The sequence below is a fragment of the Emydura macquarii genome, unplaced genomic scaffold, assembly GCF_026122565.2.
Source record: "Emydura macquarii macquarii isolate MOO-44397 ecotype Brisbane River unplaced genomic scaffold, CSIRO-AGI_Emac_v2 contig_2636, whole genome shotgun sequence".
NCBI classification, from domain to species: domain Eukaryota; kingdom Metazoa; phylum Chordata; order Testudines; family Chelidae; genus Emydura; species Emydura macquarii.
The window spans coordinates 46786814-46926360 of NW_027132773.1; the positions used below are offsets into that span (position 1 = coordinate 46786814).

The 139547-nt window shown below is 42.0% G+C and overlaps 1 protein-coding gene across 2 annotated transcripts; it reads left to right on the forward strand.

The window, feature by feature from the left end:
* The first annotated feature begins 36580 nt into the window (after positions 1 to 36580).
* FAM107B (family with sequence similarity 107 member B) lies at positions 36581 to 115384 on the forward strand. Of its 2 annotated transcripts, none has more exons than XM_067564577.1 (4): positions 36581 to 36783; positions 102232 to 102415; positions 109912 to 110065; positions 112863 to 115384. In XM_067564577.1, exons 2-4 carry the CDS (start codon positions 102288 to 102290, stop codon positions 112977 to 112979), a joined length of 399 nt encoding a protein of 132 aa, XP_067420678.1. In that variant the 5' UTR covers positions 36581 to 36783; positions 102232 to 102287; the 3' UTR covers positions 112980 to 115384. The 2 variants fall into 2 exon arrangements, with proteins under 2 accessions (XP_067420678.1, XP_067420677.1); XM_067564576.1 differs by lacking the exon at positions 112863 to 115384 and adding an exon at positions 110625 to 111529 and having other exon boundaries at positions 36651 to 36783.
* The last annotated feature ends 24163 nt before the right edge of the window (positions 115385 to 139547 follow it).

Sequence of the window (139547 nt, forward strand, 5' to 3'; positions counted from 1 at the left end):
GATGCAGGCTGGGATTGGAGAAGGAAGGTACAATCCTGATCCTATTGGTGTCAATGGGAATTTTGCTTCAATGGGGCTAGGATTTCATCCAGAGAGGATTTGGGGAAGAAAAACGTGTCTTTTCCTTTCTCCCCTATTGTTTAACAATGTGAACACTATTTAAACCAGTGATTCCCAGACTCTGGGATTTGTACCACTCCTGATAGCTAAGGTTTTTTGACTGGTATTCTAGGCTTGCTTTCCTTACCTTAACAGTAAGTCTTTGTACCAGGACTGTGACATGATGAAGTTATGTACCTCTTAGAATGAGTTATGATGGAGCGTACCGAGCATAGTGCATCAGAGTGCTCACAGCTGACTGGTGAAGGACTGATGTGATAGATACTGGCTACTGTAACCAAGAGCTTATCTAGACAAACATTTAGTTTGCAGCAAGCTGGGATGTAAATCTACCCTGTGCTAGCTTGCTGCCCCTTCTAACTGTCCATGTGGACCCTGCTCATGTGCACTACCAGTTCATTAATGTGCTAGTCCTGTTTCAGAGTGTCCTCCCAGGGAATTAGTGCTGAGTAGCTAGTGCACTTTAAATTCATACCTTACTGCACACTAACTTCCCTGTGTAGACAAATCATCTGGTGGTTAGGGCACAAGAGTAGGAGACCTTGGGTCCATTCCTGTCTCTGCCACTGATTCACTGTGTGATCTTGGGGAAGACACTTAGACTTTCAGTATCTGTAAAATGGGATACCTACCAACCTTACGGAAAAGGTGTGAGGCATTACTAGTTGATCTGGGTAATGTGACTTGAGCTCTTCAGAGAAATGCAAAGCAGGGTTATTCTGACCACCCGACGGACGAAAGGATGTTTGAAGTCTTATAAAAGGGAAATTTTTTTAGATTGCATCTATTTTTTGAAAATGCTTTTAGGAAGAATGAAAAATACAGTCACCCTGGGAATGTTTCCTGGAACCCAATCTAATCTGCAGCCCCGCCCACGCTGTAGTTCTGGTATAGCTGTATTAGACACTTCAAAGACTGAAAATTTTTACCACAGTTTTAGCTACTTGAAGCCATTCAAGTATATTGTGATTTCTTTAGACCCTCTCCAGCTTATGTTGTTGAGATGCTTCTGACGTACCCAGCTGTGAGGAAATCAGACTACTTCAGGAAATGGACTCTTAAGTGTAATTAGACTGGTGCAGTACGATCCAGTACACATAAGAAAAGTGCAGTTTGTTGTCTGAAGGCCCAGGTTCTCAGCAATGCCTCCCAGGAGGCCCAGCTCAAGAGATGCATCCCGGGAGGGGACCGGGTGAGGGGAGGCAAAGGTGGCTTTACATTACCCTTTCACTTCCCATGTTCTGAAGTGGTATGGAGGCTGGTGAGGCCTATAGCATAAGCAAGACCAGCCTCAGGAATTGTTCTAATTTACAGCTGCTGCCCAAAGCTGCCTGAGGACCACTCCACAGCTCAGAATAGTTGGAGCATGGAACAGCTTGACTGCTCTCCCTCCCATCCTTGAATCCTTACACTGGGGGCAGTGAAGAGGGGGCTATGTAGGGCTGTTACACTGACTCCACGCCAGCCAGGGAGCCTCTTTGTGCTGGAGGAATTCCCAGTGGGGAGATCTGGCTGCTTTCTGGCCCTTCGTGCCACATGAACAGACAAAAGGGGCCAGAATGAAGCTGCGAATCTGGGCCAGAGTGCTCAAGATGGTCTGTACTGCAACACGGGCTCAAACAGAAGGGTTACCGTTGTGTATTTTGTGTCTTGCCTAGGTTGCCATAGCAACAGAGTTTAGCTTGTTACTGTAGCAATAGAGTTAGACTATTAGGGGATTGCTCAGCCAGTCTTGGCTGGGTTTAGTGTTAGTTCAATAAAGACGCTCCCTGTGTTGCATCTCTCTGTGATCCTGTGCTGATTTCTCTCTCTGAATACAAGCAATAAAAAGAAATTCAACATAACAGAAGTGGCAACAGAGGATGGGATTGACTTGTGCTGCACCGGCAAAGAAGTAAAAGTCAATGTAAGAAAAAAAACCTTTTTGCTGTTTTGGGGGCTGGGCTGTTTACACTGACTGTTCAAATTGAAACTAAAACAGGCTCTGCTTTGTTCTGACCGAAGTGAAGCAGACAGAAACAAAGCAGTGCTAGTGAATTGAAATCACCAGCAATTGTGTGTGAGCGACCCCAATACACATGAATAAAAGACACTAAAAGACAAGAGAAAGGAAGGGGGAGAAGGGGGCAGTAATAGCTACATTTATGGGGTCCCTGGGAGCTTTTGATGAGACTCTAGAGGAGTGGAACTCATATACTGAGTGTTTTCAGCTTTTTTGTTATTGCAAATGAAATTACAGATGCAAAGAAGGTGTCCATTTTCTTAAGTGTTGTAGGAGCTAAAACCTATGCTTTATTTAAGCAAGAGACAAAATCTTACAGTGACATTGTGAAAATCCTGGAGGTACATTTTTCTCCAAAACCACTGGTAATTGCAGAGAGATTTAGGTTCCACAAAAGGAATCAAGAAGAAGGTGAAACAATTGTGCAATTTGTAGCAACTCTGAAGAAGCTTGCTGAGCACTGTGAATTTAATGATGTGTTAAATGACACCCTACATAATAGGTTAGTATGTGGTCTGTACAATGAATCAACACCGAAGCGCCTATTGACAGAGGCCCAGCTCACCTGGCAGAAGGCCATTGAAATTGCAATCTCTATGGAGATGGCCGCAAAGGAAGCTCAACAGCTCAGTGCATCAGTCAGAGTGCATAAGGTGTCACAAGAACTTACCCACAAGACAGTGGGGAGCCAGGAATGTTACCACTGTGGAAAGCCGGGTCACCATGCATCGGAATGCTGGTGTAAAGACCTAGTGTGTCAACAATGTGGCAAAAAGGGACATATTGAGGATGCCTGCAAACAAAAGAAAGAAGAGGCAAACAGAACAGGCAAACTGGAGAAAAAGAGGCCTGCTGTCTGGCGGACCAAAAAGGAAAAGCTGCACGCGGTAGAGCAGACCCAGGATGATCAAAGTGATACCTACTCAGAAGAAGACGTGCCACTCCATGTCTTGTCCATAGCAGTTGGCGCACATGAATACTGGGTAACCCTGCTGTTGGAAGGTAAACCTGTACACATGGAACTGGACACTGGTGCAGCAGTTTCGCTGGTCTCTGACACTGTGCATAAGGAGAAGCTAAAGCATCTCCCGCTTAAGCTGACAAAAACTGTTCTGAAGATGTACACTGAAGAAGCTGTACGCATGTTGGGCACTACTTACGTTAAGGTGGAGCTCAATGGACAGACTGCTAAATTGTGACTGTTTGTGGTGGAAGGCAATTGCCCAGCCTTAATGGGAAGGTCATGGCTTAGGAAGATCCAGCTGAACTGGGCAGAAGTGCACAGGATGGCTAAAGAAGAAACAGATCTGACAGCTGTGGTGACTGACTGCATCGACCCTATCCCGAGGTTGGCAGAATATTGCTCATGCAGTTATGGACACTCATTGCAGAGACTGTCAAAGCCCCAGCAAACTGTGGTGAGAAGAGAGGGGAAAATGGTGCTGGACTCAGCTGGGACTTATAGTAGAACCATAAGTAGGGGAAGAGAAGTGCTGTGTTGCTGGCTGCTGTCAGTGGGGTAGAGGCTAGTCAGACTGACATTGGGAGGGAGTGACTGGGATTAGTTCATTTCCTTCATATGCTGTACTCTGGCTGTAAGAAGCTCATTTGTCTTGAATTGTTGAGACAGACTCAGACCTTTAGGGTTGTTTCTCCTTCCCCTGATCTTGTGTCACTTGACTTGTCAATGCTACAGCCTCTCTCTCTCTCTCTCTCTCTCTCTTTATATGTATTCTTAAATCGGACCCATATGGAACACCTGAAGCATGGAACAGTGCTAATAGCTCTGGTATAATCCCAGTGCAGTGCAGACAATACAGTCTGCAGATAAATATTTATTGCCAATATAAAAAGAGCCAGCTGTGGCCATGTGCTTTCTTTTTAAAGGGAACTCAATTCTACGAGGTTTATACCCCCTTACCAAAATGGGTTTTTCTTTTTGTTTACATACTGAACTTTAGCCTGCTGCTGTGCTTTGCTTAAGTGAGCCCATCAGCATTGCAGAAAATTCCTCCTAAACACAGTCCATTTGTTTGTGATGAAAATAAGAGGATTTAATTTTTTATTTATTTATTTTTTTGCAAAAAGCATCTACCTCACACTCCCTGGGTACTGAGTACTATTAAAATAGCACATGTAACTTACCTGAAATGCAATTTCTATATAACATTTTTATTTCGAGGCGCTGAGAGAAGTTTCTTTTCTTTTGCCTGCAGGAGGGCTAACCCAGTGTAAGACCATCTCTTACAATAGCTCTTCCAAACATGAACAGACAGAGGAAGTGGTTTCCCTAGCAACGGAACTGTATAGAAGTGCTCACAACCTAACAGTTCCTCCTCACTTGAGATCTCTTTCCTTTGTGGCTGTTTGCTGTCATGGAGAAAGTGGCAAGTGTGAACTTATTGGCTTGACCACAAGCAAACTGCATTGTGATTATATCTGCTTGCTGATATGGGTGGTGGGCAAAGCTCCAAAGCTTTAGCATTTCCCTTCAGTTTGGAAGCTAAGCACCCAGAAATTGGGGAATCTTGATGGTGCCTCAGGGACCTGGGATGTAAATCATGTGAGATTTGTTACTTCCTATTTCTGGACAGGCTAAAAATAGTACAGGGACAACCTTTACCATGGCATCTTGTCCCTTCTGCTCAGAGTGCTGGCGTGAAATCTGAAGGGTAGAGTTTCATGGAAAAACAACGGCTCAGAATGTGCTAACACCAACACTTTTCTCATCTCTGTAAAGGGAGCAGGATCACTTTGACATTTGGCTAGTAGTACAGCCTGGTTATTATTTTATCCAATTTTAGTCCATGAACCTTTTCCCGACTTCTGTCTCCCATTTTGCAAAAGGGTCTCAATGTCATTCTTCCCATTTAGTGACAAATTCTTTACTGGAATAACTCCACTGAATTCAGGAGACTGAATCAGCAAAACTTCTGATACATTAATCTTACTTAAATCTCATTGTTTTCTTGCAAATTGTCCGTAAGTTCCACTCAGCCCAGGTGCCTTGCTCCTGGACTTGGAGAGACAGACCGCCCGTCCTTGTGACGTTCTCTGTGCCAGAGATTCACCTCTGGTTGCTGCTTCCTGCTTAATACCCTTCCTCTCTAGCTGGAATCTTTAACAGTTTAGTGTGCTTTGGATACGAGACTGAGGCCTGGGAAAAATCAACTCACTATTTTAGCTGGAACGAAGCAGGTGGGTATTTCCCAGGTAATAGCTCCCCCACTGTTCCCTTAAAGATCCTAGGTATTCTTTCTGGAGGTACCTCACATTTATCATTGTCTCATGACCGCCTAACAGGCTTCTTTGATTTTTCTCTATGTGGCCAGGCAGAGAGGCACCCTAATGGCTCCCTGGTTTCATTTGGAGGGGTCAGTTTCCCAGAATGGCCGGTGAAGTCTACAGCCACCTGGAAAAGTCTCATTTGAGGATTTAAAAAAATAACCAAGAGTTGTGGAAGAGATATAACCCTTCATACTTCAGGGCACAAGCCAACTTCTAACTACATGGGTATACGAAGAAACTTTCCTTGTGGGGAGAGTATTCTGCAACTGGCTATTACTGAGGGTTTTGCACCATCTTCTGAAAAATCCAGTACTGGCCAAAGTTGGGGATAGGATATTGAACTAGATGGCCTTTGGGTTTGGGTCATTCTGGCAATTCCTCAGCATGGTGTGTCCAGGGGTGGACTTGATGACCAACTGAGGTTCCCTCCAGCCCCCCGTTTCTGTAATTCCTTTCATGCTCCATATACCATAAGCTCTCCAGCAGAAATTTTCATTAAGCGCCAAATTCACAGCTGGTGCAAATCAACATAGCTTGACTGACTGTAATAGTGCTACATCAATTGACAGCTATCCTGCTTCTTCAGCACATGTTTTGAGGCTGATAAGTTTAAGACCAGAGAGGTAGGGCCAGAGCCTCAGCAGCTATGTCCTATAGGACTAAAATATGTAGCTAGTCAATGAGAGAGGAGGTATGGTTTATTGGATAAGACACTAGCCTGGGAGTTAGAAGAAAGGGGTTCTATTCCCCACTCTATTACTGCACTGCTGTGTTACCTTCTGCAAGTCACGTCCTCTCTCTGGTTGTGTTTCCCTTTCTGACAAGGCAATTTAGACTTTAAGCTCCTCAAGTCAGTGGGTGGTTCTCATGATATGCATCTCCATTGCCTAGCACAATGAAGCTTCTGTCTCGGTGGGGGCTTTCAGGTGCTATTGTAATACAAATAATCATCATGAGCTCTATGCAGGTAGGCAGAGGACAGTACAGCGTGTGTTACTGATGTCAGCATAAGGGGCATTGTCTTCTAGAGTTTCAAATATTGCTTTCCAAGTGCAAAGTTGTCTCTGTTTATATCATTCTGCATTTGCATTATTTCTGAAACGCGAACTGTAAACAAAGCAACAGATGTCTTCTTCAAGGGTGGGAGAGGGGAAGAAGGCTGAATTTCCTGCAGATGGGAAAGTCAGACAGGTGGTGGCATCTTTGTAGATAGATTTGTTTTGCCAACTGTAATGAAGCAAGATACTCCTCAACCACCAAGTAAGTCTGCTATTTGTCATTTCAAACAGGAGATTAAAACCCAAAGCTCTTCCTGTCACATAAGCCCCAGCCAGTGGTTCCTTTAGTGCCAAAAAGATTAGTAGTGGAGTAGCTCATCCCTTCCATTCAGCTTCTCATACTATTCACAAAGGGTATCTTCGTAGGAGGGGAATACACTCATGTTCAGTCTCTCAGTTAAGAGCAGACAGTAGGAAATGATGAGAAGTTTAAGAGTGATATTGGAAAATGAGTAAGATGCAGAAACTGAAACAGAAATGAAAGGCTTGGATAAGACATGAGAGAGCTAAATGTGCATATTGTCTGAGCTGTTTCTATAGAAAACTAGCTACATCCACGTGCGTGTGTATCTACATCCATTGTGTGTGGTATGTATTCTCTGTAATGTAGTACAATGGAAGAGCATCTGGGCCAAATGTGAATGAGTGGTGTAGTGACCTAGCACATGGGATCATTGTGCTACTCAGATTTGGTCCAGGCGTCCTCTGCCATGAATGTTTTTGGACGGGGAGGGAGTGGGAAGTAGGGGGTGGCTCAATTTTAGATTTTTGTCCTGGGCCCTCAAAACACTTCTGTACAACACTGATTAAACCCAGTCCCAGGCTAGTGCCATAACCACTGGACCAACTTTCCTCTCATTGGGGTTAAATTCAGTCTAGCAGAGAAAGGTATAACATGACCCAGTGGCTGGAAGTTGAAGCTAGACAAATTCGGACTGGAAATAAGGTGTACATTTTTAACAGTGAGAATAATTAACTACTGAAACAATTTACCAACAGTTGTGGTGGGTTCTCCATTGCTGACCATTTTAAAATCAAGATTGGATGTTTTTCTAAAAGATCTGCTGTAGGAATTATTTTGGGGTGGTTCTCTGGCCTGCGTTACACAGGAGGTCAGATGAGATTACAATGGTCCCTTCTGGCCTTCGAACCTATGAAATGTGGTGTTACCCTACCCCACAGGGAGTTCCAGGATGGATTCTGCTTCAGGTAACCAGAAGTCCTTTTGGAGTTCTGAAGTTGGAAGAAGCAAGTTTTATATCCCACAGAGGCGAACTCCAAACACAAACAGTTGATGGTGATGGTGATAGGATTTTGTCTGGCAAACTCAAACAGGGCTGGAATAGGTGGGCGTTTGCTTATTTTTTCCAACCCCATGCCCAGCCCTAGTGAGGACTCTGGAACAGAACAGAAGGTGATGCTGGGAGCAGGCAGCTGTGAGCTGGTGCCTGGAGTAGTTAGAAAAAGGAGTCTGCTCAGTGCCTGATGTGATTGCCTGAAGCTAACCATAGCACATCCAGGAGTCCTTGTCTAGAGTAAGATAAAAGCTGTGTAGATAAGGCAGTGTATTCTTTAACATGATCATGTTAATATCTAGGCTCCCCCTTAGGCTGTGAATCAGCTTAGGACTTGATAGAGATCGTGGGGCTATCTCTACATTGACTTTTCACATATGTTAGCTAGAAAGTGTTAGCAAGTGCATTCTAACAAAATGCATTTTATCCTGGTCTAGTTAAGGTCCCAGTGACCACCCAATAAATTTGGTTACACTGCCAACCTTGTGAGAACTATCTAATTCCTTGTAGATGTGAAGTAAGTCCCACAGCCAACTCACCCTTACACCCCGAGATAATCAAAACACCATTCCACAAAGAGGATACCAGGGTATAACAACCTAGATAAAGAGACACAGGCTATGGAAGGGATCCAAATTCTATTCTGTGGGTGGTGTGAGAGATTATCCTTAGAGAGATAGCTGAGGTTTTGCTGGCATAAACAGGATGAGCGGCTGCTGGGGTATTTACAAAAAAGGAAGTGGGTTAGTACCTTAGGAAAGCAGCTACAGTAAGAAGCTACAAGTTACAAAGCAAGAGCAAATTGGATCAAGAAGGCCTGCAGGAGAAAGCACAGAGAAGAAATCCCAGCAGTCCAGAGCAATGGGATAACCAGAAGAGTTCCCGGTGGGGAATTCAGGGGTGCATTGTTACCACTTTATAGCAGCAGAACCAGTGCAAAATGTTCACAGAGCAGCTATAAGTCATCCCATTGGAGAATGTCCCATCGCAGGGGGCCTTTTCTAATCGGAGCATATCAGGAGCTGGCTGGGAGCTGGCGGGGATGTGGCCTCATCTCTTCTGCATTAGAACAAGGTCCACAGGGATCATTGTGACTAGGCTGCAAATTAGAACCACACTCAGGGCTACCCTGATCTGTGTTTGGGAGTTGGGTTGGAGCACTGATCTGGCTCCCAGCAACCCCAGGCTAAGGAAGGCCCCCTTGGTCCATGTACTGCACTCAACATGAGGGCAGGCATGAATTTGGGCCTTGGTGTCTCGGAGGAGTCTCAGGAGAAACAAAGTGAGTCTAGTCATCCTCAGGCTCCAGTCGTGGTGAGAATTCCTGGCTCTAGAAGGACAAGCTAGATTATATTCAGCATCTTTTTTTGTTTGTTTGTTTGTTTGTAAAAGACCAAGATACATTCTGGAGCTGTAGAGAGACAGGATGGTATGGTGGCTAGGGCACTGCAGACTTTCTGTGTGATCCTGGATGAATCACTTAACCGCTTTGTCCTCAGTTTCCCAACTGTAAAAAGGGGTATTAGCATTGCCCTAATGTCTGGAATGTCCACCATATGGTATCAGGCAAAGAGAGGTAACCCAGGAGGTTCCACCAAACAAATTGCAGAGTCCTTGGAGATCAATCCATACATACTGCATCTGTCTTTGTACCTCTTGGTACTGGATGTCTTACAGGCACAATCCACTACCCTGTCATCTTATGTCTTTGCTTCAGGAGCTTTTAATCTCTTTAAATCACCTCTGAACACATCTTTGTCCCCTTGGGGCAGATCCTCAACTGGTGTAAATCAACATCGCTCCACTGAAGCTGAAGGAACTATGCTGAATGTCCAACTGAGGATCTAACCTCCTAAATGATCCTTCCCTCTGCTCTTCCTATTGCTAAATAAGGCTGTTGTATGGAATTTTGTAAGGACAGAACAGGCTATTGCATTTTGCACAATGAAAAGCTTGCTGATGTTTATGCTTAAATCAGGCTATTCTTAATCAGGCTGCAGAACAGGACAGTTTGAGTTTCATAAAGAGTGAAAATGAGTTGAATGGAATCAGGAAGACAACTTATCTGGGCTTCAGGATAAAAAACAAAGGCCAGTAGCCTAAAGGTTGCTGGGAAAAGAGATTTTGAATGATAAATGTTTATTTTCCTTTGCTCACAGGCATTCTTTTCCATTAGCAGATGGGTAGGGAAGAATAATATGTTTTTACATCTAAAGCCTTAGAAAAAGAGAGAAATCCTTGTACGTAAAATCAACCCACAAGCCTTTGACTTTGTGCATCAGCATCTAGCAAGGAACATATTATTGAGGAAAGTGCTGGAAAAGAGAATAGACCTATTGGGGCAGATCCTCACATAATGTAAATTGGCAGAGCTACACTGACTTCAGTGCTGATTCACACCAGCTGAGCATCTGGCTTCAAAAGCCAAAAGAGAGCAAACTCTGAGCCAGATGCTCAGCTGGTGTAAATCAGTGTTCCTCTGATGATGTTGAAGGAGCTAGGCTATTTACACCAATTAAGGATCTTGCCCTCTTTCTTTAGGTCATTGGGAGTCTAAGGAGAACACATTCCTGAAAGTCATTCTTAATATAATCAGGTGACAAACCTTCAGGGACCTTTATTAGCAAGAATGACTAAACCATCCTTCTTCTCCCATAGAGAGGATGTCCCATAGCAGATTTATGAAGTGGAGAATGCAAGGCAGGCAATAAAGGAACTATTTGTAGCTGCAATAGTGATGTGTAACCTAGGGCGAAAAGACAGTGAGGTCATACCCATGAAAGAAGTGAAGTCTCCATATGATGTGCATGGTAATTGAAATATTCACGTTAAGGAATGATTTCTGTTGAACATAGCTTTCTTTTTTCCCCTTCACTGGATTTTTTTTATATATACCTGATGTGAATGTACTCTCCGTTCAGACTCAGCCACTGACACAGCAAGCTGAATTTGGTTTAATAACGATCCATGTTTTGAAGGCTCAGTAGAACCGCGAAGAACGTTTTGTCATGTTTTCAGCACCTCTCCCAGGAGGGTTAGTGACTGGTGCATGGAGCAATGCATTTCCTGTTATGTGTGGTTGTAAATAAGAGATGAATGAAGGAAGCAGATGTGAAAATTTCTCCCTAGCCTGTCAGTCAAAAGGAGCCGAAAGCAGACTTGGTCTCTTTGTCTTGTGAATGATCTGTCAGCGGCATTTATATTTATTTATTTCTGCTAAGGGACAAAGGCTGCTATCCTGATCGTGCCATTATCATATTGCCATTTGAACAGGAGTGAACAGGGGACAGAAGGCCAGACAAAGCAGAGATTTTGATTCTTTGCTTCAGAACTTCTCTCATTCAGGTAAAATCTAAATGTGATGCCTGACGTGGGGCTCAGTCCTGATCAATGGAAGTACTGTACTGTTGTGCCATTGACTAAAGTGTCTCTGCTGAATGTGATTACTGTACTTATTTCCTGGCCTCTTATGATGACTGCTAAAAGGCTACCAGCTAGGCCCAGCCATCTGAAGTTGGCGGAAGCAAGTTTTCTATCCAACAGAGGTGAACATTCATTGCAGTCCGTTTCCATTGTCACCAGCTTAATTCCCTTGAAGGAAATATATTAATAAAGAAACCATTTACAAATGCAGTAACCACGGAAAATCCATGACTGTAAATCTTTAATCACCCATTGAAATCAATGGGACTTCCCATGCGTGTAAGAATTTGCAAGACTGAGCCCATAGAAAGCAGATTCCCTGAAGAAAGGACTTCATTTTGTGCGACTCTGAGCACAACTCCATTGCTGCTAAGTAGATAGCTAATAATTATTACAGCCTATATGTATGTAGCCCCATCCATCATGATGTGTAGCATATAGGCAGGGAAAGTAATTCTATAAAAGGCTGCAACTATTAGAGATACAGGTACAGTGATATTTGTTTATTGAGTCATTTTGTATTGGAAAGAAATCTTGTCAGTGATCTTTTACTGCGTTAGCATGTGTCAAAATATCTTAGACAGAATAAACATTAAGAAAAAATACAGTGTTTTTGTGACTCAATCATGTTGTCTGTGCTAGTAGAATATAATCATAATAATACATCAATAATTTATTATCATTTTATGGCAGTGCCTAGAAGGCCCACCAAGATCAGGGGTCTATTGAACAAGTACATAATTAAGAGACAAAGCTGAAGAGCTAATGATCTAAACAGAAAAGTAAGAAAGGAAGTAGCATTGATCCCATTGTACAGATCAGGAATTCATAGATGTTAAGGCCAGAAGGGACCATCATGATCATCTAGTCTGACCTCTGGCATATCGCAAGCCACAGAGCCTCAGCCACCCACTCCTGTAATAGGCCCATAACCTCTGGCTGACTTACTGAAACCCTCAAATCTTGATTTAAAGACTTCAAGTTACAGAGGCAGGGAGACTTTGTGACTTGTCCAAGGTCACAGAGGACCTTGGAGCGCTCAGGGAGTGTGAATGGAACCCTGATCTTTTGAATCCAAAGCAAATGCTTTGATCACAAGGACACCCCTCCTCTCATATATGGACCCTTTCTGTGAGTAGCAGTTGTATCACCAACCAAAATGTCAGCTCCAGGGCCAGCTGGAGTTAGAATCCATAGGTGTTGCTGTCTGGAATAGGCTGTTCAATCTGATAAATATTTAGAACCGGATGTAAATTCTGATCTGACTGTTGTTGAAGCCAGTGGGAGTTTTGTCATTGATTCCACAGGAAGCAAGATAGAGTCCTTAATCTCTTTTTTCTTTTCTTTTTTTTTTTTTTTTCTTTTCTTTTCTTTAAAAAAAAAAAAAAAAAAAAAGACGCCAAAGTGCAGCAGCCTTTGTGTAAGGAAAAGATTGTGCTGATAATATGTAGCGGTTTTATCAGGCCCTTAATTGTTGTTGCCAAGCAAACGTATCCTCTTGGGTCAAGGCTAGTCCAATGAATAAAATGCAACCAGCTTGGTTCGTGTCTAAAGACAGACTGAGCCAAATGCATCCCTGTTCGTAACTGAGATGAAATCTGTAGATGAATTTGGTTCATTATCTAGCTAAAATTCGACATTAAAAAAATCTCTCCTTAGATGTGTTGTTAACAACACTTAGCTTATTAAGAGGATAAGTTTAGAAAATCAAATGTACTTTTCATCCTTTATTGTTGTTTGACTGGCCTTTGCTTGGACAAGGATTCAACTGATCTCTTCATGATCAGTTTCTCCTCTCAGATTTTATGCACTAAGACAATGCTGTAATGCTCGGGTTGCAAATCCTGCAGGCGAAATGTTCTAAATAAATAATGCTCCTGATTTTCACTGAAATATTTTTAAGTTTCATGTAATCATTTCTATAAATAAAATGCAGTGGGGTATACAGATGCTACTCTGGGCATCACAGGATTAATAAGCTATTGCTGGAGCGCTTCAATGGGCATTGTTCAAAATTTCAGAACTTCATGAACCAGTGCCTCTTGTTCCTGTTTTGACCACAGACATACTCTTCCAACCAGGCCAAGATAAGCCTGGTAATTAGACTACTGGCTGGGGAGATGTTGGACTGGGCCTCCTCTCTGCTGAAAAGCCAGAAGTCCAGTGCTGTCTAACTGGAATGCCTTCCAGTGGGTGATATCAACCATCTTTGATGGCCCCAACCATGCCTACTCTGTTGGGGCTGCCCTGTGGAAACTCCGACAGAGGTCAAGTACAGCCTTCTCCTATGCAGCACACTTCTGCCGGCTCCTATTGGACACAGAATGGAGTGAAGTGGTCCAGCTATTACCGTTTTGATCGGGCTTGCAGGATGAGATCAAAGACAAACTGACCCAAGCTGAGATGCCAATGGGTCTGGATGCCTTCGTTGACCTGGTATCTGGATTAACAATCAGCTACGTGAGCAATGGGAAGAAAGAAAAGGACCATGCTCCCGTCTCTTGGATTCCACTCTGCCAGTTGATCTGATGCAGGTCAACCTGACTCACCGGCGACCCTCCACTGAGGAAAGAGACTGCCGGCGATGCTTTCACCTGTGGTTTAACTGTGGCAAGCTGGGTCATGCTATGTCCAGTTGTCCCATGAGGAACCTATCCTGAAGGGATCTGGGAAATGAGCCAGCCCAAGCCCAGTGAAGGGAGCTGGTCTGGGTGCTCTGACAAAGTGTTTCCCTGAGTCCCAAGCTGAGGTCCTAACTGGAACATGAGCCAATTCGTCTCAACCAGCACCCTATCCACTAGTACAAATTTGAGTTACAAATCCGGGGGCCTCCCAGCCATCCCCTCAGTAGCGACACTCATTGACTCAGGCACAGTAGATAACCTTATCGACATGGAGGCAGCCTGTGCTCCGCAGATTCCCCTGCAGCCCAAGCCTATTTGGAGCCTAGTAGAGACAACAGATGGATCCCTCCTTTCCTGTGAGCTGGTGGCCACGGAAACTGTTCCCCTGGTTACCATTCAAGGGCATCAAGACACACTTGAATCTCAGTGCCATCAGTTTCCCACAATTCCTCCTGATTCTAGTTATCTCTTGGCTGGTCCTCCACAATCCTCTTATCTGCTGGCATGAACTAACAGTCAGCTTTTCCTCAGAGTTTTCCCAGCAGCACTGCTTGACTCAAGGAAATGGGAAGCATGAAGTAGTTCCCCGGTGTTCACAAGCCAGGATAGCGGGGACACCAGAGCTAACCACTAACTAATTCTCAACTCCCATCCAAATATAGTGACTACACTGTATTCAGGCTGTTAATCAAGTCATCATTAAGAATCAATACCACTAATCCCCACTGTTAGACTTCTGACACTGATTCCGGCTCAGCCTTTGGCATGACGCCTGACCCCAGTTCTGGCCCCAGTGCTTGGCGTGATCCTGACTCCCACTCCAGCTCTGACTCTGGCTTTAGTTCCTGCTTCTGACCCTGGCTCTGACCATTAGGCCTCATCACCCACACCCCAGTCCCTTATGCTGACTCATCTTTGATATGAGTATTTCTCTGTACTAGCTTGTGAACCAAAGCCCTGTGAAGAAAGAAAGTCTTGGGACAATTTGTTTGTTTGTTGATAATCCCAGAAGAGGCCGATTGTCTGAGGCTCAACTGGAGGGCTGCCTCTCTTACAACTGAACTGTTGTGGTGCAACACCTGGACATAACAAAGCTGAGGTCTGGATGAGTGCAAGGACATGGATCAGGGCAAAACTCAAGGGCAAACTTCCCTTCATAATAATATCATAGTAATGGCTCCATGTATGGTGATATCATTATTATAAGCATGGAGTGTGCCATATTATCCATGTTAAATATTGTAGTGTTTTTAAATAAGAGTTAACTACTTCACAGCATACCATGTGCATGGAACATCTCAATCCCTGCTTGTCAAGTCCCTGATCTTGAATGATTAAAATCAGTGAAAGGTTGGCCATGGATTTCAGCAAGCCTGATTATGCCTGACATTTATATTGGCTCTCATTGCCATCAGATCCGCATACCTGACTACCAAGTAATTGACTTCTTAGTACTAATGTTGCATTAACAGGTTTCTTTGCATTTCATTTCTCACTTTAAAAAAAAAAGTGGGAAAATAAATATATCTATTGCTGCTCAGCTTGCGGAGGTCATGGACTCTGATCATTTCGCCAGCAGAGCTTATAAATATCTTGTGTCTGAGCTTTTAAGGCCTTACAAGCACCTCCTACTTTGCCAGATGAGTTTAAAAGTAAAGCTGGGGGAAATTTTAATTTTCCATCCAAATGTTTTTTAGTGGAAAAGGTCTTTTTGACAAAATGCAAATGTTTACGAAAAATGTCCACTTTCGCCAAAAAAATTAAAATGTTTCAATATCTGCTACCGAAAACTAAAAATGGTTGTTTTAAAACTGATTTTTTTTGGTTCTTGATGAAAAACTCAAACATTTTTTGCAAAGGCAGCAATCATTTCAGCAGTTAATGGATCAAGCCCCAGCCAACTTAAAGATGACATTTTGTTTTATGAACCATCCAGACACTTATGGGACAATGCAGATCATAGAATCATAGAAGATTAGGGTTGGAAGGGACCTCAGGAGTCATGTAGTCCAACTCCCTTCTCAAAGCAGGACTAACCCCAACTAAATCATCCCAGCCAGGGCTTTGTCAAGCCAGGCCTTAAAAACCTTAAAAACCATTCCAGTGCTTCACCACCCTCCTGGTGAAAATATTTTTCCCAATATCCAACCTAGACCTCCCCCACTGCAACGTGAGACCATTGCTTCTTGTTCTGTTATCTGCCACCACTGAGAACAGCCTAGCAGATCACAAGGCCCAGCATTCAGCATGAGAGCTGGGGACAAAACATTCTTGGTCAAAGGGATCTGGCAATGTATTATGTAATGAACTTTCAGAGCAGATTAAGTGAAGCTCGGGTCTGATCAGCTTTAAAACACCCCACGAAAATCCTCATCTTCAGAAAGGCCTTTCCACCACAGCAAGAATGGCACTCACAACACTGACACCCTATTAGCCAAACGCACCTCAAAATATATACTACTAACACTACTATTATGAATAATAATTTTAAAAAAATTAAAAATGTAACAAGTAAAACAAATCAACCAATACAAACCCCAAAAATAATCCAAAACAGAGTTTGGGTTGGTTTTTTTTTTTTTTTTTTACCCTCAACAGTGAGAAGTACCAGAGACTCCATGAAATCCACTAGGGACTTTGCTATTGCTATTGATTTTATGTGGAAAATGCTCTGATACTCAGAGATGGTGGTAGGATAAAATCTTAAAGTAGGCAGCCATATATCCTGACCAGCTCTGTTCAAACTACTTTGAGCTGCAGCACAGTTGTCCTGCGCAGTTCAGAAACCTGAATATCACTAGAATCTTTTAATTATTTTTAGTCTAAAAGACCCAGCCCAGGACATTGACAGAATTCAGCTATAACTGAAGGGAGAGAGTGCTGCAGAAATCACCTTCAAGGCTGCCTGCCACTGAGCTGCATTTTTTTTTTGCGTGAATGCTTTTAAAGCTGCATTGTAAAGCTACTGTTTAACGATACCAGTAGTACAAGAACACTGGAAATCTCAGCGTTCAAAACACTTTGCAGTTTGGATCCCTACAAGAGATCTTATTTCAGCAATTTTGTTTTTGGTTGCAAGGCACTCTTAAGTTTCACAGATACTGCTGTACAACATTTTAACAAAAAACACAGTCAAATTAGGTTAGTCCTGAGCAAATGTAACAAAAGTTCTTGTATTTCCTGTCAGACCAACAGACTGCTTTGCTCATGAATTTGTGTCCGACCATCCATGTTTAATTTCATTTGCTGCCTGACTTCTATTTATGATGCACAAAATGATATTGTTTACCATTAATGCTTTAAACAATGCCAGAAATAGGCTGCAACGTGGGCAATGCAGGAAAGAGGTTGGAGATGACATTCTGGAAATGAGTTAGATGACTTAATTTCTGTCTTGTTTGGATGGTCAGGGAACCACGGGAATGAATTGACAGGGTACAGTGTTTGCACTAGAGCCTGATAATTCCAAGTTAATAAGGGGTTGTGGAATACAGGTTCCGTTAGTCATCTGGTGAGAGGGAGTGGTCTCCATTCAAAAGGGGATTTGTTTTCTTCAACGCTCGACATTCTCGAGGCCCATTGATCGTTCTCAGTTCAGTGTTTGGTTCAGTTGAACCCAGATCATTGTGTACTAAGTTCAGACTTCTCCTCCTTGCCTCCAAGCCGTTTGGGACCTTTACCTGTGAGTAGGAGCGCTGCTCCTTCCTACATGACTGTTTTTGTATCCTTCTCCCACTCGTCTTCACACCTTCTTCCACGCCACCTCATGTTATCTTTGGTTTCCAAACGTTTGCTAGGCGCTTTGCAGAGTTACTTAGGTAAAGACACAGTCCCTGCCCCCGCCCCGTAACGAGCCCAGCTTGCATGGAGCCTTGCGCCAGTACAATGCTCTGTAGAGGATTGGGAGCCTAAATGCACATTTAGGATGAGAAGTAGGGGTCAGAGATTAACATAAACTGGAGAGGATGAGCAAGAGTAATCACCCAAGATCACATAGTAACTAGGTGATTGAGTCAGGTGTTGAGTTCGGCCCCAAGTCTCCGCTGTAACACTTGGACTTCGCTAAAATGTGAATCAATGAAGATGACAACCTGAATACCCTTTAGTGAGAACAGTTCTAAGTGGAGGGGTTGGGGTCATGACTGGGAATGAAATACAATAAGTTGTGTTGAGCAAAAACATTGGATAGCTCACATCCCCACTCCTCATAGATGTAGCGTTAATCAGGGCCATCTAACTCAGGAGTGAGGGATCTTTTGGTTTGTTACCACCTTGGGCTTCGTGTTCCATAGCGTTATAATAATCTGTTGTGCAAACACGCTCAGGCCAAGGTGATCAGTTCTCATCTAAGAACTATCAGCTGCATCGGTGCATAAATCCCTGGGAACCCCAGCATTACATGGTACCCATTAGTGCCACATGCTGTACTCAGTAGTGCTCTAGCAGCTTAACCCCAGAGTCGTTCAGATGCTACTGCTGCTCTGCTTGCCTCTTAGGGGATGCTTCTTGGAACCCAGAATTGGGTTATGTTCTCCTCCTCTTGCTTTCTTAGCTATTGGCTCCTCCATTCTGGGTACAGAGGGTTGGGAGCTGAAAGCAGGGGCAGGTGGTGCTACCAGGCCTCCAGCATCATGCTGTAAGAAGGGATCAGTACCTCTCTTGACTTCATGGGTAAGCTGGTATGATTATGTGCATTTCTGTTTGTCTGTGTGACTATGTGTAACAGCCTCTAATCACTGGATGTCAGCAGGGTTTGAATCCTGACCTTCACCACCAAAGCACAAACCTCCACCATGTGGGCTAAAGGAATAACTCATAGATTCCTCGATTCTGAGGGCCAAAGGGGTCATTATGATCATCTAGTCTGGCATTCTGTATAACACAGGCCACAGAATTTCACCATGTTGTTCCAGCATCAAGTCTATAACTTCTGACTGATCCAGAGCATATCTTTTAGAAAGAGCATCCAAGCTTAACTCCAGTAGCTGGGCGCACTAGTAGGCTGTAACCCTCTAGGTGGACCAGCCACTAGCCAAAGAAGTGACACACTGTTCAAGTGTATTATAAGTATGACCGCCTGAGCATGTGAATATGCCTGTGTGAGGGGCAAGGGCTTATGTTCGAAGGAGTGCACCTATCCAAACGTCACTCTCCTACCCAATGCAGCTTGGGTTTGAAATCAATCTAACTAGCAGAGGTAACTTTTTGAGCCTGACCCTGCCAGGTGCTATGCGCCCTCCATCCAAATACACTTCAGTAGGAACTGAGGAGGGTCAGCAACCCAAAGGAGGTGCTCAGCACCTTGCAGGATCAGGCCAAAACAGGGTTATGGAGACAAACAATCAAGAACAATTCCAGTCAAGAGGGTGGCATAGCAAGTGAGGGGGAAGGAGTATGGTATTTTCCGTGGGAAAAGGTGGCTTTGAATTATTCTGTAATGCACTAGATAGATATGGGAATAGGCTCATTAGAAAAGGCTAGGTGGGATTTTCTTTACTAGTTTTCAATCTGTGCAAATAGTCTGCAGATGGGTTAGCAACTCTTATGCGTTATTGGCTTTGGGGAAGCTCACTGCTTTCAGGATGTGAAATCCTGCAAATCCTGTGGTTCTGCTTCACTGTGTCTTAATTAAGCAGGATGTCACAGTGCTTTGAGTTAAGACAGTACCTTTCCTAACAAGGCTGGTGGGACAGTTCACATTGCAGTGTGAAATGCACTCCTAAGTCTTGATTATTCAGTGACCCTGTTGAGAGCGATTCTTTAGATGAAAGCAGCTTGTACCACAAAGAGATCCTCCCATTGATCTACACATGCTGAGTTCAGAATCGCATGACGCTGAAGTGTGTGTTTAATATTTATGAACAGGATCTTGGGTATTCTGTGGTTTTGTGGCTGAAGAAACTGCCGTGATGCCCCACCCTTGACCCAGAATGGTGCTCCAGAATCCAAGCATCACAGAATGTCTGGGCCACTAAGGTAGTCCAGGCCCAGTTTGGTTTCCTTGCAGACCATGTGACTACAACAAGGCCTGCTGGGAGAAGGGAAGCAGGATATGAAAGACAGGTCCTGCTTCTCAGTGTGGAGAGGACAAAGAGTCTCACCCTAGGAGAGACCTGAAGGGGAACAGCAGGAGATGTTAGTTCTTTCCAAGCAAGGATAAAGACTACCTGGAGCCCCTCCACTAGGAATGAACCACAGGCAATATAGTGCAAGGACTGGGGAACCCCCAGGATAAGGGGAGTTGGTCATGCTTATCCTTGTGAGTGTATATGGGACATGTTAAAATAGGGGACATATTAAAATGTGGGAGAGCACTAAATGAATGGAATTTAGTAGTGTTCTAAGTGCATGATTCATTTTCACATTTAAACACCTCCATTTAAAAAACAAAATGAAACTGCCATAGAATTTGCATTAGGCTGCACCAGAGCTCTGCAGAAAAGCAATTGGTGCAATTTTGGATCAGCCATCTAAGTGGCACAAATTACGCCCACTTATAACGGGAGTAGAAAAAGGCACATGCACAATTATTTGCAGGTGCAAAAAGAGGAGCCCAGTTTGAAGCACCAATCAAAATTAGGATGCAGATTTTCTCTTCATGGGTAGCTGGATCCTGCTCTGCCTTCCACACTGCACAATCCTGTTGGAATTAGTTGTGTTTCATGGGGTACAAGTCAATGCAGAGTTTGGCTATCTGACTGTGCCATTGGATCTGAACTGGTAGACACTGACTACACTGAAATTCAAGCATGAATAGGCTTGGAAGGATTAGATTTTTATCAGTAAATGTTGCTAAACATCACTATTACTGTACACATGCAAAACTATGACAAAATATTTCCACTGATGATGATAGAAATTTACAGAGTGGCAAAGTAAGCAAAACGTTGCTTGAGAACGTACTAGCATTTGATATAAGGATATTTACTTTGTATATTTTGACATGTGATGTTGCCCCCCCGCCCCATAACTTTTCACAATTGTGAATTTAAATTGATAAAAATTGAAAAAAATGTTTAAAATAAACATCAATAGTATCTGTCAAAATTATAAAAAATAAAAATTGAATTCTCCCAAGCCTAAGCATGCAACACTTCTCTCCCTCTTCCCCCCCACCTGCAATGCTAATGTTTATTCTGGCACATTGTGTTACAGCTGCATAGCAGGGTTAGTCCCTCATGTTTTCCTGAAGTGTTTGCTCCCAGCAGCGTTTGCCAGAACAGAGCCCTAATTGATACAAGACATTGGCTGGAGCAGTTAAAGACCTTGTCACAGAACAGAGCCAATGGCTGCTGGGCCTGCACAAGTAGTCAGAATGTAAAAGGACACTCCAGAATGAAATGAGAAGCGGCTGGGGGAAAAGAAGCAGTGTCTGTTGGTGGTTGGGGGAGTGGGGAACTGGTGTGTGTGTGGAGGGGGGGAACAGAGCATCATTTCCAGGAAGGAAGGAGGAAGGAGGCAAGATGAGAGAATAAAACCAGTGTGGAGCAGCATGCTGATTAATAAACCCATTGTCATTGATCGCTGCTATTGAACAGATAGAAGACCACAAGCATCTCCTACAGCTGATCCTTTATACATACAGTTAATATCTATAATTTTACCATCTTTTTTTTTTACTGTATCTGTTTTGTTAATCTGTTCGGTTAATGCGATCCTTTGACTCATAAAATTGTTAACCCATCAAAGGCCAACACCTGTCTGGCTTGCAAAAGAGACAATATTCTAGTCCATAGGACTACCTGTGTGTGAGGAAGACATGCAGGATCTGACCCAAAGTGTCTGGACCAAATTCAAAGATGAGTGTAAGATGGCATCATTTACACGTTCTTCCAGCCTACTCACCATGTAAATTACACCAATTGAGACTCATGCTCCTTTAATGCTGGCTATACTCTCTGGGTGAAATTCACCCCATATACAGGACAAGCACAAAGGCCTATGGAGCATTCAATCCCACTGAGGCCTTGAAACTTTCAGTTCACAGTGTGTTGGTTAGATACATAGCTCATCCAATTAAAGATCAGAAACAATACCACATGACTTCTGTATCCAACTAACACAGTGCAGTTTGAGAACTGCAAATAATCCCCATGAAATGTTATGAATGATTTACGGACCAAGAATTATTCTTAGAAGAAATTCAAATAATGAATAAACTTATACATTTTGCAATCAGGAAAAATGCAAAATTCACGGAATAAATTACTCATTTCAAGTTCTTTACTTGGCTCTGTCTTCAGTGTATTTCCTATTCTTCTTTCTGTTGATTTCTTGGTTCATTGTGATTTTTTCAGTGTTTCTTGTTATTAGACACAGCTTTGCCACAGTCCTATGAAACTCAGTGGATAGCCCTTTCTCTAACAAACAGGTCAGCTTGAAACTGGGCTTAACTTCATTTTAAACACTTTTTCAGAAAAGCATTTCTACAGTTTACCTCACCTTTCTTCCTCTCCTTCCAACTCCAGTTTGCTAACAAACAAAACCTATTTCCTATAGCAAAGGAGGTAACCATGAAGCCCTTTTGGTAACCATGCAGATCTGCTGGAAATGCTGCTGCAGATGTATAGAATACTTCCGGCTCCACCCTTTCCCTCTCTCTCCCCATCGCTTTTCCTCCACTTCAATACATTCCCATGATCCCAGGGACCCTTCTCAAAACTTAAGTACTGTATCCTGTTTCCTGTAATAGAACCACATCAGTGGACTTACATTTTCAGTTATTTTTAGGTGCAGGTTTATGATGCTTTAGTCGTGTGACATATAAATGTGAATGCTATGCCCTTAGAACTTTTGCCATGTCAATGTAAAATTCTGTTAAGGAAATTAGCTGGGAATAAGTATTGCATCATACACAAATATACCGAAAAATGTGAGGAAGAAAATATAGAGGAGAAATGTGATGAGGCAGAGCCTGCCAGCACAAAAGGGGTTAAAGAGAGCCTTTGGGCCTGGCAATCCCCTCCTTCCCCCCCCCCCAGCAACCAATGCCAGGCCTGGAGGGGAAAGAAAAGGGGGGGGACCTGGCTTAGTTTGGGGCTGACTGGCGAAGAGGCAGGAGCTAGCTGCCTCCCTATCTGAAGGGAAGGAGCACTAGCCTGCCAGCCAAGGCGGCTACCACGAGACAAGCACCATCTCACTGGCCAAAGGAGGCTGAGGCAACTCAACCAAGCAGGGGGCTGGAAATCAAGCACTCCAACCACTAGACTGCCCAGCCCTCCAAGCCTCCTGTTACAGGGACATATACACTGACTGATGTTCTGAAGCTGTGACTCACTTATTAATCAGGAGCACCAGAATTGAATCTTATACAGTAGCTCAAATAGCTCAGGGTAGTTTTAATTGGGTTATTCATTTAGTCTGAATGATCACAAGATGACTCTAAGCAGTGATTAAATAATGGGATTAACACTGGAGATGGTTTGAAAACAGAACCATTTATCTAAATCCCCTACCATCCAGGAAAGCAGATGAAATCAGAGCCACATCCGCACCACCCTCAGCTTGGATAGTGTAAGACAAAAACTCAACTGGTAAGGTTTTTGCAAGATCCAAACACACACACACACCCTGCTCCCTGTTTTGTGTACTCGCACAGCATGGGTCAGGATTTGGGCTTGCCTGTGTGGGTAGGTCTCTCGAGCACACAGAGTCTCTGGCACTTTCTCCCAGTCCGCCTCTCTATGTTCTGTCTCACCAAACCACCACACGCATTTATTGTCCCTTTGCCAGCATCCCAGCAGGGCTCCAGTCATATTCATAAACTGGGTCTCTTCAGCATTCAGTATGAGTCTCCCATTCAGTGCTACGCACACTGTTAGTATACAGCTTAGTTCCCTTTCCAGAGCTTTCAAACAACTGAAAACAATCTACATCATCTTCCTTGCTCAGGGCTGTCCCTATGTATTTTCAGGATCCAGTCCATCTTTGTCCTCATCTGTAATTGACAGACTAGTAGGCTGAGCCAAAGCCCAATTTATAGAGTGGGGGAGGTCAGCGTGGGAATTCACTACTTGCTGTGTGACAAGCCACAGCCAGGGCTACAGATGGGGAGCTGGGGATGGCACTTTGATAGGTCAATCAGGCTTGCGTGAGAACTGGGATTCCTGGAAGAGCAGGACCTCACATGACTGCATAGCTCACCCACTGTAAATCTTAGGCTGTCCACTCTGCCTTCTTGATGTCACAGTCAGTGAAATGAAAGCAGTGCCCAGTGTGTCAAGCCTTTGCCAAACTTGCTCCATCTATTTTATTGCTAACACAACATATGACTTTGCTCAGAGTGCCATGGATCAGGTCGACGACATCAATGGAAGTAAGCAATGTGTATTGACTAAACGTTATCAGACTTACTTTCCCACCCTCACCAAAATCCCCACCTGCAACGGAAATATGATTATTTTCCATAGTCTCCCTTGCGCCGAGGAATTTATTAAAGGAAATATCCCCTCCTTGCCCCAAACATCAGGAATACAGATGATGGTACAGTCACTGGACCTGTTCTGTGAGTGATAGAATCAGTAGAGATGGTGGAAAATGGCTTTTTTCAACCACACGGAAATTTTTGTAAAAAAATGTCCCTTTTCGTTGGTAGATTTTGTTGATAAAAGAAAAAAACTAAAAAAAATGTTTGGTTTCAAACTGAAAAAAAATCAGATTTTTGGGTTTTCATTGACACTTTTTTGGCAGGAAAAAATATCATGTCTCAACCAGCTCTAATAGTGAGACTAGAATTTGGCTTGAGTGTAAATGAAAGGAGAATTTTGTATCTCTGTAAATAAGAGTAGAGCAGTTTATAAGAGATACTGACAGAAAATCATTCCATGACCTCATGCATCCATCCTCTTCACCCTTATTGTTTTCACAAGGAAGTAAATGGGAGTTTTGTCTTAGGAGGGAAGCGCTCTCTTCTTCTGCAAGTTGTGGAGGAGAGAAAAGATATGGAAATGCATTAGGAGGACTATTAGTCTGCAAAACTGAGGCGCTAAATATTTCAACTATGACATTATATTAGTGCTGGGATGACTTTTTGGTGTTTTATAACTATATTGTATTTCCATTGGACACTCCAGGAGTGAATTATTTCACTGCGACCCTTCCAGGAAAAGCAAGCAGCATGTTTTTTGCGTCCTTTTTCTCTCTGTGATTACAGGGATTTATTTATTACAACTGAGAGGCAGAGCTCCCTGGTGAGAGGAGGAGTCAGAGTCCCCGGGCTCAATTAGTAGCTCTGCAACTGACTCAACATAATAAAAGAATACAAATGCAAAGCATACTGAATATATATGGTGGGCGTAGTGGCGGTGTGTGCAGCCTAGCATTTTATTGAAGCTATTTGTTTCTGTTATTGCTCACAGCCAGGGCTGGCCTGTTTCACTATTCATTAGCATTTATCATTCCTTGAAATATCTGTATGAATAAGGTCCAGTTTCCGGGTGAAATTAATATCATGGTGCTTTCTTTTAGACTGAGAAAGTATTACAAATCTAAACCAAAGACTATTTAGAGGTGAGTAAACCTTGCATTGTCTAATCACATTGTTAAGTTTTAGAGTCTCTATAAATACACAAGGATAATTTTATGTGGCAGTGAAGAACTATGGGCTTGATCCAAAGCCCACTGAAGTCAAGGGAAAGGCTCCAGTTGACTTGGCTGGGCTTTGGATTAGGCCCCAGGGTCTAGCTCCTGTACCACTGAAGGCAATGAGAGTTTTCTTTTCCATGACCGTAGGATTAAGGTTTCCATGAGGAAATTTGTACTAAGTATTAGTATGTATTTATAAAAGCTCATTTCCTATCAGTAGCAGCAGATCATCCCCTCCTGTCAGAAAACCTGTAGGAGGGGTGAATGCGGGAGGAAATCTCCAGGAAGATTTCCTTGTGGAGAGCTTACCTCCCACATTATCTCACATTATCTTGGGAGGAAATGCAGGGCAGGGTTTACTTCTTTGCAGAATAGGCTGTGGGGCTGAACCGGCAGGATCCATGGAGATTACACTATCGCCATTTGGGCACAGGGTGTCCTGTGCCTCCACACTATTTCTTTGCCTCCAACACACTGTTCCACTCCCTAGTGGATTGACTCCATTATAACCATGCTACCACAGTGTCTCTGGCCAGAGCTTCCCTTATAAGGCTTGCTCTATGGGAAAGAAAATACTGCCTTCGGCTGGGTTTACTTTTTCTGGGAATCTATACAGGGCAGGTGGAATTTGGAATGATGGGATGTGTGATGTCCCATTCCAAATCTCAGCCCTCCGATTCCTGTCCCCAGCCTGCCCCATCTCTGTCCCCTTCCTCACTGCCAATCCTGGACCGATTGAGTGCCCTACACAAGGGATGGTGCCATGGAAGCAACTGAACCTCTACTTCCATGGGAAATGAAAGAGTCCACTGCATGTGTAGACTGGCGGGTGAATAATCCCATGGAAGGAGCTCTATGGAAATAAATATATATGTAGGATTGTAATTTATGGTAGGAGTAATTTATATCAATCTTGCATTGCATTAAACTCCTATAGAGCCATGGTTTGGAAGAGTGCAGTCACGATCTTCATTATTTTAATTGCCAGAAGCAACTGTCTCTGGTTTAGGATGCAAAACCAAAAAATACACCACCACCACACCCCACACACAACCAAACAAACCACAAAGACTTCTCTACATCCTACAAGTCTATCTATACAGATAAAAAAGATTAATCATGCATAAAAAAATACACCATGTATGAGTGCTGAAATATACATGACTGATTTGCCGTAAAAGTCAGCATAAAACTCCACAAGATTGTAATTTTAAGGCTGTCTGAAAAAAAAGGTGAAACTTACTAAAATCTACAATTCAAATTAAGAATCAGGGAAGTTTGATAGTGCTGACTCTACTAATGAGTGTGAAAGGCAATAGAAATAAAAATTTCAATCATAATGTTAGATTTTTTTTTTCAGGGAGTTATAAACTGGACCAGTGCATTCTCTTCAGCATTGATACAGTTTGATCTCTTCTTGGATCTGAACATTCCCTGTAAATCACCTGATGTTTTATAATGTCAAAGAAGCTCTTTCTCTTTCCAGTTCCCTATATTTAAATTGCATAAATTAAATGCATTGCTTGTAATTTGGACTGAATGTCAGGCGTCTTCCAAGGCTTTATCTTGCCAGTAGTAGAGCAAAGAAGAAGCAGACTCTGACCTTTGTAAGTCATGAAAGAGACCAGCCTATCTAGTATTTTTTTCCTTGGGTTGCCAATAGTGTATTGATTTGTCAGACACGTGATTCCTAAAAGCAGGAGTATTTGTTTGTGGGCAGCCCTAATGCTAGGCAGAAAAGCATCAAGTTTTTTACTCACTTTTGTGGTGACATAGCAGTCACCGTTAATGGGACCAGTGATGTGTTATTTAATTGGAAGCTGCACATGACTGTTTTAAATGGAGACTGGGTTGGAAGTGTTTAGCCATACTCCTGAGAATTTGTGTTTGCTATACCTAGTAGTTTATCTCACTTGTGCTCACTGAGCATGCTACTTCTTGAATTGTAATCTCAGTAATTGCACAAGACATGCAGGATTGGATCAGGTTTTATAATGAGGGAAGAACAGCCATGGGGCAGATGCTCTTAGGCAGAGGATATATAATTTACCAGCAACCTCAGCTGTGATATGGTCAGTCAATAGTAAAGCCTCAGAGGACCTAAGGATAGCCACAATATCGCTCAGTCTGCTGATTTCTTTATAAGGAATTCCAGTTGGTTACTTAAATGGTGGGGGGAGGGACAGAAAGATACATGACAAACTGAGCATGATGATGATGAATTTCAAGGGGAAACCAGGAATACATATTTAAAAACTCTTTAATAATTTAGAATTTCTCATCGCTTTTACTATTATGGTGGTGCTTAGAGATCAGGGCCCAATTTTGCAAGGTACTGTGCAAACACAGAGTAAGAGACAGTCCACGCCAGAAGCACAGTTCATGAATGAAATTCCCATGGAGTTCAGTGGGGCCAGGATTTCATTCCATATGTTCATGTATATTTTACTGAGAACTATAAGGAAGGAAAAAGGAAAACACATTGTGAAATATTTGTAAATATTATATGTGAACATACAGTGAGTGGGGTGTGTGTCTTGTAGTTAGAATACGGGACTGGGAATCAGGAGTTCTGGGTTCTATTCCCAGCACTGTCACCAACTTTCTGTCTTGACTTGGGTAAACCACTTAGGATCTAATTTCCAGATGGACTGAATTGTATGGCTCCCACTGACTGCAAGTGAAATTAAGTGTTCAGACCTTCGAAAACCAGGCCCTTAGCCTCACCCCTGGTCTACACTTACCTGGAAATTCGGCAGCAGTTACGCAAACTCCCGTCAACTACTGTGCTTCCCTTCTGTGCACCATCTTCGCTGCACTGCGCCAACGGGAACCGCGTTCCCATTGACGCAGCGCTACGCCACTTGAGGGGGTGGATTTACTGCGTCGATTTCCTGATCGATTGAGGAGGTCTACACTGACACAGAAAGATCAATCTGACGACTTTACCGCCATCAGTATAAACATACCCTCAGTTTCTCCATCTGTAAAACAGTTATTCAGATACTATGATGATGGGCACATTGGAAATAAGTTAGATAGATATATACCTGCTTCGTATGAGAGCTGAGGTTTAATCAAGCTTGTAAACCAAGTTTGTAAAGCACTTTGAGAGCCTAAAATGAAAGATGCTATAGAGCCTTAATCCATTAAAGCACTTAAGCGAATGTTTAATTTTAAGCATGTGAATAGTCCCACGAAGTCATGGACGTGTAATGGTTATAACAACAGGGGAGGGGGGACTCAAACTGTTTGACAGATGTCGCTACATTTTTTAAAAATTTGTTTTTAGGAGCATTGTGGAGGGGGATGTTTATTTATTTTTCCATCCCTGATGGAATGAGCAGTTGATTATTTGGTTTAGTGGGAAATGATATGAAATTGTCCATTTTAATTGCTGTAAAGGCAACCACCACACAGATAGTTAATGAAGTAACATCTTTTATAAATACAGTACCAGGAAAACGAACACAAAACCCCCGGCTGTATTACAGCCCAGGTGTGTAACAGCTAGATGTACAGATTGGAACTTCTCAGAGGCTACAGTGGAATATTAACATTTATTATTTAAGATTTCATATTAGGGTAGCACGTAAAAGCCAGTCAAGTGGGAGCCCTATTGTGCTAGGTGTTGTACAAACATTTAGTAAAAGACAGTCTCATATTGTAGTGCATTGCAATTTGTATATTGCAGTTCAGGTTATAACGAGCCCTTCCTTACCACATATTGTAGTTGTTCTGTTGAAGAACTTGATTTCACTATATGAGTGTTCCACAGTACCATATACTGTACACTGAATGCATATGCATTGTATCTATAGAGAGATCACACATATATTCAGTACCAAATCTATATATAATCTCAGAAATATAGGCTTTCTTTGTAAGAGTGTATCTCCCTCTATTTGTCATGAACTGTGTTACAATTCATGGTGCTTTATAACAATTTTAAATAATGACAACAAGAGAAAGCAAACATTAAAATGATTGTGTTAATGGGCAGTAACGAGATATGTACAAGTAACAAGTACAAGATAAGAAGGAAGAGGCAGAAAAAATTCACAGTATAGATTGCATACTGGACCTAATCCTGTGACTAATAATAATACCCAGCTCTTATATTGCACTCTTCAACATTAGATCTCAAAACATTTTACACAAAAGGTCAGTATCATTATTCCCATTTTATCCTCCATCTAGTGGGGTCCTGCAGGTGTCTGTCCTGAGTCCAGTACTAGTCAATATTTTCATTAATGACTTAGATAATGGAGTGGACAGTATGCTTATAAAATTTGCGGATGACACCAAGATGGAGGGGTTGCTAGCACTCTGGAGGAGAGGATTACCATTCAAAATGACTTTGATAAATTGAAGAATTGGTCCGAAATCAACAAGATGAAATTCAATAAAGGTAAGTGCCAAGTACTACATTTAGGAAGAAAAAATCAAATGCACAAATACAAAATGGGGAATAACTGTCAAGGCAGTGGTACTGCTGAAAAGGATTTGGGGATTATAGTGGATTACAAACTGAATATGAGTCAACAATGTGCTGCAGATGTCAAAAAGGCTAATATTATTCTGAGATGTGTAAACAGGAGTGTCATATTTAAGACACAAGAGGTAATTGTCTCGGCACTTGTGAGGTATGGAGTATTGTGTCAAGCTCATGGGGGGAAGGGGGGTCACACTTTAAGCAAGATCTGGACAAATTGTAGAGAGTCCAGAATAATGCAATCAAAATGATGAAAGGTTTAGAAAATTTGACTATGAGGAAAGGGAAATGATCTTGGCCTGTTTGAGAAAAGAAGACTGAGGAGCGACTTGATAACTGTCTTCAAATATGTAAATGGCTGTCATAGAGATGATGGTGATCAATTGTTCTCCAGATCCACTGAAGGTAGCACAAGAAGTAATGGGCTTAATCTGCAGCAAGAGAGATTTAGATTGGATATTAGGAAAAACTTCCAAACTATAAGGATAGTTATGAACTGGACTAGGCTTCCAAGGGAGATTGTGGAATCTCCTTTATTAGAGGTTTTTAATAACAGGTTAGACAAACAGGGATGATATAAGTATAATTAGTCCTGCCTCTGCATGTGGGAATGACTAAATGACCTCTTGAGGTCCCTTCTGGTCCGACATTTCTATGATCCTGTGATTTTACAGATGGGGAAACTGAAGCACAGAAAGACTTGCCCAACATCAGCTGCCAGGCTAGTAGGTGACCTGGGAACAGAACCCATATCGTCTGTGTCCCAGCTGAAGAAGTGCCGTTTTTAAGGTTCTCAGCCCCTTGCATAATAGAGTCCAACATGTAGGTAGCTAAAGCAGCTATCAAATAAAATTCTGCTGTCAGAAGAGTAAATAGAATCCCCCTATGTCCTGCAGCCTTTGGAACAAACATATTTTGTATCCAGTTGTGTAGCATTAATCAGAATATGGAATATTTCAGCTGAAGGTCAACCACAGGGTCCAGTTATTAACATACGGGATGTATCTATATCCCTCTTACATAAAGATACAGTGTAATAGATAATTAAGCTTCTGAATGACTGCGTGCACAGTATTCTTTTTTCCCCGGTGCTCTTTGTGATTTGACCCAGTATCATTTCCTTTCACTGAATGCTTAGAAAAAGAGGAAACCAAGGTGGCATCCTGATCTTTATTTTTAATACACTGGAAAACTCTGAGGAAATCCTTTTAATGTCCTAGAATTTGTGTAAAGAAAAACCAGAAAACTAAAATTTTATGTTGTTCATATTCTATACATATATATGTATAGCAGATGTTTGTTCAGATTCATAACTCATGTCTCTGCTAAGTTATAGCATGGAAAAATGTCGATAGAAACCTACAGTCATGTTGTTTTAGTTTATTAAAAGTCTAGACAACCACTTTAAAAATAAACAAATGTGAACACACAGGACTAGATCCTCATCTGGCGTAAATCTGTGTTGCTCCTTTGAACTCAGTGGAATGCCACTGGTTGACATGAGCAGAGTATCTGCTCCACGTTGTTTTTGCATTAGAAAGTACATTATGATTTTTTAATACTGTATCTTATTTTGGTAGCACCTAGAGACCCCCAACTGAAACCAGAGCTCTGTTGTTTTGGGCATGATGCAGACACTTAGTAACAGACAGTCCTTGCCCCAAAGAGCTTACGTTCTAAATAATGCAATATTTTTTCTTTGATATTTCTTTAAAAAAATAAACAAACACAAACAGATATGAAAAATCAAGATACTTAATAGAAACTATTTGATGCCTAGTGATTGTGTTACGTTTATAAAATGAACATGACTGTGTACTTTTGACCATAAATGTTCATAAAAAAGATGGCATATCTTGTTCGATATTTCCAGTGTATCTTTCAATCTGAGAGATGCTCTGAAGTACCGCTAGCTCATTCATGGCTGGGGTTCCAGTAAACTATTTTTGGTAAAAAAATGATGTCTGAGAGTTGTATAGTGCCTTTTATCCAGAAGGATCGCTAAGGATTTTGCAAGTGCTATCTAGAGATCACTACACCTGTTACTTGAAGAGGACGTGTAATTTAGTGGAATAGGCACTGGACTAGGAGTTAGGACAGTAGGGTTCCTGTTTCTGACTTCTGCTGATGTGCAACCTTGGGCAAGTCATTTCACCTCCCTGTGCCTCTCCCACCCTTTGTCTGTCTTGTTTATAGAGACAGTGAGATCCTTAGGCCGCTAATGTAATACTAATAATTATATACAAAAATTACATGAAAAGAACATTAAGGTTGCAAGACAAGCACTCAAAAGTCAGGAAATGCTACAGTTAGACATTTAGGCTGTGCAGCCTTAATTTGTTACCCTTGTGCATATGAATTACGAGTATCTCTAATTACATGATTACGTACTATTTTTCCACAGACTATCTGCTTCATTCAGTGCTCCTAATTCAGTGTGTGGTCCCATGCTATGTTTACTGCCCACTATCCAAACTGTGCACTAAATACAGAATTGTTAATTTCCTCCCAGACATTTCTATGGTACTCTCACTGTAGTGTATGAGTGCTGCAGAAACTTTAAGAAGTTTATTTTCACAACGCATCTGTGAAGTGAAGTGGTATTATCAGCCCCCTTTTACAGAAGGGGAGTGGAGGCGTTGAATGATTGAGGCTGAAATCGTCAAAATTGTCCATTAATTTTGGATACCCAACTTGAGACGCCCATGGGCTGATTTTTCAGAGGATGTAGTATTTTAGAGTACTTTCTTTGTTCCCAGCACAGTTCCAGTTGACGTCAGTTGTAGTTGTGAGCATTCAGCACATCTGCAAATCTGATCCTTGGTGTCCTAAGGTGGGCACCCTAGGAATAAGAAACACACAATTTGTGGCCACCCACAAAAAAATGTTGTTTTCAGTGACTTGTCCAGCATCACAGACCTTTCTCCTAGTGAAGACATGGCCTCACAGAAAGTGCAAAGTAATCCTTAAGGACCACGAGTAGTCAGGACTCCAGCTTTACATCTTACCCTTGAAACAACACTACTTCCAACCACATACATAAGAACATAAGAATGGGCATACTGGATCAGACCAATGGGCCTGTCTTCCGACAGTTGCCAATGCCAGATGTCTCAGAGGGAATGAACAAAACAAGTGATCATCAAGTGATTCATCCCCTGTTGCCCATTCCTAGCTTCTGGCAAACAGAGACTAGGGACACTTCAGAGCATGGTTTTGCATCCTTGCCTATCCTGGCTAATAGCCATTGATGGAACTATCCTCCAGGAAATTATTTAGTTCTTTTTTGAACCCCGTTATAGTCTTGCCCTTCACAACATCCTCTGGCAAGGAGTTCCACAGGTTGACTGTGCGTTGTGTGAAGAAATACTTCCTTTTGTTCATTTTAAACCTGCTGCCTATTAATTTCATTGGTGACCCCTAGTTCTTATGTTATGAGAAGGTGTAAATAACACTTCCTTATTTACTTTCTCCATACCAGCCATGATTTTATAGACCTCTGTCATATCCCCCCTTAGACATCTCTTTTCCAAGCTGAAAAGTCCCAATCTTATTAATCTCTCCCCATATGGAAGCTGTTCCATAGCCCTAATAATTTTTGTTGCCCTTTTCTGAATCTTTTCCAATTCCAACATATTTTTTTGAGATGGGACCACCAGATCTGCATGCAGTATTCAACATACGGGTGTACCATGTATTTATAAAGAGGGAATATGATATTTTCTGTCTTTTCTATCCCTTTCCTAATGATTCCCAACATTCTGTTAGTTTTTTTGACTGCTTTCACACATTGAATGGATGTTTTCAGAGAACTATCCACAATGTCTCCAAGATCTCTTTCTTGAGTGGCAATAGCTAATTTAGACCCCATCATTTTATGTATATAGTTAGGATTATGTTTTCCAATGTGCATTACTTTGCATTTATCAATATTGACTTTCATCTGCCATTTTGTTGCCCAGTCACCCAGTTTTGTGAGACCTCTTCACAGTCAGCTTTGAACTTAACTATCTTGAATAGTTTTGTATCACCTGCAAATTTTGCCACCTCTCTGTTTACTTTTTTTTCCAGATCATTTATGAACATGTTGAATAGTCCCAGTACAGACCCTCAGGGGACATCACTATTTACTTCTCTCCATTCTGAAAACTGACCATTTATTCCTAGCCTTTGTATCTTATCTTTTAACCTGTTACTGATCCAGGAAAGGAACTTCCCTCTTATCCTATGACAGCTTATTTTTCTTGAGAACCTTTGGTGAGGGACCTTGTCAAAGGCTTTCTGAAAATCTAAGTACACTATATCCAGTGGATCAGCCTTATCCACATGCTTGTTGACCTCTTCAAATAATTCTAGTAGATTGGTGAGGCATGATTTTCCTTTCCAAAAACCATGTTGACTATTCTCTAACAAATGGTGCTCATCTGTGTGTCTGATAATTCTATTCTTTACTATAGTTTCAACCAATTTGCCTGGTACTGAAGTTAGGCTTATTGACCTGTAATTGCTGGGATCGCCTCTGGAGTCTTTTTAAAAAAATTGGCATCACATTAGCTATCCTCCAGTCATCTGGTACAGAAGCTGATTTAAATGATAGTTTACATACCACAGTTAGTAGTTCTGTAATTTCACATTTGAGTTCCTTCAGACACTGATACCCATCACCATCCTGGGGCATTGGATTGACTGTGCTGGGGCACTGACTCAGTTAAAAGAGTGCCTCCTTCTGAACCCCTGGCATCGTTCATTCCACGAATTGTTGGATTTTTTACTTTAAGGTTTCCCATATTCAGATATTGCTTATTGCCCAACCCTGCTTAGCTCATGAAGTGAGAGCCTGAGGTGGTATGGCAGAGTGCCATAAAGGAAATGTCTATCATTTGTATGATTCAAGATTCTGCTGTCTTTGCGACCATCCTTCACTGTAATCCAAGTCATTGGCTAAAGAAAAGTTTCATAGTAATAAATATACAGAGTGATTGGGCAAATCTAAGTATGTAAGACATGTATTCCAATTAACACTTCATCCAAGATATGATTTGTGCATTCTCAAAGTATCTGTACTATTGTTCCAAATTGTCTTTCACTTCTCCAGCATGTATTACTTGTATTGAAACAGGTTTCCATTTTATCTTCTACAGATTCAGGTGCTCTGTATTTATCAGTTAGACTCTCATGCTATTGCTGGAAACACACAGATGCACAGGTCTGTCTACATGGATCCAATGGCAGGGTCAGGGCCTCAATTCACATTTAATGATTGGCAGAAATATTAATGTGGGATGGGATGGAGTTATTACGTGTTTTGGATAAAGAAAAGAGAAGAAATAAATGGGCGGGGAAAGGGAAATTAAAACAAAAATACTGTTTGAAATTACCCCTGTGACAAGGAAAAGAATGAGTCAGTTTCCCAGGCAAATGAGGTCAGCAAAAGGATTTAAGCCTATATCTACAATTAAAGTAAGCCATGCTTTTTTCCTGATAGGTTTAATCCACTACAATTTGATCTAACTATATCCTCTTTTAAGAGATAAATAACCACAGCATTAAGGAAGGAACGCTAAAATCACAGCTCTTAACTGGTATGCAAAACTGGAAAGCCTGTGAATTATACTGTTGACATGAAACCCTTCCAGTCAGAACAACAAGAGTCCTGTAGCACTTTAAAGACTAAGTCATAGCCTCCTCTTTTCCCACTCTCCCTCCTCACCCTTTTTGTTATTTATGATTTGTTTTATGGCACCGCCTGGAGACTTGGACCCTGTTGTGCTAGGCACCATACAAATACATATTAAAAGACAGCCCCTGCCCCGTCTAAATAGACAAGATAGAAAAAAGGATGGGAGGAAAAAAAATTAATCTCCATTTTACAGATGGAGCTGGAGGAACTGAAGCACAAAGAGATTAAGGGTACGTCTACACTGCCATGGCACAGCTACGGTGCTTCAGCCATGCTGCTGTGGCACTGTAGTGGAGATGCTTCTTACATAGACGGAAGGGGTTTTTCCGTGGCTGTAGTTAATCCACCTCTCTGCGCAGTGGAAGCTAGGCTGACCGAAGAATTCTTCTGTCAACCTAGCTGCATCTACAATGGGGGTTCGGTAGGGACACCTAACCATGTTGCGCAGGGTGTGAAATTTTTCCCAGCCCTGAGCAATGTACCTAGGTGGATCTAATTTTGAGGCCCAGCTCAGGCATAAGTGATTTGGCCAATGTGACGCAGAGAGTCTGTGGCAGAGCCAGGACGTGATCGCAGATCTCCTGAGTCCCAGTCCAGTACTTTAACCACACAGCTGGCCCCTTCCTTGCCTAACATGCATCTCCTCCTCTCTGAGCCACAGAGGGGCACGGCGGCGTGGGTGGGCGGGCAGCCCTGCACACACTTTTCTCTTTGGGTGCATTTGCACAGTTGGGCTCAGGTTCCTAGTCACAACTCCCTCTCTCCTCCTCTTCCCCCCAAACACAGCACCCTGCACTGGAAACTCACAGCAGGGAGTGAATCCTGCCCCCAACCCACCCTCTCTGCAGACCCTCCTCCCCTCGCAGGAGTGACAGAGGGACAACAAAAGGAGGCGGCTCGCGAGGTGCGGACTCCGCCTCAGAGCCACACAGCGGCCGCTGGGCGGGGAGCCGAGGAGGAGGAGCTGTGACTCAGCAGCCAGCCCCCCTCCTGCTGCCGCCCGCCCCGGCACCGTGCTGCAGGCAGGCAGGCGGGCGGCTCAGGGGCCGGGCTCGCCTGTGTGTGAGCGAGAGCAGCGCGAGCCGGAGGGGCTGCGTGCGGCGCGAGCGCGTGTGGAAGCCCCTCTCCCGGAGCGCAGCAGCGGCCGGCTCTTCCCGCGGGGAAGGAAGGTTCCCATCCTTTGTGGGGTGGGGCAGAGCCGCCCAGAGGGGCGAGGTAGGTGCTTGCGTCTGGGTCTCGCTCTCTCCTTTGCATTGCACACAAAGGCTCGCTGCTCGGGGCCAGAGGGAACCACCGCCCCCCTCCCCTCTAACTTCATGAGTAGCAAATACAGAGATTTAACCCTTCCCCGCCCCGTGCTGCTGCAGAGCTGCTCGTCTGAGTCAGGGGAGCAGGAACGCCGCCGGGCTTTCACGGTGGAAAGTTCCCTTTAGCAGCCCCATGTGGCGTGCAACCGCTGTGGGGTTCAGTCAGAGGAGCTGAGCAGGGGGAGAGTGTCCTTCCTCTGCTCCCAGAGAGAAAAGGAAGGGGGCTGTGTGCCTTAGTTGTAGGGTTTTTCTTAAGCGCCATAAAAAGGAAATTAAAAAAAAACCCCAACAACCCAGGGAGAGTTAATTGTTCCTTTAAAAGGGAGGATGCATCGTGCTCAGTGAATCATGTGGTTCCCTGGACAGATACTGAGCTAAATCTGGGTCTGCAACCAGGGTTCTTGGCCATGGAAGCATTTTAATCTGGAGCAGAACAGTGATTTTTTGCAGATAATGGTAGGTTTCCCCTGCATTTGGCTTCCACGTTTTTGGTTTTTTTTTTTTTTTTGTTGAGCTTGTGGGGTATCTTTGTTCGCCAGCATGTCTCCAAGTAACTTCTCTTTCTCCTGACAATTTCCTGAGTCTCTTTCCAGCGTCTCTTTTCTGTGTTAACAGTTCATTGCTGTGCCGTACAACTTCTGTGTGCTAAAAGGAAGATGCGTGATGTTTGCATCCTCTTTCCATTATTCACAGATGTCTAATGTGTCTAGGAATGTATGTAGGTGTCCTTGGATTGAAAATCATAGATATTGTATGGAGGCGAGACCTATTAGATCATCCTGATATTGCAGAATTATTCCCTATATTGTCTACCTTTTAAAATATGAACGTTATAGTAGTGTTCAAACTCAAATTCGGATGGGCTCCGAGTGTCCTCTCCCAGTCATACCAAACCTGTGGTAAAAATTGTGTACCAAACCTCAGAGATCGGTTCTTTCTTTCTTTCTCTCTCTCTCTCTCCCCCCGCCCTTCCCCCTTGGTTCCATTCTTACAGTTTCTGATTTTTGTCAGAATTTCCCTTAGGGTCCTTGGGAGTGTAACTTACTAGATTTTCATGGTGCTTTGGGTTAACTTTTTGTCAAAAAGTTTTAACAGCCCAGATATATTTTTGCTAATAAAATCTGTGCATTAATTTGATTTAGAGATGGAAGGGGAAGGGTGTTTATATATATATAAACTTTACATGTAAAGTTTTTACTTCTGTTGCATCATTTGATATGGTGACATCAGTATAAGTAGTCTGACTAATATATAGTATGTGTGTGCTTGACTGGACTGTGGGGGTTTGTAAGACAAAGCACAGGATATCCGTGTAATGAATCTCATGCCTGAAGTTTAGTACATGTATGCATGTATGTTTGTAGCAAACTCTCAGGAATGGGACAAGCAACACATAAACATTTGATTTCAATGAGACTTTGTATAGAAAAATTAAAACAATAAAGAGAGAGAGATTTCCGAATTATATGGCTGCTGTGTATAGTCAACGGTCAGAGGATTGTTCTTTGAGCACTTTTGGCAGGAGTACTGTTACACATTTTGGGTGTGTGTGCACGGGGTGGAGGTGGTGGATTAACTAGCAAAAACTAGAATATTCACAGCATTGACTTCAGTTGACTTGGCAGAGTTATCTAGGCATGGAAGAGCATTGTGTAAACTTGAGCAGTTGCTTGTGGATCTCATGTGATACTGAGCAGGCAATTGGAGCAGCAGTCTAACGCTTTAGTTTTTTTAAAGTCCCTTTTTTAAATGAACAGGACCCTTACATCCCTTGATATTATTGTTACTTTGCACAGTAATATTATGCAAATAGATTGAGCAACTATCACTGACAACAAGCAAACAGCTATCACATTGATAGGATGCACTATCACCAATAGTTAGGCCTTATTAAGCCCTCTCTCCCCTGAAATATTTTATTGTCTTAAAATAATTTTGGGCCAGTTTCATCCGTGGTGAAACTCCATTGACATCACAGATGACTTTGGCATGTTAAGTCTGACTTTTCTTCTACAAGTTCCAAGAAATTCAGAGTTAATGTTGCTATATTATCTTTAGTGCTCCAGTATTAATGATTTTGTTTTATGGTAATGCCTAATAAACAGTAAAGTAGTGAACAGTGCTGGAGAGTCATCTGATGAGACCCTCTAAATATTCTCTCCACTTACTTTCTTTTATGTCCCTTCACTTGCTATTTCATTTTTCCAGTCTTGGCATCTTTCTTCATTCAAAAAAAGCAGTGGAACTTGGCTCCTCTGAGCTCCATCTTACCTTGAACGCTTACAGGTTTTGAGATTGCTAGTTGTACTGAAGCATCTGGTGGTATCAGTCCACAGCTTGGTAAGTTAAGAACGTGGTGGCAGCTGCAGTTCTGAATGTCTTTGCTGTCCCAAGAAAACATGCACACGACTTATTTTTTCAGGCTGTTTCATGTGATAACAGCATGGTCCATGTACATTTGCACAGATGGCAGATTTTTAAAAATAAAATTGCCTAATGTAAGAGCCAGGCTTGGAACAGTTTGGGTGAGTAAGTCAAGGGTGCAATTCAATGTATTTTTGTATAGCATGATGCATGTAAGGTATCGATGCTTCTCAGCGAGATCAAGGAGAAGTGTTGGTTTACAGAGTTGGGTACAGTGTTCTTCATAAGAACAGAGGCAGAAAAACGATATACAAAGGAAAGGATATACAGAGGAAAAAACAGTCAGTAGGGGGAAAGCAAGTATGTTTGTATGTTAGCTACAGGAAGGGGAGGATGGAAGGATGCAGCAGTGGGCCTGAGAATCAATCCTACACTAAATGGAACAGGGCAGTTTAAAGCCGAGTTGAAGCAAGGAAGTGTGTCTTTAAGGAAGGCAATTCTAGATAGTCCATCTTTCCCTTAAATCATCCCATCTATCTATCTTAGGTGCTCATACGGCCTCCCCTTAGTGAAGTATGTGAGCACTTCACAATCTTTTAGTTTATTTATCCTCACAACATGCCTGTGGAATAGGAAAGTGCTATTTTCCACATCAGGAACTGAAGTGCAAAGAAACGAAATGACTTACCCAATGTCACAGAGGAAATTGGTGGTGGAGCAGGTCCATTCTCATTGTGTTTTGCATCAGTGTTAACGAGCACATGAGATGCATGACAGTGGGGAACTGCAACTTCCTATGTGAGGGAAATAACATGAAGATTAACTCAGTCGAGAGCAGAAAGTCCTGACATCTGTGAAAGGGGAAGGACATGGTTTGACCAACCCGACACTTCCTCTCTAACTGTAATCTTAAAATCTCTCAGAGTCTCCCACCTGGTTTCCTTGCTTGGTTAATGACTAGAAATACTAAAGTCTAAACAACATTTTTCTCATAGCATTGAGATTGGTAGTTGGCAGTTCTATGTGCAAAATTCATGTAATCCTGGATGTTTTGTTTTGCCCAACCATACAGTAACTAGTCTGCGTGTAAATGCAATGCGGAAAAGACTTTTTGATGAGGGAGCAGATTTTTAATTTCAAGCTTCCAGCTGGTGATTATAAATGAATAATCCACAAGGGCTTGCAGGTGTGTGTGCAGAACTCCAGTTGGGCCCTGTAATTTTTTTTTTAAAGAACATCTCAAATAGGATGTCACAAATCCAGAGTAGGGTAAAGAAAGTAGTAAGCATGCCAGCATTTCTAACTAGCAAGTTTACATTCTAATACAGAGCTGAATCTGGCTTGTCTTACTTTCAGGACTAGTTCTGTAGTTCATCATAGGCCTAGGCAGATGTGTCCCGAATCATAGTCCCACAGCCAGAGCAGGGACTATAAATACTATGTCTCATTTCTTGGTTTTTCATGTATTTTCTAACATTTCTGGCTTCATGTTGCTAGAGAACGCTGCCCTTTGCACAGGTGCATGTTGTTCTCAAAGAAAGGGAGAAACAATGCAGTCAGTTAGGAATTGAACGTGAAATTCATTTTACCCACATAGTCCCAAGAAACCTGGGTTCATGCAGGTGAGGATGTCCTTATTCCAACTTATAGGTAGCACCTTTGCTTGCCTGATGTAATGCAGATTCCGTATTTCCCTCTCCGGGGTGATTGATTGCAAAGCTGAGGGACCAATCAGTCCACAAAGTTTATTTGCTTAAGTGATGTATATGATCCTTGAAACAGCTCAGTATTACTGTGGGTTTCCCTTCACGCCCATAAGTTTGTTAATTTGAATAATAAGGGGTTTTCTGCCTCTTGGAAAGGAAACTGACTTCATCATCCCTGTGCCAGTTGGGGCTAGCCAGTTCATGGAGTCCAGTTGCATCTGCTCCAGAACGAAGCTGTGCCAGTCAGAGGTAGCTTATAGTGATGACATCCACTAACGACTTTTTTGATGAGAGGGAGGGTGTTGGGGTGTGTGTGTGCGTTTCTATGAGGAGGAAATAATGGAATGATTCTTTCAGTGCCTTGTGTGTACAGTGAATAGGCATTCCTCTGACCTCATGTATAGACACTGTCTTTTGTTCCACTGAAAACAATAAAATAGAATTAACGTCCTTGGCTATTTAAGAGGACGTGACAAGAAGTGGATTAAGAAGGTCTTGCTGTATAGAAATACAACCTAGATCTAGGCTGGCATGTATGTACGATACTTCTGTACAAACTTTAATGATTTCTGAGGAGTTAATTTATACTTTCTGATGTGTTGTTGGACCCCTGCCGAGCAAAACACTTAAGCCTGGGGATCAATATTGTTTAGTTACTTTTTAATTCAGATTCAAAGTAAAGGGGAAAATCTTACTGTCAGGTAACTCAGGAGGGCAATGAATTTGATCTGGACCAAGTGAAATTTTATTACTAACAGGCAGGTCAGGTTGCTGAGCAGCACTTAAAAATAAATCCTGGGTACAGTGACCTGCTATTTAAATTGAAAAATGTCTTTGCTACCTCAGTTTCCCTGTAAGTGCCACCAGGGAAATGGATGATTTGCCTACCAATCCTGTTGACTTGCTAAAGTCCTCTTCTAGGTTTTGTGTCTCAGTTGTGCCCCATAAGGCACTTCCAGGAAGAGTGTATGTGGTTAATTTACGTCTGTGCTCTCCCTGATATGCAGGATGGGGTACAACTGTCTCAGAGGTCAGTTCATGAGGTAACTGACGTAGGAGGCCACTGTTTACTTGCAGCTTCAGGATTTGATTTTTTTTTTTGCACGCGGGTCAGTTTGGATTATGATGATTTTGCGTTATATACTGCCTTTCACTCAGAAGGTTTCCAAGGCAACTTGTCCTTGAAGGAGAGCTGTACTGTACAATGTACTGAAAACAACTTATATTTAAAAAAAATTCCAGCTTGCTACCTACCCTCCCACCCCAATACACACAATTGCCCAGCAAGAACAGTCAGAAACAGATTTGAGATTCAGTTTTTCTTGTGACAGACACAGAAGAGGGGAAAAATTTGGTTTTGTTTGTGTCTTTCAGTGTGCTTCTTTACGATGTATAAGGTGGCCTGAAAGTATTTTCAAGGGCATTTTAAAAATGTTCGCTTTTTAGAAATATCAGGAATGTCAAATCTGGTCATCTCCAATTGTGCTGGAAGTGTCTTTGGAGAATCCAAAGATCCCCTTGTGAGCAATTCTTAGAATCCAATCCTGCATGCTTGTGCACGAGTATCTTTACGAAGATGAGTTCTAAATCCAGTGGGACTACTTGCATATGAAAAGTTACTTTGATGGTTTTGTGTTTGCAGGATAGGGCCCTAAGGCCTTAAGTGAAGGGGTGAGAGTCACCATCCTTTAACGAAAGTGCTGATCTTGTAACTGTTTGTCACTCTTTTGAGTCAAATGCATGTTAACAAAAATGCTAAATCTCAATAAAAATTACTTCCCATCTCAATTAGTCAGGTTTCACCTTCCTTGGTGCCTGTGATGTCATAGACTTACTAGTTCTCCAGCTGTCCCTATATTCTTTCTAGAAAAACAGGCTGGACAAGAGCTAGATTTCTAATGTAAAAGATGACCAATTCCCATCTCCTCCCATCCCCAAAAAAACAAACCAAACAGGCTGCCTTTAATAGTAGCAAAAAAGTACCAATCCATTGTTCCCCTTTATATGTCACCTTTGAAAAGTTTGATGGGGTTTTTGTTTTTAGTCATAAAACTTAACTACAATTGTAGAGTGGGAAGTAGCCTCTTCATAGTTAAAGCTGCATGTGAAGTTGTGCTGCTGAACATATATACTTCTTTAAGATCAACAGTAAAACCTTTGGAGAATACTACACTGTTGCAACTGTATTGGGGCAGAGTTGAGGCTGTGGTTTTACTTGTGTGTGACTGGCTTTTTGTGGAAGTGCAACCTTAATGCTGAATTTCCTAGGTTTCTATTTTTCTTTCTTAAACTAATATCCTTTAAAAAGTAACATCCACGCAAAAAACAGAGATGCCTGAAACTATCGCTTCACCTTAACGAAGTGTTTTGTGCAGTAAAATTATAGTCATTTAATCATTTCTTTAATGTGTATATTATTTATTATTCCCGTATTTAGTGCTATAAACTTATATGATGCTTTACAAACACAAAGCAAGACATAGTACTTTATCTAACAAGGAGCCTGAAATCTGCATTAGAAAGAGAAGACCGGTAATAATAACAAGAAGATTGTGGCCCTACAAAAGCACTTTTTTTCTTACACTTTAGTTATGTTTGGTGTTCATATATAATTTACCTTTTGTTTTCTTCCGTTGAGTATACAGTTAATTCGTCTCTAATAGCCTCGAATTCCTTGATATGTGTAGGGTTTACAAGTCAGATAATCTCAGATTGATGATATCATACCAGATCAAACCATCCAGTTCAGTATCCTGTATAATGTTGGTGCAGTACGTAGTGTCATAAAATGTAGGCTGGGTGACATTTATCTGACATTGTAATTTTAATTCTCAGTATTTTTTTCCAGACTGTTCTTGGGCAATTATACAATTTGAAACTATACAGTGGGATATGCAGTTAGCGTCCCATTGTTGTTTATAGTGATGAAAATGAAGAAGCCTAGCATACATTTATATTGGTCCACCTATTCCATACATGCTTTCCTCTCGTTTCCTTGTGGGGATAGGGTGCACCGGCAATTTTCTTTCACTGTAATTTATATATTTCAGAGAATACCTCTTTTAAAAAAAGTGATTGCTGGAACTAAAGAATCCCTACTCTCTGAAAAGCAGAAACTTGGTGCGTTGTAGATAGGGGAATGTTTCCTTACACATAGTTGAATTAGAAGGATTTACAAAGATACGTCTGTAAATTTAATTTCCAGTGACTAAAAGCAACACCGCCATTGCATGTAAAATGAAAGAACTAGTTAGATCTACTAAGCTTGGATTCTGGAGGGAATGTCACCTAAGATTTCATGCCAACATTCTGTGTATGAGGTGTTCTTTTTAAAAAAAAAAAAAAAGGGGGCGGGGCAAAAAAAACCCCAGCATAGTTTTATCATTCTTAGTACTCCTACAGATCTTCATAACCATGTTTTAAGGATACCAGCAGCTGCATTGTAATATGAGGAACTTCAAGTTGAGAAGTGCGTGGGTAAGGTGTGTGTTTCCCCTCTCTGCAATGCACTGATGTGTGTGATCAGTCCTTCCTTATGAATGAATGAATGTACAGAATGTCGGTAATCCCCCAGTTAAATGTGGGGATTGGTAAACTGCTTGAACCCTGTAATGATTCTTAAAATGTAATTTTGTAGCTTAGTAAAATGCCCGTTATGCAATACACTTGTATTACTCATAATACCTTGGTAAGCTATTTTAATGCATTGTCTCATCTATTTTAAATCTTGCAATCTATTCTGAAAAACTTGGCAAATGTCCATGTAAATCATTTTTATGTGGCAGGTTTCGTAAAAGGGCTACTATACAACAAATCACACATTTGAGATGAGCTTGATCCAAAACCCCCTTTGGTTTTGGGAGAAGTTCAGACCCAAGTCTGCACTCTTCAGCTTGAGCCCATATCTACTTTCTAACTATATGTGTGGCATTGTGGTTTATTAACAAAAGAGACTTTTGCTGAAAGCAAAGGCAGCCTGTAAATTCAGACTGGATGTGTTTTATACCTTCCGTGACCCCTTTGTCACTCTGGACGCATAATCCAAAAATTTATATCTTACAAATCCAGCATTCACTAGATTGTGTTTACACACTAGAATTGTCAGTACGTCAGAATACATAGTAAAAGAGACCTTTCTTGCTCGAGGAAGGTAAAATCAACCAAGGCCTTTGACTAAAAAATTTATAAGCCAACTGTTGTTAATAATTATTTGTCTTACAGTAGCACCTAGAGGCTTTACCAGTCATAAGGGCCCCATTGTGCTAGATGCTGTGCAAACACCTATAAGAGACAGTCCCTGTCCCGAAGAGCTTACAACATAACTACACAAGAGAGACAATGAGTGGAGGGGAATCTGAGGTCCAGAGAGGTGAAGTGACATGCCCAAGGTATAAAAGCAGATAAGTGGCAGAGCCAGACATTGAACCCATGTTTCTTGCATCTTAGGCCTGGTCTATGCAGTCTTTGTACTGATTTAACTATTTTGGTGACGGTTGTGTTCCCCCCCAAACAGTTAAAGCAGTACAGCCCCTAGTGTGGGTGTAGTTACACTGGAATAAAATGCCTTGTATCGGTATAGCTCATTCCCCATCACTTACAGGAGTAAGCTATACCTGTAGTAAAGCACCTTCATATCAGCTTTACTGTGTTCACAGTAAGGGGGTTGCATTGCTTTAACTATGTCGGTAGGGTACAATTTTTATGTGTAGACAAGCCCCTAGTCTAGCACCTTCTCCACTGGAACATGCTTGCCACCTCATCCCCTTCGTACACAACATTCTTGTTACCTACTTTGAAAATCTGGTACAAGATTTCAGTAGAGCTCAGCACCCAGCAACTGCCGTTCCTTTCATTGGGCATCTCTGGGAGCTGAGCTTCTTTGAGGCTCTAGCCCCTGTTGTGGATTCTGGCCACTAGTGCCAAAGTTTGCTGAGTTACACTGTACAAGTCCTCGTCAGAGCTTTATGCAAGTAGTTCAGCGATGCTGGGTCTTTTGGATGATGAAGTATAATGAAGTTGCCGTTCACTGGTTGTCTTTAAAAAGCCAGTTGCATGGTGTGCAGTAGTGCAGGTGTTGGAATCCATATCCTTTGAGAGAAGAGGGGTTATGTTCAGTGGTTAGGGCATTGTCCTGCTTCATTGCAGACTCTCTGCATTAGCTGGGGCACGTCACTTAATCTCTCTGTGCCATTGCTCTCCATCTGTGAAATGGAAATGGCAATATTTCCCTACTTCACAAGGGAAGCTGTGAGGATAATATACATTAAAGGATTGTGAGATGCTCAGGTACTATGGTGATGGGCCCTATAAGTATTTCAGAGAGAGAAATCCTGGCCAAATCGTAATTCAGGTATTTACATTGTGCCGCTCCAAAATGCGCTGCTTTTGGTTTTCTTTTGCTAAGTTATTCTTCCCTTCCTGAACCTGACGTGGGTGTTGCTGGCACAGAATTGCTTCTGCGTTCTGCTGCACAGGTGTTTTCATTTTCTGTGGTTTCTGAAGTGATCTTTGTGCTTTATGCTTCTGGATGAAAAGTGCTAAATAAGTAAGTTAGTTCAGAAACCGCCAAGCTAATGAAGTGCTTGCTCCGTGTCAGCCATCTGAGAATCCCAATCAGATGTCTTTTTTAGTATTCCGTTGTGGTGGGTGTGGTTTTCTGAGCTGTTTCTCTTGCTGTGTGGAAAACTACAATTAAAGCTGCTTCTCTGCTGAAGCACAGTATTGTAACATATCATGTGTGAATATTTTCCAGTTAGTTCATCCTACGGTAAGGGAAAGCTTTGTTTTGACACTGAATTCTTTGGAAAGTCATAATTGAATAGCACCCACTTCAAAGGAGTAGATGCATATTTAAAGAACTATTCTGTGCATTAAAACACAGATTATTGTTCAATCCTCTAAATTAAAGAAATATGTGCTTAAAAAGAAGTTTGTTTTTCCAAATGCTTAGAGAAATTGAATTGATAAAAGAGCCCTGTCAAACAGAACACGTGACATGACATGCTTTTGGGGATTGGACTAGATTTAAATCATTTTCTTTTCAACAGAGTCTGACCCTGTTGTTTTATCCAGTGTAAAGCATTTTTTAGATTTATTCATACAAAAATAAAACGTAGAATATACTTCACAGTAAAGGTATTGTGTAGCTTTGGGTCAAGGTTCAGAAATGTAAAATGATCACAACCATTCTGGCAAAATCAGAATTAAGTTAATTGACGTAGCATTTAATCAAGGCAGGTGAACGTTAACCGATTTTAAACCAAAGTCTCCATAAAGGCAATAACTTCTTGTAAACCTGATTCTTATATTTGAAGCTGGAACACTGAAAATGCTTCACAGAAGTCACAAGATCACCTATAGGACAAAATGTTTTTAGGATGGACAACAGGTGAATACAGGAAAGGATGTGTTTGTTGCCACTACTTAGTCATGAAATTTCATAGTCTCTTATGATTCCCTCTTGTGAGCTCAGAATGAGAGGGGCATAGTTATAACAGTACGACTGAAATGTACAAACTTAAAAAAAAAAAAAAAAAAAAAAATTGCTATCTTCCTGGTGTCTGTGTAGTGTGCATTTCCTCTTCCTGCTGATACTTGTACAGGCGTGGTCTGATAGCCCTGTGAGATAGGGGGTGAATCTCCAGCCCGCCTCCTCCACAATAGCAAATAAGCCCTAGGAAGTTTTGCTAACATTTTAGCCTCCAAATTGACCATAGCGCTGGGGGTGACTTATGTACTTCTGAAGACTTTTGCATCTGTTTCCTTGTTATACTAGATCAGTGGTCCCCAAACTTTTTACCCTGTGTCCCCCCTTACTCCTGTTCATGCCCCCTGCTGCCTCTACCCCAGCTGCATCTGTCAAAGGGGCTGGAGGCTGAGGCAGAGGGGTGGGGCTTCCCCACTCTCAGCCCCAGGGCAACGGGGGCTCCCGTGCCCCTCCCATGCAATGTTTCTCCATGGCCCCTCCCAGGGGGCATACCCCACACTTTTGAAGACCTCAGCAGTAGATCATTCCCTGTCAGAGATGGTTTATTCCTGAGTGAAGCTCATGAAAATATTTCTGTAGAGCAAACTTTCTGCATTTGGAATGCACCAAATCACAAGCTGTCAAATTTCCCAGACGAGTTTATACCTGGAATGCCCTGTAAAGTCTACAACAGGCCCTTCACTCCACACTCAACCCACTGTTCCAAGTTACGCAAGCTGAACATGGAGCTATCCTATTTATGTGTTCTGTATATTTCACCAGAAGGAAGTAAAAACTATTCCAAGGAAGCATACTTGATCTATGATAAATTTGTTTGCCAAGTGGTGTTGCCTTCTCCCATTGGTGTGTATTCCTGCATGGTGTTGAATGCCCACAGCTCCCAGTGGGGCTTCAAAACGCTCAGCACCTTGTGGGGAGAATAGTTCTTGTTTAAATAGAAAAATGAATTCATATATTCTCAATGCCTCACCTTTCTCCTCTGCAAGCAAATACACTCCTCATTAAGTGGGATTTTTCCCAGACTAAGAGGGAGAATGTAGGAATCTTTGTTTAAAATATTAGCAGCATATCACATTGGCAGCATAGAAAATGTCCATTTATTTAAGTGCACGATTGTATCAAACCTCGTATTTGCTTCCTGGTTATGAAATCCTCCTTGTTTGCTCCTCTGTGTTTGCATTGTGCTATATGTTTTTGTATCAGGAGGACTGCTTAATGTGGTTCTGCAGTGAATCCTTCCAAACCATCTGTACTACAACTAGGCAGGTTTATGTGTGCAACAGAACAGTATTCCAGATTCCTTCTCCTCAGTCCCTAAATGTTTTTCAACATAGTTGCTAACTTTAAAAAAAAAAAATTGCATTGTGAAAGCAAACCACATTAGTACAGTTTAACTGCTGTATGATGGGTATCTGAGATGGGAAATAACAGCTACGCTTTCATTTTAACTAACTTTCTAATGTGTAAACCACACACAGCGTTCATGATAGAGAGAGAGAAACTGTGTGTGCCTCCTCTCCTCTCCCACTCATTAATTATCAAAGTACATTGCTCATTTATCATTGTCCTGCATAAACTTTGTATTATCTGCATGTCTTATTCCTGTACTTCTTTGATCTCAGATATCAGTCTTGAAAATTAGATGTTAGAACACTTAGTGGGAAATGCACAACATTTCAAACGTGCATGTGCGCGTGCGCGTGTGTGTGTGTGTGTGTGCGCGCGCATCTCATTTTGGGTCTTCGGCTTTTAAAAATTAACCACCATGATAGCCAGATGTTAGCATGATGAAAGGACAACAGTTTTAGCATATGGTCTTTCATGGTATATGGAATTGCAGTCCTTTCTTAAACTAGAAAACTGCTACAACTACAGAAACAAACAAAAATATTTCCCCATAGCTTGAGTTCCAGCTTGGTTATCTTTGCTTACCAGGAACAATATAAAAAAGATATCTGGTAGCTGAATAATATATTGCAAGTAAAGATATCATCACAGGATCTAGGTACACTTGGCCAAGATGGATACAGTTGGCGTATTCCTGTAAAATAGAGGACTTTAACTTTCCCACCCCCTCATCACTTTGAGTCTTATATTTTAGGTTGACTCATTTCTCCCTCTCTCCAAACGTCACAAACTTTAGTGTTGTTGGGACTAACTCTGCGGTTCTAAGCACCCTCAACTTGTATTGGTTTCAATATAAGCATAAGACTCTTCCAAACTTTCTGGCATAGTTTGCACAGTTTTTGTATAACTATGTCAGTTAGCCGTATGACTCTGTTTTTTTTATCCGTACAGTACAACTCCTAGTGTGGATGAGGTTATACTTGTAAAAAGGTGTGTTATACCGGTGTAAGGGAATAAGCTATAAAAATATAACTATGTCCACACTAGAGGTTGTACTGCTTTAACTCTATCAATCTAGTTTAAGTGGAACAATTTTTGTGGGTAGACAAGGTCTTAGAAGGTCCTCAGCAACTGATAGGACTGAGCCTTAATATGACTTATGCTCATGTGTATCTTGCAGGGTTAAGAGTTGCATGGATTATTTATTTTATTTATTTATTTTTAGTAAGTACATATATAGAGGCCTTAAGGCAGTGTTCTCCCCGAAAGAACGGAGAGGTCACACTACTTGTGACTGTTTCTGATATTGCTGTCAATAAAACTTGTGTGACAGGTTCGCTTCATTCTGTGATTCAGAGTGAATTGAATTTGGATTGAGCGTTCACCTTCCTGGCTTCTTTTTTCGTCTCTTGGACTGAGATTGAACATATTTCCTACTCTTCTCTTTCTTTGCTGATGATGCCCGCTGGACTGGCACCTCCTTCTGGTCTTCTGTGGATTAGCGCCAGGCCAATGACCACATCTACGGCCTGCCCACCGTAACTCTTCCTCCCAGTTTACCTGTACCCCTTCTCGCAGCTGTCAGGGCCTGCATTGTCCTCTTTGTGACTCAGCCCTCCGACAGAGCCCCAGTCTGGGTTCTCCCCTTCCATGGGAGGTTTGGCTCCTCAAGAGTCCAGCCACTTTCCCTAGTGGCTACTGCAGTATCTTGTCCAGCCACTTCCTCAGTGGCACCTGCAGCAACTTATTCTCCCACTTGCCCAGTGGTGAGTTGCGGGGAGGGACCCAAGCTTGACCACTACTCCAGGTCCAAGCCCAGGGACCCTGTGGATCAGAGCCTCCTGCTGCGCCTCAAATTCCTCTCCCTGCTGCTGTCTCCCTGGGCCACTTCCCCCAGCCCTAGCACCTTCTTCACCCGTCCTCAGGGCCTGCTACTGCCCACTCTCAGCTGCCAGCCAGAAGATCCTCTGGCTCCCCTAGGTCCCTGCCAGCAGTAGCTCTGTCTCAGGTGCAGCAGGCCTCTCAGCCCACAAGAGACACACAGCCTTCCCTCCTTGAGCCCCAGGCGGTGACTGCTCTGCTGTGCCCTGCAGCCTTTTTTATATGGGCCTGATGGACCTTGATTGGCTTTTCCTCCCAGTCCCTCTCCTATTGGCTGTCCTCCACGCAGCCTCCCTAGGGCTGCTTTTAACTCTTTAAGTGCCAGTGTGTGGTAGATGTCCCATCACATTTAGCTGATTTAACTAAATGCACACTCTGGCTCCCCGCCCATGCAGTAAATAAAAATAGATGCACTCTCTATTAAGCTGTTACTGCCCATCTTTTAAAGTAATGGAATTATAGCTACTTTCTGAGAGTTAAACACTCGGGTGGGTGACATTATACAATAATTCAAAGATTGTTTGCAAATATTTTCTATCCAGACAAGCTGTGGTTATTCACGTCACATTGGTCCTTATATTGTTGGTTTTTACAAAAAGGTTCCTCTCTTTTTAAACATGACGAACAATAAACTTCCCTGTACCTACAAATGATAAAACGTGCTAGGGTACTTGCATGGAATTCACTTCAGAGGACTTGAGCGCTGTGTATTGCATGTGATGCCATCTTCAGAGTTTGAAAGCAACTTTTTTCTCTCCTAGTTTTTTTTTACATTTGGCAAACCTTGAGCCTTCCTCCTCCTACAGCTGTGCAATGAATGTGGTTATTGTTGATGTACAGTCTTCCTCAGCATTACAGGGCTCTGAGCTGGTATTGGTTAGCTGGAATCCCTCTAGCCAGAACAGGCAGACATTTGTCTACCCTAGGAAGAAACATCTCCTCGTTCAACATTTCCTGAAGCTCTTCTGTGGATGTAAGCCTCCTGCTGTACGCTAACGTGGGCCTAGGAAACAGCTTACGCAGCTCGGGCCCAGCCCTCTGTCGCTCAGAGAATCAATCCTAATGCCGTCTGTCAGATTATTTTTTCCAGAGCACACAGTGATGATGATGAATTAATGAAGGGGAGAAGTAATAACTCCCACTTCCTTCCCTGATCCCTTCCACTGCTGGATGATGAGGTAGCCAGAGATCCAAGTAGTGAACATCTCCTTCCTCCTGACTGTTGCAGAAATCTTGGAGAGAGGAAATGATTAGAAGGGTCAGACGTGTGCCTTGGTCTTTGCCTGAGATGGAGCAGCATTTGTTTTGCTCCTGTGTGGTTTGTTTTTTTTAGGGAGATAATACACTACAGTGATGCTGGTGCCTTGATTCTGAGAGAACGGCCCAAACTACTCCAGGGGATATTTGAGAGTGGCAAAGATGAAGAAAAGATGGCCAAGGATTAGAAGCATGTGAGCTATTTCCCATGTATGTACAAAGGGCCCCATTGCCACACAGTTGCACAAGACTATGGCATGGTGTCCTCCTCGTCTTCTGTCCTAATATAAGGCCTCCTACACAAAAAAACCCCTCTTCTGATATTGGACTGGGGCAGGCAGTCACCTATGCATGGGAATCTTGGCTGCATCCTGTTTCTCTCACCTTCCCCATCTGGCATATCACGAAGGATGGCACAGTGAACCTGAATGGCTATGTGAGCACAGGTTGAAGGCGCACCTTGGGTCACCCAGTGTACCATCACCCAGACTCTGAAGCAGTTGGTGCTAGTGCACATGGAGTGTCTGTCTTGAGCTGCCTTACAACTCCATCCCTATCCTCGGAACACATCTGCATCAGTCACTGATAATTGCTGAGTGCACGGCAGGAACATGTTCTCATTGCAAAATCCAGAGTTACAGGAATTCCACCGGTAGTACATGAATGCTACTGACACCTGGCTTCCTTCTCCCTGTAGTAACTCACTCCCATCAGTGCGCAGTTGTTTCCAACCTTAGAAGATAAACATGATATGATACAGAATCCCTGCTAAAACCGGCAAACCTTTAAAGGAAAAATCGTGCTGCTCTAATTCACGAGAATTCTTTGAGCATGTGTAGCAAGGGGGCGTGGCCTCCCTCTGAAAGAGACAGGGAGGGCCAAATCCTCTACAGCATGTCAGCAAAGCTGTGCATAAAGGAGAACTCGATTATAATTTATTTGGACTTTCAGAAAACCTTCGTCAGAGACCACGTGACACTTGTGAGCTGCAAAATGACTGTTGTGCAGTGAAATCTATGATGGGTAGACTTCAGAGGCAGGGAAGGAAGAAAAGAAACCCTCACGTCCTATATATAGCAATCCTTTACCTAGCCACTGGCAACTGTGACTGTCTACTTTTAACTTTACCAAGCCATAGAAAGTGGGCACTTCCCTGAGCTGACAGCCGGGGGCAGGGGAAAATCCTTTTTTTTTTTTCTTTTTTTTTTTGCTCAAGCTGGCTTTTTAATTTCCTGGCTTGCTCCTGAGTTAATCTTTATTTAAATATTTTTTGATTTGCAGCCTTTAAAATGAGGAAATGCTCTTTTAAAGAGAAGCTGTTTTTAAGTAATTAGACTTTTTTTATTTTATAGAGTGGCCACTATGTCTCCTTTTGTTTTCTCATCCCCTTAACCCTCCCTGGTATGGGTAAACTGTTGTTTAGTTGCAAATTGCCATTCCATTGCTGCAGTCGTTTGCTAATTGTGGCATGGCAAGTGGTGAGCTCATACCGAGTTGCTGGGCTCAAATTACTGTTGAACAAGTTCAGACCTCTTTAATGAAAACCTTCCTCCTTCAATCCCTTTTGCAGTAGTTCTACACAAGCAATAAAACTTCTTGCATTTGAGACTTTAAAATAAAATCTTCATTGTTAATTTCATTGCAAAATGCTTTTGATCCCTTACCTAATTTATTTAATACTGTTATCTTAGTTTTGGAGGGTTAGTTTCTGAGAAGGAAAAAACTTCTACTTAGCTAAACCATTTTAATTTTTCATAAAGGAAGACTTTATTTATAACTTAACTCAATTTACAATGAGTTAAATGTCCATTTCAGCTCAAGATTTAATGTGGAAGCAGGGATCATTCCAAAAGCCAGATAGTTTGGACGTGATAGAATATGAATGGGATAATATTTTACAGCGGCTGTGGCAATAAAGGGACATGCCAGACTGTTTATGGCAAAACTTGCATAATTTATCTAGTGGTGTATACACATGATCTCATGACACAGAGTAAATTCCTGCAACCACATGTAACAATGAGTGGTGTGTGAGTATTTTGAGATAAAATGTCAATCGGTGCTTACAAAATCACATGATTCACCACCATCTTTTCAAATGTGACTTTTTCCCCCTAAGGTTGAGATGTCAGGATCTCCTGTAGACTTTGTTAAAGTAAATTGAATCTTTGTTTGGCTTTGCATGATATCGAAAGGTCTATTGACTTTATTTACGGAGTGCCTTTGTTGCGTAAGTATTCATATGGATGTTTTTCTGTGCTTCTAATCATGTTGGCTGCCCAATTCTTGATCAACTTACATTTCTGCTATCTTTTGAGGTGGGGGTGATGCCATCTAGGGCATTGCTGTCAAAATTAAAGATTTTTTCCCTAAGGGTGACCACACCACAAAACAGTACATTTTGGTGTCATCTGATGTCTCTTCTCAGAACTTCAGTGAAAATACCATTGTCATTATACTGTAATTTGAGAATTTAATAGATTATTTCTGGTCGCTTTGTTTGACTTTTCCCATAAGCAGCCATACTGCCTTTAAAACAACTTACTGCCTTTATAATAATTTTAGTTCTAAAAACTCCAGTGCTCTCTTCACTGCTTAGTAAATTACACTTAAAAATATAAAATGTTTGGTTGTTGTCTTGTTGCTTTTCCCACATTCCTTTTCAGGTGACTTTATATTCTTGCATTTCCTTACATTCCTTAGGACATGTCTTGGAGAAGTAACTATTTAATAGGGGACAGGGCCCAAAGAAACCAGTTCAAGTTTTCTCTTAATGTAATAAAACTGGCAGACTGTGATGGGATTCCCGGGGTACAACCTGGAACTGTGGGACCACTGTGCCCCCCCAACTCTCCAGCCTGGGCTGTTTCTCACAATGCCATGCTCGTAGCAATCAGTGAAGCCCCTCCAGATTCTGTGATCACTCAGCCAACAACATGCAGGGACATGGCCAGCCAAATTGCACGAATGCTCTAAAAGACACTCATGAACTATACAGAGAGAGACATCAGCAAATCCCCCCAGCCAAGCCCCCAGAAATATACTGTTTTACATTGCTCAAGACCTTCTCTTGAACTGTGCAAGCTTATTAATTAGTTTGCCTCTTCATCAAAGGAAGGTGGATATGCACCAGCCTTTGTAAGCTGAGCAGATTCTCCAAGCACTTTAGACAATTCACTGGTAAGGATAAAACATTAAAGAAAGTTTATTAACTACAAAAAGATAGATTTTAAGTGATTATAAGTGGTAGGCATAAAGATCAGAGATAATTACCTTAAGAAAATAAAAAGTAAGCACGCATTCTAAATCCTAAATTTTTAGACTAAGCAAGAGTTGAATCAAACAGCTTTTGTCACTCCAATGGATATTGCAGGCAAGTTACAGTTCTTAATACACAGGCTGACTTTCCTTCTCAGCCTGGGACCAGACTCCTCAGTTCAAGTCTTTGTCTTCCCAGAATTCTTGTTGCTTTCAGTGTAGGTGTGGGCAGAAAGGTGGTCTCACGATGCCACTGTCCTTTATTTTATACTCTTAGTCCATGTCTTTGGGTGTTGGTCACCACTCCTTTAGTCACTGGACAGCTAGCAGTTGGTGTCTCCCAAACTCACCGTATATTTCAATAACAGCCAGATAGCAGAATCTCATAACTTCGTACACACTAGTGATATTCATATTTTGACAGAACAAGGGTTTCAGCAAACCATGACTTTTCATATGGTATCTTAGTGCTTTGCATGAAATATCTCAACCATATACAAATGATTAATATCATAGGCATGCACATGGGGTGTGCCGGGTGTGCCCAGGCACACCCTAAAGCAGGGCTCGACCAAACCCTAATGCGACGTGAGCTGCTGCCGAAAAGAAAGACCCGGGTAGTTTTTTCAGTAGCGGGTAAGATGTCGCTAGCTGCCGCCGAAACAGATGATGCAGCGAGATTTTTTCGGCGGAGAGTAAAGCAGCGAGGGTAAGTCAATTTTAATCCAATGTGGCCCAAAAATTCCCTGGGTGCGCACCCTAATGTAATGTGCTGCGCACACCTATGATTAATATGGGGGTTACAGGATGCTGCTTTGAGTCCAGTGTGTCACACTTCCCCCTTTAGTTTATTGCAAGAGGGTTCGTCTCTGACTATCTCGAAAGCAGTGGGTGTAAGAAGTTTTAACGACATAGTTCCCAAGTGTTACTAAACATTGTAGTGTTAACCACATGTGCTCCTGCAGAGTTTTGTGCATCTTTTAGCGCTCTTTGGACTAATCCAGCGATCCCATAAATTACCAAGTTTGTTTTCTGTGGATTGCTGGAAAGCACCTCTTTGTACCTTTGCATTACTCTTAACACTTCTGCTTTCCAACTGGTGTTAACTCAGTGTGGATAGTAATGTTTTCAAGTACGTAGGTATCTTGGTATCCAGCCATCGAAGCGATGAGGCAGCGTGCCTCAGTTTCCCCTTCTACACAGCAGGCCAGGTTTATAATGGTTTCTCTGCTGTGACAAGCTTTAAGTCTCTTTACAGGTAATAGCTGAGAAGCAGCATTACCATAAGGTTTCTTAATATTACGTGTGTTCCCAACTATCATTCCTAGAATGTCTAAAGGCTTTTCCCAAAAATTGTGCATAATATATCTCATCACAAGGTTTAACATCAATTCCAATTTTTTTATCACAGCTGGGGGTTTACAAGTATCATTGTCATGCCACACCTTCTGATTAGACAGTCTGGTTTTGAGATTGGTTTGTTAAATACCCATGGTGTCATTTTTTAACTCCCTCCTGAACCTTTGCATGTAATCAGTCACTGGCTTTTCTTTCCCTCCTGGGATCTTGGATTTTGGTACATCAGGGTCTGGTGAGATAAAGGTTTGTGGGGGATTCTGCATATTAGTTGGCCCCTTTTGGATCTGTCTCCCAACCCCACAACTATACATATGCAAAAAATCCATCTCCCCTCTGCGGGTTACCCTGTGTTCCCCACTCCCAGCACTGGGTTCTTCTCTGTCCCTTTTCCTGGAGGGTTATGATTTGTTCTCTGTGGATTAAGAGTGTCTGTGCTTTTATCAAATGTTCCTGTTTCCAGCAACATTCTTTCAGTTGTTGTCTGTCTTACCAGGTTGGGGGGAGACCCTGTCCCCTCTGCCAACTGGGTCATTTGCACGCTCACAGGCAGCTGTTGCCTGGAAGCTTCCTGGACGCAACTTCTTGGTTGTTACAGGTATGGGAGCTGCATTTTGACTTAAAGAGAGACAGTTACTTTCCACAAGCATGTCAGGACTGGTGTCCTGGAAAATTAGGGCCTGGACTGGGGCATCACCTGGTCACTCTCTTCTCTCTCTCCCAGAAGTCAGCGGTATGACTGCTCTTCTCCGGAAGGTCAGTTATACTGTCCCCTCTCTGAACCTGAGTTACAGGTTGCATGCCTGGGTACACAGATGCTGAATTAACCACTCTGTCCTGGGCATTCTCTTCCAAGTGACCAGTGAGGAGACGTTCATGTGCTCCCACTTTTCTTTCCCCATGATGCTGGCTAGGCAAAAGCCAGCTGCTTAAAAGATCGCTTATTTCCTATAGAAACCTCTTCCCCATTTTCTCTTTCTGTGGTCCATCTGGGACACATCTCTCTCCATTCTCTAGGATGGGATCTGTCCCTTGTTCAGCTGCAAAGAGATTGCAGCTAACATCTGGAACAGTTTCCTCAGTGACAGGCACTCCACTCCCCCTTCCTTTACTGAGGAGGTGCTGTCTTTAGCTGCTGTCCAGAGCCAGTCTCAACCCCCTCCCCTCTCTGGGAGCAGGCTGCTTCTCTCTGCTGCAGAGGAATTAGAGAAACCTTTACCCTCGTCTCTCAGTAGATTCTAAGATTTTTATCGTCTTTCTCTGGGATCTTAACACTATATTCCCTTTTGCTGCAAGTTGCCCTACAAACAACCTCAGCATTGTAGAAAAAAATCATTACCAACAAGTATGTCCTCCTGGAGGCCTTCTATTACCCCCACAGTTAAATTGCTTTCCAACCCCTCCCACTCTCCATGAATTCTAGCCGGAAGCACAGGAATCCTGGTTCCATCTACAGTTAAGAGCGCTGCTGTTTGCCCAGGTAACATGTTAGCTTCTTGAATTACACTCTGCTTAACCTAAGAAATTCGTGCCCGTGTCTTTACATCCTATGTAGCCCCTGTTATTAATTTTAACAGCCTTAACATGGCTCATGTCTGGTTCTAGAGAGCCGAGCCCTACAAAACCAATAGTGTAAGTTTCAGGTGCTTCAAAGGTTTCTGTGCTGAAAATGGGAATTAACATTGTGGCTGGCTTGCTTTCAGTTCTGGGCAATGATTTCTTTGGGCTCGTCTACACTTAAAACTTACAGTGGCACTGCTGTGCTGCTGTAAGAGCGTTTGTGAGCCGCGTTATGTCGATGGGGGATAGCTTTCCCACTGACACAATAAAACCACCTAAACTAGCAGCAGGAGTTATGTCGGTGGAAGAGCGTCCCTACAAGCGCTTATGCTTGCAAAAGTTATGTCACCGAGGGGTGTGGGGTTTTTTTCCCCCCCACACACACGAGTGACAAAAGTTTTGCCAGCATAAGTGCTGGGATAGACAAGGCTTTAGTCATAGAAAGAGGGGTTTAAACCTGGTGGGAAGGGAGGATCCCATTTTATCCCCTGGAAGAAAATGGGGGTTTGGAGCCTAAACAATCTCCACCTCAAAAACATCCCTCTGCTAGTAATTCCTACCCTAAACCTCCTGTAAAAACAGAAGAGCCCACGAGGTGTTATCAGTGTAATTCCACTGACCATCTAAGGCCTTGTGTACACTAGCACTTATGGCGGCAAAACGTTTGTTGCTCAGGGGTGTGGAAAAAACACCCACCTGAGCGACATAAGATTTGCTGGCATAAGTGATTGTGTGGACAGCGCTATGTTTGGGGGGACGGACGGGACGCTCTCCCACTGACATAGCTACTGCTGCTTCTTTAGGTGTTTTTTTTTGTGTTGACGGGAGAGCTCTCTCCCGTTGACATAACTCAGCTCACAAGCGCTCTTACAACAGCACTGCTGTACCGATACAGCAGCAAGTTTAAGTGTAGACTGGCCCTTACTCGCAATAGATGCCTGGGTCTGCTCTCCTACATCCTTTATTGGTTTGAAAGAGTCACTCTCAGGTCTTCTACTACTTTAAAAGTCTGTCAGCCATGGGTTCCCTGGCTGTTGCGGGGTGTTGCTGATGTTAATCCTCTGTCATTTGTTAGCTCAAGGCAGCAGTGCAAAATTACCATAAATTATGGCTGCCCTGAGAGGAGAACGCGCTGTGTAGAACAGCTGTTTTCTTGACACTTCTCCCCACTGCAGTCCTTGCCAGCTAAGGTCCTACAGGGCATCCAGCTATGGGCTAGAAGTGGATAAACAGTGGATGAGGCTCTTCTGCGCACATTAGCACAGCGGAGATGAATTTATGCTCTTTGACGCTTGTTTATTCTCCAGTATAGAACTCTTGGAAATACGTATCTAGTAGATTTTTTTTTTGTCCCTTTGAAACAGTTGAAGCATTTTCTCCCCCCACTTTTTATTTATCTAAATATCAGTTATGAAGTAAAAGTGTGTGGTGGGAAGGGAAGGGATGGAATGGGATGGGATAATATGTGGCAGGGGGACAATGGTTGTATTTAGTGTATTGTACTTTGTATGTGTGCTTCTCCAGTAACCACTGGGCAGGATTCTGAATCCAAGGTGTTTTGACTTAAATAGAAAATCTAACCAGTGAGAGAGAGAATGAATGTTAATGAGATAATGGAAAATATTAACAAATGGAAAGGCTTGGCATTGAAGGGGGAGGAAGAGGGAAATACGAAAAGGAAACGAAAGCGAGGCCTTAGTTTGCATGTTAATTATGGATTAAAATTTACAATTTAAATTGAGATTTAATCTGGTAGCTAAATTACAGTTTTATAACCAAAGGATAGGAAATGGATTTTGGGGGCTAATCTATTAAAAACAGAGCTAAGATGATGTGAGGGTCCTGACTCCAAAAGCCTCAAGCCTCCAACCCCCATTGTAGAATCAGGCCCATGGATTTCTAGCATAATTCCTCTTCCCCCCCCGCCCCCCCCAAAGTATTTAGTAGGAAAGATGTTGTGAGAAGGCTGTAATGCAGATATTGAAAAGTGCTTGATTCAAAAACGGAGGTCTAGATTGCATTGGCATACCAGTGGAGTTCAGGCACACATGTAACAATCAGAGAGGGTAGAGGAGAAATGTCCTGTTTCGTTCATAAGACCTCTTGCATCTGTGTACAGGTAATGAATATAGATTATTGTTGAAAATTATTAAAAGGAATGTCCATTTTACTGTGCAGTCAAAAGAAAATATTAACAGCACCAGAAAGAGATACAGGGCCAGAACCTCAGCTGGTTTGAATTGACATAGATCTGTGGAAAATAATGGAGATTAAACATGTGCTTAAAGTAAAGTTGTAGCTTTTGATTATCTAAATGTTTTTCATGCCTTCTGTATACTGAAAATTTTTGTTACAAAGCTAAGAGAAATATTAATTAAAACAAGGGAGAGGGAGTTATGATACCAAGTACTATATACATTTAATTAAATTGACTGGGACAGACCAAGAGGAATACTGTAAATACTGTATTATGAATCTGCATTTACGTTTCAGAAACACTCTGCTTGTGATAAATGCAGTGAAGGTCTGTGATGGTCTTGTCTACATCTTACCTGATGAAAATAACCACAGATGTGTGTATTATATTAAATCTACACGCCAAAATAGAACTCACTATTAGGAAGTCTAAAAGTAATGTAGATGGAAATGTAATTTCTTATTCAAATAATAATAAAAATATATTTTTGGATACAAAGATAAAAGATGAATAAACAAAAGATAAACCTTATATTTGCAGATGCAAGTTCCAGAGAAAGCAGGTTTTTGGAAATATGTAAGCAGATCAAATTTGCTGGTGATTCTTTTGTAACAAGAGTGGTGAAGTCAGAATGAGAACCTTGGGTTCATGTGGGCATCTAAAACAAATACGAGGTTGGACCAAAGGCAATGGTGGGAATGGATCAGTCATGGACTTGCATTTAATGGAGCCCTCTCACATCATGGCACTGAGCATGCTTTCTGGAAACACTTCTTGCATGATTTGAGAGTCAGTTGGTCTCAGTGGTTTTCAGCCGGTGGTCCGCAGACTATGTCTAAGGGGTCTGCAAAAGGTGACTCTGAAAATAAAGTTTCAGATCCCAGAAATGGCTTTCCATTTTTCTGATCAATCAAAAGTATGTGACTGCCCCCATTTATGAGTCAAAACCTAGCAGTGTTGTTATTACCATAGAAGCCCACAGTTTAGTGCCTTTTCTCACGCTGTGTCAAATGCACATGCAACATTTCTAATTGAATTCTGTTCAGTCAGTTTTCAGTCTAAGACTTCTATGGTAGGGGCCCATAGACCGCAGGTTGAATTTCTAAAGGGGTCTGCACCTCCATTTGAAATTTTTTATGGGTCCACAAATGGAAAAAAAAGTTGAAAGCCCCTGGTCTAAACTAAGCCATATACAATGCACTCTAATAGAATAGTGATATGCTCTATGTGGATATAACATAATAAATAAAGAAACCTTGACCACCAAAGGCGTAATTCATAAGGGAACTGTGTCAACCTGTTACTACTAATTTTTATTAGGTAGATCACCTAATGTATTTCTTAAGTACCAGAGATGTGAGGAGGGGAACTGCCAATGCTGAATGTGAAATGGCTTAACCAGTGGGTCTTCAAGAGGGGTATTGAATCAACAGATAGGCAAGATGCATGGCTTTCTAATCTCCATAGCCGAGAACCACCAGCAGTATCTAGATTTGCACTAGCTTACCTGCACCTACCGTCCAGAGTCCTTCCCTTCAGACAGGCCATTTCCTCAAGGGTCTGTATGATAGCGGAGGAGGGTTATTAGAGCAGCCCTACAGAACAACTCTTCGTGGTTATGCTGGATGTAGGAGTTCCAGTTAATTTCTTCAGTCAGTATAAAGGCTTAAAGTTGGTTGCCAAGTCTGATTTTTAGACCTGCTGTTTTTAGCTGGAATCTTGCAAAAGACATGATCTTTTAACTTTTTTAAGTATTAATTTGTTGTTTCTAGCACGGGGTTGCTTCAATACAGCCAGCATTTGGTGTTTGTCTTTACAGTCAGTTAATACAGCTGAAAACGGGTCTGATCCCCAAAAAGCCACTGAAGTCAGTGGAAAGATGCTTATTGATTTCATGGACTTTAGATTGGGCCCATAGGTACACTTAGTGAACAACTCATCCAGGAAATTCTTTTGTTGTCTTTTGAAGCCCCTGGAAAGAGGATTAATAATGTGCAGGCTTACTCCTTTGAATTACAGGCTCCTTGATCCAAAGGAACAATTCTTATCAACTGAGAAACTGTTCTAATCTTGTTTGCAATTAAATTAGCATAATATGCCAGCATCTGTAGTACTCAGCTCCCATTAATGATTTTGAAAATAAAAGGACTTTCTGTGTATTAGTTCATTTTGTTATATGTGATCATAGGTTTTCTATAGCTTTGGATCTTGAATTCTACATTTAGTTGTAGCCTGTGATGACTTTCTACCACGAAGGACCTATGCATGCTTCTGTTGTTTTCTTGTCTACATATTTATAATCATGCAAGTGCCTCTGTGACTCTAGGTTGTTTTAAGAATCTCTCTCCCTGCCAGGTTCAGGTGTGAGAAGAGGTGTTTTGTTTTTTTTCTCCCCATCCTGAAGACGCTCCTGAGCACCCAATAGCCTTGGAAATGTTTTACATTTATACACAATTCTCATATTTCTCCCATGTATTCCTGACAACAGTTTTGAATAGATTCTTTTTTCTTCTTTTGGAACATTATATGGATGAGAAGAAGTGCAGGTTCCTCCTGTCACGTGTGAAGAAGCTCATTCAGTAAAAAATACTCTTTCCATCTATAGGCAGGTAAAACTGTGAACGGTGCAATAAAATGCTATTATTGATACCAGCTTGATGTCCACTTCCACCAGAAGCCCCTTTATTGCTTTCTTCCATCACCTCTTTTTTACATGGGGTAGGGGGGACAAAACTCCCAGTCAAAATCTATAAAGTCACCATGTTCTCCTCCTTCCAAGTAGATCCATGAATCTCATTTCTGTTGTAATAACTATAGATAATGTCATCTGATAAAGGCCACGTGAGTACTGAGCTGTGATTATAGCTGCTGATTGTGCAAGAATTGTGCACTCAGCTAGTCTGTACTAAAACATCCAATTTTTTGTGTTTCTTTATTTTTCTTACCCTGTCCTCTCTTCCAATCCACCCACCCCACCTGCTTGTTTGTTTTATCCTCTTGCTGCCTTTGGGGCAGCGACTGTGATACACTATATGCTTGCATGGTGTATCTCTGTTTGGTTGAAGCCTCCAAGTGCTACTGCAGTATAAACATTAAATAATTATGTAATAGATTAAGCTTTACATGCGGACTTTAAAGTACAGTTTTAATAATAAATTCCATCCTGCACGAACAAAGTAATTTGGAAACATCCTGGACACGTATCTCTGTAATAGCATACCTAGTAACAGGACAAATCTTGCTCGTGGAAGTAGCTTCATTAACTTTAAGGTTTACTACTAAGGTTTACTAAGGTGAACAAGATTTGGTCTGTCTACAATAATTCTTTGATTTTTGCAATGGAGTATATAAATCATATTATTTACATTGCTTCCAAATCTGTCCTGTGTGTACAGATAGGGTTGTGGTTGGATTTTTTTAAGATGAAAAGAAAATCTTGCAAATTTACTATGCTGTATCTTCAGTCAAAAATAACTGCATTGTTTGCAAAAAGCTGTGGCTGGTGTTCATTAAAGGCTGAGGAGCTTGCTGTAGAGTCCACTGAAGTCGAGGTAAAGCCTTTCATTGACTGAAATCCCTGCATCTAGAATGGGATCCTTAAATCGTTTGTAAAACGTTGCTATGGCCCAGTCTAAACCAACAGAAATCTAGAGTGCTCAGAAGCTTGCATGTTGAACCCTTAGTGTCCAGAATATGATGGGCCTTCCTCAATGTGTGTAGCTGGAATTTTCAGGAAATGGACATGAAGAAAGAATAACTGATTGCATGACAAAGAAGGTGGTGGAGGATGGGAAATCATTGGTTGTAGGAGAGAGGTAGGTTGTAAAAGTAAGCAATGGTAACTGAGTGTGAAACAGACAGGCAGCAAACACTCAACTCCATCTGAACTGGTAGCCCCGGTAACATTAAATAATGTTTCTATTGCTAGATTCTACTGTCCAAGTATGTTCATTGGAAAAAATGAAGGCTAATTTAGAGCAGATTCTTTTATCTTCCCATCATGCCAGCTCATGACCCATTTCCTTATCATCTTGGTGACGGGCACAGCTGTAGATAATAATGGGACCACATACTGTACTGGAGTCTTTTGAGAATGTAATTCATTGACACCGTACAAGGTCACACAGAAGGAAGATCTCCCGAAGAGTACTTAAGTAGTGCATGTTTTTTATAAATAATAACGGTGGTGATAATTATTATTTATTTATTTATTTATTTCATACAGACTAATAGGTTTGACACCCATTTTTCTTCCATTAGAATGGTAGCAAAGTGTTTTCACGCAGCTGCATGCTGTAGTTAAGGTTACATCAACATTCCCATTATAAACCCCTCATTTCCCGTAACTGCTGCATAGTTCTGATGTGTTTATAAAGTTCTTAGTGTAAAATGGTTTTATTGAGACTAAAAATTCTATTGTCTGTTTTGTTTTTGGGGGGAAAAAAAGCCCTCTCTGCATCTGATTAACAGGGGCTTAAATATATCTTAAGGCCCCTTCGTGCTGCAGATGAGAATCAGGTGCTGTGTGTTACACTCGGAATGTAGGGATGGCTGAATGTAGACAGAGCAACGTTTTTCAGTAATTGGAGGCTGTTGAAAGTTGAGTATTAATCTAGAGTGTTAGATGTTAACATTCACAAGGTTTGCACACTAAGGAGGGAGGAGTGAAGTTTCTGTGAGTGACTGCAGAAGAAACACAGGGTTGTAGGCCAGCATTCTCCATTAGTATAAACTGGCACAGCTCCAGTGAAGACATGGCAGTTTATACTAGAGGAGGATTCTGGCCCACATCATGGAAGAATCAATGGACAGGAGTTGCACGAAGAAAATAACAGATCAGACGTCATATGTGACTCGAAACAGGCTAGCTGTTCTGCTCTCCAGACCCACAGCAGTAGGTGTTGCACGTTTAGGGGAGCTGGGAGAATAACAATCCAAAAGGATGGAAAACCATTTATCTTCTTTACAATAGAAACAAATAGCTGTTGCTTACTATTGTCATTAAATGTGGGGGCTTGGAATGTAGACAGTGAGGAAATGTGCAACTTCCATTCTTAAAACTGGTGCTGACACAAATGCTTGTTGTTTTGGGTTTCGTTTTTTAACTGCTGCATGGGTCGGTCATCTCTAGCATCCTCTTGTTCGGTAGTTGAACAAGTTTTATCACTTGTGTATACATGTGATCTGTGGTAGATTTTCTGTGACCTTGGACTACAGAATTCAGACCGCGTCAGAGGAAGTTAACAGAATCTATGAACCTGCTTTTTAAAGGTCAGACTTTTATTTTGAAACGTAACTTTTTCAGGACCTCCATGGATTAATCTCAGTGGCCGTGACTCTTGGATGAAGGTGAAATGTTAACTTTTTCCAATTTTAAAATGTTTCCTTTCCCTGACACACACGTAAGTAATTGATGCTGCATAGTGTAGTCTTTGGTTGCTCATTTACTCAAATTTACATTCATAAAAGTTGTGAACAGCTTTCTGTGTGGAGTTTATTGGCTGAGGAAGACTAGGTAGTCATCTGTTATCTTTAGTGAACGGTGTTAAATAAAATCTTGTAGTGCTGGACAGGTGGATTATGTTATTGAGAACTGTTGAACCACTAACAGACCATTCACAGCTGAAAACGTATTTAAAAGTTAATTGCTGTCTTCTATAAATTCAATTCTACGTGTGCTTTATTACTTTCCAGCTTCATATATATTTTTTTAATGTTAATGAAATAAAATGAATAATTGGGTGAGAGCTTATAAAGGAAATGGAATATTAGACTTCATAGAGCATGAGGGAGGAAAAGGTGATCTCATGATGTAAATGTTGAGTTAGGAGTCCCACGGTATTATAGCAGCCCTATAACTTTGTTTCTTAAATTCTGTACTGAAAAGAATAAATTCACATCTTGTATTATTAAGAGGAATATAATTTTTTACAGTAGTATAATTACTGAAAATCCTAATGGAAGAAAATCATCACGAACTGAAAAGAAATAAACTCTTTCAATTAATAGAAAGAGTTTTAAAAAATAGACTTTGGTCCTGCAGGGTTTAAGTACATGTACAATTTACCTCATTGTCCCAATGACATGAGTACAACTGAGGAACAATACAGTGATCTAAAATATTTTTACTGTACGTGAAACTGAAATAACGTAATTGTCCAAAATATCCAGGCGCTTCAGGACTATAAGCAAGCATCGTATGTACCATTGCAAAGCTAGGAATCTCCTTTTTCCCAATGGCCTAAAGCTCCAATGTCTTGCTCTGAAAAATTGCAAGATACCGGACTTTAAACCTATGACAGGCCCAGGACTGGATATTGCCCATCCTGGGCCTTAGGCCAGTATACATTTTTTAGCTCAGCATAAATTCCATATTTAGTGGAAAAGAAGGAAATAGTTCCCTGGCAGGCTGACTTAAAAATTAACAAAAAAGGCAGCATGTGTAGATTGCTCAGAAGTTTGGAATGTCAACTCTGTGGAGATGTGTTAGTGGGCAGGGTGTAGGTGATGTGGTCAAATGCAAGAAGGATGACATTGTGGTAGTGTGCTGGGGCTTGGGAGATCTGGCTGCAGTTCCTGGCTTTGCCACAAATTCTTATGTACTTTTGGACAAGTAGGTTAATTTCTTTTTCCTTCTCAGTTCTCCATCTGGGAAATGGGACTCATACTTCTCAACTTCACAGGAGTGCTGTCAGGATAAATTGCGAGTGTTAATTAGGCACTCAGATACTATGGCAATGGTAGCCACACAAGTAACTAAACCGGCGCTGCATTTATCCTGTGTGATGATAATATCTATGGGATCTGTCTCATCTGAAATATTTTTACGAAGGTCTTCTGTACTGATAGTAGGTTGAATATTTTGTTTTTATTTGATGAATTTTAGTTTCTAATGTCTTGGCCTTTAGACACTACTGTACTTTACCTTTTCAACTTAAATTTTCAGTGTTTCAATATTTTGGAAGACAGTGTTGCTACCACATTGACACGTGCATTAAAAAAATGTAGATGGAACCTTCTGAAGAAATAAGGGCAGTCAAGTTTTATCTGTAGTGCAGCCTTCTGGTAGAGTGTTGTGGGACAAGTATTATCCTGTTATGTGCAGGAGAATGTTGATAACACCTAGATGTTGCACAGAAACAGATGATGTCAAATGCTAACCAGTTGGACAAGTTTTTTTTCCCCTTTTTATGGCCGTGTGATGGGGTGTTTATCCTACACAGGCCCTGAATGGATTAATGTGGGCCTGAGAGGCCAGTTACGTTATCTGGCTGCACCTGAAGGGAGAGGCAGGCTTAACTGATCTTGAAGGCCAGCTGGGCAGGAGCAGGCTGGCTAGCATTGAGAGGATGTTTGTAGCAAAAGGGGGTTGCAGAGAGTAAGTCTGCAGTCATTCTCTGGGAATAGAGGTGATGTGGAGGGAAGCCCAAGGGCAGAATAAGCCTTGGCATCATTGCCAGCCTTCTTTAGCCAAGCTAGCAGCTGGGAAGGCATAAAATAGCACTGGGATGGAGCAGGCCCTGAGAGAAGGGCAGGATTTTTACTGCCAGGGAGAGAGATCCCTAGAAGATGTTCTGGGAAGGAACAGAATAAAGGGAACTTAAGAGTCTTGAAAGAGCAAGCCTGAGAGAGGCCGGGTTGGAAGGAGCCAAGGCAAACAGCAGTAAGTAGTTGGAGTGCACAGACCTTGGCTGCTGGTTATAGGCTGGACCTGGGCTGGAACCTGGTATAGTGGGAGGGCTTTGGTTCCCTTACCCCAGCCACTGGCGAGGTGACATGAGTCAAGAACATTGGAAAGCCCCGAGAAAGGTGTGTGAGGACCAGGGGCCAGAAATTGGGGCCAAAGATCCTTTTGTGAGGACAATTTTATATAGGACTTTCCGTCACCCCGGAAGAGGTGGACTAAATCATGACCCAGCCGGAGGGCTGAGGTACAGGAAGAGGGAGACCACTGCACTGATAGAGGGACTGTCACAGGTACGCCTGACTAAAAGACCGCTTCTTCACTGTGCCGGGCCAGAAAGGGGCTCCCTAGTGGTGAGTGAACACCCTTCTGGAGACCGAAGTTCTCCCAGTTAGGCTCCCGAGTCCATAATTAGCCACTTTTGGAAATCTGACCCTTAGGCTCTTAAAAATAGGCTTCTATGTCTGAAAATTTTAGCCTGCATCTCTACTGTATGCAGCATCTATACTTAAAATTGATTTATATTTGAATCGGTATTATGAGCTATATCTGTGCTCTAACTTGTTAAACTTATTTTAAATTAAAGCTTTTCTTCAGACTGTTCAAAAGACAAGTCTTTGGGGATCAGAGCGACAAGGCTGTTGTCCAGGGCACAGTTAGTGAAATTCTGTCAACAACCTTTACACCTTATTTGCACCTTAAAAATCACAACTAGAACTTGGTTTCATACTGCATTTCTAATATTTTATGCAGCAAGTCCCATTGATTAGCATTTTGTCACCAGGACAACTGGCTTTGTTATTAGTGTCTCTTTATTTTTGTCATTCCCATCCTGCATAATTGATTAAAAGACTGATATGGTCACATCAGAATATCCACTAGTAATGTATTCTGCTTTCATAGGATTTGTGTACTTGATTTTAATATATACACCACTGCACCTGTATTTGGGTACTCCTAGACAATGGAAATAGTATTATAAATTCCTTCCCAAAGTCAGATTTTTTGCAGTTTCTTTTAAAAGATGAGGTTTTGTGAGGGGGAGAGGGGAGATCCTTGCATTTGCCAAAAGAAACGATTTTAGAAGATGAACTGCTCAGTGTAAATATACATTTATGAGTACAAATGATGAAGCAGTAGAATAATCTAGCCATCTAAACAAAAGCTGTTGGTGATCAGAGATTCCTCTCTGAGTTAAAAGTTTGATGTTAAAAGTTGATTTTAAAAAATTAGTATGAGAGAAATGAACTACCCATGCCTCTTCCCATAAGAGTTAACTGCTTTCAAGTCTTGAAAAATATATCCTGTGTGCACATCTAAAACTCTAAACATCTTTCAGACAGATACAGATTGATGGTATATCTGGTGCTAGTAAACACCCTCTTTCAGAGCTGCAGTGTGCACATGAAAAGGACTGTGCACAATAACTCCTGCCAAAGCTGTGCGTAAGAGTGATGTCATCCCTCTAGTACATAAGACAGGAAATGTAACTGAGCTTCAACAAAACAGTGAAATTGACTCTATACCAAGTTATCCCTGCACAAAGTAAACAAACAGGAAAAAAAAACATATAAATATATAGTCTCTCTAATCTTTCAGTTTAAGTCATCTGAGGGGTTGCTTGGGTACAACATTTTCAGCTGGAAATCAGATTCCCCTCCTCCCCCCCCCAAGCTAATTGTGACCCCTTTTAACTCCAGTATTTGCACTTTCAGGGCGCAGCAGCGATCCGCTTTGACCCCAGCTTTTCTGATTGAATCTACTTGGCTTCTCTGTAGAGGCCATCTTTTTTTAGGTATCTTATCACTTGTGTTCAGTTTTCTGGGAGAACTTTACACCTCTGTGGTGATAGGACATTTTTCATGTTAATGCTAGAGTCTCAACAGTAGCTTCACAGTGAAGTATTATGTAAGGAAACTACAGAGTTTCTTGCACCTCTGAAGCTCCTGGTGCCGGCCACTGTTCGAGGTAGAATACTGAACTAGATAGAAATTACCATACTGTATAAAACTAGAGTTCTATCTTCCTAGTTTCCATATTGGGCATTTTGTTCCTATGATGGATTCTGCAGGGAAAGGCTGAGCTTGTTTTTTGTTCTACACTGCATTGATTTCATATGTGCTGTACCTGTAAAAGCACAGCTCTGACAAATCATTGTTTCTGAAATAATTTGTAGTCATGTGCTGATTTTTCTTAAATAAAGTATGTGCTGATTTTTCTTAAATTGAATTTATCAGTTATTTTGCTTAACTATTTCAGATGAAACTGGGAATTTGTATTGGGCACTTTTCTTTTAAATTTCATGGACCAAATGAAATGGTTTAACATAATGTTGAAATATGAGGGGAAATGTCATTATTTGGGGATTCGATATCTGCTATTCAATGGTATCCAGTAGGACAACTGGCAGATGTGCGTGCAGCAAACCTGGTGTCAGTATAATGCCTGTCGTTTGAATTATCTGTAGATGTTGTAGTCTGACAGCATGGGCTTGCCTTGCATGTGTATCTCTAGTATAACATGCACTTGCTGCTCTTCTGAAGGCACAGCCTTCTTCGTTTTATTGACAGCTCTATTTTATGCTCTTGTCTAACAAATGAAACGTTAGTTGTTAGCCATAAAACATCCTTAAAGTAATATTGCTTTGCCAAATGTAACCTGCTTTAAATCTTTTGCTATTTTGTGCGCTCATTTTGCAATCCTATAAAGCGATAGTGTACTACAGCTTAAAGATGTGCCTTCTCTGAAAACAGCAGTAGCTCTTCCCAGTTAAACTGCCAGTATTGTGGTGCTAGTAATAAAACCAAGCAATTGAATTAGCTTTCCTGCTAGTTCCCAGTACGTTGTGTGTGGTAGCTGTAATTGCATTAGAATTTCCTCCTATCCTGCTTGGGTAGCATAATTGTTTTAAGTAGTGTAGGTCACTAACAGACTGGTGCTTTACCACTCTATTTTTAGGCCAATAGCACACTATGACTGTTTTTCAGTGTATTTTGTCATTTTCATTACGACCATTAAGTTCTTCTGCAAAAATGAGGCTATCAAGCAGATATTTCACTTACACATACACACATGCTGATTTTTTTATCTGATTTTTTGTCATCAAATATTTGGCAACATAGCATTGACTGGCCCCATGCACTTACATTGACTCATAGACTCTAAGGTCAGAAGGGACCAATATGATCATCTACTTCGACCTCCTGCACAATGCAGGCCACAGAACCTCGCCCACCCATTCCTGTAATAAACCTCTAGCCTATGACTGAGTTATTAAAATCCTCAGATCATGGCTTAAAGACTTTAAGGTACAGCAAATCCACCAGCAAATGAGTCGTGCCCCATGCTGCAGAGGAAGGCAAAACACCCTCAGAACCTTTGCCAATCTGCTCTCTGGGAAAATTCCTTCCCAACCCCAAATATGGCAATCAGTTAAACCCTGAACATGTGGGCAAGACTCACCAGCCAGACACCCAAGAAAGAATTCTCTGTAATAACTCAGGCCATTGGCATATCTACCATCAGAAGTCAAAGATCAATCAATTGCCAGAGTAGGCTGTCCCATCATACCATCGCCTCCATAAATGTATCAAGCTCAGTTTTGAAGCCAGCTAGGTTTTTTGCCCCCACTGCTCCCCTTGGAAGGCTATTCCAGAACTTCACTCCTCTGATGGTTAGAAACCTGCGTCTAATTTCAAGTCTAAACTTCCTGATTGGCCAGTTTATATCCATTAGTTCTTGTGTCCACATTGGGGCTGAACTGAAATAATTCCTCTCCCTCCCTGGTATTTATCTCTCTTATGTATGTATATATAGAGAGCAATCATATCTCCCCTCAACCTTATTTTGAATAGGCTAAATAAGCCAAGCTCTTTGAGTCTCCTCTCATAAGGCAGGTTTTCCATTCCGCAGATCATCCTAATAGCCCTTCTCTGCACCTGTTCCAGTTTCAACTGAACAGCTGAAGATCTGGCCCATAAATTTCATCTCTCTACAGATTTTGATTTACTCAAGCATGAAAAATAAATGTCTGAACCAATATGGAAATGGATTGTCCCCATGAGAGGCAAAATTGTGATCAAAATTTGAACTCACGTCTTCCCTTCATTTTTAACTCTAATGGGTATATCTAGTTTAATTGTTTTTTACATTTTTTTGGGGGGGGAGGAGGCAATCTATGCATGAACATACATTTATTGGGTGAAGGAATTATGGAAGTGTGGAAAAATAATCCCACCCAAAGTGAAACTGGGGAAATTTTAGCTTTTTACCAGATGTATTTGGATGAGAAAAGTAACTTTTGTGATTGAACGAGTTTGCTTTCTGCCCTGAAATACCTTGAGAGACTCAGTCCTGAGGCAAATAACCTAAAGAAAGGAAAGCCTTTTCTTGTTTAGCTCACTAGGAAATCTGGGAGCTAATAAGATGTCCACAGGCACTTTTTTCAGCCTGTGGTTCCAACACCAGTGGCTGATGAGAGTTGGATTTTACAACTCTGTCCTGGAAAAAAAGCCTATGGCTGGTGGGACGTGGACATAATGTCAAGGACTGTGAGACTGAGCAATGTGAGTAAAGGACGCATACAATAATTGTGCCTGGGTGGACACAAAACAATGTTCCAAATCCCTGTTTTTTCCCCCAGTTAGCGTTAGATGTTTTTGTAAATGAGCAGTGTTGTGACTCTGTGTAGGTACCTGGCAAAGAAATAAAGTTAAAACTAGAAAAGTTTTATACATGGAATATACCCCTACAGTCTCTGTTGAGTAACGGATGTCTATGGTTGTCCAGGCTACAAACACTTGCAGATCTTGGCTATATCCATTGGAAATGTTTGTCTGTGGACAGCATCCTGAAGTAAACACTAACGTGATCGGCTGGCTGAGTGGTGAAGTCAAGCCACTGAACTCTCCTATGACTGTGGCCCTTTTTGCTTGAATTTATGCTACCATCTTCTCTTGTGATTGTAACACTGACCTTCTGAGTGGGCTGTTGGCACCGGAGATTGAATCTGGGTCCTCCTAGATCTAAAAGTATGAGCTTCTATTGCCTAAGCTAAAGGAACCACTCTGAGCTAGGGTTGTAGCAGGCTTATCAACCTCTGCCCAGCCACCATTTGAGGGGAATGTGTACCACACTAAGTGTGAGTTACATGCAGGGGTGCCACAATGGGGAGGAGGAAGGGGTGGAGTGAGTCAGTCTCCTTCCCCCCCACCCCCAAATGCATTGGGTAAAATTTTGTCTCCCACCTGGCAGTTCTGCTGCTGTGGCCTCAGAAGCAAGATGGCACTGAGCCGGCGGGCCTCCTTTCCCTGCCCATGGGAAACAGCAATGACGGAGGTACTCAGGCTGCTGCTGGCTGGCAAGGTCGGCACTGTCTCTGCAGGGCTCCGTGCACGTTGCCCATGGGGAAGAGGGGGTGCCGAGGAGCTGGCTCTGGGGGCACTGGTTCTAGGGAGGGGGTGCTGGTGGCCTGGGGAATGGCATTACTGTTGCCAGGCCCCTTCTACTGTGCAGGCTCTGCCCAGGAGCCTGAGCTCCGCTGCTGTCTCCTAGTAATGCCTGGGTCGTGGCTGGGCTGGCTTAGTCCCAGGCATTGGCCGAAGCGAAGGGCCCAGCCCAGCTGCTGGGGGATGCTAGCGCAGAAAAGCACCCGCAATTCAGCTCCATGGTTCAGGGTCACATCAGTAAAGTCTATCTCCCTGCTCCATCTAACTTCAGCATTCCCCACCTGGAGGGGGATCTACCCCAGCCTCCTCCCTCCGCCGCTGGTACTATTCGGGAAATGTTTGGGAAATGTTCGGTAAATTATTTTTTAGGCCTCACCCTCCCACTGCTTGAGGCCTCAGCAAACTGGTAGTTCCTCCAGCTCTATGTCTCCGCTTTCCCATCGGGCCTTATGGAGATGGAGGAACATGTTGGACACAACTATCTAGTTCAGTGGTTCTCAACCAGGGGTACGTGTTCCCCTGGGGGTACACAGAGGTCTTCCAGGGAGTACATCAACATCTAGATATTTGCCGAGTTTAACAGGCTACATAAAAAGCACTAGCGAAGTCAGTACAAACTAAAATTTCATACAGACAATGACTTTATACTGCTCTATAAACTATGCTGAAATGTAAGTACAATGTTTTATTCCAATTGGTTTATTTTATAATTATATGCTAAAAAGGAGCCATTTTTCAGTAGTGTGCTGTGACGCTTTTGTATTTTTATGTCTGATTTTATAAGCAAGTAGTTTTTAAGTGAGGTGAAACCTGGGGTACGCAAGACAAATCAGACTCCTGAAAGGGGTACAGTAGTCTGGAAAGGTTGAGACCCACTGATCTAGTTAACCAGTCACCCAGGGAAGAGCTCACCAGTGAAATAACAGCACTGGCCCCTTTTTAAGTCTTCTCTTACTAACATAAGGAAATGCCGCCACCACTCTTTCACTGGGGAAGAACTGATTGCCATAGCAGCACTGTAGGGCCCTCTCAGCCTGACAGTGGACGACTCCCAGTTCATCACAATTTCATGATCTCATCTGCCCTGTTTGGCTGGGCTGGAGTCAGCGATTCCATTCTGAAGAGGGAAGAGGGGAGGTGGTGGCACAAAATGCCCAGCGTGCAGCACTAAGGTCAGCGATAAGTGGCAGTGCTACTCTCGCAAAGAAGGCAAATGGAGACCAAAAAGCTCATTGGCCTTCTGTAGGCTAGCAGCTGTGGGAACAAATTCTCTGTGTACTTTAACCTTGAACTATCAAGCTGGAAAACCGCCAGCCTATAAACTCCCTCACCATAATCATTGCAGCATCTCTAATAAGTTTCACAGAAAGAAACCCCTATTTATAATGGGGAATATTTTACATGTCAGTGGTTCATAAAGGAAGAGAGTAATTAAGCTACACCACACAACAATGAGTATTTTTCTCTTTCTGAGTGACATAGTTACTGAGGATTTGTAATCCAGAGAATGAAGTGGTTCCCAAGGGACTTCACTTTTATTTATTTTTCAGAACAAATATTTTGCATCTCAGAGCTAAACTATTTTAACTTCCTTAATTAAGAGTGATGATTGGAACATGCAGACTAATAACAGAATTTAATTCTATTACACTTAATGTGCGAGTTGCAATAATGGATTTGTGTCCTATTAAAATGGTTATTTCTTCGTGGGTCATTTGCTGTAGCTTGAAATTTTTTGGCAAATGACTTATTCATTTTCATACAGTAGTGGAAAAAGGGAGAGAAACCAGATATGTATTTATAATTGCTACCAGTCAGAAATAAAGCATCTCTGTAATACAGGGTAGACTGAGGGATTTATCATGAGATGAAATGAAAATGTCAGAGCACAAAAATAAGCAATAAAGTTGTTGGGGGAAAGAGAAGTTTTTCCATAGTTGAAAAACGGAAAAATCTCCCAAAATAACTTTGCCTCGAAAATGGCAAAATCAGAGGGAAAGCTGTTATCAGAATAAACAGGGACCCAGGCGTGTTGAGTAGTGTGATTTATTTGCATAATTGGATGCAAAGACATATATAGAAAAATACAAGACACGTTGTATACCAGAATCTCTAGATGAGAAGTGCGTGTATATGTTTCATGTACTTTGGCCCAAATTGTCCTCTCTGCCTACGCAGAGGTGATGAAAACCTATAGGACTGTGGGCTTGTTGACTCAGTGGCACAGGGATGTGGAAGAGTGTTGCATTCACAGCATCATGCCTTGCCTCAGGAGTTCCCCTGAGGGCTTCCCCTCTGGATCTGTGCTTCCTGGAATTTTGGAGGTGGAGCTGGAAGCAGGAAATGATTTGCAGGAGAACTAGTCACTCTCTGTGGTGTAATCCTCATCCGAACCCATGGATCTCTGGGGGGAAATCTGAGTGGGAGTTACTGCATCTTGAAGTCGTATTAATTCCTGCCTGTCTCACAAGTGACTGTGACTGTGCAGTTGCAAGAGGACTCTGGTAAGATGATTTAAAGGCCAGGAAAGAGCCCTCCTGTCTGTGGGGAGTAGACATGACCTGGAGCAACAGTGTGGAGGGAATGACCCTCCATGGGAACTGGGTGTCCCCCTGTCTGTGGATCCTGGGATTTGGTGGTTTTGGGAGAATGCACATCCTGCCACCTCTATCGGCCCCCCCAATACCTTCCCTTGGAGAGGATGATTTGAGAGGAACTTCGTGGGGAGAACCTGGCAAAGTTTCCTGTGCCCTCTACATTCTCTTCTGGGTATCCCATTAAAACTTTTAAACTTAAAGAATGTCCACTGAGAATACATATATCTGTTTTTTGGGGTTGGTTTGTTCGTTTGTTTTTGTTTTTTTCATATCACGTTTAATTCTTGTTCTCCAAAGAAGAAAGTCCCCTTCTCTCATCACCTGCAAATTTTAGTAATGGCGCCGCTCTGGGTTAAGCACTGTTTAGTCACATGCAAGGATCCAACTTTTAACATTCAAGAGCTTTTAGTTATCATTAAAAGTAGAATACCTGGCCATTAGGGCAAGATGGGGTTTCCCCACCCAGTCTCCTAGTCCTGAAAAGGCTGAATAACTGGTTTTTGCGTGTTTTTGTTAGTTTTTTCTTCCTTTGGGACTCAGACCAAGCATGGAACATTTCAACCCAAAACCTTCTGGGGATTGCAATAGATGTTAATTGTGTGAATGTATCTATAGCAGTCACCATAGGCAATTGCTATAACAGAAATGTTTTTATAACTTTTAAAAAATTCAATAGAAGGGTCCATATGGGCAGAAGAGGGTGCATTTTGTTTGTGGGTTTTTTTGTTTTTCTAAATGAAGCTACCCCTTGCAACATTGTGCTACTGCAGCACATGCTAACTAGAGCACCCACCAGTCCTTCAAGCACTTATGTATGTGCTTAACTTTACATATGCGAGTCCATGGGGAATTGCAGTATTACAAAAGAGACGTCATATCTTCATCTGGTGTAAATTGAGGAAGATCCATTGATTTTAATGGTCCGATGCCAATTTTAAAGCAGCTGAGGCTCCCACCCTGTAGTATTTTAAAGTGTGTGCTATAAATCCTGATCATGTAATCTCAGTCTACTAATTTCATGCTTCTTGAAAGTAAAGATATATGGCCAAGATATCAAATGAAACCAGTGACTTTTTTTTTTTTTTTGGTGCCTTGCGTTTTGGGTGCCCAACTTGGAACCACATTAAAGGGGCCTGATTTTAAGAGGGCAGTTGCTTGGCACATTCTAAAAGTCAGACTCCTTTAAAGAGTTTCAAGTTAGGCAGCCAGAAATTGAGGTGTCCAAAATTATTAGTCTCTTTTGAAAATCTTGACTTTAATGTGAGTAAGTTGAGTCTTCACGTTTCTTGTCAACAGCTACAGCTGGAGCTCTGGAAGTATAATGAAGACACTGCTATCATTTTTCAGACAACCACATCTGTGTCGAATTTAGTGTGGTAGAAACTGAACTTATAGAGAACATTTTGGGGGGACAGATTTATCCCTAATGTAATTTCATTGACTTCAGTTGAGTTACATCAGAGATTAATTTGGCTCATTGTATTTTATTTATAATACAGGATGTATAAGTAGCTACAGCACATCCTCGCCCAGGGTCTGGTACACAAGGGGAAAACATGCATGATTCCATCAGTACTTTGTTAATTTAATTATAACAACAGATGCAGCATTTAATCTATTTGACTTATGTTATTGGGTTACTAAATCTTACTCAAAGAACATTTTCATTTAATTTCCCCTCATCTACAGCATTGAGAAATAAGCCTTACAGCTTTTCAAAATGTTAAGCAGCTTTGTAATTTCCTCTATACTCTACTACATCAATAAGTTTTGCTGATAGAACTTTGTTTTGAAATAGGGAGATGTAAATCTCCCTTCCGCTTAACAATATCTATTTCCTGCTACAGTGGTTTAAAAAAAATATATTTTTTTTTCTCTGTGACATTCTTTTTCCCCAGGGCCAATGAGCTTCAAGTTTAATGAAAAAATAAGCCCTCTTCAGGACAGCACTTAAGCATGGGCTTAACATGTGCTACTTGAGTGCAGTGGCCTGAAAATACCAGCAGTGTTTCCACGAGTATTTCCAGTGGTGAAATATTTATAACTTTTCCACACCAAAAAAAAAAAAAAAAAAAGTGTGCGCATTCCACTAATAAGGATATGATACACTGGAGTTTCCATGTGAATTGCTTAAACCCAGTGACAAGGACAGCTGTTAATGGGGGTGGTAATTCTACTCTAGTGATGTCTGCAGTTGATTTAGTGGTTCTTAGGTCTGTGTGTGTCTTGGTTCCATGATGGTTTTGTCTCTTTGTCTCTCTGCTTCTTACAGATGCAATATGTGCAGTGAGTGACTGGAGTTCCTCACCATGGCCTTCTTGTGGTTGCTAACTTGCTCTTTCCATGCCAGTGATGCACATTTGGCCATTATGCCAGATATCTCACAGCTGCCCTGATTGCTGGTCTTAGCATGGTTAGTGCTGCCTCTTTAGTCCATGGACCTGACCTGTAACAGTGTGGGCAGTCAGCTGCACAGCAGCGTTACTACTGAAAGAGGAATTCTGCATGATGAGAATGAAAAGCATCCCAATTAAGTGGATTTCACCATATGACATTTACAGTGTACTAACTTAGCATAAATAATGTTTTGTCTCTTCATTTGGTTTTAGGCGAACGAAGTCTTTGCTTTTAAACTTCATGTCCTTTTTCTCTGTTCCTGTTAATTTTGAATATTTCTTCCCTCCAAATGTATAGGCATATTTTTTCTTCGAGTAATGCCTGATGGGTGCTCCATTGTGCGTGTCCCTGTGCTGCTGATCGGAGAACTTCAGTAGCAGTGTCTGTTGGGCCTGTACCTGCACTGTCTCCCCTCGTGCTGCACCACAAAGCTAGCCAGCGCGCACGGGCTAACTGTCTTCAGTTCCGTCTATACTGCAGAGCCATAACAAGAACTCTGAAATAGAGGAGAGGAGGGTAGGTAGTGGAGCACCCATAGAGGCACACATCTCAAAGAACCATCGTAACTGCACTAGATATTTTCTTCTTCTCCATTCCTTTGCCCCCCACACATTGGAACTTTCTGTAATTGCATGAGTGCTTATTTCACCTATTTGCATATTGTTTCTGCAATATCAGGAAAGGGGCTTTGCAACATATGCCATGGTTGGTAAGAAATTCTGGCGCAAGAAAGAACTGAGGAAGAACCCCTGCTGTCTTGACGAAGTGTTTATAACAGATTACAGGAACATGCAGCTTCTGATTCTTTAGCTGATTACTACAGACCGACAGTATTAACGCTACTTGCATTCATTTTATCATCAAGTGATTAGTGTAAAAAGGGCAGTGGACAATGTGATGAGTAACATAGGAAATGATTCAGAAGGATACTTCCCATGATTTCCTGTTCCCTGGTGTATGACGCTGGAAGCAGCTGGCACACTGGAAATACTGTTGAATATATGGGCAAGGTAGACTTATAAAGTGCAAGTAGTTTAAGAAACTTGGGGTGAAATCCTGACGCTATTGAAATCTAGCACCTATTGAAATCCCACTAGGTGCCTATTTTCATCTTTAGGCACCTAAATACCTTTAAATATTTGGCCCCCTAAGAGCCAACATCCCTTTTGAAAAGGTGACCTAGGCACTTCAGAACATTTTACTCCAAATCCGTGAGTTATTTTCAGTCAGTCAAATGGCAGGTAAACGTATCAGAACATTTACAGCCTTATCTACATTTTGATTATTCTTGAAGGTTTTAACAAGATAACGTAAAGTTATGTGGTGTCTGACCTGATGCTTAATAGCCCTATTTTCTATAAATTCAGTGGGCATCCTGAAAAGGTTTCATTTTACCTTTTCACTGTAAGGTATTGCCATCATCAGCACATCTCCATATTAAAAGGGCACGCATTTGTGTTGCGACAGATGTCCAATCTCCATTAAAGTTATGTGCACAACCAGCCAGGCTCTGGCTTCTTTTGCTTTTGTTGACTCTTAATATTATTTTTAATTCTGTTTTATAGTTCTGCTGAGAGTGCCAGGTGTACTATAAGTTGGGCTAAGACAAACTCCTTTCACCTACAGCTCTGAAGGGGTATCAGCCGATGACTGAAGGACTAACAGCAGTGGTCTCCATTGAACCAATGACCTAGCAGTCCAAAGCTCTGTATCCCATGAGTCATCTTTTCCTAGCTATAATTTCACGTTGAAGACCTAATAATCAAGAGGTCGGATATATACTGAAGAATAATAACTTGTTGGGAGGAGCCGATAGTCATTAGCTTGGCTTCAGGCTCTTGGTCCCAGCTGCTTTTCAGTGCCCAGGGAATCCCTGCCACACTATCATCATTGCTAGTATTGTGGAAACTATTTTCTAAAGATTCAGTGAGAGCTATTGCATTGCGCAGTCTAGGATGTTACTGCTCAGTCTCCCAACAGTCAGGTCTTTGGGATAATGTTTCAATCTTTCAGTGGAAAATATACTGACTAGATAGTGGGTTTTTTTTGTTTTTGTTGCTGTTTTTTATGTATCAAGAAGTCTGGAGAGTGGGGGGAAGATCCTGAGTGTTTCTATTATCCTAGCAATTGTCTTTGGCAGAGAGAAAAAATGGTTTCAAGATCCAACTGCCTTATCAGGAAACACATACACACACACACACACTCTCTCTCTCTCTCTCTCTCTCTCTCTCTCTCACACACACACACACACACACACACACACACACACACACACACACACACACACACACACACACACACACACACACACAGGATGTTATACATTTGTAATTTCCAGTATCATCAGAAAAATGCTAGTTTTAATAGTAAAAGTTGTTTCTCCATTACAGGGATCATGCCTATGAGTTTTATTTTCCTATAGCCAAAACACTTGTTGGTGTTGCTGGGAATACTGTTCCAGAGAGGTAGTCGTGTTACTCAGTTTTCAGCAAAACGACGAGAGTTCTGTGGCACCTTAAAGACTAACAAATGTATTTGGGCATAAGCTTTTGAATGCCTCTGACAAAGTGGGCTTCTGCCCATGAAGGCTTCTGCCCGAATAAATTTGTTAGTCTTTAAGGTGCCACAGAACTCTCATTGTTTTTTTGGGAATACTGTGTCCACCTTACTTCCTTACATAGCACCCAAAATGCACTAGGCAAGATTGCAGAAATATTAGGATGTGGTGGTCTACATCAGTAACTTAGTTCCTTGAGAGGAAACTTCAGACTCAGGAAGTCCAGGTTCACTTCCCAGCTTTACCACAGACTTGTGTGATTGAGGGCAAGTCACTTAATCTCTCTGTGTCTTGTCTGTTTAGATTTAGTACTTGAGGCAGGGACACTGCTCTTACTGGGTGCGTGCATGGTGCCTAACAGTGGAATCCCTATCTCAGTTGAGGCACTAGGTACTATTCTAATGCAAAATAATGTATCTTACATGGCTTTCATTTGAGTTGTTTGTCTTGTAAATATCAGTCAGCCTGATCTAGTTCTTTACTCCCCAGTTGTCACAAAAGACCAGCAGAGCAGCAGTTTCCTTCCTAAAGTTTTCCTTAGAAGAAGTTCTTCACTATTTTCCCCCAGCACGCTTTAATTTGATCCTAAAGCATTGCCACAGATAATTTGCTTTGACCTTGTCTGCACTAAAAAATTGTACAACCTTACACCAGTATGGTTAAAGCGGTACAATCTGTCCCATGTGGACACCGTTATACCAGCCTTAAGGTACTCTACACCAGTAAAGCTATTCCTATACAGGAAGGGAAATAAGTTACAATGGTATAAGGCACCTTTATACTGGTATAGCAACGTCCACATGAGAGCTTTCACTGGTATATTTGTAAAAAATCACAACTCTGACAAACATGGTTTTACTGGTACAACTTTCAACTGTAAAACAGGACTTAGTTTGATACCACTAACGCCTCCACAGGCACTACCATTGGTGGGGCTGTGATGCTGCAGGTGAAGAGAAGATCCAAGGAGTAATGAACACTAAAGGCCTGTCAGTGATGAGGAAATTTTCTGTGTGGCTTCCAGTGGCCTGATCCCTTTTACTGAATGGGTTTCAAAACCTAAGGTCAGGCTGTCTTAAACCACCTAATGCCAAATTTTTGCTGTGGCTGTATCGAGTTTTTAAATGGCTTTAGCTGGACCAGTTTTGAAATGGGTTATAAAATGCCCCCTGTGTAGACAGAGTCTTAGATGTAAGAATAGTGCATGGTGGAGTGGGAGGGCTTAATCCAGTCGGTATTTGAAATTGTCCCTGGAAGATATATACAGTACAATGAAAATAAGGAGAAACTTGTTAATATTTCATATCAAAATTATAGGATTACTGCACATTTTCTTGATGGAATTGTGAATTAGCTGTCCCTAATAATCGATGAAGTCTGAAAAATCTATCATGTAAAAAAGTCACACTGAGGCAGTGTCTGAAATTGGCATATTTTCTCCCTTTTGTTCTTTGAGACATTTGAAGACTCAATGCTGTTTTAGGGGAGGACAGCTTTTGATAAATGATTATCTTATTACTAAGACACTCTTGAGGAGAGTGCTATATGCACTAGGAGGGGCTTAAACCCTCAGGCTTTCGGTTTTTTATTGATGGCTTTTTAACATGGACCTTAATCTCTAAGGAGATGAGTTTCTTTAATTTTATGTCTTTATTAGTGCAGCTTAAAGGATGGATACCTTTTTTGTTGTTTGTATTTCTAAGTGAAAGGTCATAGACAAAAAAAATAAAAATCAGAAAAGAATAAGAGAGAGTGCTATAATGACGGAAATAAAGAAGGTGCATATAAAATACATTAAAAGCAAAATATTGGCATCCCCAGACTTTCAGGCTTTCAAACCATAAAACCAAGGTATTTTAATCCTCCAACACTGAAAAGAGATTTCACAGCCATTACATTGGCTCTAATCCATTTTCTAAATTTCCACTGTGTATTTTATTAACCCCTATTTTTTAACTTGCTTTTCAACATGGCCAGTGCTGTTTCTCTCTACTGTAATATACAAGTAAAATTATTTACTGGTTTAGTAGAATTTGGGTTTTGCCTTTTGAACAAAACACTTGTTTTTAGAAGCAATAATATTGCTTGTTTAAAAAACAAGATATTTATACTGAAATTGTTCTGAATCTCTTCCAGAAGTTTAGTCAAGGTGCTGCTTATAATAAAATAAAGTATAAGATTGTTATAATGAATTTGTATGCCTTCTGTAGAGGTTTCATCCAAAGATCTCAAAGCACTTCAATAAATTAGGCTTCATTGCTCCTATAAGGAAGAGGGTGGTGGTTCCATTTTATAAACAGGGCAATTGAGCTCAAAGAGTTTGAGGTCTGTATTTTCAAAAGCGACCACTCATTTTTGCTGTCTCAATTTGCAGGTGCCCAACTTGGTGTCTCATGCTGGGCGTGCAAAAATTGAGGCACTCAAAATTAATGGATGCTTTTTTGAAAACCTAGTCTGTGGTATATCAGAGTAGAATCTGTCTTTCTTGGCTCCTGGACCTTCCCTCTAATTACTAAACAACACACTATCTCCATGACAGAATTTGTGGTGTTGTGTCTATTGGAACTTACAGATCCAATTTTGTATAAGTTACTTAATTCATGGGATGTGTGCACTTTTCTCGGTACTGCAGGCTGTTGTACTCTAAGTAAATTTTAAAACATGGTCAAATAAATTGTTTGAGTCTGATCTAAAAGACACTAGCAGGGAAGTGTTACGTTTCTGTTTGGCAATCCATTGTTACTTGGTGCTGTTAAAATACCTTTAAGCAAATGAATTGGGAAACTGTTGATGTTTCAAGTAGAAAGATGAATGTGGCAGGTTGGAACTTGAGCAATTTTAGTTGAAATGTTTGCAGGGGCTAGGGAGAACCAGTTCCTCTTATTTGGATTAATGAGATTGGTACTAGGCCAGGAATTTGATAAAGAGTAAAGAACTCCCCTTGTATCCACTCTTTAAAATGACTCTGCTTGCATTTCAGAGTCATGGAGTAACTTCAGTGGCTGAAAGATGTTTTCCAGGGATTCTCAAAAAAGTGAGCCACATCTAGAGAGAGAGAAGCGTGTCCCAGTACCTCCCCTCCCATTCATAATTTCATGGACCACATCCACTCTGTCATGATTTCAAAGAGCACTTTCCCTCACTTTTTGTAATGGCACCGACAGCAATTGCTTATGTAAAAAATTAGTAGTGGGATTTAGAGTGGGATTTTCTAAATATCTTAGCATTGGTCGATCTCTAATTCCGTTGAAGTCAATGGAACTTTTATCATTGACTTCAATGGGGGCAGAGCTGGTCCATCTCTGAAAATCCCTGCCTTAATGCATATGTTTAGTTCTTTTAATGCAGTTTAGCACCTGGAAAGGAGGGGCCAGAATCATGTGACCATCGACATAAATAGGGACTACCAGCTTAGGCTCCACAGACCATTGTCCATGAACAATGGTTTGAATACAGTTGTTTTAGACTGTGAGAGGAAGTCCATAGTGCCTCTGTTTGGCAAAGAGAGGGCGCTCCATAAGAAGGGCTACCGAATGGGAGGAATTCAGATGAGGAGCAGGGGGTGAAAGGAATTTGTTACAGGATCTTAAATGCATCAACCCATTCTTTCTGCATTATCATTGCTTTGCTTTAAAAAAACCCAAAACAAATGGGCTGTTTTTACTATTAAAAGAGTGCAGGCATCAGATTACAGGCTCTTCCTCTCTCCCTTTCTTCCTAGCTCCTACAAATAACTGGAAGGTAACAACTGTGGTCTTGTGGCGTCAATCTGGTAACTCCCCCCATACCTTCTTAGAGCTGCTTGCTGCCAACCTGTGGAGCAGGGGTATCTGTTGGCCTGCAAATTTCTCCTTGAGAGCAGCAGAAGCTGGGCCTGACACAGCCCATGGAGCTGCCTATTCCTCTGATGTGTAAAGAACAGAGATGACTTCAGACATGAAGTGGTGCAGCTGGCAGCTGGCAGTTATGGTTACAAATGAATAGCTTTTTATCATATTAATTAGGCAGCTATTGTCAGAATCTGAGATAGGGACATCTTTTCAGCCTGTCAGGCTTAAAGATAATATGGGGCACAGAGACAGTGTTTGCCAGGGGTCTCTGATACAAGGCGAATGGAAGTGGGGAAGGGTTTCTTCAGATCCCCTTTTGTCCTGTAGGCTATAGAAAAGCTTTCAGAGCCACTCCTTGGCTGGCCATAAAAGAATGCTTTAGGGCACCTCTAAGCAGCAGCTGGGTGGTGTAATTCCGAGTTGAGTAGACGGGCACATGCTAGCTCCGCTCCAGCTGGCACCTAAAACAGCAGTGTGGCTGCAGGAGCACAGGCGGTGGCTAGGGCTGGCCACCCCAGTGTGTGCCCAAGGGGTCGGGCAGAATGGTCTTGGGCAGCTGGCCTGAGCCGCTACCTGTGCTGCTACAGCCGTGCTGCTATTTTTAGATGCTAGCTCAAGCAGCACTATGGGAATCACACCTCCCAGCTCGTGTGTGACAAATGGCACTGGCACGCACTCCCTTTGATAGCTGCGTGTGCTGCTTCCTCCCAGTCTGACTAGCAAAGAACCAGACTCTGCCCTGGATGCTGATTTCCCTTCTGTTGCTACCATCTGGCTCATCAGCGAAGGGCTAGGAGCACAGGAATTCCCCATTCCCATCCTGTCTCTGTCACAGGCATGGTGTATGGCCTTGAAGTCACTTGACCTTTCCATGCCTCCGTTTCTTTTTCTGTAAGATTGAGACAACAGTGATACTTCTTTTCTGGCAGGAAAGCTGTGAAGATTGATTAGGTCATGTTTGTAAATGTGCTAAAAGTTTCCCCAGGGCACTGAGGGAAATTTAAAATCCCAGATTTGGCTGGCCCCGTTGGAGCAGAGGTGTCCAAGTTAGACAAAGGGTAGCTTTTAAGTCCACTTCTTTAAAGCAGAGAGCAAGTGAGCCATTCCTTGAAGACCCCAGAAGAGGGGAAGTGGGAGGTGGAATGGGGTGCCCTACCGCTTCCCAGGGGGCTGCTGGCCACCCCCTGAATGCTTCGAGGGTGGACAGTCTCTGGATCACTGCTCTCTTCCCTTGCTCTCCAAAGGTTTGACAGCAGATAAACTGTGGAATACCTCCTTATTGCTTCCTTGCCCCAAGCTATCTCAGCCGTCCTCTGGGTAAAGAGACTGTATAAAGAGTCTATAGCAGTGGCCCCCTCATTTTCCCTCAAACTAGCTCTAATGAAAAGCACCGTCCAGTTTTGCACAGGACATCCTCAGAGTAGACCAGCATATTCATGTGACTTCTAATCTGTGCTGCTGGAGAGTAAATTTTATCTGCGTGTGCGCAAAGCTTTCTGAATATGTTTGGTTTTTATTTTAAAACCATGATGTTCTGACTCCTCCGTGAAAGGGAGATTAAGGATCCAAAGGATGCTCAACTTTGTGAGGAAAAGATCTACAGGTTGTTCAGGCAGAGACGCATTTCTTTAGAAAATGATGCGCTTCAGACCGGGGGCGGGGCAGGGTCCGTTGCCATTTTATCTGCTGTATGCTGGCTGCTGCCTAATCTTGACTTGGTGTCCTTGCTTCCTGATCTGTGAGGCTGTGATGGGATCTGCTGATTGTAACTATCCATAGAGTGGAAAAAGGGCCACAGCTGTCAGTGCAGAAGCCTGGAAACTGACCTGTCCTCCAGCTACTTTCTATTAATTCCTGGTTTCGGAGTTATTGTTCCTGCTTCTGCACAAAATAAAAAGATGCATCTTTCCTGAGACTCTCAGTAAATGGACTAGTGCAAACAGGCATCCAGAGATCTTGTATCTTGCCAGACCTCCTATACAGTAACTACTGTTTACCAGCTTTTCAGGCTTTTTAATCTGAATTGTCCTTATGCCCCTAATGGCATAGGTCCTGGCTTTACTAGAGATTTCCCTGAGATCTTGTTTGAGTAGTATCTGTGCTCACTCCTATGTGTCAGAGATCCCACTGTTGCAGTTTCAATCTGCAGGGCAGTGTGCCTTTGTTATCCTAGGATGTGAAACTGCTTCTGCTTCGCCTCTCTCCACTTATAGGACCAGACTCTCATGTGATGACTTATTAGAATAACTGTTATTGGTCCCTTATTTACTGCCTTCTCCTGCAAACCCTACTCCTCTTCTTTGTATTTGGTCCCCTCTTTTGCTTTGCATACTTAATTTTAAGAGTTTGGCTCCTAACTATATCTCAGAAACCAAAGACTTGATACAACAGGTGGGGACAGGAGAGAGTCTCTCTCTCTCTCTCTCTCTCTCTCTCTCCCTCTCAGCACAGTGTGCAGATGGATCTTTGATATAGAGGCCAGAGCCCAGACTTGCTCTTCAGTCACATCAAATTTTTGTTTCTTTTCTATAGCTAAACTGAGAGTGTGTTTGGCTGATGGCAAGAGTAAATGTTGATATGTTAGGCCACCATTTCTTTTGTTGCTTCCTTTCCCCACCTCCATTTTTGAATAAATCTTGTTTTATGGAAATATTCTAATGTCTTCTAGTGGATGTTTATTCCAAGCAGTTTGGCCCCAAACAGAAAAGAACCCTGCAGACTCAAAAGAGGCACTAAAGAGTTTATGGGACCGAAACTTCAGTGTCAGTCAAAGGACATGGGCAGAGATTTTTGTCTCCCAGTGAACTGTTTTGCCATGATGCAAACACCTGGAAGAGACCCTTACAGGACTAAGGAGACATAAAAAGTTGAAGGAAGTGAGGTTGAGTCACACCAGGATGGCCTGAAGATGCATACAAGTACACTATTTCAGTATGGCTACATTGAGTATTTTTAGGAAACTGGTAGGCTGGCTACATAGCGGAACTTGCGCTGTGTTACTCTTAAAATTATTTTAAAATGGAGGGTTCTTCTGGGGGAAGTAGAGGGTTAATTTCTCTAATATTCACCTGCAACAAAAAGCTAGGTCCCCTGGTTCTTTGTTGGGGTGTGATGTCTCCCCAGTGAATTGCATTTTCAGTGAGCGTCTGGGATGCTCCAAAGCCTAGAGCACAGCAGATGGCACAAGAGCAAAAAAGCTTGGAATGTCTCCAACTCTACTGTGTTCGAACCTGCAAGAATCACTGATGTACAGCTTTATTGCAATTTTACCTAGGCAGAAATGAAACTACTGTTTGTAATTGGCTGTCCATATTTTTTCCGCTGTACCTGCTTAGTGGGTTATGGAGTATTTATGCTATGATTTTTTTTTAATCTTCAAACCGCATTAAGCACATTGGCTAATTAAATCTCTCTGTAACAAATGTAGAAATAACTATGTATCCATCTCACCCTCAAACCCTCCTGCCAAAGAATTGTGAGCCAGATTTTCAAAAGAGCTCAAGATGCATCAGCTTCTATGTAGGTGCTTAAATGAAGTGATCACATTTTTAAAAGTTCTCAGCACCTCACAGCTCCATTTGTTCTTATTAAGAACTTCTGATGCTAAGCACTCTTTAAAAAATCTGTTTTAATTTTTGATGCTTAGCAATGTTGTAAATCTAGCCCTGTATTAAAAATAAAATAAAAATGGGTGCCTTATATAAATAAAGTAGACATTGTGAATTATGTTAAACTAAAAAACCACTGGGATATGTTTTTTTCTGTTTAAAAAAAAATCCCTGGATTTGGGATTAGGAGTAAGATTTTTCATTGCCACAATTTTTGTAAATTGCAGCAATTTTGTATAAAAGCCTCTTTGTCAAGGTTTTTTCTTCTTCTGCTCCTTTCAGTGGCAATTTCTGATACTGTCTGTAGGAAGTCCTTTACCACTGGGTGACACTGTTTGACAGTATTCTTAACGTTCACTACAGTAAAACCTGAAGAAGCTGTCCTTGAATTTATAATTTTCATACGAAAAAGCTAGAAATTATATTAGGTATGCTGTCTTCATGTGAAGTCCCAAAATGTGTTTTATCCAACTCTGCCATTATCTATCCATTGTCCAAATCTATTCCTGGTGAAACATCATTGATGTCAAGATGTCCGAGGGACAGACTGGGCCTGACGAGCTTCCCCTCCTCCCCCCAGTAATCAAGTTGTAAAGTAATCTAAGGATTGAAGAAAATTTATCGTTGCTCTGGGTTGTGAATGGATTCATGTTGAACTGCATATTAATGAATTGCTAATTACTTTTTTGGGGAACAATATTAATGCAAATTATTCTGTCACATTTATTTCCGAGGAGAAAATGATTTGAATGATCTGATTCTACTAAAAGTCAAACTTGCTGCTGTATGATTAACTGATTAACATTATAACTCTTCAGTGAGAACTAGACTTCATATACTTCATGTATGTTTAGTAAATCTTACTTAATTCCTGCAAAAAAGAATTGTGTTTGTGTGTGTGCACGCACGCGCATGTACACCCCTGCACAATATTTATTTTATTACTGCAGAAGTAAATGTGGTTCATCCACATGCCTGCGTTGTTTGAAACAAGCCTTGGGTAGGATCAGATCCTTCTCTTGTCACCAGCATACTGTCTCTCTCTCATGCGCTCTCCCCTCCCCAAAGGTTGTCCCATATATGGGTTTGAACACCCACAGGACCCTGGTGTTATCCTTAATAGAAAGGATGTAGAAAAATCAGTAAACATACAATAATTCCAAAGAGGGGAAAAATTGATGCCACAAGGCGTACCTGAGCCTTTATAGCCTGATTTGATTCTTGTCAGCATCCATTGAGAGGAAGCATGGTTCAGTGGACAGGGCACTGAACTGGAAAGCAGAGTTCTGTTCCCAGGTGTGCCATTGATGTATACTGGGAGATCTTGGGTAGGTCATGTCCCTTCCCCGTGCCTCAGTTTCCCCATAGGTAAAGTGGAGCTTATGTCACCTTCAAAGCACCTCTAGTGCTTTGTGGGCTATTGATGAAAAGTTGTGTATAAGAGCTAGGTGATATTATCATTGACCTGCTGGGAGGCCTTGAACAAGCTTCTTCACTTTTCTGTGCCTCTTTTTTTCTCCTACCACCTTATATCTATCTTGTCAGTTAGGATTATAAACTCTTTGGGACATAGCCTGTTTCTTACTATGTGCCAGGCATGCACAATATGACCCCCATAAGTCTCCAGATGCTACTGTAATACATATTCAGTAATGGTGACAGTGTCTCTTCTGCAGCTTTGATTCCACCTCTGTCTCCCCTACTCTTTGAACAACTCATCAGGTATGGAAATCCTGTGTCATAACAGCCTGGAAGTGATATTTCCTTCTTTCTTTCCCTGCCCCCTAATTAAACAGGTAATTCAGACTTTAGCTTTTCACCATTTTAATCTAGCAGCCTTTATTCTTTATTCTAAGCAGAAATGTAACTACGTAGATCTGATACTTCACCTCTTCTCAGAATTTCTGCTTCAGAGAGCGTTTTCCATAAGATCTTGTAGCCATAAGGCTAAACCTTTAGGAGAACTAAATACAGTCTCTGTATTTAACAGGCACCTATATAAGAAAAAGCCCCAAATATCAGGACTGTCCCTATAAAATCAGGACATCTGGTCCCCTACCACTAACCCTTCCCAATGTCTTTGGAAAGTGTAAAAATTCTCAGAGCCATTTGTCTATTGCTGCCCATTCTTATTACATGCAGATTATAGACTGGGGTTCACTCCTCAACATAACTGCCCTGTTGGGGACTGTTCAGATGCAGGGAGGTTCACTTATCCAGCATATCCCTCCTATATGTGATTAATTTAGCTTGGGAGCACAGGGATGTAGAATGAGACTGGTGGTGGTTGAAAAAGAGATGCTAGCTTTTCAATATGAAGCGAAAAGCAACACATGAAACTGAGCACCAGGAGTGGTTTGGAGGCAGCCGCGTTAATTTTACTTTCACTTCATCATCATTGATCATGTCGATAAACTGTTCCTGTGCGTGAATATCGTCAGTAGGTAAAACTGCTCTGCTGTCACACTAAAAGGGTTCTTCACCAAGGAATTAAGTGCTTCTGGTAGCGCTGGGAAGTAGTGCAAGAACTGTTTGTGAAGGGTTCTCAGATGTTCACTGATAGCTGACTTGAGGGCACTATCAATGTTGACCTCCTCCTCCTCCTCGCTGAATGAGGAAAGTGTCAGAAACATGCCATATCTGTCTGTGTCCAACTTCCTGCACTGCAGATCCAACTTCATCTGGAAAGCTCTGATTTTATTAGCCAGGTCTATTCATGTAGAACGTTTTCCCTGAAGTGACAGATTGAGGTCATTAAGGCTATCAAAGATTATCAACTAGGTATGCCAAGGAGAGAAGCCATTTCTTGTCACTGAACTTTTTGTTCAGCTCGTTTGTCCTTTTGCAGGAAAAACTCTGCCGTCTCTTCACGAAATATAAAAACACACTTTAATGCATGTCCTCTAGAAAGCCATCGGACTTGAGTGCAGAAAAGCAGAACTTCGTATTCACCACCCATTTTATTGCAGAGCTCTCGAAAGAGACGACTATTCAGAGCATGCACTTTAATGTAGTTCACTGCTTGCATAACAACATCCATCAGAGCATTCAGGCACATTAGCAATGTCTTTGCAGCTAGGACTGGATGATGGATTCCACAATGAGTGACAATCACATTAGGTGACACGCACTTTACCTTCTGCTGAAAGCCAGACCGTGCACCCATCATAGCTGGAGCACCATCGGTACAGATACCACAAAGATTTTTTCACTCAGTGCCATTGCTTTCAAAAAAGGCATTCACCTTACTGAAAATGGCCTGAGCTGTTGTGGTTGTTTCAAGTTGTTCACAGAATAAGAACTCATCCTTAACATCCCCAGCATTCACATACTGTACGAACGCTATCAATTGTGCGCAGTTAGTAACATCAGTAGTTTCATCAAGTTGCAGGCTGAACATGCTGAAAGCAGAATGTGTAATTTCATGCACAACTTGTTTTTTGATATCTCCAGACATCTCACACATTCTGACAGTATCAGTTGACATGGAAAGAACATTAAGCTTTTTGGCAGTATCATTGCCAAGCATAAGCCACACAATATCTTTGCACGCTGGCAGAATAAGCTCCTCACCTATTGTATGCGGTGTTTTGGTACCGGCGATTTGTAGCAACACAGGATGAGAGGCCTCCACAGCTGAAGACGTTTGCTGTTGGAAACTTTCATCTGCGTCAGACCTGGCTTTCTTTGTTGCTTCTTCTCTGCGTTTGAAAAAATCCAGGTTTTGATTTTTATACTCAGGATGTTTAGTTTCACGGTGTCGCTGCAGTTTGCATGGCTTCATCTATTCAGCAGACAAAACTTGGTAGCAAATGACGCATTGCAGGTTTTTCAACACCAGAGCTAACCATGCTGGTAAATCTGTGTTTTATGTAAGACTCCAGATACTTTTTGGTCTTTAGTTGTTTTAACAGTAGAAATGTTTATTATTTTCAGGACAAAGTATGTGCCTGTGTCTCTGACTGTTAAATAATAGAGTACTTCTTCAAATCAAGCTTTGTAATGTTGTTGTCTCAGTCCAGGACTCCCAGGGCTGGCCGTAGGAAAAATGGCGCCCTGAGCAAACTTCTATTTGGTGCCCTTTCTTTGAAGGCAGAGCAGGGCTGGCGGGGAGGTCATTCACAGCCCCGCACCTGGCCGGGCTACTGGCTCAATCACAGCCTCACCGGTGGCAGAAACTGACACCGGTCACAAACTGGCAGTAAACAGCAGTCAGGGTCAGGGTCAGGGCTACCTGGCGTCGGGTCTTCTATGACCCTGCCTCCTGGCCGGGTCGGGGCTTCTGACCCGGATGGGGTCGGGGCTACTGTTGACAGCCTCCCTGCCTGGTCGGGGGTCGGGGCTCTCAGCCCCACCGGGCTCGAGGTCGGGGCTGCTGCTGGCAACCCCAGTGCCCAGCTGGAGGTCAGGACTGGGTTGGGGGTCAGGGTTGCTCACTCGCAGCCCCACTGCCCGGTTGGCAGCTCACCACCCCTCCCCGTTTGAGAACCATTGCCCTAAATGATAAACTGGCAATAAATAAAATCATGAAAATGCTAACAGGTGATTATCTTGCCAAGTTACAGTAAGTGTGTGAGCTCAAATCTTGGGTGGCATCACTGGGAAGGTAGGTCTCCTCCTACCAAGGGCTGTCCACTGCTTTCCAGCAGTTCTGAAGGAGGAGTGGCCAACTCCAACCAAGACTGGGTAAAACGTTTTCCACCAATGACTCTGGAGTACAAGCACCTAGGGTCGCTTAGTGAACCATATAGGACTATATTGGACTTAGTGGACTATATAGGCACTACTAGTTCTTTCCCACTTACTACAACCAGATATAGCTTTTTTTAAAAATATCCACCCATATGAAAGGACTCTTTTTCATTTATGTGTTGTAGCATCTTTGAACAGAGTAGTGCTTTCCATTAGAACGCTTGCACACAACCTTCTATAATACGTTACACTTTTGATTGCTCCTTCCATCAGAAGATTTTGAAATGTTTTGTAAATAATAATGAAGTTGACCTCCCAACATTCCTGGGAGACACCCAAGTTATCCCCATTTTGCAGATGGAGAAACTGAGGCACACAGTGGTCCTGTGACTTGCTCCGGGCCACCTAGGAAATTCTTTTTGGATTCAGGATCAGAAGCTAGGTCTCTAGACTCCTAGACCTGTGCCAAAAGTGTGCCCAAAATTGTAAATAGCAATATACTACCACATACGCTATGAAGACATTAAAGCAATGATCATTACAATATGTTTCTTATCATTTATGTACTGCCAGAGGTGTATCCCACTTAGGGACAAGTAAAGACCACAAGGTCCCTACCTCATGTCTCAAATAATCTAGGGCCAAAACTCTTGCCATTTTAAAATGGCACTTCTCTACAACAGAGCGTGATGGGGCATCGAAGTGTCATTTACCTCTCTCTACCACTGTTCCAGCCAGCAGGACCAGAACCCACCTCTTACCAGCCCCATCCTCCTTCCCCTCACCCAAAACAAATGTCTGATTCTTGCCTTGACCCAAATCCCATAATCTCATGGGACCCCAAAGGATTCTGGGATTAATAGTCAGGCTAATAAACCACAGCTGGTTTTGGTATCCCGGTTGGGTAAAGTATGATAACTCTTCCCCTAGATTAGAAAGAGAACTAACAGCGACTGGAGAGTTGGAGTAGAACCTCAGGTTTACGAACACCAGAATTATGAATTGATCAGTCAACCACACACCTCATTTGGAATGCAATCAGGCAGCAGCAGAAACAAAAAACAAACAACAAAGCAAATCATAGAATCATAGAGTTGGAAGGGACCTCAGGAGGTCATCTAGTCCAACCCCCTGCTCAAAGCAGGACTAACCTCAGCTAAATAATCCCAGCCAGGGCTTTGTCAAACCACAGCTTAAAAACCTCCAAAAATGGAGATTCCACCACCTCCCTAGGTAACCCGTTCCACTGCTTCACCACCCTCCTAGAGAGAAACTTTTTCCTAATGTCCAACCTAGACCTCCCCCACTGCAACTTGAGACCGTTGCTCCTTGTTCTGTCATCTGCCACCACTGAGAACAGCCTAGCTCCATCCTCCCTGGAACCCCCTTTCATGTAGTTAAAGGCTGCTATCAAATCCCCCCCTCAAATACAGTACAGTACTGCATTAAATGTAAACTACTTTTAAAAAAAAATAGGGGGGGGGGGAGTTTAAAAAAAGATTGGACAAGGTAAGGAAACTGCTTGTTTCATTTAAATTAAGATAGATGGTTAAATGCAGCATTTTTCTTCTGCATAGTAAAGTTTCAAAACTGTATTAAATCAAGGTTCAGTTGTAAACTTTTGGAAAAAAACAACCATAACGTTTTATTTGGACATTGCAGAGTTTCAAATAGCCTCCATTCCCGAGGTGTTTGTAACTCTGAGGATCTATTGTAATTCTTAATGGGGGGTTAAATATGAACATTCCTAATCGGGGATCTCTTAACATTCTTCATGAACAGATATTTATACAAAAAATATAGTGGTGCTTAGTTGATACACGCAAACAATGTTCAGATGTGCACAGTTTGGAAGGAAAATGGAAAGCTTGTACAATATGGGTTTAAGCAGTCTTTTTTTTTTCCTTTTCCACCAAACCATGGTTGTGCAAGGCTGTGCTAGTTATGTAATTTCTGAGCAGAGGCATGCTGAAGTATTTTCATTCTAATGTCTCTTAAAAGCGGAGAGAGAGAGTGGAATCATATTTCTCCTAAAAGAATGCCTTAGGGTTAACTTGTTACAAACCACAAGTCTATGCCATAGTTTAAAGACCTAAAAATGTAAGCCTTTCAAAAATAGTGTTTGATGGGTTATAGTACGCTCAGAACAGAGATGTTCAAGCTTATTAAAGAATAAAATTTCAGTTCAGGAGACATTAAGTGATTGAGCGAACACTTCTGTGCAAGATTCATTTCAAAGTTTATCTAGGCAAAAAATAAAAATTAAGTGAATAGTCCTAGTTGCTTGCTTCAGTGTAACCCTTTGAGGCCTGGATAAGTTTATTTTTGATGTTGAGGGGCCTCAACTATGCCTCTGGTTTCAAAACCAGAAATAATTGTGGGCACAACTTGAATTGTGTAAGTGTTTCATATGCCTAAGTTTACAAACGTATGGTGTTCTGTTCTCACGAGAACATTTTGAAATTCAAATTCTGTATTCGTTGTGTTAGGAAAACACCACTGCAAAGGTGATTTCCACTGTAAAGCAACTAAAGCAAAATATTGAGACTTCCCAAGGGGCTTGTGAACACTTGGTTTTTTTGGCATGAATTTCCCATTGTTGTGAGAACAGCTAGGAGGACTAGTATAGTGAAGGTTCCTGCAGCTGCCATGTTGTAAAGAGCTGACCTGGAGAAGGGTCAGTTAAAAATGCTAGTGGCTTCCTGTAGCCCTGTTTACGCTAACACTCGCAGTGTTGCTACCGCTGGCTGATTTAGCCAAAAACCCCTATTGTAAACACAATTAAAATGTGTAATATGAAGAACATTTAAAACCAAAAATGTTCGCTGGAGTATATTTATAGATAGATAGATGCTCCATATTTCAATTTGTAGGTTCTCAGACCATAGTGTTCTATCTTCATGGATAAAATAATGCAGATAAACAAATCTGTTCTGATCCTGCTGAATTTTATTGGCAAAACTCCCATTGATTTCAGTGGAAGCAGGCAGGATCTGACCTTTAATTTTGATTTACTGAAGTGTTGATAGCTTTGACTAACTGTGAAAATAGCTTTCAGACCTCTGAAAATATAAAATTTGTAGCTGATTGGATCATTTTAACATATGGCTTTAGTATGAAGGAGACATTTTCCTGGTTATTTGGATACCCAAATATGCACGCTGCAATGTTTGAAAAATGAAAACTTTTTTTCTCTTCAGTATGGCAAATTTAGTTACTCTATGTAGAGAACACCATGGTAAATAAGGACTACATGCAAAATTCATGTGAAGCTACTTGTATACATAGACTTGGAAGGATTAGATTTTTATCAGTAAACATCAATTTCACCATACACACACACACAAATGAAAAAATATTTGCATTGATGATGATCAAAATGTATAGACAGACAAAGTAAGAAAAATGCTGCTTGAGAGCTTATTAGAGTTTGATTTATGGATATTTACTTGTACATTTTAACATGTGACATTGACAATTTGTGTTTTAATGGTTATAAAACTTTAACTTTTTTTAATCTCAACACCTACCTCCCTTAAATCATCATTGTCTAATTCCCCTTTTTTCTGATGCCCCCATAATTTTTCACAACTGTGAAAACTTAAATCAATAATCTAAAAAAAGCTTTAAAATAAACATTGATATTAAGAATAATAATTGAATTCTGCCAAGCCCCTGTCTACAGTAGTAGACATAGCAAATAAGTGCTTTTATATTGCTGCTAGGGCAGCTCATTACAAAATAAATTGAGGAAACTAATATACCACTGTTGTGCCCAGAGTTTCAAACTCAACCAAACATATCCATTTTTTGCCTTGAATTAAGGTACCCATAGAATAGTAAAGTGAAGTATGCACCATCAATAGATTCCACTAAATTTGTTGTTAGCAGTATGTAGTCTCTCAAATGTTTGCAAAACAGAATATTTGTGTTTAATTTGTTGTACCAAAACCCACACAGTATTGCCACAGACCTGAGGCCATGGCATCTATCTGAGATACCCAAATACTAGTTTTGGACAAGGACTTTCTTTGCTTCAAAGATTTTTGTATTAAAGACAAAAGGGAATATCTCTGACCTTTAGGACCGAAGAAGTTTTTCTATATCCCTCAAGAGCAGGGCTTGGGAAATTTTTAATGTTAGGGCCTACCTTCTCTACATTCAAACCATCCCTCAAGAAAATCCCAACCTAAAACGTTTACCCATTGGGGTTCTGAATAGCAGCAGTGAAAACTGACAGGACACTAATAGGTTTTCATTTTGCTGCAGCTTGGCAAAACTGTTCACAGCAGCAGAGGCACCAAGACTGGCCATGTGTAGACTCCGGAAGATCACACTGGATCTTTTAACATTCGCTTCACTTATGGAAGGTTTTTTTGCAACCCTGAGGCTAAAAACTGCAATTTATTTTCTTCTTAAATACGGAAGCTTATAATTTTTTAAGAAGCTGTTGGCATTCACCTGAGAAATAATTGCAACCATCAAACCGATCTGTGTCTTGACTGTTTTCATTGCTGCTATTCAGAATTCCATGGACAACTGAGAAACTACCAAGAACAGAGCACTTTCTTCCTTTCACTACACACGGGTGGGCTATGCTTTATCATCAGGTATTAGTTTGTGGCTAATAGGTTTAGTCTAACAGTCCTTTGTGTCTGGTAAAATACTCAAGCCCTCTGTGTCTCTAGAAATTTGCCTTTAGTAATGTGCATATTAACAAGACTCTGTATTCAGTTCTGCTTTTCCACTACCAGTAAGTGGCATGTGCAGTAAGAATTGTGTGGCCGCACACAATGGCTCAGTCTTTTACAAGCTAATGAAGACAAAGACAGTTATGTGTACTTAAACTTTTTCAGGGCAAAATGGGGAAAAAACCTAGTGAGGGGGAAAATAATCCTTTTGTTGCTTCCAGTGAGATCTACTGAGTTTTATATAGGGGTTATCAGGTAGACCTGCCTGCCCTACAACTAAGACTACTTGAGTAAAACAAGTAATACAGGAAAAGTAATTGAAATCGGTTTTTACTGCTTGCATAGGGGAGAGAGAGAGAGAGAATATTAGGTTGACAAGCAGTAGAAAAAGGAAACTATTATTGTATGTAGTACTGGCATGTTTCTAAACAAAGCAAATGTATTTAATGACTAGTTTACATGTTGTAGACAAACGTATCTGGTGAACATTTAATCTAATGTTGTGCAATGGAGCCATTTTTTCCTGGACATGAATTAAATTTACATGTTGTGACTTGAGAAAGGATTTTATCAATGTGGGAGTAGTCTGAATTCATCTGAGACACAGTTGTGGTCTCCTCCTAGCTTTGCTGCTGTGTGACATCGGGCAAGTTGCTTCATTTGTCTGTGCCTCAGTTTGCCCATATGTGAAATGGGGATAATACATACTCTCTTTTCGTGAATGTGTGGATGGAAATCATGTCAATTCTATTCAATATTGTCACTGATTATTTATTATTTACTTAGATTGTAACCTCTTTGGGATAGGGATTGTCATTTTGTTCCGTGTTTGTACAGGACCTTGCACAATGGGTTCCTGGTCCATGACTGTGGCTTCTAGGTGCTGTGATAATACAAGTAATAATAATACTTATGTAGGTAAATGCAGGATTGGGCCCACAGTTTGTGATTAAGGCTGGGATTTTGCAAAGGCGCCGAAGGGAATGACTCGAATGGGAGTTGGGTACCTGACTTCCTTATATCCAGTTGGAAATCCCAGCTGGAGTAATTTATAGCTAAGGTCCTTTTGGTTTTCACCAGTTTTTTTTCCAAATAATTGGTGAGTTTTGAAAAAGTCAGTATTTGGTTTTTATTGGTTTTATTTTAGGTTTTTTTTTCTTTCCCACTGAATTTTGGGTGAGCCAGGACCTCTGTCCTCCCTCGCAGCAGCGGGGAACAAATGGACAGGGAGCCAGATCCGGCAGGTGTGACCACCTGACTGCTACGGCGACAGGCCCACATGGAGTGGAAGATTTCCTTAATGGCTATGTCGTGAGCACCGGGCACCTTCTCCTTCTTCTTTCCCACCCCCTTCACCCCCTCCCACCTGCTGCCCTTTGTTTTTTGTTTCTTATTGAGTTTTCACCCTTTTAAAAAATTTTGGAATAACCACTGGTAAGTTCCCGAGATATTTTAGACAAAATTAAAAATGAAGGGCCTTATTTATAGTGTAATGGTGGGTGGCCAGATTTTGAGTCTGTCTCCAGCAGTTCTTTTTACACTGGGAGACCTCCACTCCTAACCGCAACGGGTCAAATATTACAATGTGGCTAAATCTTAATATTTGTTTAAAAAAGAAATGGCCGGCATGGGGAGAACAATATTCAAGCAATATTTAAAATAAATCCCATGAAATTACTGACAGGTCCTTTCCGATGCCTTCCGAAGTAGACTTGTGTTCTGCAAAATGTTTTATCAAACATTCCCAGGCAAAGAGACTGACTCATATTATATTTCCAGGGGCTCTTATATGAGAAAAACGATCCCTCAGTTGTGATATACTTGCTGTAGCTAATTCTGCACTGGCCATCTCTTTGTGGAAACAAACAGTAGACTTGTGTGAAAGCAGCAATAGGTTTGTTGCTGGTTTATTTATATGATCATAAATGCTTTTATACAGTCTGACACCTACAGTCAATAAAATGTGACTATAACTTATTTTAAAAATATTGTGTTTACCCTCCACCTATAATAAGCCTGCACTGTACATATTTGATTCTGTTTGGGTTGACGGACTTTGAGTTAACACTAAGAGCATCTGAATTGCCCTGTCCCTTAAAAACAAGTGAGTGTAAAGCTGTGTAGCAAAGCCTATTCAAAGGCTGCGATAAAGAGAATGGACCCTGGCATAAAGCAATGATGGAGTGCAGAGTATGGTCCTTCCAGCCAGAAATATACCTTTTTTATTTTGTATGTGGCATCTTGAGACTATAGTGAGGGACAGGCGATAAATTGTTAGGCTCAGCATATGAAAAAATGCTGATAACCCTGTGATGATATAGATGCATTAGAAAGTAGTTGTGAAAAAGTGGTGTTTGGTTGTTGTTTTTTTTGTTTTTTTTTAACATCTCTGTATTGTTGATGTCAATAAAGGATTTACGTGACATGTCTCAAACACTCTGATGGCCAGCTCTTGAGCTACTGCAGTCACTCTTGTTACTTAACATTTATATTGGCACCCAAAGGTCCCAATCAGGGCATATAAAATATAAATCTAAAAACAAAGTCCCTGCCAGGAAGGGTTAACAGGCTAAGGCCTAGAATGAACCTCTTACTCACTGTGGAGAGAAGTTACTCACAGGAGTAGTTCCAGTGAAGTCAGCAGGTAACGTATGAAGGGTGTGGATAGATATTATGTGATTAAGACAAATTATTCAAATAGAGTAGCCAAAGGGCCTGTTCTGTTTCAGAAGTAGAAATCCACAGTAATTTTACTGACTCCGTTGAAAAAATCATGGCAATACTCTGGATCTGGGGTCTCCATCTATACGCTTACTACCTCTGTGCCACGGGGGTGTTACTGGCATAACAAAAGGACCTGATCCAAAGCTCATTAAAGACAATGGATCTGGGAGTCTTTTCATTGACTCCAGTGGGCTTTGGATTGGGCCCTAGAGCAGAGAGCAGATGTGGAACCCATATTCGGAGCCCTTTTATATGGATGTAAGTAAACAGTCCCAGTCTAATGATTAACTGGAGTGAAACTGCTGGTTTTGTACTCCGAGTAACCAAGTGAAGAAGATCACAGTGCAGACTTGGTTAAAGTGTGGATTCAATTTTCTCTCTGGAAAAGAATGGAGAGATCTTTAGAGCTATTGAGAGAAACTCATATTAAAAGGTCTGCAATATTCAGCTGTTCCGTCAACCATGATGATCGAGGTCTGTATTTTTTATGCAACGTCAAATCGGTTTATCTCTGAAACACCGCATGCTGTGAGGGGATTTTTTGTCTTTGAGATGAGTCTGTTGGTTGTCTCCTGTGAGTGTTTAGTTGCAGTTTGCCAGATTCTACTGGTGCGCTTCTGTGATAGTAAATGAAGGCAGAATTTGGTCCAAAATGTTTAATTTCAGATGCAGGAGTTTTGTGTGCTGTGACTGATGCTGTTAAATGTAGCTAGGTATTAAATGCTGCAAACAAATTATCTTAAAACTGTAGTTTGCAGATTAGCTGCTAATCAATGTATGATAAGGATACGCTTTTTTTACAGCTTGACGTAAATGGCCAGATCCTTGGCTGCTGTGAATTCAATGTAGCTTCATTGACTTCAAATCATTGGAACTGTGCCGATTTATACCAGCTAAAAATATGGCCCTTAATTGTTAAAGTTCCCAGGTCAAAGTTTGGAAGTTTTATTTGGAATCTAACTGTAATCAAGATGTGAATGCTCATTGTGCATTTTGGGAAATATTTTCCAAATGAAATTATTCTTTTCTCTAAGAAACAACAAACACACTACACAAAACAAGAAGGCATAATGGTTTGTTAAAAACACTTGCTTCCGCTGCTTAGTAGTGCTGCACTACAAGAGTGGACTTACCCAAGAGAGAGAATATTTTCCCTCTGTTTATTAAAATGTGAGATTAAAATACTGATAGCAGGAAATGGAGTCCCAATGGACTTCACACATACACCCAGTACTTAATATATTAATTGGTTTTTTTTTCAGACCTCAGTATCTTGTAGTTTATGCTGTTAAATCCCAATCAAGAAAAATACTTAAGCGTATGAGTAGTCTCATTAATGTCAATGGGACAATTCACATGCTTGACTTTAGGCATGTGCTTAGTTATTTTACTGAACTTAGTCCTTAGTGTTAAGATTTGGTAACTAAAAAGATCTAGTTTATTGAAGTCCACAACCTGAAGAATTTTGAGGAAGAAGTTGTTCCCCCATTCCCTCAAGAATACTGTGATTTAAAAAAAAAAAGCTGAAATAAACTACTCTGGAGCCTTATTGCTACCTGCTGTCAAATAGCTCTATATCTATTTTTATATAAAAAGGTAAATGTTACCCACATAATATATGGTACCTGTATGGATGCAGCCACCAACTCTATATTTCTTCATGGAAAAAGGTCTTTAAATGTTGTTTTTGCATGATTTATTTCTTATGTTTTCTAGATAACTTGAGTGAGGACACTGAACTCAAAGATCCATATCTCATTCCAAGAAATATCATGGCTGAACCAGACTACATAGATGAAGACAACCCTGAACTAATAAGACCTCAGAAACTAATCAATCCTGTGAAGTCATCCCGGAATCATCAGGACCTTCACAGAGAGCTCCTTATGAACCAGAAAAGGTGAATTCAACTGAACTTTTACTTTGTAATCAAAGGGCTTGTCTCTATGTAGAGTGCTGCAGGAGCACAGCCGCAGCGGTACTTTAATGAAGATACTAGTACACCGATGGGAAAGCTGCTGCCTTCGGCATAGTTAATCCATCTTCTCGAGAGGCGTTGGCTTCTCCCAGCGACATAGCACTGTCTACACAGAGGGTTAGATCGGTATAACTACATCGCTCAGGGATCTGTAGCGTAGACCTGGCCAAAGTGTCATGCTACCCAAAACCTGATTAACATTTTGTGTACCTTTTAAAAATTCAGTGTTGGAAAGACTTAGGGCTTGCCTGCACGAACACTTAAGCTATGTCGACACTAGCCCTTTTGTCGGGAAAGCTTTTGTCGGGGAAAAAACCAGTGCTCGGCTAGACAGGAGACCTTAGAGCGGTGCAGCTGCAGCGGTAAAGCTGTGTGCCGCTGTAAAGTCTCTAGTGTAGACATAGCCTTAGTTTGCTGGAAGTTAGGGGTGTGAATCTACTGCAGACTGTGTGGCTCCTAAAGCTGTACAGTAACAGGTCATTAGTTCGCTTTGATCTAGTCCCCTTTGGAATGAGCTTAGATCCAAGTGAACTAATGACCTGTTAATGCTCAGCAGCAGGGTCCACGGGGATAGCTAGCCTGCAGGAGGCTAGAGGAGGGTAGATTCACACCTCCGCTCACTTCAAATGAAATGTTTGTGTGGACACCCTAAATTATCATTGCTACCCATAGCATTTAATTCTATTTAAAGCATGTGCTGGATTGAGTTGACTGGTCCTTTTTCCTTGGTAGCTGTATTTTGTGTTCCAGAATCTAACCTGGTTTGTTTTTTAAATATTTATTATTATTATTAATTTAATATTTATATTGCAGTAGCACCTGGAAACCTCTAGGTGGTGTGCAAATGTGCATGACAGACCACAAATATTTCTTGGGCTATGGCTATGCTAGGTGCCTTCTTAGTTTGTGCTTGCTGCGCCCACACTGGGGAGTCACAATGCAGCAAACTAGTGCGTGTTGCAGTTCACACCCCTGTCATTTGAACTGTGGGGCCATGTATACAAGCCATTAGATTATCTTCAGAATCTGAACTGAATGTACATACACAGATGCAGTTTGCAAACAGCCCAGAACAATAGCTCTGAGAAAAGTGCAAACTTGCCCCATTTATCTCACTGGGATGATGACTCTGGAGCCTAGTGATAACTCATTAGCTGTCTCACTGCTGATCAAAGAGCACAGTAAAGAGGAAGGCTGATCATATAACAAAGCTCTGCAAAATCTGCTGTGAATGGCATTTCATTTTGGCCTCACAAGTAGGCAAAGTTGTGGACAGGAGCTGGGAAAAGACCACTGCTGGTTTTTGCCACCCTCCAACCTGACTGCTGGTTGATAGGGACACCTTTAGGTCACATATATTATTGCAGATAAAATTTCTCATCAGTTCTATAGTCTTCTTTACAACTAAGTTAGATGTATATTTGGCATCTGCTTTCCTGATGCATGTTCATTGCCGTACATTATGCAAGTGCTACTTTTTTCCTGCTTGTAGATGATACATAGTACACGGCTTTGTTTACATACCAAGAGCTAAGGGCCCAGGTCCTGGTTCCATTGACATCTGTAGTCTCAGGACTCAGCCCAAAGTTAGCTGGGTTTCTGTTTGTAAATTAGTCCACAATGGAGGGGAATCGTTTTGAAAAATTTAAAAATCATCCACACAACCAGACTGTAAAATGAGTCAGATTACTTGAGAGAATTGTCAATTTCAACGGTATGAAAGATTTGTCTGATTAGAAATGATATCCCTTTGCCAATAGGTATAAGCCATGCATTGATTCCTAGCAGTACTATGCTGAAAGACGTGGTGCCCTCTTGTCCTTTTCAGTCCAGGCTGTGTCAGATTAACTAGTGTTTCCAACTTGACTTTCTCTTCTTTTTCGTTAATGTATTAGCAAGATCCATGGTCTGAGCTTTAACATGGAGACCTGGGAACTGGTACATTCTTAACTAGGACACTGATTAGCTCTGCAGCCTTGGGCAAGCCATTTAACATCAGTTTTTACATCTGTGAAATGGAAATTATACTTCCTTTCCTTGCAGGAGTGTTGTGAAAGTTTCAAAATATACAGGAAGGGGAGAGATCATTACTATACATAATTAAACATCAACCTGATCTTGCAGTCTGTATTCATGTAATGCTGTGGATTTCAGTGGGGCTACTTGGGTCAATAAGAACTACTCACATGAGTAAAGGTTTGTAGACTTGGACCCTGACTCTTTGGGAGATTAAAAAAGGATTGTTCTATAGTTGTTGTGACAGAATATACCCCTGTGTTTTCACATCCTACATACCGTTGTAATAGTGTTTGTACAAGGTATGCTTTGTGAGGTATCATTTAAAAACTCATAATTTGCTGATCAGTAATATCATGGCAAAATACAGGTAGAAGCATTAGATGTGAAGTTATAAACATAAGATGAAATCATGACTAAAAGTATGTTTTCCAGATAAATGTGGGGAGTGGCCAAACAAGTTCCTCAGAGACAATGGGCAAGTTGATGCTTCAGCCAAGTGTAAAGAAGGCTGATGGACCGTTAACTGCTAAGTGGTCATTCTTTGGCAGAAAAGGGGGCATGGGCAAAAAAAAAAAAAAAATCTACATTTTAGCAAGAAACAGCATGGAGTTTCCTTCTACACCTTGTTCCCAGCTGGAAATGTTTTTCAAGAGGGAGCCTGAAACTATAAAAGCAGGGGCAAACACCCCAATACTCCCCCCCACCCCTGCCCATTCTCCTTCATTCCCTGCACCTGAAAAGACAAGGAACCAGTTGTTGGACTCTGAGAGAGGGGTCCTGACTGCAGAAAGTATGTGGTGAGAAAACTGCTTTGAACCTAATATAGTTGGTTAAATTAGGCACCAGTAAGCATTTTCTTTATTTTTCTTGTAACCATTTCTGACGTTTTTGCCTCATTGCTTGTACTCACTCAAAATCTATCTCTATGTAGTTAATAGACTTGTTTTTACTATTTTATCTAACCCAGCGTGTTTTAACTTGGAGTGGCTGAGTACTCTATTTAAAACAATAAAGTGGCATATTATTCCCTTAAAGGGATAATGGACTTCATATATTTGTACAGTCCAGGAGAGGGCGGGGCAGAATAGAATTTACATTTCTAGGAGAAGATCTGGGATGGGGAGGGGGGGAGCGGGGGGGGGGGGGTGTTGGAGTCACCCTGCAGCATAAACCAAGACTGGTAAGAGCCTTGGTGTGGCTGGTGGGTTGCAGCACACACAGACATAGCTGGGAGTGATTTAAATGCTGGAGGCTTTGTGAGCAGTCCAAGTTGGAGGCTACAGGACACCCCGGTTACAGAGCAGGGGTAACACAGCTACTCATTAGTCTGGATTGTGCTCCAATATGTCACAGTTGTATATAATCCATGGTCAGGTAAATGGATATGGTTACAGACAGCTAGGATTTTTATCTGATAGTTTGTTCTTTGTTCTTCTCTTTACGTCAGTGAAGTTCATGCATATGTAAACTCCAAATGATCTGGAATGGGTTCAAGTAGATTATTTTAGATGACAGGACCTATGACCAGTGTTGGTGTGACTCTCTCCGATTTTAATGGTACAATTTTAGAGTATTGTACGAGTCCCAGCCAAGTTTTGGATCAAAATCCTCTTCATCTGAGACTTTTAAAATTCTATTCTGGGATTGGGTGGAAGGGAGTAAACACCAAAATCCTTTGGCAGGTTTTAAGCATTCAAATCCCTATATCTTCCTCCCCTCCCCCCCCCCAATCTTTTTTTTTGGGGGGGAGGAGGGGTAATGAGTAAATATCTCAATTGGCTTTGCCTGGGAGAAGGGATTTTTCTAAAATCAGAAATGTATTCTCAAAATTGCAGAAGACATACATGCTTTGGAGTATGGTTTTTAAAGTTTACATACACATTGCAAATAATGTAAATTGTAGTTACAAATTTTACCTATATAGCCCATTATATCAATATAAAAATAGTATGATGAAACTATTGATTTTTTTATTTTTATTTTTGAAATGTTAGGTTTTTAGAAGTAGTGGAACAAAACTATCCATACTCTGAAACCTGACCATGAATATATCCTCAGCCATTTTGGAACACAGTATATAAGCTTTCAGTTGATCAGCCTGATTCATTTAAATATTATCTTAATATTTTGCATTTGTTCAGTGCCTTCCATCTGATCACAGTGCATTTTATAAACACTAGTTTAGCTTCACAGAGTCTCTGTGATCTTGTCCAAAGCAGACCAGCTTTTAAAAGAAGCTGTATTTGGCTGCACTTCTAACATACATGGATGTCACAGGCTGGCCTTTTCATGAAGAAGCATGAAACCGCTCTTATAGAAGCTTTGTATAGTGATCTACTAAACATCAGCATCCTGAGGTTTAATGAGTATGGTATGTGGTATCCTGCTCCTTCCCAGCACGACCACATTAATGAGGGAGGCTCTTGATCCCGTTCATTGCTCAAGAAGATTTTAGCTTTGTCTGTTGCTTTAAGGGGGCAGGGTGACAAAATGACAGAGCCCACCATCACAGGAAGCAGTAGAGATTGTATTGCCCTTGCTCCCTGTAGCAGGGTGCTATTGGCAAGGCTGGGCTAACCCCTGCTACTGAGCCCTTATTAAGGGTAGGTGGGAGCCAGCTGAGCAAACAGGCCCCGAAGGAAGGAATTAGGAACAGCTGTAGTACCTGGGAGGGCTATAAAAGCTCCCAGGAAGAGGGTGCTGGAAGGAAGGGAGGGGCAAGCAGCCAGAGAGGGAGAAGCTAAAGCAAGGGAAGGCTGAAGTCCATTTGACTGGAGGCTGAATCTGTAAGACCCCTGTGACTGGTAGGAACTGGGTATATAGAAGGTGGTGGGCACCCATTGTAAATAAAGCGCACTGGTGGAGCAAGAAGCCATTGTCTGGAAGTGGGGGCCAGGCAAGAACTGCTACTCTCCCTTCCTAGCCATCTGTTTTATCCAGCTATCTATGTAAAATGTTTATGGTGCTCCTTGTCATAGTGACTGAGCATATAGTATCTCCCTCGCCCTGCAGAGGGTCTGCAAACACAGGGCACAGCTGTTGGATGAATGTCTCAGATGTGGCTATTCCTGAGGTCAGAGTGGGCAGGTGACACAGGAAATTGAAGGGGGAAAGGGTAGTCTGGAATTAATTGGTGGGTTAAAATACCATAAACAGCCAATCAATCTTTATTAGACTGACTGAGACACTTCCCCATGTAGGAGAGCCATTGCTTTAGGACATCCAAACTGACTAGATTTCCACGTTTTAATCTTCATGCCTAGTTCTGAATATCCCTCCTTTTGTCTTTGGTGTTCTAGGATTTTGAGAGGGGGATTTGGGGAGAGAAGGGTCCTTTTGCATATCTAATGTTGAAATCCTCCCAAATGCCAGGGGTCAGCTATCTAAATGTAAATGAATCCTCTGTACACAGCGTAATAGCTCTCCGACGACAATGAAATGGACACGTTACACAGAGTCCAGGTGGATCAGAGAAAGTTGGCAGTTCGGTGTGTGTGCGTGTCCTATTTTTTGTTAATGGGATTAAACATCAAAGACTAACTCTTAGCATCAAGACGTTGAAAGGCATTGAAAGACACTTGGAGTTTCCTTACTTATGCTTTTAATCTAGAGCATGTTTAGGCTGCCCTCAATTAAATCTGCTTTTTCCCTTTAAGGTTTATTAAAGCAGAAAGCACCTTAATGTAGTCTGGAGTTTTTCTTTTCTCATGTAGAGGAATATCCTATTACACGGAAGAGCTGTGCTGCCCGCAGTACCCACACTGCTATGGTTGTCATTTTGATTAGCAGCAGTATTTAATTTTAGAACCTCATTCGTTTATACTGAGGTGAAATATTCCTTTGCTGCAGAGTTTTACTAACCGAGGGAGAGAGACTGTGACTGCTACATTTTCAATTCATTTCTGGGATTGGGCGGAAGGGAGTAAATACCAAAATCATCTGGCAGGTTTTAAACATTCAAATCCCTATATCTTTTCCAGGAAGAATTGAAGCTGCTTTTTGGGAATTTGTTAGTCTGGTCTCTAGGGCTATCTGCAGTGGTGTTGTGGAGGTAGAGTGACCAGATGTCCCGATTTTATAGGAACTATCCCGATATTTGGGGCTTTTTCTTATATAGGCACCTATTACCCCCCATTCCCTGTCCTGATTTTTTCACACTTGCTATCTGGTTACCCTATGTGGAGGCCTACTCCCCAGGGAGCTCTGGGCTTCACTTGGCAGCTCTCGGTGTCCTTCGTGAAAATGGTTCAACTGTTGATCATCAGAGCCACCCGCAGGTAAAACTTCCAAATGTTGAGAAAGTGACAGAAAACCACAATTCCTGTGAGTAATGTGACATAAGTCCAGGTGAGGAAAAATTTTCAGCGCCATTGTCACAAACGTCTCTGGACAGACTGGACTAGGCAGACCTGGCTGAATAAAATCTGTGTGGTCTTATTGGTTAAAACAGGGAGATGGGAGACAGACTCCTGAGTTTTGTTCCTGGCTCTGCCACTGACTTGATATGTGACCATTAGTATGTCATCTCTTTTGGAATGACTTGACGTGTGACCATTGGTATGTCATTTCCTCTGGAATGGAGAGAGCAGGGTGAAGACTACAGCCAAGATCTGAGAGCTGCTCTACACTAGCAAGTTTTGTCAACAAAAGTCAGCTTTCGTTGACAAAACAGTGGAGTGGTGTACACATTCAAATGCTCCTCCCTCCGATGTACCTCCCTTGAAATGCCGTCATAAAACCACCTCAGCAAGAGGTGTAGGACTTAGGTTGGCATAGGTAGGGTGATGCACTATCAATGTACACACCATGTTCCCTTACATAGGTAGTTATCAATTCTTCTTGTCCTGAAATTGACCAAGAAAACCAGCTGGGCAGCTGGACCCTGGCTCCCAGCTGTGAGGTGGCTCCTGGTCTCAGGAATAGGGAGGGTGCAGCCCACTGGGAGCATGGGAGCCTCTGGAACTCCCAGCAGAGATCTGAGAGCCCAGTCTCTCCGCTCCCCACATTGCCCTTCTTAGGTCGGTGGAAGTACTTCTGGTGAGGACACACTCCACCGACCCAAGGAGGGTAGTGTGGACATCCGCCATCTATGTTAGGTTCACTTATTTTTCTAGTGTAGACATGGCCAAGTATGAGTTTTCTAAGAGGAAAACTAATATGTACATTAAGAGGAAATTCTTTTAGTGGTAATGGGCCTGAATTTCTGATCTGCAGCTGGCATTTTGGTTGATGCTCCGCTCTAACTTTTATGCGTTTGCTAGGTTAATACTATCAAATTATCTCTATTCATATGTATCTAAAGAAAATGGTACTTGTCAATTAACTTGTGGGAAACGTGTCTATATTTCTCTGCGAATATACAATTTGTTAAAGCTCTATCCCTGGTTTTCTTTTCAAAGGGGTCTTGCACCTCAGAATAAACCAGAGCTGCAAAAGGTGATGGAGAAAAGGAAACGAGATCAAGTTATTAAACAACAAAAGGAAGAGGAAGCGCAAAAGAAGAAATCAGACCTGGAAATAGAGCTAATGAAACGACAGCAGAAGCTGGAGCAGGTGAGAAGGGAAATGACATTAACACTGGAATAGGTGGAGAAGATCCTTGGGCTAGAGATTAAACTAGACTGGGATTGATGGGGTAGGTGCAGGAGCCTTCTGTCTATGGAAGTATTTATATGTTGTCTCTGTGCACCTAAACAATCCTTAATGGATTTTATCCTTGCAGCGTCCCTGTGAGGTAGGGAAGTTTTATCCCCATGTTACAGATAGGGAACTGAGACTCAGGATAGATTAAGGCCTTAGGGGTTCAGAGTTGTAGTACAGTATATAGATGCAGCTATGCCAGTGTAAAAGCGATTTTGCTGGTATAGCATAAACCCCTAACCAGTATAGCTGTGCCAGCAAAACTTTTAAGTTTTCGCCTGGCCTAAGCAACTTGTTTAGGGAAGTGCGTGGCCGAACCTGGAATTGAACCTGGAGTCCTGAACCTCAGTCCAGTGCTCTATCCACTAGACCTCCTTCTTATCCCTCCCTTTAAGAAATTTTTTTTTTAAAGGTACACAGCATTATTGTGTGTTATCTTTTAACACAGCCGAATGCAATGTCGCACATTTAGGAACAAAGAATGTGGGTCACATTCATCAGATGGAGACTGTCTCCTGGGAAGCAATGACTCTGAAAAGGACTTAGGGGTCATGGTAGAAAACCAGTTGAAAATGAGATCTCATTGCAGTGAGCTAATGGGATTCTTGGATGTACAACCAAGAGAATATCAAGTAGGTGTAGGAGGATGGTACTGCCTCTGTATACATCATAATATGACCGTTACTGGAATCTTGTGTCCAGTTCTGGTGCCCATGTTTCACAGTGAAATGTTGAAAAATTGGAAAGGTTCAGAAAACAGCTACAAGAATGATTGGAGATCTGGAAAATATGCCTTAAAGTGAGCTTCTCTTTAGTCTTTCAATCTATTTAGTTTATCCAAGAGAAGGTTAAGAGGTGATTTAATCATGGTGTACAAATTATGGTGAAGAGATTTCTGATAGTAGACAGCTTTTAAACCTAGCAAAAAAAGTCATAATGAGGTCCAATAGTTGGATGCTGAAGCTAGATAAATACAGACTAGCAATAAGGTGCCAGTTTTTAAACGGTGAGGGAAATTAACCATTGGAACAACTTATCTAGGGATGTAATGGATTCTTCATCCATTGCAGTTTTTAAAGCAAGTTTGGATCTCTTTCTAAAAGAAATGCTGTAGCTCAAACCAAAGTTATGGTCTTGATGCAGAAATTATTGGGAGAGATTCTTTGGTCTGTGTTCTGCAGGAAGTCAGACTAGATTATCATAATCTTGTGGTTTTAAAAATCTCTATTCTGGTGCCAGGCCTTTTAAACAAATCTTAAATGCAGAGATTGTGATTTGCAATGTATTGGGGTGAAATTTCACTCTGATGCAGAGGGCCAGCCAAAAGTCTGTGCTCGTTAAGGGGCTTTCTTGTTTGTGCATTTAGGCAACAAGACACACACCAAAGTCCCCTCGAACAAGGGCGGGACTTATTCAAAAGCATTAATTTTTATTTTAAAAAATCTATATAAATAAAAAAATCAATAAAAATTCATCATAATTAAAATACATTTAATCCACTTAGTTGTCTAATTAAAAATTAATTACATTCCAAGCCACAAAAAAAAGGTTTAGAAATAATTTTTTTTTGGAGAGAGATTCTGGTTTTTAAAATCCTCGTCCAAAGGAAGAGCCCAGTCTCAAAAGAAACATGTCACTACTTGGAATCTCTTTGAAATGTCCTTGATTAGCTCAAATTCAAATCTGGATAAATAAATCCTGTTGAACAGGAAAAACCTGCCCATAGTAAACAATGTTGCAACTCTGCCAGTGTGGCAGGAGTGATCTCAATTGACAAAATGATTCATTGTGGAATGTAGCCATTCTCTATTATAATAAGATGGGTGGCTTGTCACAGAGCCAGAAAGAGGAGAGCTTGTTTGAGTAGTATGTGATCCTGATATATGAAATGAACAGTTCCCCTCAGGATCGCATTTACTTTTCGCTATCCAGAGGGTTGCTTCTTTCTGCCTATTGGCTCATAGGTTTGCACTCAGGATTTGCAGGGTCAGTTATTCAAAGTAATTCATAAACAGCATGCTTTACTAGCAATATATGACCACATCTCATGGTGCATAGTATGCAACTACATGCCCTAATGTTTTTTGGTGGCCACTGTGTATGGACAGGAACTCCACGTGCTTTAAAAATGTTAGTGATTGGACACTCAAAATGTCAGCAACAGATAGGTTTGGGGGAACTGTTTTTTTTTTTTTTTTTTACTCCTCTTCTGCTCAAGATAGCAAAGCAATTGGAGCAGAAGATGTCTCCAGTTAGACACTTAAATCCATATTGAAATCCTGCAGGCATGCATGTTAATAACTGCTCTCCTGTATTCTCTCATTGGGCAAGATTGTTCCCCTCCTACTCTGAAAGCCAGAGAGGCCTTTATTTATTTTTAAGTTGCAAGGAAAATCTCATGGATATCTCCAAAGACTAAATCTCATTGTCCCATCATGTAAGTGTGGTTTGCACCAGGGGGCAAAGCTATTTCCAAGCCGGGTGCATCTTCCAGGAGAGATGGGTTTGAGGAGATTGGAGTAAAATTCAAAATGCAATACTCCTGTGTAAATGCAACTTCACCTCTTTTTGTTAAAGTGCGTTCTGCTACTTCGGAGTCTTTGCGGCTACATTTCCTTCTGTATGAAATCGAAGCTTTACTTTTGTCCTGTGACTTGTTCATTTATTAATAAATATATTTTATTTTTTTTAAACGCAACTCTCATTTAAGCTGGACCTTGAGAAACAGAGGATCCAAGAGGAACAGGAAAATGCGCCTGAATTTGTTAAAGTCAAAGGCAACTTGAGGAGGACAGCCCAGGAATCGGCAGAAGCGCCAGACTCCTAGAGGAAATACCTGCTAAGACTTTCAACATTCCAGCAGTGGCTGCAGGGAGAGGCTTCTGCAAGTTGTCTCACCCGATTGCCCTGGAGAAGGAAGATCCAGTCATCCAGGTTTTTTACCGAAGATGGGTTTTGAATTCCTGGAACCTGTGTAGATTAAAAGTTTGCAACATAAACAGATCAAACTCGCCAAACACAGTTCTGAGACCAGTGGATAAGCAGCCTGTTTCAGTTCAGGATTATGGACATGTCTGAAGTGCTTAATGAGGGACTAAAACCAGGGACACTAGAGAAATCCCTTGAGTGTTGCACTGCTTGATTTCTTCTGATCCCAGTTTAGTGGAGACATCAAGCTTATATTTTGCTTTTTTTTAAAAAAAAATTCTCTGGTCATATTTTATGGAACGTTGCTGTGCAGGGAAGTTCTAATTTTCTGTCTCTTCAGTCTGTATAAATTCTGTTTTGAAAATGTGGATTCCTGCATTTTTAATGGGGGTTAAATGTAGAGTGGACGTTGTGTGTTCTGGTCATCGCAGGGCATCTGCACTGGCTGTTACCACTGGGAAAATTGGTGTGGAGAGATGGGTATGTTTAAAATTCAGGGGCATTGAACAGCTACAAAGGTTTTAGGACCAAATTCTGTCTTTGGAAGTGCATGTAGTATTTGGCTCTTAAGAGTGCAAAAATTGGAATTTTTCCTCACCTGGGAAAAATCAAAGGCTGATTTCCTCTCTCTCTTTGGTTTTTCCCAGGACACTGGAAATGTAAATACAATTTCAGTATTGGACTTGGGACATAGTGTTCATAATTAAGTGTTTCCTAGGCATAGCTTTCAAATTGTCAAGATCAAGCATTTTTTTATGAGGACGCAATTATATTAGAAGTAAAATTAAATTTTGGGACGCTTATGACCATTTACTTAGTTTGACGGTGCAGTTCACATTTAGAAGATTAGATGTTACAAGCGGCTTACAGAGCTGTTTGGTCTGTGCTCATACAAAAGGTAAAATGTTAAGGCACCACATTTTGTAAACTCTACCATGTTGTATTTTTGGTAAACAGAACTGTAACTGCTGCAGTTATTTCCCCTGCCTTTCTTGCTTTGGAAGAAGGTCTTACTTTCTAGCAGCCACTTATTCAATCACTCTCTGACCGGATTTGCCTCTTGACTTCTGTTCAGCTGGCCCTGTGTTCTGAATTTTCTGTGCTGCATCCCCCTGTACAAGGACAGTGGAAAACACTCCTTTGGAAATCTTACTGTGATGCTTAGCCGCTGCTATTTATTGTTCTCATCCACTCCCTGCCTGGTGAGCTCCTTCAGGTCTGCCGGATTCCACTTCCACAGCCAGCCTGAGGTCTTCAGAAATTGAGGAGACAGCCTCATTCTGCCTGACCAGCACATTGCTTCGGAAGGAGCTCGACCTCTGCCATTTCATCTCAATGTGTGTGGCCGTCCTGCTACTTCAGTTCAGAAATAAAAGAAATAGGGCCTGATCCAAAGCGTGCTGAAATCAGTGGGGAAGGCTTACCGTGGACTTCAGTGGACTTTGGCTTAGGCCCTATTGGGAATACAGAATAGGCATTTTCCACTTCCCATGCATGTTGGTGTAACCAATTGGCTTGTTGTTAAAGATAGTTTCTTTCTGAAACAGGGAAGGCCTGAAAACTTCTTGTATGTACAATGTGAAGTAGTTTTACAAAAACATCAAATTCTGTATTACTAGAATAATATTAGTAGAATGTCAATGTGGTGTGTGGGTTTTTTTTTTTTTGTTTTTTTTTTTAAAGTCTTTGAATTCTGCTGTACTTTGTCCAGGAACCCAAAAGTAAATTTCATGTGGATTTGGTAGGCAAAATTGTTCTTAATTCAGGATCCAACGTTGGGTTAGATGATGCAGCCCTTAGATAGGTGACCAGTTAGTCACACCAGAAATCCCCCTGAGTCCAGAGGTTACTTGTGTGAGTAAAGGGATTCATGATCTGACCCTTAGTTACATGGAATTTTACGCAATGTTCTGTGTTTTCATTGAGCTATCTTCTTGAATTAAGTGTCTCATTTTTACCACTTTCTGTCTGTAATAGGGCAAGACTGTGTTTTGTTTTTAAAACCCTTGCTTTTTGTTAGTATAGTAATAAAAGTAGGATTTCTTTCTAGCTCTTAAAACTGGCTTTAACCTTCTGTTAATATCTGTACTTGTTTGAGTGTGTATATATATAAATATATATAAATATAAAAAGGGAGCCTTAATAAGTGTGTTTTCATAATTTAATATTTTTTGTATTTGCTCTTGTATAATTGTTTTTAACTAAAGGTATTACAAAAATGAGGGTGGAATACTTAGAACCAAAGTTATGCTTAATAAAATCTACTCCATGCTTGGAATATGCAACTGTTTCTGTCTTGACCTGCTGCGCTGAAAGTTATACAGGTCATTTTAAAATTATATTCTTTCTTTTTGCAAGGAACAATTTCAAGGTCACAGTGACTTGATTCCTGTAACTTGCCTGCATGTTTATATGCATATAACATAATAGGCAAATTAGTTTGGCAGAGGCAGCTAAATCTTGCTGTCTTTTTTGCATCGTTTTCACTTAGAATTTTTTAAAGACCCTTAAAACCCAGGCAGTATGGAGAAGTGATTTAAGAAAGGAAAGGAATGCTGAGCTATTCGGCTAGCACAGCTGAACAAGGGGATGGAAAGTATTAGGAAAGCTTTTTTGATGGGATTAAATAATTCTTGGAAGCTTTGTGTATAATTTTACTGACCTCATTAAAGAACATGGGGCAAAATTCATCCCAGAAATCAATTGATTTACAACTGGGCCACATTTGGCTCATTTAAAAATTAATTGAGGGAAAAGCACTGAGCCTGGGCTCAGTCTTGCAGTGTGCTCCCATCCAGCAAAACATTTAGACATATTGATTCCCATGGGACTGCTAGTGCTTGAAGCACATGCTTTACTTTAATAATCTGCCAGATTGGGGTGAGAGTGCTCAGCACCTTCTAGGATTGAGGGCTCTAAGATGAAGATGGTGATCTCAAAAGGCAGACTGGAAAAATACAGAGAGAAGATAAAGTAGGGGAAAGTCAATGTGGGTGAGCAATTCACTCTTCCCCTCAGTCCTTAATGATGATGAAAATGTCAGCCTGGGTGCTAATGGCAGCCTCGTACAGGTGGTGATAGGAGAGACCAAGAGCAATAGTGGGACAGAGTTTAGGGGAGGAGAAGAGCAGTGAATTCAGACCAGATGTCAGGAAATGCTTTTTCCTTCAGAAAATACTCAGCATGTGGAATGGATCCTGGCAACGCTGCTGAAGCAGAAACTGGAGCTGCTCCAGGAGCCATAGGATGTGGGGGAGGGAGGAGGGGATGGAGTGTTTTAATAAGGGATAAGTTTGTATGGGCTGCTAGAAGCATTGCCCTTTCCCATCCCCTCCCCCCAAACGTATATAAATGTGTTTCATATTATACTCCATTCCATTTTCAGAAAGAAAGAAAGAAAGTGTGGGGCTTTTGTAGCAAGTCCAGTGAAAGAAAAAAAGTTGTCTTCCTTTTTATGTTTGTAGATTGCATCATGCTAATGCATCGTGTTAAATGGCTTTGCACATACTTACAGGGTGACAGTCTCTTCAGTTTTGCTCCTGCTGTCATGTGCAAACTGGTGATGCATGACATGCTGTGTGGAGCGACGCCTTGGTCATTGCTAAGGTTGAGCAGGCCATAGATTTTCATCCCTGATTAAATGCCATAAATCCAACCGATGTAATGATTTCTGACCTGGAGTGGGGAGGAAGCAGACTGGACAGTGCAACTTTTGGTGGGTCAAAACCAGTATCGGTGGGTCAGGGAAGGTACTCAAATTAGGGGCGATTCCCAAGCACTCTTTACTACTGAGGATCCTCAAAGGCAGGGTCTTTCCTATGAGTTTATGGAAGGGCTGGCAAGCTTGTTTGCCCAGAAAATGGATCAGATCTGGAAGCCTGAAAATCCAGCTAAGATTGCAACATGCAGGGGAATCATACTGCAGAGAAGGGGAGTGAATTGTCTGAGGTCACGCAGCAAATAGGTAGCAGCGGTGCTAACAGGACATGGAGCTCATGATCTCCATTACCAGGTTCCAGCCACTGAACCAGGCTCCCTCCCGCAAAGTTTTGGCATTGCTTTAGGCCCAGTGAAAAGCTGGGGATGGCTTATGGGGAAGGGAATGCAAAGAGCAGACAACAAACCACTGGTGGGGTTGGCCATGCTTTAGAAACTGTCCAGGGGTTGAAGTCGGACACGTGCGTGAGGGGTACGTTCTACGAACCTGGATGTAGGTAGGTAGGAAACAACGCTGCCCATGACACTTGTACATGAGTGACGGTGCGGAGGGCTCTGGGTTTACAAATATCCCCAAGCCTATAGATGGGCTTCATCCTGCTCCATTAAAATCATTGGCAGCAGGATCAAGCCCTTAAAAGCCTTTCGGTATGAGACTGCCTCACAGATTATTTGTTTCCAAGAAACCTTCGGAGCCAGCATGAGGGGCAGGTTATGGCGGCCATCTTGGGAGCTGATGTGGTAGGAGAAGCTCCAGCCAGACCAACCCACTACCAGGTGGGACAGCATAAGAGGGGGGCGCCTTTACCCTGCACCAGCTGGTAGCAGCAGCCTGGGCCTTCAAGATGTCCATGGCCAGCCTTGCTTTGCCCTGTTCTGGTTGGTTCTTGTGAGCACCAGTCATGAGCAGTTCTCACCAGCCTTATCAAATAGACTTGTCACCTTGACACGCGAGAGCAGCATTATTTCTTCCACTGCAATAGGACACTTTCCCCCACCATTCTGTTATTAATTGTGCATGCATCATCGCAGAACACAGCGTACCAGCAAAAGGGCCAGGCCTGTAGCCGGATGCTGGCAGCAAATCCTCCCTTTCAACCTGTGTGACCCTCAGCAGGCTGATATCACTCATGGTTACCTAGGGAAAATGGCACACATTTACAGTACCCAACCAAGAAAGTTTTTTAAAGCGTGTGTTATTGCACAGCTGGGGATGGTTTCTTGGTTCCGCACACTGCAAGTCCCTAAGCAGGACATTGTTGCTATGGGCTTTGGGCACCCACAAACGCATCCCATTTTTTTCCTCCAGGGATGATTAACCTGTACCCACCTCACACTCTTTCTACTGCCTGTTAAAAGCCAGATCAATTGGGAGCCCAACATTCATGCTGCTCCAGGGAGCATGGACTTGTGCAGCATGGACCCTGGGGATTTCCCTACCATAGATGCACGCGCCCCTTACTTACCATGGCTGGAACGGCGCTCCAACCCCTGAAATAGTCAGGTAATGGTATGCGGTTGTAGCCTTCCCTTGGGAATGTTCAGAGGACTTTTTTACATTATAACATTGCTTTTTGTCCATGGGATAAGTTAACAATAGGTACCTTGTGCTTTGCTTCCCTCACAGTGGACAAGGTGGCCTTCAACACACCGTCTCAAACTCCTGCAGATCGCCTGTCGCAGAGATGAAGGTGAAAAAACAAGCAAACCCCAGGATGACACGTTTAATGAGCTAATGAATGCCTCCGCAGCTGCTGACACAGAGCTAAGAGCGTGGAGGATTTCATTATCCGACAAACTGAACATGGACAACAGGAATGCAGCACAGGAGTATCAGCGTTCAACACAAGAAGAGATGCTGCGTATAATGCGTGATCAGTCAGACATGTTGAGACGTCTAGTTGAGCTTCAGGAAGCTCAGCAGCAAGACAGACTCCCTCTGCAGCTCCTGCAAAACTGTGAGCTAACTAATTCTTTCCTAGCCCGCACCCCAAAGCGGTCTAGGAGAAGGTTGAGCAGGGTGCAGTACGTGCTGTATTCCTCCCGGTTGAGGCAAACAGAAAGAGGTGACGGCCCCTTTAAGGAGTAGGGATGTGTGATTCTTTTGTGTGTGCATAACCAAAATGGGCTCTATATCCCTGGCCCCACACAATGCATGTGGAAGATTCCATTTTCTTCCATTTCCCCCCCTGTGAAGGATCACCAATAAAGAAACTACCGCTTTACAATTAATTACTCTTTATTTATTGATCAAAAGGGAATAAAGGGAGAGGGAAGAAGAGGAGGGACTGGAACGGTGGGTGAGGGTGAGGGGGGAACAGTGGTGGATGGGTAGGGGATGCGAAGTGAAAGCACAGCACAGATAAGCAATGCACATTACTATTGTGTCTCATTGCAAAAGCGGTTTTTCAATGCTTCCCTGAGGCACAGCACTCTGCGATTGGCTCTCAGTGTTGCAGTGACAGCTGGCTGCTCAAAATTTGCAGCCAGCCTACTTGCCTTCACAACCCAACCCAATGGGAACTTCTCCCCCTTTGTCTCACAGACATCATGGAACATACAGCAGACAGAGATAACTATTGGGATATTTTTTTCACTGAGTTCTAACCTAGTGAGCAGACTTCACCAGTGCGCCTTTAAACGTTCAAATGCACATTCCACCACCATTCTGCACTTGCTGAGCCTGTTATTAAAACGCTCCTTCTCGCTCTCCAGGTGCCCAGTGTATGGCTTCATTAGCCAGGGGTAGGCAGGATCACCCAGGATCACTACTGGCATTTCAATATCGCCAATATTTATTTTTTTATCAAGGAAGTGCCCACCTGCAGCTTTTTGATCAGACATGAGTTCCTAAGGATGCACTCGTCATGCACCTTTCCAGACCACCCCACGCTGATGGCCGTGAAGCGTCCTCTGTGATCCACAAGGGCCTGCAACACCACTGAGAAGTATCCCTTTAGATTTATGTACTCTGTGGTAAAGTGGTCCAGTGCTAAGATAGAGATGTGCATGCCATCTATCACCCCCTCTCCCCCACAGTTAGGGAATCCCATTGCAGAAAAGCCTTCCACTATGTCCTCCACATTTCCCAAAGTCACTATCCTTCTTAGCAGAAGTCTATTTATGCCCAGCACACTTGTATCACAGCTGCTCCCACGGTGGATTTATCGACTCTGAATTGATTCCCAACTGACCAGTAGCAGTCTGGCGTTGCTAATTTCCACAGAGCGATGGCCACTCTCTTCTCCACTATCAGAGCTGGTCTCAGGCGAGTATTCATGCGTTTCAGGGCTGGGGAAAGCTCTCCGCAAAGTTCAAAGAAAGTGGCCTTTTGCATTCAAAAGTTCTGCAGCCACTGCTCATCATCCCACACCTTCATAACAATGCGATCCCACCAGTCAGTGCTTGTTTCCTGGGACCAGAAGTGGCGCTCCACTGACTGCAGATGGTGCGTGACAGCTTGCAGCAAACGGGAATTGTTTCTTTCTATGGTTTGTAGCAAGGTGGCCTCTGAAACATCGCAATTTTCAGCAGTGCGGCTCCTATCTCGCCCCTGAAAATACTGCAGAATAAGTCATAAGGTGTTTGTGATGCTCACAATTTATAATGCAGAGCTGCGCAGGCTCCATTCCTCTCAGACAATGGCGTGCATGCAGCAGAGAGTGAAGGGTTTGAAAAAAATGGCGCAAAAAGGAGATTGTTTGTTTGTTTGGACTGGGACAAGACGGAAGGGGGGTAGGGAGTATGTTGCATCATGGGAGGACGACAATCTTCCCAAAAGCCTCTGCAGCTAATTGCACTGTGGGATAAAGCTACCCACAGTGCACTGCTTTGGTTGTCGACCCAAGCATGGCGAGTGGGGACGCAATCCCCCGACGCAATGAGCGAGGTGTGATCACACTCCTGCAACTTCTAAAATTCGGCGGGTGAAAGTGGATTTAACGTAAACTGACTTCACTCCGCAGTGCAGACATACCCTCAGGGATGTAAAAAATCCGTATCCCTGAATGATTTTGCTAAGTCGACCTAGTTCCCAGCATAGACAGTGCTAGGTTGGCGGAAGACTTCTTCTGTCAACCTAGCTACTGCCTCTTGGGGAGATGGATTACCTATGCTGACAGGAGAATCATTCCGGCAGTGATGGGAGTGTGGACATTGAAGTTGTACAGCAGCATAACTGCTGAAGTGTTTCAAGTGTAGACAAGCCCTAACTCCTATTTTCAATAATAACTAAGGCACGTAGGCCCCAATCCCCAAAGGTACTGAGGTAACTAACTCCGATTGCGAATTAGGCACCCGGAAACCTTTGAGGATCTGGGCTTTAGAAGCCTAAATCTCATTGGAAGCCAATGGCACTTAGACTCCTAAGTCACTTAAGACACTTTTGAAAATTGTTACCGTCATTTCCTTTAGTCCTCACCCCCGTGGGTTATCAGGATGTTACAGGGTTGGACCCTATTCTCTCTCTTCCTTTAAGAGATTATTGTGCCGGTACAGTAGAGTTAGCTCCTCATTTACTCTGGGCCAGATTCTCTTCTCATTTCGACAGGTTTCACATCAGGGTCACTTCGCTGCCTTGAGTGACGCTACTCCCGATTTACACTGGTGTAACTGGGAGGGGAATTGGTTTCTATATGTTCTCTCTCCAGTGGTCAGAGAATCTTGATCCTAGAATCTAGAATTAGGAATGATTAATAAACCTTGGAAATCTAGGCCCCTCTTCTTTCGCCATGGAGACCCTGTTGCCAGGAGGACCAGTGCAACTCTGGTGCACAAGCAGGGGGATTCGCTTTGTATGAGCTTCCTGTAATGTATCCAAGGTCAAGCAGCAAGTCTGTTGCAAAACGAAGCATACAGCTTGGCCGGTGCTTTCACTCTAGACCATGCTGCTTCTATTAATAGAATCTAATGTAGCAAATGCTTTCTTTTTTGCAGCGGCATTGACCTTTTAATTCCTATTCTATCATTCACTTTTACTCCCAGTTCCTGCTACCCAGCCAGTCTTCCTTGTACTTTGCTTATTTCTCAGGACCAGTTTGTAAGGAAGGACACTTACTTGTTATGTATGGTTACAGCTAGATTGTAGAATGAATATTTTGGACTGGAAACTGCATTGCTATTCACCATAAAAGAACCCCAACCTCCCTACTTGGAGGAAGAGAGGAAAAAGAAAGAAATAGACTTGTATATAGGGAGAAATGTCAGTTAAAACTGCAAAAAACCATACTAGGAATAGAATGGGCAGGATAGTGGTTAAAGCACCAGATTCAGGCAATCCAAATTCTTTTCCATGCTCTGTTGCAGATATTCTGTGTGATCATGCCCAAGTGACCCAATCTCTAGGACCTAGACAAGTTCAGACTTGAAATGAGATGTAAGTTTTTGACACTGAGGGTAATTAACCATTGGAACAAATGACCGTGGTGAATTCTTCATCACTGGCAAATTGTTAAATCAAGTTTGGGTGTTTTTCTAAAAGATCTGCCCTAGGAATTATTTTGGGAAACTTCTATGGCCTGGGTTATGCAGGAAGTCAGACCAAATTATCCCAATTTCTGGCTTTAGAATGTATCAATCTCTGTGCAATTCATTCAGTCTTTCTGTGCTTCTGATCCCCAGCTGTACAATGGGAACAATAAATACTTCCCTGCCTGACAGGAATGGCATAAGGGTAAATGCATTTAAAAACTATGAGGCACCCAGAGACTATGGGCCCTAAAATACACACAGAAAATTGGGCATATGACAAATTCAAGCTGTGACCCGTTTGTGCTAGGGTAGACCACCTGAAAATGCCAAGGTCACAGCAGGCTGCAAAAGGAGAGCAGATTCTCCCAAACTGGTGGGTGACAATGAAGTCAGACTGCCCAACCAGCCACAAACTGTGCTTCTGATTCCCCACATTGGTTATCAAGAAGTTAAAACAAAATATACACAGCCCCCTTTACTGCATTTCAGCCTCTGGATCCCAATCAGCCACTAGGTCCAGTAAAGAGATCAGTTATTTAAACTCTATGCTCTTTACCAAAAAGGTGCTTTTGACCCCAAAGGGTTGGCCACAGTACCAGATCAATATAAGTTTGGATCTTACCCAAAATACCACACTGCCAGCCAATCCTTTAGTAACTAAAACTAAAGGTTTATTATAAAAAGAAAGAAACAAATTATAAGAGAAATGTTAAATGACTAACGCAATCAGATACATACAAATGATTTAAAAGTCCATATATATCAGGTTTCTAGAAGAATTGTGGAGTTTGCAGGCTTGTATAGTCTCTGTGGTATACATCCAGTACCTGGATGGGTCTCAGTCCTTTGTTTCACAGCTTCAGTTGTAGATGAGTTGATCCAGAGGTAGATGAAGACAGAAGAGTGTGTTGCCAAATGTCAGAACTTAGCAAATCAGCCGTGCCAATCAATTAAAGCAGAAAACAAGTGTGATCATTTTGGCCGGAAGTAGCTGTCATGTGACTGGAAATGATGCCCATGCCATGTGATCGGAAGTGATGCACAACACACCCTCCACATGCTAAGAAACATGGCTGATTTCTAACTTCCGGTTCTGGTTGGAGCTGCTGTCACACAAGCAGTGGGGTGCAAAGGGGGGGGGGGGGGGGTGAGGGAAAAGTCAGGGGACTCTGAAAAAAACCTCATTTTTATGCTAGGTTGGTGCTTAGGTGATAATGCCTGGCCTTTGCCGTGCTGCTTGCGGAAATCTACAGAAATAAGATGGAGTCCAGGGTCACATGAGTAAGTCCTGGTGACTCCTTAGGTGTAGTCCAGGTTTTTCTCCCTCAGCCCATTGTTGAGTTTCCTTAATGGGCCATTAAGCAGCTTATTGGTGCTGCCATCTTATCTGGGGAGTCGCTCAAAAACACAGCACAAGTTGAAATACAGAAACAAACGTTTCCAATACAAATATGACACCTATATAAATGATATCATCCGCCTTCCCAAATTATAACCTTTCGAATGGTACCTGACATGGTCTAGCTCATATGAATTATTGTAATTTTGACATATTGATGTTAAATAACATCATAAGTGGTCCCCCAATTCAGTAAGTGTCACACAATCTGTGCTGTTATTTATTCCGATTCAAGCTATGAAAGGTGTATTGTCTCCTTTTTTATTATTGCCATAACTCAGACAATCCTAATAGAATCCAGAACAAATGTTTGTTTGATTATTAGTATTTGCAATTGAAAAAAAAAATCACACTAATACCTTCCACTGAGGCTTTGAGTGTCTACCAAAGCTTCCAGCTGGCCTTCTCCCCCAGTGCCTGTGGCTGGGGTTTCATCTTTGAAATGTTAATTCTGTCCAATTTGTACATAATGCTGCCATCTAGTGGTTGCAAGCAATACCAAAACAGGCATTTTTCCCTCACAGGTAGAAATTTTATTAACACAGGGACAGGAGCAGAATTTAAAGAACAAGGACTTTCACTAGCAGGTTGGTTTTTTTTTCCCCTTAGTACAGACTTTAGGGGCCAATCCTGCCAAGTGTTGAGTGCCTACCTCCTATTAAACTTAATGGGAACTGAGAGTACTCAGCACCTCTTTGGAAGTGCAGGATTGGGCCATTAGTGCAGTGCTTCATTATTTGAGATTTACATTGTGGTAGCGCCTAAAAACCACAATGAGGTTGGCCCTCATTGTGCCAGGCACTGTACAAACCTATAGAGCCAAAACTAGAATGCAGGAGTTCTCGGCTCTTAGCCACTTGCTCAAGCTGCTAGACAAAGCTCCCCCTGGCACCATTTCACATAATCGTAAAGGAAGTGGACAGAAAACATCAACATATGAGGCCATTGGAGATTTTTTGCTGCGGTATAACAATGTGAGTTTTCAGTGCTTGGGGCTGTTTCAGTGATGGGCATTACAGCAACACCTGTGATGGGATTTGAGCAAGCCAGCCCTCCATCCCCACTATGCTAACCCAGAGCTTTCCAGGACCAGCAGGTCTATCCCATCCCTCCCAGCTACATTGGCCAGGGAAACTACCACTTCTGCTATCAATCCATTACCATTAGTCAACAATTTAGCTTCGATGCATCTAAGCTTCAGAGATCAGCCACTTTCCAGAGGCTGTGAATGTGCTGCCTTTGCTGTACAAAATTGTATTTTCCCTTTATGACCCTTTGTTCCTAGGCTGTTTTTCCTCTTCCTTGGCTAGAGTTAAAGTAGTCAAGCTGAGCTTAAACCACACAACGTAGGGGACATTAATTACACAATCTAACATGACCAGGAATATTTTCATGTAATAAAAAGGAGGGAAAATGTAAGTAGGAAACGTTTTCTACTGGTAGTGTTGGAAACCCACACTCCATGGTACAGCGCTAATCCATTGACCAATCTAGTTTCAGTGTCCAAGATGACTGAAATTTAGGGAACAACAACATAAAGAGTGGAAAATTAATTTAAACCTTGCACTAAAAGCGTGGGTTGAGCTTTTTAAAAGCCTAATAGAGGATTTAGCCATGCAGGCCCCCCATTTCAAGATTGTTGCAGTGTGCATTGCCACAATGGATATTCCTGTGTGTGCATAGCGTGTAATACAGTGGACCCCCCCTCCCCCCCCCCCCAGTACTCATTGGGGCATGTAGCCACTACTTTACACAAATAAAAAGGGATAATAACAATTGCACTGTCATTAAACATTACTCCGGATTCTTGCTTCCCAAGTTCTGGAGATGCACTTTGCCCTGTATCTTGGCAGATGGGGAGGGAAGGTTTGGGAATGCTGCTTTAGGACTAGCTGCGTTCCAGTTGACGTAATCCTATTTTACCTCTTAAAAAAAAACCTCCCTCTGGAATTTCAGCTGAATACAGCATTCTACATTTCGTGCCCTAAGCTGCTGTGCGCTGCTGCTGTCACAAAATGGGTGTTCCCAGAATTGTCTGTGTTTAGGTGGAGGAAGAAATGATTACTATAAACACTTTTGTAGGCAGTTTGTAGAGCATTTTGGGATGACAGACTCTATGGCCAGATTTTCAAAACAGCTCACTAACTTCCATGCTGAGTTATTTCAACAGTCTGCCCCGGCCTTGTGTGTGTGTTTTTTGAACACATAGGCACACACACAGAGTGTCTTACTGGTTGCTTCTTGTGGTTTGTGTAACATTCATAACAGCCGTATTGATGCGGATCTTCAGCCAGTCATGTGGATATTTTTATAATTAGAACAAGATCTTTGTCATTCCAATGAAAGTTAATGTATTACACCGACTACAATTTAAGATCTTTTTTTGTACAGCATACTGACCTTATTTATTTAAATTAAGACAATGTTTTATTAGTGATGAAAGACTGGAAATTTAAAGCTAGGGTAGGTATTCTATTACTGATTCTGAATATCCTAGGGTTTTTTTTGTGGGTGTATGTCAGATGTATTTTATTTAAATTTCATGTTTTGTTGTTGTGATGTCCCCTTTAAATGGTTGGGCACTCTACATCAGCACAGAGCCTCACTTCTGTTTGATCCAGTTTGTTGCCAGAATAGTAAAGTCACCACAGCAGATAGACCCACGGGGAGCTGATTTAAACACAGCTGTGTCCAAATATAACAGTTATTCCCTAAATTAGGCACATTGCTTCAGTATATTTCAGTTCCTTTGTTTAATACAAAGCCCTGCACAGACAGTACTAGAATTTATCTGATCTATATGGTCTTTCCCCAGTATCACTTAGAGGCCTCAATTGTGGATTAGAGCCCCACTGTGCTAGGTGCTGTACAAACACACACAAAACGATGGTCCCTGCCCCAAATATCTTACAATCTATGTATAAGACAAAAAACAACAGGTGTTGAGTGTAGGATTGGAGAAAAGGTGCACAAAGGAATAGTGAAACAATTATGGTAAGTTTTTTTGTGCTCTGACCACTGCTAACCAACTGTCTAGCTATTGTGTGTTTTGTAGGCATTTATCTATGGAAAAATCATGGAGCAGGTCCTCAAGGAATCCGTTTTGAGGCATTCAGAAGAGAGTAAGGTGATCAGGAACAGTCAGCATGGATTCACCAAGGGCAAGTCATATCTGACCAACCTGATTGCCTTCTATGATGAGATGACTGGCTCTGTGGATGTGGGGAAAGCGGTGGACATGATATACCTTGACTTTAGCAAAGCTTTTCATGTGGTCTCCCACAGTATTCTTATCAGCAAGTTAAAGAAGTATGGGTTGGATGAATGGACTATAAAATGGATAGAGAGCTGGCTAGATCATCAGGCTCAACGGGTAGTGATCGATGGCTCGGTGTCTAGTTGGTAGCCAGTAACAAGCAGAGTGCCACAGGGGTCAGTGTTGGGGCCGGTTTTGTTCAACATCTTCATTAATGATCTGGAGGATGGGGTGGATTGCACCCTCAGCAAGTTTGCAGATGACACTAAGCTGGGGGGACTGGTAGATACGCTGGAGGGCAAGGATAGGATACAGAATGACCTATACAAATTGGAAGATTGGGCCAAAAGAAATCTGATAAGGTTCAACAAGGACAAGTGCAGAGTCCTGCACTTAGGACGGAAGAATCCCAGGCACAGCTACAGACTGGGGATTGACTAGCTAGGCAGCAGTTCTGCAGAATAGGACCTGGGAGTTACAGTGGATAAGAAGCTGGATATGAGTCAGCAGTGTGCCCTGGTTGCCAAGAAGGCTAAGAACATATTGGGCTGCATTAGTAGGAGCATTACCAGCAGATCGAGGGAAGTCATTATTCCCCTCTATTCGGCACCACTGAGGCCTCATTTGGAGTATTGTGTCCGGTTTTGGGCCCCCCACTACAGAAAGGATGTGGACAAATTGGAAAGAGTCCAGTGGAGGGCAACATAAATGGTTAGGGGGTGGAGCACAAGACTTCTGAGGAGAAGCTGAGGGAACTAGGCTTGTTTAGTCTGCAGAAGAGAAGAATGAGGGGGGGTTTGATCGCAGCCTTTAACCACTGAAAGGGAGTTCCAGGGAGGATGGAGCTAGGCTGTTTTCAATGGTAGTAGATGAGAGAACTAGGAGCAATGGTCTCAAGTTGCAGTGGGGGAGGTCTAGATTGGATATTAGGAAAAACGTTTTCACTAGGAGGGTGGTGAAGCACTGGAATGGGTTACCTAGGGAGGTGATGAAATCTCTATCCATAGAGTTTTTTAAGGTGCGGCTTGACAAATTCCTGGTTGGGATGATTTAGTTGGGGTTAGTCCTGGTTTGAGCAGGGGGTTGGACTAGATGATCTCTTGGGGTCCCTTCCAACTCTAATATTCTATAATTCTAAGGTCTGGCCTACTGTATCTCACTGAAATTTCATGAGGCATTTAACTAGATATTATGTAATTTGACTAGGCCAGGAATAATGAATTTACTCTTGCAAAAAGTGCTAGGGATTTTACATGCCCATTCTTTTCTATGACAGGGCATTGGATTTACAGCTCATCTGAAAGATGACATCTTTTGCCACATAGTCTGGAATGATAAAATAAGGTTGTATCCTGTTTCCTATGTGCTATAAACGAAGAAAGGATTTTGACAATACTAAAAATTCAGCTCCATAGAGACGCCAATATATTAGTGCAATAGCAAATTAACAAAACTGAGGATTCAGCAGGTTCAAACATTTTTATGTTTCTTAACGCAGCAGCTGGATAGAGAATCTTTCACCCTGAAGTGTGCAAATGAAAAGGTTTAACAGACACACTGATTGAATGGGATGTATCAATAATCAAAGACACCATGCTGCATCTGTGTCTAGTGCATTGAAGATTTTCTAAAGAGAAAATCTGAGATTTCATTTTTAAACTTCCAAAGTTCTAAATCCCCAGAGGCGCTAAAGAAAAGAAACACAAACAGAATTTTAAAGCAAGTTCTCTCCAGAGAGAAGACACTGAAAAATAATAAGAGTTCACTCCCATAAGAGAGCAAACTAGCTGAACACAAGAAGTCCTTTGTTCCATAAGGGCCCCCTACACATCTACAAGGTCCTACCACTTGCAAAGTCTTTGGATTTAGAACAAAGATATTCAGCAACAAAACATCACAAAAAAACAACATGCATCTTTATTAGTCAACTTTATTTCTTAGCTGCATTTACACAATTGGGCTGTATAGATGAGTGACAGTGAGTTTGTCAGGCAATAAACATTCTAGCAGGTTATTTAAATATCTCTTTATATTTTTTCCTAAAGAAACATTGTAACTAGAGTTGCAAGAATAATCCATAGCCAATAATTAATTCAAAGAAATCACTTACTTTCAGTTTGTAAAGAATCTACAAACACATTCTGGTTCTCATGAACTATTTGAAATTATTTGCAAAGGAGCTTTTTTGGAAATAATTATTTGCGTGCAGCGTGATTGCAAGCAATTTCCTATGCAAAGTTTGAGCTGTTTTGCATGATCATATGGCAAGTCAGTTCTTGATTGGATACCTACAATTCTGAGCTTCCAGGTGCAAATACTAATACTTGTCATTACAAACCTGAATTTCAGGGTTAGTGAATATTCTGCAATATTTGCTCAAATTTTTTTTTACTCTAGTGAACATTCTGACCAGGAGACTCATTTGCTATAATATCTGTAGAAAGCAAGACAAAAGAACTGTGAACCCAGCTGAAGTGAAAATTGTTAAACTATTAAAATAGGTAGGGCAACATCTCGCCTTCTAGCTGGGTAGCACTTTAAAAAAAAAACCCAAAAAACAACTTTAGAACTTTTCCTGATTCCTCAGGTGCAATTTCTTGACCTGAAATGTGTTTCTGTGGTGAAAGCAGGGATACCTGTACCTAGTTTTTACTTATCTTCCATATGTGAGGGAGAACCACTATGAGTCACTCAGAGTGGGGTTTTTGTAAGTGGTCAGTATTGGTGTAATGCTGGTCCTCCTGAAGTCAAACACCTGTTGATTTCAGTGGGATCAGAGTTAATGCAATGCTGAATGCTTTCAAAAATCCCACCCTATGTTTCTTTGTGGTAATGGAGTCAATAGAATTGCCAGCAACCATTAGCGTGTCTCTGTGAGTAACTGGATAGAGTTAGGTGATGGGTCTCCCATAAGCAACTGGTCTACAGCCCTGTGCCAGGTTAGTCAACTTTGACTTCTACTGTGGACAATATTGGACTTAGGACCCATCTTTGGTCTCCAGGTCTCCTGCCCACACTCTTTGGCCCATGTGCAATGTAAGATGGCATGTTATTTACTGGCAGCTTGTTTTGCTTCCTTCCTACAGACAGTTCCTCAAAGGCCCCGTTTTAGGAGATCCAGTCAATAAAGGCTTCCACCAAAAAAGTAAAATATATGGTACCTGATCACTGCTGCTCTGTGGAGCAAAAACTTGAGAAACTTGGGGGTCAATCCTGCAAACCCTTCCACTCATGGGTTGTCCGCTCTCATACATGTCAGCGGGATGACTCACATGATCAACTACAGCATCTAGTTCCTCGAGTGATTTGGGATCCTTCAATATAGGCGGCACTGCCATATATACATGTGCAATAGGCTGATCTTTTCTAAAGACACTTATGACCTATTTTCTGGTTACTTCTGATGTAAATAAGAGGAGATGGGATGACAAAAATCAGATGAGCCAAGAAAGCATAGGATGCTTAGCTCTGCTAAATCCTAAAGCACAGTAAGCCCTAAGATGGGAAGTACTTAGACTCAATATAAACTCCTTTGTTGTTTATTACATTTGAAAGAGCTACAGAAAGGCACATGTCCTAGGCAGTTAGTGAGCACCATTGAAAGATGTGTAGCAGATGCAAGTTGTGACCAGCTGTGATGAGTTAGCAGCTCAAGGATTCTAACTCAAGCCAGGTTTAAAACCAAGCCCCAGAGTCAAAATGGTGTCACAATAAAACATGTTGCCATATATGCCAGTTTAAAGAGGACAAGATTAAAATTGCTGTCTGTAGATAAAGTTCTGTATCATTGTATATACACATGGAGAAGAAATGCATAGATATGATGGTGCATTAATTAGCAGGCTAAGCTGGGCCGGGTTCAAGCCCTGCTCTGCCACAGACATCCTGTGTGATGCTAGCAAAGTCACTTAGTCTCTGTGCGCCTCAGTTTCTCTTCTGTAAAATGGGGATAATAGCACTTTCTTACCATCATATATTGTGATAATATATCCATTAAAGATCATACCGTGTTCATACTATTAATGGGACCTAGATTGATTATTGTCTTGTCTACTTAGAGGCAAATATGGAAAAGACAAGTCCAAGACAAGACAAGCCTTGGAGGACTTACATGTAAGCAGTTGATGTACAGACAAAGAATACAGGTGGTGAAATAGAGGAAAGTGCTTTGAATAGTGGCGTTTCGCTTGTATATCGTGACTTTTTTTTTTTTTTTTGAGATTTTTTTGTAATGGCTTTCTTAATAGTTGCCTGCTTTTGAGCAATGCTTTTGCCGTCCTTGGTCCTATTATTATTATTTACTATCCATTTAGCACTGACAAAGCCCTTGACACTGGACAAGGAGATGACAGTCAAACCTTTTCTGCTGCAGTGCAAAAATGATTGGGAGTTGTGCTTGGAAATGTTTGGTGAAGTGGATCCTGAGACCCCCTTCAGCACAGCACTTAGACTGGGATCCTCAAAGGTATTTAGGTGCCTGACTCTCATTGAAATCAAGGGGAGTTAAATGCCTAACTGCCTTTGAGGATCTGGGCCCCCAAACCTACTCCCACTGAAGTGAATGGCAAAACTCCCATAAATTTCAGTGGTGCAGGATGAGACCCCTCAAGCACCTGCTTAATTCCATTTAAAGTCAATGGGACATCAGCATGTGTTTAAAGTCTCAATGCAGCCACTTATAAAAGCACATGCCTAACCTTAAACCTTGTTTAAACTCTCTGGGGGGAGGAAAGAAAAGCTTGTTCGAGGTCTATAAAGAAGGAGCTTATTCATGACCAGGGATGGATTAATGCGCACGCCAACTAGGCACGTGCCTACGGCCCACATTCATGGAAGGGTGCCCAGGCTGCACTGCCACTCACTCAAACGTGGCGTGGCCAGCACTTCTATTTGACGGAAGGGTGGCTGGGCCAAGCCTGAGTGGCTCTGTGACCTCATGTGCCAAGTCACAATGCAACTCAGATTTGGCCCAGCCGCCTCTCTGGAGTGATGATGGGGCAGCTGGGCCAAATTTGAGTGAATGTCATTGTGACCCAGAGCATAGGATTACAGTGCTGCTCCGGTTAGCACCCACACTCCACTCCTACCCTGAATTTGCGTAGGGCCCAGTGATGGGTTAATCCGGCACTGTTTATGACAATTTATTCTCTTACAGCTGTTTAACTGAAGCACTGGTGAATTTTGCAAAGACTGTCCCGTTCAACACCTTAAGGCATTGAACAACCATTTTAAGATTTCCTTAGTTGTTGAGCCAGCGTAACACTGGATGAAGCGTTCAGTAGAATAAGAAACATGGAAATAAGGAACAAGAAGGGAGATCCATTGTAATCGCAAAGTATTTTCATATTAGATCTATAAAAGAAGATGATACATAAGCAATTTTACAAGGCAGTCTCTGGCTTGACATTAAAATGAAGCACTGCCTTGGGCAGTGATTTAAGGAATTTTTCTCCAGATAAACTGTTGTTAAAGATGATTGGCATCCAAAAGGGAGGAGGCAATCTATGTACAGAAAGGCTTTGGTATTTCAAAAATGACCCAAGAAAATGCTTGTAATCTAGTTTAGAGCTGGTCAGAAAATCCTATTAGTTGAACTCAAAATGTCTAGTGAAAGCAAGTCAGGTTTGATGAACTTTTGCCAAATCAGAGGCAGGATTCTGATGGACCCCTGTCCGCCAGGTAGTTTTCCATCAGAAATCTGCTTGTTTCCCTGCCAGCTTGCCTGGCAGGCTGCTAGGACCCTCGGTTTCCATGGCCTGCAGCTCCAGGGCAGCCCTGTAATGTGGACTTCCCCAGGGTCCACGGCCTTGTAGGGTCTGGGACTTTCCGAATTTCCTGAATCCCTGCCAGGGAGCTGGGAGCCTGGCAGCCCTGCGCTCACAGTGTCTGAGCTCCTGACCAGGCAGCAAGGAGCCTGGAAGTCCTAAGAATCGTAGAATATTAGAGTTGGAAGTGACCTCAGGAGGTCATCTAGTCCAATCCCCTGCTCAAAGCAGGACTAACCTCAGCCTGGAACCCTGACTGGAGCAGGAAATTGTGTGAAATTGACAAGAATGTCAGTTTCAAATGAAAATTTCTGGTTCCTGGGAAATTTGGAAACATTTGGTTTTGGTCCAAACTGGAATGAACCCAAACTCTGAAATATCAAAACTTCTCATGAACTGGAAACCCTGAGTTTCAGGGAGCTCTCCTCCACTTATAATGGCTCCAACTGTGGAGAGCAAGGAACACAGGACATAAGAACATTCCTGTTGGGAAAGCTTACCAATATGATGATCAAGAGACCATCTACCCCTGGAAAGTGGCTGTGGACTATTCCTGCCCTAGAGTCTTCTCAGCTGGCTGCTAGTGTAAAAGAGATCAGATCACATTCAACAACATCACCGAAACTGTGTCTATCCTAGGAAATTGAATAGCCGAGACCGGATGGAACTGTTCTCCAAATCTTCTGCTGGTGATTTCCCCAGCATGGGAGGGAAGTCTCTAGTGGTCATAGAACAGTTTTATGCCTCATTCCCTGGCACAGGGACCAAAGAAGGGAAATAGCTGGAGTGCAGCGCACTTCAGATATCCCCACCTGGTATTTGGTTCCTAGGAAACATTGCCAGATACCAGAAGTTAGAGCAGGACCAGGAGCAATCCTTTGCTAATTGCTCTTTCAGAGGCAGGATAGTCAAATGTCTACCCTTCTTTCAGTATCACCAACTCCAAGTGTTCAAAAATCATGATTCAGTCCCCCAGAATCATGAGATTTTTTTAAAAAAATTACTATTGGACTCCTTTTCTATGCTTTCTGGTGTCTGAGCCTTTAGGGCTCACATTTGTAAGCTTTTCTTCACAGCCGTGAGGGCTAGAAACATATATTTGTTTTGCTTTAAAATGAAAGCTGAGATTCCCACATAATCACCTGACTCCAGGAGATGGGGCTCTAAATAAGTCTTACCAAATATTCCAAGACCTATGAGCTGGCAACATTGAACTCTCTCCTGGGGCTCCCCTAGCCTAGCAGGGAAGAAGGCAATGGAACAACCAGTATTGTTCTCTTCTCTCCCCTGCAGTTAATTGAGCAGCCAGCAGGGGAGAGACCACAATAGCTCATAGCACTCCCTGGGATCAAGGCTCATTTGTGCCAGGTGCTGTACAAAAAGAGAGAGATGGTCCCAAAGAGCATACAGTATTGTATTCTATTCCATTCTTTACACTCCAGTGGTATCTGAGCACCTTCCAAGGGGGCCTTAAGTGATGTGATGAGTGGCCACACGTGGTTATTGCAGTTTTATTTTCTCAATAGTTCCACTATAAAACGTATCTTCAGAGGCTGCTGTGATTTAACAAAATGCTCTAGAAAATATTTGTGAAACAGAAGCTGCCTCAGTAGTAAGTAAGAAAACATTTATTCCAACAACAGAACCATGAAGCATATTTTTTCTCTAGCCAGTTTACCCTGAAATTTTATTATAACGATCATTTTAATATTATGAAGAAAGCAGTAAAAACACCACTGTCAGGAACAATTGTATTCTGGTTCTTCTGGGATGGACTAAGGCAGTGGTTCCGAACCCGTGGCCCGTGGGCCAAAAGTGGTCCTGGGGGTCTATCAGAGTGGCCCGTGGCTCCCCTCCCGCTGGCTGCAGAAGGGAGCCGCTGCCTAAGGACCCAGGCGGAGCACATTGCCAGTGCAGGCTCCTTGCTACAGCCAAGGGGATGGGAGATCAGCGCTCCCCTCCCTCTGGCTGTAGCAGGGAGCACGGCAAAGTCCTAGGTCCCTAGGCGCTGGGTCCCTGCTGGAACCAGAGGGAGGGGAGCACTCATCTCCCATTCCCCTGGTTGCAGAAAGGAGCCACTGCCTAGGGACCCAGGTGAAGCTTATGGTTTCCCTGCTACAGCCAGGAGGACGGGAGATCCTCCTCGCTGAACTCTTTCCCTCTGGCTGCAGTGGGCGGAGTAGGGGCTGCTGGCAGAGACTGGTGGCCCTTCAGGGTTGTAAAAATTATATTTGTGGCCCTCAAGCCAAACAGGTTGGGAACTACTGGGCTAAGGGATTTAATGGATCTTTTCCCCACTCTAATTGCTAGGCTAAAAGAAGCAAATTTGAGTTGATAAGAACTACATACACCCCACTACTGACATTTCTTGTTTGGCTTTCAGTAAATTAGCACTTTGTCTAATGGTCACTTTCATCAGTCCTTGTTTTGATTTTAAAAGTAAGCCAAGCCAAGCCCCCTCTCCTCCTCAATCCTTGAAGACTATTTAAAAATAATTTTCCCCTTTAAATTCGGTTAGCTGCAGAAATAACACATTGCTTAGAAGTGGTGCAGGTGTCCTTTCTCTCCCAGCACTTGTATTCCCTATTTTTTTGGATCTCTCACAAGCCATTGCAGAGCGTTAACCAGAGGGACACCAGATCTTTGGGAACTTGGAGGAAGATGAATTTGATATCTAATCCAAAACCCATTGAAAATGAACAGAACGACTCCCATTAACTTTAGTGAGATTTAGATCAGGCCCTTGAAGATCTAATTTACATCTCCAATGACTGTGACCCATTTCCGTCTGTTTTTTTTTTTTTTCTAAATTTCCTCCTTGTGGCCTCTGATCTTCGGGAGAGTTCCAGTTAGAAGACATCTAAATGGTAAGTTAAATAGCAAGTAATGGATTGCTCAGCACAGATACATGGCCCGAGCATCTAAACGTCACAGCTCAGGCCCATCTCTAATACAAGTTATGGATCATCAAGGGACTAAAAATGTAAGGGAGTATATGCAAATGTGAAATGTTGTTATGCGTTGCCTCATCTGCTTTGTCGATGGCAGTATCAACCCTGCCAAAGGAAATCTTCCCACGTTGTAGTGAACCTTCTCCTAGCTCTTCCTCATTTATTTATGCAATCTTTTTTTTTTAACAAAAGGTAAATTAAGAACAACAAGAACCAGGAGGAGATATAGAAGGAAAAATCCACGGTAGCTAAACTTCAAAGCTATTTCTTCCTGGCTGGCTTCTCTGTAGAGCATTTTGTAGTTATGAAATGCCAATGCTTTATTAACTTTATGCCCACTAGCAAAGCATGACCTTCAAGCGATTATTCTGGATGGTAAAAATGCAACCGTATCTCAAAGAAGGGATGATGGGAGATCAAGTCTTACCCAGCTACTGCCACAGGGATCAAATACCAGAAGGGGGATGCTGAGTTAAATCTTGGATGTGGTTTGATTAGTGATTGTATTCTCTCTTTTCTCTGTTGCATATCATGGTACCTGTTAGCAGTGACTTTGACATAATCAGTGTTTATATAACTGAGCAAGTCTGGCAAAATGCTCTGACTGTGTGCACAATGATGTGACTAATTTCATTATTTATTCTGAACACTCATCCAATAAGCATGATGCTGAGATGACTCAGTTCCTGCCAGGATTGGGTCTGTGGTTTATGTATTTATGGTGGAAGTGACATAGTTAAAATTCATATTGGTTTGATAATGGTTTTACTAAAACCCAAGGCTACCTGATCTTATTAAACTGGAAATACTGAATTAATTCAGTGAACACTGCATCAGTAAGTAAACTGCTTCTTATTGCAGGGTTATGATGGAACACAGATTCATGGAAGAGAATTGCTAGGGAAAACTGTAGGGCCAAATTCTCACCATAGACTTCAGTAGAGGATCCAGTGATTAGGTACTATCCAGGGACTAGGGAGATTTGTTGTTTGTACAGTGCCGAGCACATTGGGGTCCTGGTCCATGACTGGGACTCGGAGGTGCTATAATAATACAAATAAGGACTTGGGTTCAAGTCCCAGCTCTGCCATAGACTTTGTGTGACTTTGGACAAATCACTTAATTTCTCTGAGCCTCAGTTTCTCAATCTGTAAAATGGGGTGATAGTACTACCGAGGTGCTGTCACAGGGTGCTCCACTCACTGCTAGTCTAGTGCCTCCTCCTGGTCACTATGGAGTTTAGCTCTCAAGGTCGACACCCATTCCCATGGTTGCATGCTGTCACATTGTCACTCTCCCAGGTCAGAAGCTCCTTTCTTGTCCCAGGAACTGCAATGTTCTCTTCATGACTTAGTTCCCCAGCTAGGTCACTCAGCATTTTCCCCCTTCCAGGATACAGTCCTTCAATGTTTCTGTCACTCCCATAGTGACCCAGGCAGTCTTCCAGTTTACTGCCCCACCAGCGCCACTTTCCCAGTCCCAGGTAGGTGGGCCTGGGTTCCCCTTCGAGTCTGGGTTCCAGCCTAGGGACCCTACAACACGCAACCAAAGTATGTTCAGTCCTCAACCTTGCTGCTTACTCCCTAGGCTGCTTCCTACCATGTCATTTCCCCTTCTCTTTGATTTGCAGCCTCTCTACTTCCTCCTCCCAGAGAACAACCATGGGCTGCTTGTCTCTATAGCCCCTCAAACACCACCCTTCTCCCAGGGAGTGACTGCAGACTACCTCTCTGCAGCCCCCTCCTGTTATCAGCTCCTTGGATTTATAGATGCCCCATCTGTTCCCACACAAGGAGCTTCCTCAGATTAGGGCTTTCCTCTCAGCCTAATAGGTTAATTGGCTTATTTGGCCTCCATTAAGCCCTTCATGGAGAGTGTGGGGTGGACATTCCATCACAGGTTCTTAGACAGTATGGACATGGGGCCTATATAAGTACCTAAAATAGCTGAGTTCGCTGTCCAGAATGGAATTCTGACAGCAGAGAATTTGGCTTATAGATAGATAGATTTCCCCTGGCACAATATATAATGGAGTAGGCTGCTAGAGATGTAATGGACACCAAAGCGGTGCACCTATGGCTATGTCTACACTTATGGCGGCATATAGAGTATTTACACTGCATGGCCCACCAGAGCCCCCACATGGTGGGGAAAAAGGGTACAGTTTACAAGGGCCCAGAGGCCCTGGGGGGCCCGGCCCAGGCAGCAACCCCCATTACCATAAGGAAAAAAATTTTCATGGTTCATGAGATTGTATGTATGGGATGAGGGATTGTGATGTGTCTGTGTGGGAGGGGGCCCGTGTTACAAGTTTGGGCCCGACAAAATTATGCTTGGGCCCTGTGGCCCCCTAGAATGGGTATAAATAGCAGTGAAGACAGCGAGGCACTGCTTAGGCAAGTAAAGATATGCCTGAAGCCCCAGGGTATATACCCTACGGGGCTCTCTACATGCCCAAACAGTGTCTCCCGTGTCTACACTACTATATTTAGCAGCATAGTATTCTGCTGCCACCCCACGGCTGGAGCCTTTCCCTGCTGCAGCAAAGCCTTTCTGCACTGCCTTCCTGCTGCCCAAGCCTTTCACCGCTGAATGTAGCTACCCAGTGCGGTGTTGATGCAGCCTGCCTTTCCCTTGCGGTGTGTCGCTACACATACGCTACATGCCACCGCCCGTGTAGAAAGGCCTGTTCTTAACAGAATACATAGTAAAATGCACGCCAGCACGTGCAAGCAGTAAGAATGGCATTTGTCGTCAGTTCCCCGGTAGCCTAAGAGATGCTGATCATATCGAAGGAGCATTTTGACAAAGGACTGGACCTTGAAGTTCAGACAGATGCAAGCATTTTAGACGTGCTAGCTGAATGGGGCAGCTTGCAAGGCAGAATGGATAGCAACATTGAACCATCAGAAGGAGAAATAGAAAGATCAGTGAAGCAGTTTAAAAAAAAAGAAGGGAAATCTGCAGGAATAGACAATACAACAGCTGAGCTTCTAAAAGCCTGGGGGACAAATGCTATCAAGGCATTAGGAAAAATATATAATATATAAGAAACAAGAGATTGTACCAGATGAGGCTAAAGGCAATAGTTGTACCAATGCTGAATAATTACTGTGGTATAAACTCATCAACACTAGGAAAAATCATGATTAAGGCCAGTTTTAGAGGAAGTAGTGGGTGAAGAATAGTGTAGCTTCAGCCCAGGCTGAAGCTGCACTGATTTATGCTCTGACAGTTAATGGGGGTGGGAGGGAAGCAAGAGTGAGGATTAAAGATGTTTGTTATTTTTCTCGACTTCACGAAGGCATTTGATTCAGTTTGGAGGGACGCATTATGGAAAGTAGTAACATCATACGGAGTTCTAGATAAGAATTACAATGATAAACAGTATATATGAAGCCTCCTGTAGTGCCATATGAAATGGCAGAAAATTAAGCAACTGGTTCAAGTCAAGGTTTGGTGTAAAACAAGGAAGTAAGGGATCACCATTACTCTTCATGATGTTCTTAAACTGGACATTAAGAACGTTAGATGAGTTGGAGGGCACAACATTGGGAGATCTAGAGTTTAAGCTCCTTCGCTCATGCGGATAACCTCATCCAACTGGCAGACATGTTTGAACGGATGATATGATACTCTTCGTTACCTTGGAAAATTGGTTGAGTTGGCTTGGACTTACAATAAGTGCCAAGATGACAAAGTGGTTGTATCTTGGAAAAGGGACAATAGACAAAGATGTAAATTAGATCTTCAAGGGCCTTATCCAAAGCTTATTGAAGTAAAATCTTGTGTGTACCTTGGAAGCTTGATCAGTGCCGATGGTTCCATAAAGGATGAGGTTAAAAGGATATTTGCTTTAGTGCCAAAATGAAATTTTATCAAACTAATGTACTAATGGTACTACTCTATG

What these genes read in the sequence shown, in the direction of transcription:
- FAM107B (XM_067564577.1), top strand. Translation starts at nt 102,288, where the DNA reads ATGGCTGAACCAGACTACATAGATGAAGACAACCCTGAACTAATAAGA. An exon ending in CTCCTTATGAACCAGAAAAG is followed by an intron (nt 102,416 to 109,911) that starts GTGAATTCAACT and finishes TTCTTTTCAAAG; the next exon opens with GGGTCTTGCACCTCAGAATA. An exon ending in GACAGCAGAAGCTGGAGCAG is followed by an intron (nt 110,066 to 112,862) that starts GTGAGAAGGGAA and finishes CTCTCATTTAAG; the next exon opens with CTGGACCTTGAGAAACAGAG.